The 144,179-nt window shown below is 40.4% G+C and overlaps 1 protein-coding gene across 7 annotated transcripts; it reads left to right on the top strand.

Annotated features, from left to right (window-relative positions):
- The first annotated feature begins 62,521 nt into the window (after nucleotides 1-62,521).
- LNPEP (leucyl and cystinyl aminopeptidase) lies at nucleotides 62,522-139,266 on the top strand. Of its 7 annotated transcripts, XM_052775909.1 has the most exons (20): nucleotides 62,651-62,761; nucleotides 87,044-87,183; nucleotides 96,179-96,285; nucleotides 99,114-99,954; nucleotides 103,766-103,904; nucleotides 108,763-108,894; nucleotides 112,423-112,543; nucleotides 113,219-113,373; nucleotides 113,695-113,808; nucleotides 116,498-116,629; nucleotides 119,390-119,521; nucleotides 125,233-125,393; nucleotides 128,043-128,131; nucleotides 129,923-130,103; nucleotides 130,838-130,994; nucleotides 132,975-133,159; nucleotides 133,845-134,006; nucleotides 135,129-135,269; nucleotides 136,253-136,334; nucleotides 137,290-139,266. In XM_052775909.1, the coding sequence occupies exons 4-20, from the start codon at nucleotides 99,137-99,139 to the stop codon at nucleotides 137,419-137,421; spliced, it is 3,033 nt and encodes a 1,010-aa protein (XP_052631869.1). In that variant the 5' UTR covers nucleotides 62,651-62,761; nucleotides 87,044-87,183; nucleotides 96,179-96,285; nucleotides 99,114-99,136; the 3' UTR covers nucleotides 137,422-139,266. The 7 variants fall into 7 exon arrangements, with proteins under 7 accessions (XP_052631873.1, XP_052631868.1, XP_052631872.1 ...); XM_052775913.1 differs by lacking the exon at nucleotides 87,044-87,183 and having other exon boundaries at nucleotides 62,522-62,761; XM_052775910.1 differs by lacking the exon at nucleotides 96,179-96,285.
- Nucleotides 139,267-144,179: the final 4,913 nt, after the last annotated feature.

The following is a 144,179-nucleotide window of genomic DNA, read 5'->3' as shown; positions in this document are numbered from 1 at the left end:
ATTTATCATTACGGAAAATGTAGGTAAAAAGAATTTGGCTTCTGTGTGTATGAAAAGCAGCTGTTTCATGTTGTTCGTACTGAAGTCTTATTCCTGTTGATAAGAATGCCAGGCTGCAAGCTTATTTCTGATAACGACTAGTAACTGACTTTAGCAGCAAACATGGTTTCTTTAAGAACTTTTGCCAGCTTACATCATTTTGCATTATGCTGAACCTAGATCAAGGCTGATACTTTTAATTTAAGAAGGTGAAATGTGTACATTTTCCATAAGACTATTTAGGACTTATTTAGGATTCTTTAAATTTCCTTTCACATATTCTGTCTTGAAATACATTTGATTGTTTCTAAAAAGATTCTTTGTTTTTTATAAAGGTCATCAAACCACAACAAAGGAAGAGTATGTCATCCTGCTTGCATATGTGAATATTACTATATTTTATGTAATTTAGCATCAAACTTAGTCACCTCATGAGACCGTAATTTTCCTTCAAGTGCAATTATATTTCACAGTATGCCTGCTGATTAGGCAGAAACAGAAATAATTAATCAGAAAATTAGAAAAATAATTAATAAGCACCAACATCTAGAGTAAAAATGACAATATTCAGTGGCTGTGTTTTAGGGTGGTTTCGAGGATTCCTGAGAAGGTAAACACACACACACTGACTATAAGGGAAAAAGCAAGCATTTTATTAACTACACACATGCGTTACGCTACGGGTATCTTACAAAGCAAAAAAAACCTATTAACATACCGACTCAAGGACTGTGAGGAAGAAGATGAACCATCCGTACTTTCCATACATTCTTGTGCCATCCTGCTCCACGAGCTCAGCCCAGCAGTCGGTAGGTGCCAGCTTTACGTGGGTGTCCCCATGGAGGCAACGGCAACCTTGCCGTACACCAGCCCACTGCTCTTCGGAAAACCCTGGTATTTTATACATTTGTGGAGGAATGGGTGTCAACACTCGTGGCCAATGAGTGCCAAAACACACCTCAATTGCAACATAGGGAGCCTATGGCACATATGCCCGCTGGCCAGGCATGCTGCATGTGCCATAGCCATCCCTTCTATTGGTTCATGGGCTCTATACACATGGCATATTACCATAATCCATCAGTCACGTCCACTGTACTCTAACCAATAGCAGGGCTTTTGCAAGGTAAGCAAAATTATGTGTGGTGCCTTGTATTCCTCCATTATTGCACGTACTACCTCCTGTAACATTGCTCAACCTCCTTATCCCCATGGTCAGCATTTCAAACAATAAACTATCTGTTCCCTGCACTGACTGCGTTTTTTAGTTATCTACTTCTTGCTCAGTGTTCATCCACGGACCAAAATTCTATCTTTTAACCCTTCCGTACACAGGCTGCTAAGTAATTACATACATTAATTTGCAAATATATCCACCAAAACTTAACAGGAAGCGAGAAAGTAAGTGCCAATAAAGAACAGAGATCATATAACCACTCATTCAGGGTTTACATATTGAATTGTGCAAGAAAGATGAGTAATTTTGTGCTTGTTTCTTTAAAACTGTTTTTGTTGATGGTGTAGAACACAGCCTCCTGTAATATGTTTGTTTCTTAATGTAAACTGTGTCTCAGTTCACAATATTAAAACTCTAAAATGGAAAAATTAGAAGACTGTATTAAAACACAGATAACTCTTCTTACAGCCTAACAGATCCATAGAATAGCAAAGTTCCAAACAATTCTTCAGAAGCTGAAGGCCTGATCTTGCAGGCATTTGCACATATACACATATGTACTAGCTTCCATTATGCTGCTCAGTGTGCAGCGTGTGAAGTTAATCATACACAGAGATGTCTGCAGGATTTAGGCCTAAAGCTCTGTTCCTCCAGGTCATCATGCCAGACTTAGATGCAAAAAAGACTTCACTTGCAGCAAAAGGTCTATAAATTAGAGGATGGATGTCCCTATTTGAAGGGGCAAAGAAAAACTATCACTGCAAGACGTCAGAGAGTTCATTTAGCTTACTAAACTAATGTCAGATTCCTAACAGTTTGATAAGATTCATTTCAACATACATGAATTTAGATGTCTTCAGGCATCCAGAGGTTCATCACAGGCATTATTCAGTTGCTCCCCAGTAACTTAGGTATCCACAGAAGATTGACACATGAGACTCAGGAACTCCACAGGATATCTACACAGACATCCTCACAGAGCTGGCCTAGGACACAGGACATTGTTCTTCTGTATCTCCAACTGGAGAGTAGGCAAAATATCCTAGAGAATTTCAACTGACACTAGATTCACCTTTACGAAAGTGAATCTATCTTTGGTGTCTGAGCTGCTGTTAACAGTCAGCAGCTGTTAAAAGTCAGTAAACCTACTGACTGAATGTCCACTGAAAATAATAATAAACTTAAACAGCTACTGGACAAATAGACACCTAGATCCATCCAAGAGTACTGAGGGAACTGGCAGAGGTCCTTGCCAAGCCACTCTCTATCATCTATCAGCGTTCCTGGTCAACAGGGGAGGTCCCAGAAGACTGGAGGCTTGCCAATGTGACTCCCATTTATAAGAAGGGTCAGAGGGAGGATCCGGGGAACTACAGGCCTGTCAGCCTGACCTCGGTACCAGGGAAGATTATGGAACGGTTTGTCTTGAAAGCACTCACATGGCAAGTCCAGGATAAGAGAGGGATCAGGCCCAGTCAGCATGGGTTTACGAAAGGCAGGTCCTGCTTGACCAACCTGATCTCCTTCTATGACCAGATGACCCGCCTAGCGGATGAGGGAAAGGCTGTCGATGTTATTTTTCTAGACTTCAGCAAGGCCTTTGACACTGTCTCTCATGGCATACTCCTTGAGAAGATGGCATCTCGTGGCCTGGATAAGTGCACTATTCACTGGATGAAAAACTGGCTGGGTGGCCAAGCCCAGAGGGTAGTGGTGAATGGGGTGAAATCCAGTTGGCGGCGTGTCACAAGTGGTGTTCCCCAGGGCTCGGTGTTGGGGCCAGTTCTGTTTAATATCTTTATTGATGATTTGGATGAGGGGATTGAGTGCACCCTCAGCAAGTTTGCAGACGACACCAAGTTGGGAGGCAGGGTCGATCTGCTTGAGGGTAGGGAGGCTCTACAAAGAGGTCTGGACAGGCTGGATCGATGGGCTGAGGCCAATCATATGAAGTTCAACAAGGCCAATGCCGGGTCCTGCACTTCGGTCACAGCAACTCCATGCAGCGCTACAGGTTTGGGGAAGAGTGGCTGGAAAGCTGCCCGGCAGAGAAAGACCTGGGTGTGCTAGTTGACAGCCGGCTGAATATGAGCCAGCAGTGTGCCCAGGTGGCCAAGAAGGCCAATCGCATCCTAGCCTGTATCAGAAATAGTGTGGCCAGCAGGAACAGGGAGGTGGTTGTTCCCCTGTACTCGGCACTGGTGAGGCCGCACCTCGAGTACTGCGTTCAGTTTTGGGCCCCTCACCACAGGAAAGACACTGAGGTGCTGGAGCGTGTCCAGAGAAGGGCAACAAAGCTGGTGAGGGGCCTGGAGCACAAGTCTTATGAGGAGCGGCTGAGGGAACTGGGGCTGTTTAGTCTAGAAAAGAGGAGGCTGAGGGAAGACCTTATCGCTCTCTACAACTACCTGAAAGGGGGTTGTAGTGAGGTGGGTGTTGTCTCTTCTGTCAGGTGTCTGGAGATAGGACAAGAGGAAATGGCCTCAAGTTGAGGCAAGGGAGATTTAGGTTAGATATTAGGAAAAATTTTTTTACTGAGAGGGTTGCCAAACATTGGAATGGGCTGCCCAGGGAAGTGGTTGAGTCACCATCCCTGGAGATATTAAAAAAGCGAGTGGACAGGGTACTTCAGAACATGGTTTAGGGGGCATGGTTAATGGTTGGACTCGATGATCTTAAAGGTCTTTTCCAACCGAAATGATTCTATGGTTCTATGATTCTATGTATACACATACATTTAGGTGATGCTTAGTGCTGAATTATGGCTCAATATATAGTTCAGCACCAAAGAGCTCAGCAGCATGTCAGCCATACATTCCATTCAAGAATCTCAGGGTAATTTTACACACACTGGTATTATCATTGTACCTTTTGCAGGTGAGTGAAGGAATGTAAACCAAAAGGAGTTGAACCAAAAGCTGAAGACAAATCTCCAGAGTTCTCATTCACTATACTTATCACTAAGCAGTGCTAACTGTAGTCATGTCTGAAGGTATCTAAGAGTACATGGCCATGAAAAAGTTCAAATCACCCTCTTATTCATATCAGCAGAATATCATCTTATATACTGCAACATGAAGTACAACATGCAGATAGAGGGGATGTCTTTTAAAAAAATAGTGATGTAAGTTTAAATAGATTATGACTATTATTCATAAAGAGTATAAAGCTACCTTTCAACTTCTGTGTGAATTCTGAATTAGAAGATTGCAAAAAGCATCAAGACCAGAATGCTTAAAAACTACTGCAAAATATTTTAGTAGAATTATGTGTATTTTTCTATCTCATCCCTAGGTACAGCATTACAGAAACATCCACATGGCTTATGCCATTGGGTCTGTTTCAACAGGGAAAGTGGGATTTATTTTGACTAATTTCAGCCATTTAAATACTAAGCATTTGTTTATCTAAGCTTTTTCTGTACTTAATTAGAAAAAGGCATCTCCAGAGAAAGATTTGCTCCATTTTAACACTGGAATCTAAAATAGATGAGATTTAGTGTCTACACAAAGAATGTAGACAACAAGCTTAAGTCAATACTTAGCTTAGAGAGTATCAATTGTGTCCATATCAGAGACAAATTCCAGGCAGTTTCTGTTTTGCTTGTTTTGTTTTGCGGTAGAGAGACACGGGGTTTTGTTCTTTTAAAACCATAGCTATCACCCAAATCCAGGTTATTTTGCAAACAGGAAAGAAGAAATATATAGAAAAAAAATGTATTATTCAGCTTCCAGTCCCACCTGTATAATACAAGAAGACACAGGATTTGACATCACTTTTGCTGTCATCTTCATCTTCAGGTTCTCCAGGTTTTTTTCAGTTTGACCTTTGTCATTTGACAGAAAACTGTAAAATAAGACTCTCTGATGCCTTTTTATAGTGGAGCAATTTTAATATAGTGTGCTGGTTTTTGCTGGGGTAGAGTTATTTTTCTTCATAGCAGCTAGTATGGGGCTATGTTTTAGATTTGTGCTGGAAACACTGTTGATAATACAGGGATGTTTTAGTTATTCCTGAGCAGTGCTTACATAGAGTCAAGGCCTCTTCTGCTCCTCACACCGCCTTGCCAGCAAGTAAGTTGGGAGGAGACACAGCTGGGACAGCTGACCCCAACTGACCAAAGGGATATTCCATAACATATGACATCATGCTCAGCAATAAAACTAGGAGGGAGTTTGGCTGGGGGGGCACTGCTCAGGAACTGGCTGGACATTGGTCGGTTGGTGGTGAGCAATTGTTTTAATTTGCATCACTTGCCTTTCTTGGGTTTTATTTCTCTCTCTTTGTTATTTTCCTTTTCATTCATCATTATGATTATCATCATCATCATTCAATTATTAAACTGTTCTTATCTCAACCCAAGAGTTTTCTCACTTTTAGCCTTCCAATTCTCTTCCCTCCATCCTGCTGGTGAGGGAGTAAGCGAGCAGCTGTGTGGTGCTTAGTTGCCAGGTGGGGTTTAACCATGAAATACAGCAAGCAATGTTATCCCTATTCATATTATGCTTTTTCATATTCATCCATATTAATAGTATTCATAAAATACTATTTAAAATTACTTTGTTTTTGTGATGTTATTTAAAATGTTACCTCATTTCATTTTAAGTTAGCAAGCACCTTTACTAAAAAGCAAAAACTGGAAATAAAAAAAAGGAGTTAGGTTTCAGTGAGACTACACATATAGTAAGAGAGGAAAATGTGATGGGGAAAACTTTTTTTTATTTCTACTCCTCTCAGAATAGCAGCGAAGTATGAGCTGGGAAAAAAAGTCTGCCTCTATCCTGTTCTCCTGCAATTAACTAAAAAGCATTTAAGACTTCTCCAGTCATAAATCAGTACGCTGCAGGATCTTTGTGCTTCCAAAAATGAGAGGGTACCTGGGTCTCCACAGCTTTCCAAGACTGGCAATGCCTAAGCATGAATTCCACACAGCAATATTCAAAGTCAATAAAACTGTGAGGTGAAATTTCAATAAACTATAAATAACCTAGAGGTTAGAGTTATGAAGTGCCATTGTGATTTGATCATGGCTGCATATTCCCTTTCCTTTGTACTACATTTCTGTAACTCCAAGGACAATCAGTTACCATCAGATTCAATAAAAGCTCTGTTAGCATTTTGTATAGAACCAGAATACATGCAACCATTTACAGACTGTGTGACCTGCAGACCTGCAGAAGGCCTTCTGCCTTCCACCTCAGTCCAAGGAATTTTTCCTTTAAGTTACTTCTCCATGAAATAGTAGAATTTGTGTGTTCTGTGCTATGACAAAATGGTAGAAGCATTTTTCTTCTCTACAACAAAAGAATTGTCAAGGCAACAACCAAGAATATTCAACACAATTAATACCCATTAAAATGATTCACTTGGGTGTTTGGAGTGTAGGCAATTTCAGTGAACTCAGGAAAAAAAAAAAAAAGGCATACCAGGTAACAGCTGTTAAAACACTCTCAGTATAAAGCTAAACTAAATTAGAAAACCCCCTTAATTTAAAAATATTATTCACTCATAATTGATATAAATTACAGACAGTGTTTTGCATACACAGTTTCTATGCATAATTTCATGTATATATAGCCTGGTCATATTCTGTCTGGTTACATGAATCTGCTTCCTTGGTAAGAAATCAATGAAAATGCACAATTTTTATTACTATGTTCTTGGCATGACTCTCTCATCAGTTTTTTGTCTACAGCCAGACACTGAAGATCTATGAAATCTACATTTGAGGATAACAGCACAGACTGGCAGATATAAGTAAGGCAAACAATATCCTCAGAAACTCTGCACAATACAAATTAGATTTATAATCTTGTAAATGGTCACTAGCAACAATGAATGTCCTGAGCATACAAGACCTGTTTATCTGAGTGCCTGTTCAGACTCTGGAGGAGAAAATACTAATGAAGACATAGTGATAATTAAACTTCCCATCACAACTTACTGATACTGCAATATAAATGAAAGGTACAAATGAACTATGTCAGGTACTGAAAATACTATGAAGAAGCACAGAAAACTGATAGAATACCAGCTCAGCAGTATTGAGGGCTTTTTGACAAAGACACAATATTTTTCAATATTCACAATATATTTCACAATATTTTTCTAAATACTATAGGAAGCAGAACTCCTTGAAGAATAAAATGCAATGATTCTGAAATCACATCTTTGAGATGGCAGAAGATTGTATCAACATCATTAAACATGTATCTCATACGTATCTTTCTCATATGTGTAACTTTTTAAGATGATAAATACATTAGCCACTTCACAGTTAATACATCTTTACAAAGAATATTGTATGTCTCTGTTTCCCTATAAATGAATATGCCTTCATTTCTTCATTGACAAAGTAGCTGTTTCAAATCCTTGAATGTACCAAAAATAATAATCCAGAAGGAAGGGTGAAGCAATATGGGTTCATCTCACTCTATAGCTAGTATAGTTAAAATTCAACATAAGGTTGGGAAAAAAATCACACAGAAGAGATTAGCTAAGTAAAAAATCAACAACTTAACCCCAAAAGGCATTAAAATAGTGGTTTTGACTCCAGGGTAAATTTGAGACTCAACTTTACAAATAAATGTATACCATAATAATCATAAAATGGAACAAACTGTTGCTTTCATTGTAAAAATTATATATCACAACTAATTGTAATCACTCTAGACTTCATAAAAACAGTTAAAGAATTATTTAAAACAGGAAGTGTTTTCTAATTTATTTGTGCACCTGCATACACTACCAATATAAAAGCGGGTATTCATACCTGGTGTAATCAAATCAAATTAATGTAGCACAGAATGAGAAAACTGGATGCTGCATGATGGAAAGAGCATAGAATATTAAGCAACATCCTGCAGTTAAAAATAAAATGTACTCAGAATCTGCAGAGGATGTAAATTTGAAGTAATTAGTAAGCAGCATAAAAAAAGATCTCTTCCAAAACCTCAACAATTAAAGGCTATGGAGATACAATACATTATTTAAAAAAACAATTAAGTTCTGGTACATAAAGTACTCTGAAACATGATATTGCCTTCATATCACCTGCTGCACTTATCCAGAAATAAGAAGAGTCAATATATGTAGCTATCACAACATATATCCTAAAGTGAAATAGGGAGCAGTTGTACATTCCAAAGCAAATATGTGTAATACCCACAGCTATAGCTACTGCTCCACACCCAAATTCTTTCTTGGCTTAACCTTGTAGAAATTAAGGAGGAGTGACACTGCTGCTTAGGCTGAGTGTTGGAAAAGTTAGCCCAAAATAGCTAGACTAGCTTCTTCTATACACAAAACAGAGAGATGAGAACTCCAGAGGTTTATTCCTTTGTCAGAAATGCCTTTCTTAATACTGACTGAATTAATCTCTTGAAAGACCTATCTCTTTTCATAAATTCTTAGATTATTTTTAACAGAAACATGGTTTCTGCTACCAGGAAATATCATGCAACATTTCACTAGCAATTTTTGTGTTTGAAAAAGAAACCAAAAGCATGTGAAGCACTTTGGCAGCTGAAGAAGCAGCACTGGGTCTGATGCTGATTTCATTAACAACTCCTACAGAAAATGCCAATGTTCTGAATAAGAACAGAACTTCATGAGGTGTGTCTTGAAAAAGTGGCACTATTTTTGAATGATAGATTTGGTATTATTTACTAATCCTGAATTTTCTATCACCTGTTCATTTCCCTGCAAAGACTCGGAAAAGCATCTCTTCCCCTGCACCTAGCTTCAGAGCTACACTGCACCATAGAAGAGATACGTTCATGTTATTAATCTGTTGTATGCTGTCTAGAAAGTAGCAGCATGAAAAGTAGGATGACTGTAATACACTTCAGGCATTTAACAAGAAGGAAGGAGGAAAAAAGGAAGAATACAATTTGTTTCACATCAAGTGGACTGTTCCTGCACAGTGGAAGTGGCTAGTAAATTAGACAAGATTTCGATAGCATCAGAGTCTATTCGAACTTTTAAAATACAAAAAAGTCTATCTAAATGTCGATTTAGTCACTTCTTTCTTAAGCCTCACTAATCACATAGCTAGTTTTTCAATGTCTATTGCATCAAAGTACCTATCTGAGTTACCTAAATAACCTATTTTAAAGGTATTTTAAGGTAACCTATTTTAAATCTGAAAAAGCCTTCAAAACAAACTGCATTTTTCATTGCAGTCTGCACAAGATACTTCTGTCAGTTTGTATAATTATGTGCAAATGTGACATTTAGTTACTTCCTTATATCAACAAAAGCCCTAGTATAAATAAAAAAAATCAGCAAAATATCCTTTACTCTTCCAATTTACTTCATTTGTGAAATCAGAATAAACTGTATCTAAAAAATACCATCAAAACCTCTCCAGAACAGACAACACAACCTTAAAACCCTCAATATTTTTTTCTTTGAATTATGCACTTGCTAAGTGTAATGTTAACACTAAGATAAGAAGGGTCACATTTTCAAAAATGGAAGAGACAAAAAAAGGGCACTGCTGCTCTGTCTGCATTTACTGTGATTGTACATAAGTATCTGGCATTAGCACTCATACAAAATTCCAAACGTATTTTATTATGCTCATTTTTATTAGATTTTAATAAAATCTGTTCCATATATCATGCAGATGGCATGAAAAAACTTTTATACCAGAACTTTAAAAGCTGAATATATGGTACTGCTTACTTCTGTATGAAAGGAAGCATAAACTAAAGTAGAACTCCAAACACTCTGTGTTCTTCTCTTTTCCCTGTACAGTGTAATCAGTCCCCAATTTATATGGCACAGTGTATTAATTATTTATGTGAAAATACTTAAAATTACAGTGTTACAGCTTTGACTAATTCCATTAAGTCTTTCCATATCTAACCTCATTTACAGTACTACTGTTATTAACTATGTATTTCTTCCTCTTGAATAATCTCAGCTGGAACCTACATATACAAAAATCAAACTAGTTCTTCCCCATTTACAGAGTTCATATACATTAAAACTTCCCTTATACTAGTTTCATTCAAACATTTATCATTAACTTCACCTTAACTTTTGCTTGCTTACTTTTACCTGATATTCAGTGCTAACATACAAGGAATTAAATGCTAATTTTTAACCTGTGAATCAAAAAAATACAAAATAAGCATTTATATATATACTAAGTAACAGAAGGTCTGATCTGAAGACATTAATCAGATCAAAACTTTTGCTTCAGGGATAAGCAGGCACTTCAGCAAAGTTTTTGCTTATTCAAGAACTGGAGAATCTGGCTTAAAGTCATAAACGAATGAATTATTCTAATTTCATATGGTTGTGGGTTAACCCTCGTAGGCAGCTAAGCACCACACAGCTGCTCCCTCACTCCTAGTCAGTGTAAATGTAAATTCGAACAAGGGTGAGGGAGAGAATCCACAGGGTACAAGTGAGAAAACTTGTGGATTGAGGTAAAGACAGTGTATTAGCGAAAGCAAAAGCTGCACACACAAACAAAGCAAAATGAGGAAGTCATTCACTACTTCATTCACTATACTACATTCACACATAATCGTTACTTGGGAAGACAAGCACCATAACTCTGAATACCCCCGCTTCCTTTGTCTTCTCCCAGCTTTTTGTTGCTGAGCACAACATCATATGGTCTGGAATATCATAGAATCACAGAATCATTTCGGTTGGAAAAGACCTTCAAGATCATCAAGTCCAACCATTGACCATGCCCCCTAAACCATGCCCTGGAGTACCCTGTCCACTCGCTTTTTGAATATCTCCAGGGATGATGACTCAACCACTTCCCTGGGCAGCCCTTTGGTCAATTGGGGTCAGCTGTCCCAGCTGTGTCCCCTCCCAACCTCTTGCGCACCCCCAGCCTGCTTGCTGGTGGGGAAGTGTGAGAAACAGAAAAGGCCTTGATGGCATGCAAGTGCTGCTCATCAATAGCTAAAACATTCCTGTGTTGTCAACAGTGGTCACAAACAGAAAAAACAGTACCACACAGGCTGCTATGAAGAAACTTAACTCTATCCCAGCCAAAACCAGTACATATATGTACAAAGAAATCCAACAATTGTAAATAAGCAAATCAAAATTAATTATAATGCGTGAAAGTGATTAGAACAACTATAGGGAACAAAACTGTCACAATTACAATACTAAAACTGTTATGACTATATGCTGCTAAACTGAAAAGGCTAATATTTACCTTACTCTTGTTTTAATGTATTATTACAACGCTTTTTTTTGATCTTGTTCAAATTTTCATTAATTTAAAAATGCACTGTCTTGGATTTATGACATTTTTACCAATGGAAAAAAAAAAGACATGTTTTCTCAATTTTTTTAGCATTTTAACAAAAGAAATCGTTCCTTGTTGCTCTTCTGACACATAGACTAAATGTACTGGGCCACAATCAGTTCATACTTTTAACATGCAGTCAGTGTGACTTCACTGGGACTACCAGAGTAAAATAATCAGGAGCCATTGGTCTGTTGTCCAAACAATTTTCTTTTCAATATTGTAATAAATTTTGGGGGAACTTTTCAAAGACAAATGCAGATGTATTGGATTTTATCAAGAGGGATTACACACAAATGTTCATGGAACACAACTCTGTAAAACAAATAAAGGGCAGAGAAGAAAGAATTAACTAGAAGGCTTTGTTAGAGAGAGATGTTGCAATACTTACAGAAAATTACAGGAGTCTTACTAGGTGAATAAACAAATTTGTAGAAACTGCCCAACTAAATGCTTTCCAAGGAAAGTATAATTAAAAGCAAAGATGTAACATTCTAACAATGCAGCATAGCTCTTCCAGAAGATTGATCTTATCATGGTGATTCACCAAGCAAAGAAAAATATACAGTACCACAGCTGCTTACATTATAACAAAGAAAAATGAATCATAATTTTGTATAACAAGTGTAACATTAATGTGAATAGCTTCATTTAATGAGAGGAATATTGCTAGAACTCCTTGCTTCTGTAAGTATTACCAGAAAGAAGAAAATGAGGGTTAGTATATAAAACAGGTTTTCATGACTAAAAGTTAGTCTTTAAGCCGTTCACATTAAAATCAATGCTTCTGTCTTCCACAAGGGAATGGAATTTACCATGTTTTCATTGGAAAATTTACAGAAGAGCTTTCTTAGCGCTGTACTGTGACAGAGTCCTTGTCACTCTTTAAATGTATGTTTTCAAATGTCAGAAACAGCTTATGTTAATGATAAACTTCAAAGCAGCATTAATTAACAGGGCAAGGTATTGGGTTTAAGATACAGCTACCTAAGAGCAATTAAGCAGACATGGAAGCTGCTGTGATTCAATAATCCTGATTTTGCTATAACTTCCAGCTAATGAAAATACAGAAAAGGAGCCTTTGAAACAACTGAACAGGTGGATCTATAATTAAAACCCCTGTGAATTCCACATGGTAATCTTCATGAAAATAACTTTGGGAAGAGAGCACTTTTTATCGCTTCTTATGGGTGGGTGTCGTGGTTTAACCCCAGCCAGCAACTAAACACCACGCAGCCGCTCACTCACTCCCCCTCACCCAGTGGGATGGGGGAGAAAATCGGGAAAAGAAGCAAAACCCGTGGGTTGAGATAAGAACGGTTTAATAGAACAGAAAAGAAGAAACTAATAATGATAATGATAACACTAATAAAATGACAACAGCAATAATGAAAGGATTGGAATGTACAAATGATGCGCAGTGCAATTGCTCACCACCCGCCGACCGACACCCAGCCAGTCCCCGAGCGGCGAATCCCTGCCCCCCCACTTCCCCGTTCCTATACTGGATGGGACGTCACATGGTATGGAATACCCCGTTGGCCAGTTTGGGTCAGGTGCCCTAGCTGTGTCCTGTGCCAACTTCTTGTGCCCCTCCAGCTTTCTCACTGGCTGGGCATGAGAAGCTGAAAAATCCTTGACATTAGTCTAAACACTACTGAGCAACAACTGAAAACATCAGTGTTATCAACATTCTTCGCTCTGAATTCAAAACATAGCACTGTACCAGCTACTAGGAAGACAGTTAACTCTATCCCAGCTGAAACCAGGACAGTGGGGAATTTGATGCAGGGTTTTAAAGGGCATTCTGGATAGGTATCAGCCCAGCACTCCTCATGAATAATATTCTTCTTTTTGTCTAGTAGTATGACTTGGATAAACAAGAATGTAATATATAGTTCTACTTTATGGTCATGTTGGTACATTTCTTGACTCTAGAGTGTCTTGAATGTTGAGAGATTCAGGTTTGGTTTAACCTTATTGAATATTTTTATCTGTAGTCCAGATGATGATATAGACTTTGACGGCAAAATCTGTAGGAAGTACAAAGCTTACTTGAATAGCAACTATGAGGAACAAAGGATACTGTTTCAGAATAGTTGCGGTTAATTTAAATATCACCAGGTATGATTTAAACTAGCCAAATTTGATTAAATATATCTCTGAACAAAGAGATTTTTCTAAAAATGAAGACATTCAAGATTAGAAAGAAGTAAATACAAGGAGGAAGTTACTGTAGTTAACCACCTCATTAAAATCTTTCAATTTTCTAGTGGCAAGTATAGTTAAATATTGAAACAGCTTATTAGAGACCATGCTGGACTGTCTGTTGCTTGGAGTTTTAAAGACAAAGTAAGATCTCTTTCTAAAAGTTTCTATTGAAAAATGTACTGTATGTATGTACTGCAAATCAGATGGAATGACCAAGGATTAACAGAATTCTTTACAAAAGTATGGGAAAGAAATGGACACAGCATCTATCACTTTCTCCAAGCAGATTCAACCCTAACAAAGTATTTCCTGACAGATGGCTCTAGGGTTCTGACTTATAAAATGTCTAAAGATGTTAACCTCCAACTTCTTCCATAATGTGTTCCAGGATTTAATTATCCTTACAGCCAGACAGTCTATCTTTCTCTGAAAGTTGATCTAAGTATTTTCATGGTAAATTTACTACTTTCTAGGTCCTTGTCCTTCCAAATATGAGGAATTTACCTTCCTACTTTTTTGCATCTTTACATAATTTGTCTTATTACCTTTAGAATATAAGAATAATTATAATTACCTCATTATTATAAAAACCTGAAGCATTGTGGGTACTTCCCAAGCATTTAATCAGCTGATCTCTTTAATTATTATTTGTATCATGATAATATCAACAAAAGAATCAATATACATGACGTGTTTCACAGTCTAACCCAAAGACAGAAAAATCTCTGTGTTGCTTACATTCGAAGCCTAAAGAAATGATACCAAGAGCAATACATCACGCTATGTGGATTTTTATTCTAATAAAAGTTAATAAAATCTCTTCTAATAAAGTACTAACAGAGTCTGGTTGGGATGGAATTTTTTTTCTTCACAGCAGCCTGTGTGGTACAGTGGTTTAGATTTGTGACCAAAAACATTGTTCTTAACGCACTGATGTTTTAGCTACTGACAAACAGGGCTCGCAGTGTCAAGGCCACCTCTGCTTCTCACTCAGCCTACCCCAGAGAATAGGCCAGGGGTGGGCGAGAGGTTAGGAGGGGACACAGCCAGTACAGTTGACCCCAACTGACCGAAGAGATATTCCATACTGTATAATGTCATGCTCAGCAGTAAAACTGGGGGGCAGTTTTTCCAAGGTAGCTGTTGTTCTGAGATTGGGTGGGCTTTGGTCTGCTGCTGAGAGGTGGTGACTGGTTGCTTTTACATCACTTTGGTTTGTGGTTTTTTTTCTTTCACTTATTAAACTGTCTTTGTCTTGACTTGAGGTTTTTTCTCACTTTTGTCCATCCTAATCTCTCCTACATTTTACTGGGAGGTGGGGGGAGTAATAAGTATAATATATAATAGTAATAGTAATAAGTATGATACATAATAATGATAGGTATAATACATATAAATAATGCACTTATTTCATAATATCAATTTACATTGTATTATACTTATTACTTATATTTTCTGTGGAATGCTTAATTCTTCAGGAAGCTATTTTTACAATGAGAAGAACATATGAGACTTTAATGGTACTATTATCTGCTTTTTGAGGTACAGAAGAAAGACTGGGAAGATAGATAAGTAAAAGAATATATGGTTTTTCTGTTTCCATGAATTTAAGAAGTTCACAAATTTAGAGTCTTATTATACAGAGGATTAACTGTTTTCTATAAGACCAATTTTCAGATCAGTTAAACAGTACTAGGAACACAAGCTTAACTTTGCAAAGAAAGGATCTTAGCAGAGCTAGCAAGAATTACTCCTCACAGATGGGAAATTTAGCACTTTGAATAAAACAGGCAAACACATCAAATTAAAAATGCAATTGAGCCATGAAGGTAAAATATACACCAACCACAAAGAATATATCTGCTTTCAGTAACTGTGAAAGTATTAGCAATATTGCGCTAATTCACACCGCAGAAGCAATGGGAGAGCATGCAAATAATAAAAATAATGCCTTTGCAAAAGCATGTTGCTCTGCATAAACTAAAAAAATGACCTGAAAAAAAACTTTCAAGCAGGAAGGCAATGGTAAATTTGAGTGTAATTTCAACAATATATCATAAGTCTTAATCTTCTAGAAAAATATTGTAATATAAGATCTTAATAGTACTTACATCCAAATCAACTAGTTTTAGAACTGTCACCCAACCTGAACACATCTCTGGAATGACCTACCAAAAGCACAACTAAGTGCAATCATGCCTGATCCAAGACACCTACAATATCCAGTAGATCCATTCCCATTTGACTGGAATCACATATTTTTCTTTAGTTGATTTTATTTTATTTGATCCATATGCATTGGCAGTCAAATGTATGGCTTATGGCAGTAGATCCTCCAGTTTCTTTTCTAATCTACCTCAATTCCTATCACAAGTGTAGGGTTACCTCTAACTAGATATCCCCAGAGATATTCCTGCACTTCAAACTGCAGGAAGCCAGTGTTAGCAGTGGCAGCAACAGCAGTTACTGCGTGCTGAGAGTAGTGTCAGGCTTGTGATGTCCCCAGGGCTGTCTGATGGGGTTTCTGGGCCCCTGGCAACCTTGGGCTGTGTGTGTGGAGGTATCAGCTGGCAGGTGGCAGGTCTTGTGAGAGGAGAGGGGCAAGTGAGAGCTGGGTGGTGCTGGCAGTCCCTGTGGCCAGTTCACACTGCAGAAAGCCACATACAACCAACCTGAGGGAGTGCCAGAGACCAGGGTATGTAAGCAGGGAGTGGTGTTGGTTGGGAGAGGCATCAGCAGTTCATGTGGAAGGGTGTGCAAGAAAGGCAGCACATTCAGCCAGTTGTCGGGTTGCTGCCTGCTCTGTTCATCCCACAGGCTAATGGTCACCCCACCCCACCTAGTTGGTGGCTGTGCAAGCCTAGCTAGAAGTTTGCTGTCTCCAGGAAATTAGAACTAGAAGGACAACATCTTTCAAGTAATTACCTTTTCATAGGTGGACTCTTTTTCTAAGAACTATAAAGAGACTGTGACCTGCTGAAAGAAAATGGTATTCACCTGCCACAACTGCAAGGCTGAGACTGAAACCCAAACAGAAGCACTATAGTTTCCCTGTGCTGTTGTCTCCACCCAAACAGACCTCCTAAGGATTGAAAAAGCTGTCCAGAGCTTAAGTTCCATGGAGCTCCAGCGCCTGGAAGCTCCCCTAGCACCTGAAGGCAGCAGTGGATGTCATAGCTGCAAGTGGGCCCAGCTGGAAGAACTCTTTAAGTAGCTATGTTACATGAGGAGCTCAACAGGCAGCACAGTATCTGCAAGGGTTGAGCAGGATGTCAATACATGGTATTGTGGGCTGTCCCAGACCGAGCAACAGCCCTGCTTTAAGGCTGCGCATCAGGAAGGTAAGCATGAGTTCAACCTTGAGCTGACTGACACAAGTAACTCACTAGATGCAGGAGACTGGACCTTTGTCTCTGTGCAGGTCAGAATAAGGAACCTTCCCCCACCCCTTGCAGTGACCCTACGTAACACACACAATGCTCTGCAGTTGGAGAATGATGAGCACCTGAGTAATGGACAGAGTCCAGGAAAAGCCAACGATTCAAAACTAATCCGACCACCTGCATTAGAACCAGTGCCACCTGAAAAAGAATGTAAAGTATTAGTAACCGGTGATTACTTACTGAGAGGCATTTGCCATCTGTTACGGAGGCTCACACAATCAAATCCAAGAGGTGTTAAAAATCAGATTTAGTCTTCAGTAGAAAAAGTTAGTTAAAACTCCAATAACATTAGTGAACCACAGGCTCAATGATTTAAGGGGAATTAGTACTACACAGCTGACTTAACAATTGTTAAGGTTTAAAAATGATGACTCAAAATGCGCATATCATTCACCTAAAAGATGAGGGCTCTCAACCTCGAGGACTTACCTAGGGTCGCGTCCCGATCCAAGGGCAGAGTCCCCAACTGCAGAACCGCTGCTCCAAGGAGGACTGATTCAAAATGTCCTCTGGCCGGGCCCCATTTATACCCTTGTCAAATCTGATCTGTGGTCAATTTAATCCCCATTGGCCGAAAGGTCAACACTTCCATCTACCTGACGCATGTTGGATTGGTCAGTTCAGCTTTCAACCTGTGGCCTCTAGGGTTTGGGGTTTTTTTCCTCTCCTCCCTGTCTGGAGAAGTTTCATTTCCTGTCAGAGCGGGTGCACCTGCCACACCATCCAGACAATTTCTCTAGAGAAGTTTGCTGCCTACCAGGAGCTCACATTCCCAATGTCACTGAGAGGCTGTCAGGTCTGGTGAACCCTACAGATTATCATCTGACTCTTCCCCATAGTTTCTAAAGAGGCAACTGTGAATGATCAAAAGAGAGTATATGTCCCTCAGAGCAATGTTAAAAGGGTCTGGAGCACAAGTGGTGTTCTCCTTTATCCTCCCAGTCAGAGGAAGGGTTTTAGGAAGGAGAAGATGAATTGAACAGGTGAATGCCTGGCTGTCAGGCTGTAAAGGACTGAGACAAGGATTTTGTTTCGCCATTGCCTGGTTAATGTTGGCTCTGCCTATGTGCTCTGGCTGGCCTTGTGGTTGGAAGATAAGCAACAAAAACAGGATGTTTGCCTCTTATCAATCAGTCACAATGCACAATTGAAGGTCAATTGGCAGTCATGGCACTTAGAGGGGCTTCTAATGAACGACCCCCTAACAAGGTGTCCATTGAGCCGGGACTCACACGATCATCGCATGAGTGCCAAATCCTACGAGGCAGACATGCCATTGCCCTGACTACCAGACTTGGGCAAAACTGCTGAAAAGTCATAAAACTCATCAACAGGACTTTATAAAACAGGCACTAGACAAGCACAGGTAGAGCTCTCCCCACCGAAGAAGAAGAGGATCAATGGGATGCCGCTGGATCCATGGTGGTAACTATCACTTGCTTTTCTTAAGGAAATCTCTGCTCCTTTTCCTCCTTTTCTATCATTTCGCTCTTTTCTCTTTTGTAAGCAGTAAAGTGAATTAACCTTTGGATATCAACATTTAACCTCATTTGTGTCTTAATCTTGCTTCAGGTGTATCCAATTTTTATCTCCCTTCCATGCTTTTGGAATGGGACACAGGCTGGTGCCGTACTCAGGTTTTTGGCTGTGATCATAGATCTACCTTTGGGAAGCTGGTTCTGTTGTAAGCTGATGGGATTTACCTGACCAAGTGGGGCAGAAGGATCTTTGCCAACAAGCTGGCCAGACTTATAAGAAGCTAGACTAGACTTAGTGGGGGAAGGCAATGGAGTTTTGAGCAACAGAGAAGAGCCAGGGGCTGCTGATGTAGTAGGAACCAACAGGGAAACACCTGTGAAATGCCTCAGAGGAATTAGGGTGTGTTCATCTAGAAAGGTGAAATGGTTGATAGCCCAGGTGAAGTGCCTCTGTACCAATGCACACAGCATGGGTAACAAACAGAAGAGCTGGAAGCCACTGTGCAGTTAGAATGAATGCTATGATCTAATCGCTGTCACTGAAATGGCTAGAGTACTGCAGCTGATGGCTACAAGCTGTTCAGAAGGGACAGGCAAGGAAGGGGGTTTGCCCTCTATGTAAAAAAATTGATTGATTGCACAGAGCTGCGTTGAAAAACAGCAATGAGAGCTTATGGGTAAAAACTGGAGGCCAAGCCAACAAAGGAAACCTCGTGGTTAGTGTTTACTACAGACCACCCAGTCAAGGGGAGGATGTTAACAAAGCATTCTTACTTCAACTACAGGAAGCATCGCACTTGCAGGCTCTGATCCTGCTGGGGCACTGCAACCACCCTGACATCTGCTGGCAAAGCAGCAGAGCAAGCTGTAAGCAGTCCAGGAGACTCCTGGACTGTGTTGAAGATAATTTCTAAACACCTTCCCCCCACCCATCCCTCCTTCCTGGCTCAACTCCACTCCCAATTTCTCCACCTCCTCCCCCCTCAGTGGTGCAGGGGGATGGGGAATGAGGGTTGAGGTCAGTTCGTCACACATTGTCTCTGCTGCTCCTTCCTCCTCAGGGGGAAGACTTCTCACTCTTCCCCTTCTCCAGCATGGGATCCCTCCCACGGGAGACAGTCCTTCACAAACTGCTCCAGTGTGGGTCCTTTCTGCGGGCTAATCTTCAGGCACAGGCTGCTCCAGTGTGGGCTTTCCCATGGAGTCATGGCCATCTTCAGGGGCATCCAGCTGCTCCAGCGTGGGGTCCTCCACAGTCTGCAGGTGAACATCTGCTCCACCACTCACCTCCATGGGCTGCAGGGGGACAGCCTGCCATCTCACCATGGGCTGCAGGGGCATCACCTCCTCTGGCACACATCCTCCTCCTCCTTCTTCACTGACCTTGCTGTCTGCAGAGGTGTTTCTCTCACATTCCCATCTCCTCCCCTGCTGCAGGTTCCATTTCTTAAATATGTTACCCCAGAGGTGCTACCACCGATGCTGATTGTGTTGGCCTTGGCCAGAGGCGGCTCTGACTAGGAGCCAGGGGAGCTTCTAGAAGCTTCTCACAGGAGCCACCCCTGCTGCTGGAGGGGAGGAAGTAAAGAAAATCAGGAGTGGAGTTGAGCTGGGAAGGAAGGAGGGGTGGGGGGAAGGTGTTTTAAGATTTGGGTTTTACTTCTCATTATACTTGTTTTGATTTGATTGGTAGTAAATTAAATTGATTTTGTTTTTCCCCAAGTTGAGCCTGTCTTTTGCCCATGACCATCAGTGGTGATTGATCCCTCCCCTGTCCTTGTCTCAGCCCATGAGCATTTCTTTCTATTTTCTCCTTCTCATCCCACCAGGGCCAGGGCGGGGAGGAGTGAATGTGTGGCTTCATGGTGCTTTGTTGTCGGCTGGGCTTAAACCACAACACTATCATATAAAAATGATATATGTCTTTATTACACAAGGAATGTAAAATAGTTTTACTAGAGGAAGTATATACCAAGTCAGAAATTTTGAATCAATGTCTTGGCAGAACTTCAAGCTGTCATCTCACGCATATCAACTCAATATGATCACATAAGCATACGATAATTTAAATTGGAATGGATCTCTGGAGGTAATCTACTCCAATTGCCACCTTGGAGAATGTACAACACAGATAAGGTGCTGAAGAACTTGTCCGGTTTAGTTTTTAATATCTTCAGGATGAAAATTCAACCTTCAGCCTTTCAGGGCAACCTGCTCCAGTGTCTGTCTACTCTCATGGTGAAATTTTTTTCCTGACACCTAATGAGAATTTCTTATGTTGCAACTTGTGTCTGTTGCCTCCTTTCCTTTCACTATGCACCTCTGCTAAGAATCTGGCTCCACCTTCTCTGCCCTCATATTAGGTAGCTGAACATAGCAACAATCTCACACCTTGAGCTTTCCTTTTTTTAAGGCTGAACAAACCCATTTCATTGAGCTCATTTTGTACATCATACCCTCCAGCAGCCAAGATATAATACCATGACAAACTTATCTCTCTTAGTCTTTGGGAATGGCCATCAGAGATAAAACAGAGCATGATGGAATATATTTGATTATCCATTCTTAGCAGCACCGGTTGACCTTGACTTTAACCCCAGAGGCAGCAAGATGATTTCTGAAAATCCCTAATGTCATCAGTGTAACAGCAAAAAAGCTCATTTATTACCTATCTTATGACAAACTCACCCTAAGAAAATTATTCTAAGGGATGAACAATAGCAGACAAACAACTTTTTTTTTTTTTTTAAATTAAAATAATGTACTCTTTTAGGTAATAAGTTAGGAGGTTAATACAGCACCTGAACTAAAAGATACTTGTACTGGGTATTGGTGCCTAGGTACTGGCAGTGGGGGACTGCAGGGGTAGCCTCTGTGAGGAGAGGCCAAGGCCGTCTCATGCTGGACAGATGGTTCCAGCTGGCTCCAGTGAACGCACTGCAGGGCATAGCTCAGCCCCTCAGCCAAGATGATGGTGCCTTAGGGAAAGTGTATTTAAGAAAGGGTGAAATATGCTGAACAGGCAGAGAAGGAGGGGGAAAAAAAGAGTAAGAAAAGGCAGTGTGAGCCTCAAGTCAGATAATGAGGAGGAGGTGCTCCATGGCGAAGCAGATATCCCCTGCAGCCTGTGGAGGACACCATGCCAGAGCAGGTGGATATTCCCGAGGGAACTGTGATGCATGGAGAGGACTCATGTGTTGCAGGGAACCATCTGGAGACGTGAGCTGAGTAACAACCGGACACCGATACGGTTAAAGTTGTTCTCCCTTTATTGCCCAAATAGCGTGCTTATATACCTTGTCAAGCTAAACATCAGCTGTCCACACGCCATAAGCTAAAATATAATTGGTTATACTAACTCTGTCCACGCGCCTAAACATAGGACACAATTGGTTATACTAACTAAAACATGCGAAACTTGTCTCAGCCTAATTGGTCAAGATAAACTGCCGAATTGAGGTTCTTCGTGCCAAGTTCCCTTTATCTTGGAATGTGCACCTGTGTTCTTCTAATTGGCATCTTTCTTTTTTTGTCTTCTTGTTTATTCTGTTCAAGGCCTTCTAAAGGCGTCTGGAATGCTTTTGCGACGGTTAGCTAAATATGTGTCCGCAACACTCATGCAGCAGCAGGTTTTTTTCCTGAAGGACTGCAGCCACGGAAGGTTCCACACTGGAGCAGGGGAGAAGTGTGAGAGGGAAGGAGCAGCAAAGACGACCTAATAGCACTGACCATAGTCCTCCTGCCCCATGCCCTCCCCCTGCACCACTGGGTGGGTAGGAGATTTGGGACTGCAGGAGTGAAGCTGAGCTTGGGAGAGGGGGAGGAAAGGTTCTGTTTTAATGTTTGTCTTTGCTTCTCACTACACGAATCTATTTTAATTGACAATAAACTAAATTAATTTTCCCAAAGTCAAGTCTGTTTTGCAACTGACAGTAACTGGTAAACAATCTTCCTGTCTTTATCTCAACCCATGAGTTTTTTATCGTATTTTCTCCCCCTGTCCTACTGAGGAGGTATTTTTCACCAGGGGCTGCTGGTCTGTTATAGTCCCAGGAAGAAACACACTCAGACTCTGTAAAGTATGATCAGAGCTAACACTGTAAGGCTAGAATACTATAGATAATCTTACATCCCCTTAGATGCTGGAAGCCCCAGGTGGTGTACCATCACATGGCTCTCTGATTCATGCTGGGCAGACCCTGTCCATTGAAGAGATTCTCCCATTTTGGTAATTTGAGCTATTATGGGATTTTTCTTACAAGGAAACAACTCTTAATTGTTTCTACTGTCAAACAGGAAGAGTGTTCACATGAGAACTTCTTGCTGCACTGTTAGATAAAGGCAAGGCCATACAGGAGGTGTAATTTTTGGTACTCAGCAGGTACCAACAGCCTGTCTGCAGGCTCCTCTGTTACAATGAGCTGGCTGAGTTTATCCAAGGAATTCATGCAGAACAACATAGGCCTGAAGGCCAGCCTGTATGTATAACTTGGCGCAACACAGCACAGACCTGAGTGTGCTCAGGTTAACTGTTGTGTGGATCACTAAATCCTCGATGTACAATGCTCTTCCTGTCCAGATCACTACAGCAGGGGAAATCAGCAACTGTGTGGGCAGTTGGCTGTTAGCCAAGGGTAAACCATCACAGATACAGCATCCATGCATTGCTGTCAGGTACTTAATAATTGCCTTGTCCTCCAAAAGAAATAAAAAAAGATCACTTCCTTACAAAAGACCTAGCATTTGTTTCCCATCTTGCTGGTGTAATTCCCTTCAAAATAATAATTGTGAATGAAAGCCATTCATGGGCTGAATGTCAAGATACTGCCAACTGTGCAGGATTGCTTTAAATTTAATTTGCATCAAGGAACTTTTAAGCAAGTGCATGAGATCAAAATTGATGTCAGCATTTACAAGATCAATCGTAAACAATACTTAATATGTTTTGATGAAGGATTTCTCCAGCATGGCAACACTATTAAATAAGATTTGATCCACCAGAAAAAGAAGAATCAATCCCTGGAAGAAGAAGGAGAAATGCCACTAAAGTTGAAAGGTAATATCACAAGAAAAGATGGATACAAGCATGTCCGTGAATAAAGGTAGACTGGGAATCATGTTTCTAACTGCTAAGTTAATGAAATACTGGAATCAAAGCATCAGAGAAAAAAAACTAACATAATTTTCTTTAAAAGAAGCTTGACCATATCAGAGAAAGGGGTCCTATGACATAGTTTTATATGACAGTAGAGAACTGGTAACTGTCAATTGTCACAGCATCTGTGGACAGCTGAATGTCTTCCCACTTGCTTTGGTTCAGCTGAGATGCACACTCTTGAACATCAGTTTCTTTTATCAAAGATAGTTAAGAAATATATCCTGGAAGTTCTGCCCATGTTCTGTACCCTGTTCAATTTTACCAATATGATAGATACTAGAGAATTAAATACTAAAGACAAAGATACTGAAATAAATTCTTTCTTTATTTAAGAAAAGCCACACAGTGGGTGTGCATCTGAACTTTATATGCAGTGGAGAGTTGAGTGGCATGGCCAAGTTTTAGGTGGCAAGTAAAATGAAATGCAGAGCTACGTTCAGAACACATGAGGAATGGACATAGGAAGGCAAGCGTCAGCAGGCTAGACATGCTGGCTGAGAGTTCTTTTGTTGGAATGGACAGTGGGTGTGTGTCTGGACCTCATGAACAGTAGAGGACTTAGTGGTTAGATTAGTTTTAGGTGGTGAGTGAAATGAAGAGCAGAGTTACTTTCAGAGTGCTAGAATAATGAGCTTGTGAAGGCAATTTTAGATAGGCTAGAGAGAAGCTGGCTGCAAGCTCTTGTGTTGCTGTGGCAGTGGGTACATGTCTGACCTTCCTGCATAGTGGAGAGCTGACCACTAGGGCTGAGTTTTGGTGGCAAGTGAAATGAAGCACAGAGCTGCAGTAGGAGTGTGGGAAGAATGCACGTCTGTAGGGCATGTCTAGGCACTGTAGATAAGTTGGCTGCAAGCTCTTGTGTTGGTGTGGACCACGACGGGTTCACCTCCTTGCTTAGTGCACAGTAGAAAGGAGATACTTGCATGAGTGTGTGGTGGTGTGTGAAATGAAGAGCAGAGCTGCAGTCAGAGGGTAAGAACAGGCTTGTGAAGATGAACATAGAAGGTCTAGAGAAGTCAGCTGTGAGCTATTATGTTGGTGTGGACAGTGAATTCATATCCTTGCTTAGTGCACTGTGGAGAGGAGAGCTCAGTGGTAGGGCAGTCATTTTTGGTAGATTGTGATATGAAGGGAAGATCTGTTTCGGGTGTAGAAGAATAACGGATATGTGAAATCGAGTATAGGCACGCTAAAGAAGTTGGCCGCAAACTCTTGTATAGGTGGGCACAGTAGGTACATGTTGATGCTGGATGTGTACTGGAAAGGAAAGCTGAGTGATAGGGCTATATTTTGGTTGGAGAGTGATATGAAGGGCAGAATTGTGGGAATATGAGAGGAATGAGTACAGCAAGGTGAGTGCAGGCAGGCTAGAGAAGCTGGCTGCCAGCGCTTGTGTTGGTGTGCACAGTGGATGCATGATAGAGCTTATTGCACAGTAAAGAGGTGAGTTCAGCTGTAGGGCTGAATTTATGGTGGAGAGTGAAATGAAACACACATGTGTTGTGGGAGTGTGAGAAGAATGGGCATGGGAATGTAAGTTTAGGCCAGGCTAGAGAACTCAGCTGTGAGTTCTTGTGTTCTTGTAGACAGAGTCTGCTTTACCTAATGTGAAGGGGAGAGAGGAGCTTAGCATTTGTCTTGAATTTTGCATGGCAGTTTGAAACAAATGTAGAGACCAGAGACCCAAGAAAACTTGGCTGTGGGGTAAGCACCTTGTCCAGAGGGGTAGTTGCACATTAAGCCTAGCAGTAGGCATACAGTCAGAGTGGTGAGTAGAAGGTTTGAATCTCCCAGGCACTTTGTCTGTGATTGTTGGGAGACTCCTGGGAACCCCCTGAGGAACCTGGGTGTTCCTGCTGCTGCCATGTAAGGATAAGGTAATGGTAGATCTAGCAGCTTCTAGCAAATTCTGTTATGTGCCCTTCATCAAACCATGCTTGGAGCCTTTGTTTTAGATGACTGCTGATTAGGGAAGGACAAGCCACCTTTTAGGTGGTGCTAGGGAGAGGCCTATATAAGAGCCGGATTCAGGGCACAGCTCTTTCTTAGAAGCAGCAGTTTGTACAGCAGTCTGAGCAGCAAAGGTTTTAGCAAACCTGCTGTGTCCAGCATAAATATACTCAGCTATGGTGATGATATGCCACAGGACATGGTCTCCAGGAGCTGCTGGAATACCTGTCCCTTCATTATCAGAGGCTTTGACTCAGACAGAGTTTCAAAAGGGGTATGCAACTCTGCATGTCTCAGGCTGCAGAGGGTGTCTGGAGCCTTGTACTGAGGCTGGAGCATGTGATCTTCTAGCCTGCAGGAGTTGCGTAGCTGCTGAGGATCTGTGCCAAGTGAAGGAGCTGTGGAAGGAGGTCAGGAGACTGTGAAACATCAGAGAGGTTAAGAAAGATTGACCGGATCTTCTCTGACACCCTTCAGCTTTACGTGCCGAACCTGTATCTGTGGTGGAGAGGCAGGCAGAGCCTGTGCCTATGAAGTCAAAAAGGGAAAACTCCTGTCACGGCTATGATTGGAAGCTGGTGACTTCTTATACCAGGAGGAAGGCTCTGATCCTGGATTAAGTGCATTTGTCATTGACAAGGAGCTAGGAGTGCTGCCAAATGGATCAACTCCAGCAGCTTAGCGTGATCCACAGCAGGGAAGCAAGGGTGAGTGTTAGCAGTGAGAGACACCTTGCTGCAGGGGACAGAGGACCCCATCTGCTGTCCTGGCCTGTCAGTGAGGTCTTCTGCTTTCAGGGGGGCTTGCATTTCAAAGGTTGTGGAGAGGCTACTGAGGATCATCCAGCCCTCTCTCTATATATAACCTGCTGATGCCTTTCCATGTAGGCACCAGTGATATTGCCAGAGGTCACCTGGAAAGTATCAAGTGTGACTACACAGCTCTTCTGGTAATGAAGGGCATGGGGGCCTAGACAATATTCTACTTGATCTTGCTGGTGAGGATGAAGAGCTTGATCCTGCTCTTCCTGCATAAGTCCTGTGGGTCAACAATTGTTTGTGCAGCTGGTGTTGGCCACAGGGTTTGGGTTTCTATGACTGTTGAACAGTCTTTAAACACTGACAACTACCTGGAAGAGGCAGGATTCACCTAGCTAAGTGACACAACAGTTTTTTGCCAACTGGAGTGAATGAAAGTCTGAGTGCCAGCAACTGGGCTGGGATGGTGGACCAGAGGGCTCACGTGCTTGGTTGCCAGCAATTGGAGAGACTGCAGTGAGTGAAATAAAGTGCCAGGCACTTGAGTGGGACCAGGGGCCAGAGGGCTTATGTGTCCACTGTGCCAACAACTGGAGCGAGTGACACTGGCAATGTGTGATTGCAAGTGTACATCAAGACAGCCAGCAATTAGGTGAAGTGGCCCAGGAGCTAGGGCTGTGTGTGTATACAAGTGAGACAACAGCAGGAGTTGGCTACTGGGAGAACCAGGGGAGTCCCAGCAAGCTGCTGCAGAGATGGTGGGACTGGGGGTGTCTCTAAGTGCCAGATGTATGTGTGTATATCTGAGGACAAGACTATGGGGAAGCTGGCCACTGGATGGACTGAGGGAGTCCTGGTCCAATGACCTCACCATCTCCTGCCTCACGCTTTGGGGGAAAAGTGCAGAGATATCAGGAAGCCCTGGGGCCTTTTCTGTCCTCCTGCCTCCATCACTTTAAGGCCCAGGGCAGTGGAGTGCAGAAGCCCAGCAGACGGTATTGGCAGACACCCCCACGGTGAGGGATGCCTCTCAAATAGGAGCTTTCAGGGCTGTGTAGTGGGGAAGCTTTAGCCAAGCCAGAAGGCAGGGACAGGTACCTCATCACAGCAATATCAAGTATAGCTTGCTGCTGCACCATAGTGCCCAAGCAGCCAGTGGGGTCCTGTGGCAGAAGCACCTGGAGAGCACAGCCAGAACAGGACATGGGACCTGTCAGTGCCTAGTGTGCAGTTGGGTGGGTGGGCAGAGTCCAGTGCCCCAATTCCAGCACTGGCTCCCAGACTGGCTCCCTCTCTGCCCGGGTCCCAGCTCACAGCTCTCAGTGGCTCCTGGAGCCTTGCAGAGGAAAGGTCCTGTGCCCATGAGCAAGTGCCCCACACCTCCCTATGCTTGGTCACCTGATTCCTGTGCATCATAGTGTGCCTCACTAGTTTTTTGTTCTTCAGGTCTTGTTGAGTGTTCTCTTGCCTCAACTATCTCTGCCAGTTCCTATCTGCAGAATAAAAGCTGCTCCTATATCAAGACATCAGTGCTAGTAGTTTTGCAGACAGATGGAAGCAAAAGAACAGCTTCTGGGCCTCTTTCTGACCCAAGGAGGAGTGTGGAATAATTGGTGGAGGTGACTTATTGATATGTGTCCCCCTCCCTAAGGAAATGTTTTGGGTTTGTGTGGTGGGGTTTTTGGTAGTGGGGGAGGGGCTGCATGGGTGGCTCCTGTGAGAAGCTTCTAGCTTCCCTGGCTCCTAGTCAGACCCACCTCTGACCAAGGCTGATCCAATCAGTGATGGTCGTAGCACCTCTGGGATAACATATTTAAGAAAAGGAACCTGCAGCAGGGGAGGAGATGGGAATGTGAGAGAAACACCTCTGCAGACAGCAAGGTCAGTGAAGAAGGAGGAAGAGGATGTGTGCCAGAGGAGGTGATGCCCCTGCAGCCCATGGTGAGATGGCAGGCTGTCCCCCTGCAGCCCATGGAGGTGAATGGTCCACCTGCAGACTGTGGAGGACCCCACGCTGGAGCAGCTGGATGCCCCTGAAGATGGCCATGACTCCATGGGAAAGCCCACACTGGAGCAGCCTGTGCCCATGAAAAGGACCCATGCCAGGGAAGTTCATGAAGAACTGCAGCCCGTGAGAAGGACTTATGCTGGAGAAGTTCATGGAGGACTGCCTCCCATGGGAGGGAACCCACGCTGGAGCAGGGGAAGAGTGAGGAGTCCTCCCCCTGAGAAGGAAGGAGTGGCAGAGACAACATGTGGCAAACTGACCCCAACTCCCATTCCCCATCCCCCTGCACTGCCGGTGGGAGGAGGTAGAGAGAACCAGGAGTGGAGTTGAGCTGGGAAGGAGGGAGGGGTGGCGGGAAGATGGTCTAAGGTTTGGGTTTATTTCTCAGTATCTTTGTTTTGATTTGATTTACAGTAAGTTAAATTGATTTTGTTTCTTCCCCAAGTTGAGCCTGTCTTTTGCCTGTGACCATAACTGGTGAGTGATCCCTCCATGTCCTTGTCTCAACCCATGAGCTTTTCTTTATATTTTCTCCTCATCCCACCGGGGCTGGGGCCGGGAGGAGTGAGCAAGCGGCTTTGTGGTGCTTTGTTAGCAGCTGGGCTTAAACCACGAAAAGAAATGTAAACCTCCAGGGTGGAATTTGCTAGATATACATGAAATCTGTTCCATAATAATTCCCTAAGCAACATAACCTGCAACCTTAGATGTTAGCAACACCAGGGGAGCTTGGTATGCTGACTCTGAGAAGCAACATGGAGGTGGAGCAGAGTGGAAGCACCGTGGGCCAGGCTTTGTGATATCACCACAGGGATGGGGAACTGCAACAAGAATGGAACAAGAATGGAAGGTCCCTGCATTGAGTCCACTGAAACAAGGAGGTGAAACAATGGGGTTCTGTCAATGCTATTGCCTTACTTCTGATTTATATCCCAAATGCCCAGTTCTGGAGTAGTAACACGCTAAATCATGTCCTCTGGGTGAACTTTGCTCATTATAATACCAAAACATGCCTCCATCCCCAAAGCTACCCACCTCCAAGGTACAACCACCCCTCACTGAGCATGCACTATGAATTTTCTCTAGCATATACCTTTAAAAGTGAAGCAAGGAGATTTTATACCAATCATACTAAAGGTATGCATGACTAGAGTCACTCAAGCACCACCTAAAAATAAGAAAATAGTATAAAAGGTTTTAAGAGAGCAGGAATGCTAGGGAAGATACCATCACAGACAGGTTGGGAAGGACATTGCTGACTGCTGGGATCAGTCGATGGGCTGAACATCTTTTCACCCCATAGGGACGCCTATTGGGTAAGATTCAAACCCTCAGTTATACCAGGTGCTTCCCCAGGAAACTTAGAAATCTCTTTAGAGTTTTTCCATAATTTAACACATTTGTAGTCAACTGTATTCTTGGTACTTGCACATGCTTTGCAGACAGTGTATTTATCACCAGCAATCCAAAAGAACTTGCACTTCTGTTGCTTTAATAAACTGTACTTTTCATTAAAATCTAGCCATGATAGTTTGTTGAATGCAACCATACTTCTTAAGTCTGGCTGTGATGTTGAACACAACTAGATTGAAAGTATATTATGCTATTAGTGCATCTATAATCATGGTAGTTCAATATATATTGAAAGCGACCAGACTAATAGTGTTGAATTGGGCATCACTCAGAATCTAAGCCTAGCCACCCCCAGCCCCTCTGATACCTGAGGACAAGCTGGAATGCAAGGGGTTTTATTTTCTGCCAAACTTCTTTACCCTTTGATGCAACAAGGAGAAAGACAAAAAGAGCAGAGGTGGGGTAGAGGCACAACCAACTTCATCTTTAAAAGTAGATAAGCTCTTGTTTGAAGCTGCCTAGGCCCTGGACCTTTATGGAAGAATCCCCCACCTCCAGCCTCACATCTGACTGGTTTAAAATAATACAGTGGAGAGTTTGGTTTTGTCATCTAAATCAGCAAGACAGGCAAGGTGTAGGTTACCAGTTCAGAGGAATGGCCTGACCATGGGGCTGCACCATTGTCACAGAGTGAAGCAAGTATAATACAGTTTAATGTTTCTTTCCTTAGGTCTGGTATTTTCCTGTTGCTTAACAACTACCTCAAGATCAGGGCCCTGAGGGCACTGGTAAGTCCAAGCAGCCTGTTATGGCAACCTCGCTCACTCACCCTCTGCCCAGGGGCCCCATTTAAGCTCAGCCCTGAGCACCAAGGCCTGCCCTGAGTTATGGAGAAGGTACGCCTGTCTCCAGTCCTGTTGCCTACTCTTCCTAACTGGGTGCGCTGGATGGACCCTGCACCTGACTTGCTTTGTCAGGGGCTGTCAACAGATCACCAGTGCTGCCCTGCTTAGGTGCTATGGAACTGCCCTTTGCAGGGGAGGGTGCTGCCTGCACTGTGGTCACCCTTGGCTCCCAGTTTATTGCCCCTTGTAGAGCAGGCCTGTTCTTGCTACTCCCTGATGCCCAATTGCTCTTTCCTTGCCATTTTTACTTTATATTTTACATATGTGTTGTCCTCTCCCTGTTATATCCCACTGCTGGCCATAAGGGTCTAAGAATTGATGTGGTGCACTTCAGAGGCTGTTCTTCTAGCAAAATCCTGGAGCAGAGTTTCACATTTTGGGAATGTGAGTAAACAGCAAGGTGGGGTGCAGGAAAAGGGTTTTTTTAACAAGTCTTGCTGTCCATGCAGGATATTCAATGTATTGCTGGATAGCCTTTGTTGGAGATAGGTATTTTGCAGAAAGAAGCTCAGGCTTTTAACACTTCATAAAAGTATTAAAATATGGGAAGGGGACGGCTCTGTTTTCCATTTTCTTTTCCTCTGTCAGGACTTGGGACTCTGGGTAAAGGTGTAGAGCAGTCCAAACAGTGGATAGGAGAGGTGCCTTCTAAAAGACAGTAGCCCTGTGTTGTGTGTTGTAGTAGTTTTGCACACCAGCAAGTTTCTCAGGATCTTTCAGCTGCCCCAGTCCTTTAGCACTGGAGAGAAGAATTGTAGAATCAGTGGAATTTTCTTCTTCCTGGCTTTTTTTTTCCTTTTCTTGGCAAAGTCCATGCAATCCATCATGGGTGACCTCCAAGGGCCTTTCTGTGCACCCCAGAGGCACTCATTCAATTTTCCTATTGCCCCAGAGCTCTCTGAATGCCTTTATTTGCTGCCAAGGAGCATCTGAGTGCCTTTCTACTTGACCCAGGAGCCTCTGACAGCCTTCCTTTGCAGCCAGTGCCCTCCAGAGGACTTTCTGTGTGCCTTGGAAGGGCTCTGAGGGTTTTCCAGTGCAACCCAGAGTCCTTTGGAGTGCCTTTCTGTGCTCCAGGGTCCTCGTGCTTTTCTGCATGCACCAGACACTACCAAGTGCCTCCAGATGAGCCCCAAGGGGGCTCCAAGTATTTCTGTGGTGCCCAGGGGCCTCAGACATCATTTTGGTGAGGCCAGAGAGCCCGCTGGTAAGCTTTGTGTGTGTGTCTGTGTGTCCGTAAGGGTGAAATCACAGCAGGGAGGCTATTTGAGGGAGCAGGGGAATCCCAGTCAGGGCTGTAAGTGCATATGTGTGTGCACGCAAGTGAGGGGGTCTGTACCAGTAACTGGAGTAGCGTAGCACATTGGGCTTGGGGGGGCTCATACATCCAGGTACCAGCAACTGGGAAGACTGGGATCTGGAGGCCAGCTACTGGGCAGACCGAGTGCAGCAAGAATCAACTAAAGAACAAAAAGCCGTAGACAGTAGTGTCAAGACTGTTTCCTCTCTTAATTACAGACCTGAATGATTGCTCAGGCAAGAAGATACACAACCACATGTCACTGCTTGCTTTCACATGCTGGTCTAGCATGGAACAAATTCATATGTCCAATAGTACCAGAGAAGTACAAAATTGCAGACTGTCTTCTAAGCTTACATAAAAATTGTCAGGTACTATGGCCTTGGTATTTCTTGGAACTGTCTGTAGTGTCAGTGAGAAAAAGAAATAGGAATACAGGAGCCTGCATTCCTTTGGCTCTGCATCAATGGCAGGGGGTGGAAACCTTTCAAAACTACAAAGTCTCTATGGAAAAATCCAACACAAATCAAAACCATCTCAGAACTCACTGTCATCAGAGCTAACATAGGAAAATGTTAAGGTTGATAGAATTACTGCATTTCTAATACCACTACTTCACTATAAGGAAATGTTTACCTTATGTTGACCAAAGAACATGCCATTATTCATGTCCTCATTAACTTCCACCCTTCCCTAGGCTTTCCTAGAGAGTTTCACTACTTTTTTCAGCTTCAGAAGTACACAGCAGTGCCTGTAACAAATGAAACTCTGGACAGACAAAAAAAATAGGTCGTACAGAAAGAGAAAATCAATTATAAATTTGACATGTGCTTGAAGTTAGTTTCCCAGGCTACTGAGCTGACTAGGACACAAACGCTTTTGGAGTCAGGAGACCTATAACCTCATAATGCAAGAAAGTTGGTGAAGGAAAAAAAGACTCTGTAGGTTCTCAGCTTCTCTAAAACCTGTATATAGGGTGCTATTGAAGCCAGGATACTGGAGTAGTGGATCCAGGATAGCTGTCCTGAGCTACAGGAACTTTCTTCTTATGCACACCTTCAGACCCTTCTCAAGGAGAACTTTACAACCTCCTTTACAGACAGTGCTGAGGAGTCATGTGCCAGATGGAGATAGATGTCCATAGGACAAGTGATCCAAAACATCTGGACTCTTTGCAGTAGTGGGAATGTAACAAGCCTGGGGGAGGGGCTGGGGTGTGGAATGGGAGATTTTGGCCACCTGGTTTCTCTGAAAAGCAGAGGACACAAGGGTTGAGTACTTTCCAGAGAGCGTCAAGTTGCTGGACACTGTGGTTTCTTTTCCAACAGGAATATTAAGGAATAAGAGTTTGGGAGCAGCGCATCCCAGACACTTGGGTTCCTTCCAGTGCTAGATGGGCAGCATGGTCTAGGGGTGGTGCCAATTATTTGGCATTTATATTTGAGCTTTTCCAGTTGGTGGCAAGAGGAGGAGGAATGAGAAATTAAGATGAAGGAAAGGAGAAATGCAGCTGGAGAGACAAACTTAAAAACTGAAACGACCACAAGCAGGCTAGAGACTGTTTCTCTTTTCCATCTTGCTGTTGTTGAAATAACCAAAATGCTAGGATCTAGTAACAAGACAACTCAATATGAAGAAAAAACTCGAATATGATGAACATTAAGTTAACATTAAGCTTAAAGAAAAAAAAATCGCAGCTGTCCCCATTATGATTGCTCTGGGCTTGGTTAGTGCGTCGTTTCTTTAAAAGCAGGAAAACTTCGTTTTGCACACGAACCAGCCCCCCTCTTCAGCCGCTGGGTGGCACACGGCTGTAAATTGCAGAAATGCAAACTGTGAAGGAAGGATGCACACGTGAGCAGCTAGCGGCTCCACGTTGAAAAAACTCGGCAGCTCCGCAGCTTTGATGATCCCAGAATAATGTCACAGCGTGCGTTTTCCGGAAGGCTTTGGGCTTTGCAGAACGTTGAGAAAATGAAAGTAACTAGAACTGCGTCTAAGAACTCCGCGAATCAGTTTGCAGCACGTCTGGTGGTGCGGGGAAGGGGTCTGTCCTGCAGCCGAGATGGTGACTGATGCTGTGTTGGTTGTTCTGTGTGTTCCAGCTCTCTGACAACACCTTCAGTGCTACATAGTTCTGGAAACAGCAAGAATCAAACAAAAAAGCCTAAGAAGAAACAAGGCAAGAAGCAGTTGACCCTAATTTGCATGATTTCAGTTCAGTCTCACATTTTTAAAATAACCAAAGTTATGATTCCACTCCCATTTGCACAGAGTTGAATCAGGAGAAATTGAAGCTAATGCAGTAAAATGAAAAAGGACAAGCACAACTCAACAGGGACTCAGCAGACAGGGAAGGAGCCAAAGTTCAAGTTTCAAGGTCAACAGTTTTGCGTTGAGCCTCTCCTCTGCTGAATACTTTCTTCTGCATTTGGAATTTGACCTGAAACAACCTCCATGTACAGACAGACACTGACAGAATATAGATAGCCATTTGATATAACTGCACAGGGAAGCCCTCTTTTAACAAGCAAACAAACAAGCAAGCATATAAAACCCAACTAACCACCCAAAACAACTTTTATCATTGTAATTATTTTTCTCAATTTCGTAAAATTAAACTTAGGAAATATTATACCAGGAACAATAACACTGCACGTAGTCCTTCTTGAGCAGAATTTCTCCCTGCCTAGTTTTCCACCTCCCCAGACTCAGCAATGTAAAAAAAAACCCAAACAGGTCAAACAGATCAAAGACACCAGTTTACTAGAATTGTTCTAGATTAATTGAGGACACACAAAAATATTGCTTCTGGTGTCACCCAAAATGTTACAGTAGCTTTCATCAAGACTTACCTGCAAACTGGAAGAAAGAACAAGGCAAACTTGGAAGGATGCTTCTACCTCCAGCTGCATGTTAAAAGGCTATTTCAAAGAAGTGTATTATTATTTCCTGAAATGCTTTAATGAAATATGGGAAAAGCACCTCTACAAGTGACCTTGTTCAGGCCACAGTTACAGTCCCGTAAATGAACAGTGAGTTTCTGAGTTGGTGAAGTTGAACTGGATCCAGCTCTGGAACTACAAGTTCCAGCACTGTAGATTCTGTGAGTGTAGATGGGCTCAAACCATTGAAAACAGAGAAGAAAAATAGCTGGCAGGAGAAAAAGGAAAAAAAAATAGACAACCGCTGAACTAGGTTAAACGGTAATGAGGACTGTCTGAATACCTCTTTCCTGCTCAGCAGAGTGTGCTTACTGCAATTCAGGTTTCCAATAGCGTGTTGAAATTTGTGACATATTTTCCTGCTCCCACAGTTGCCCTTTTAAACAAGATTTCCTGTTTTCATGGCTGAGGGCAGCCTTGCTACCCCACCATGGCAGAGGATTGCAGTGACCAAGACAGGGAACATGCACAGGCCTGTCATTTCTCTTGCTCTTTCACATCACTCTGGCTTCCACCAGCACCACGTGATGTGTGTCACATGTCACACTGCTGTGACAAGCAGCAAATTAATAGCAGCAAAACAAGAATATTCTCTATGTGTGGACACAACAGACAGATGGCAAAATCTTACACACAAAACCTTACAGGTAGCAAAACCTATAATCTTAGATCTTCTGGTAGCATTGTTATTGTAGAAAGTTTGTAAATCAGATCTTTACCAGAAATGTGTTTGGAAAACTGCTTAAGTTCAATTTAACTACAAGGGCATTCACATGGGCCACAAACTAGCAACAAGTGACTGTGGCTGTAGGGCTACAAGCCTTCCTGTAGCAAAGACAAGGACTTTCAGATTTTTAACCCTTGTTTTGACAGATTCTGCTCTGGCTCCTTTGCTTTGCTGCTTTGGTCTATTAAGCTAGAGCTATTTTGCTCTGCTTGCCTTAGTGTTCTGCAAAGTAGCAAAAGCATGCATAAGAATCTCTTCTAACAGCTGCTCCTCAGTTAAACGTAAAGTTTGGGTGTAATTAGGAGGAGAATATGTTCACCTTGGTAAGGCATGAATCTATAGTTCCTGCAGAACATATCTTTCAGCTTTGTCTTATTGCAGGTGCTGTCATAGGCTTGCCTACAGCTCTGTAGCCAAGCACGTGTAGAGGTATCTCAGTGGCAATACAGAGGGTGATACGGATATGGATATGGAGGGCTGTACTGACGTGTCATGCCCTGAATTCTGAGATCTTGTTAGGTGTACCAGAACAAGGTAGTGCTACTTTATCTTGAAAATATGTTACTGTCCTGGTTAATTTTCTTTCTAGTAGCTGGTATAGTGTTATGTTTTGGATTTAGTATGAGAGCAACGTTGATAACCCCCTGAAGTTTTCAGTTGTTGCTAAGTAGTGTTTATACTGAGTCAAGGATTTTTCAGCTTCTTATGCCCAGCCAGCAAGAAGGCTGGAGGGGCACGAGAAGTTGGGAGGGGACACAGCCAGGACAGCTGACCCAAACTCGCCGAAGAGATATTCCATATCATGTGGCATCATGCCCAGTATATAAACTGGGTGGAGTTGGCCGAGGTGGGGTGGCGGATTCCTGCTCAGGAACTAACTGGGCATTGGTCAGCAAATGGCGAGCAATTGCATTGTGCATCGCTTGTTTTGAATATTCCAATTCTATTATTATTATTATTATTGTATTGCTATAATTACCATTATCATTGTTGTTATCATTATCATTATCTTTATCATTATCATTATTATTTTCTTCCTTTCTGTCCTATTAAACTGTCTTTATGTCAACCTACAAGTTTTACTTTTTTTTCCGATTGTCTCCCCCATCGCACTGCGAGGGTGCGGGGGAGTGAATGAGGAGCTGCATGGTGCTTAGTTGCTGGCTGGGATTAAACCACGGCAGTCTATTTTGGTGCCCAACATGGGGCTCGACGAGTTGAGATAATGACAAATCTAACTGGAATGCATTAGAACATATTCGCTATAAGCATTCATTATATTGGTTCAATAGTAGATGGTCACAATGTTGATTTATTTGCTCTCAAAGTTGGTGTGCTTGTTCTTAAAGTTGCATTTTTTAATACCTTACTTGCAGTATATGCTCCCTGTTGTGCTGTTTATCATGTTGTTGTACTTTGTGACACTGGCTTATGATACAGTAGAATTGCTGGTCATAAAACTAATCTGGTATTTGTACTCAGCATTGCTGTCACCCCTGTACTTCAGGATCCATCTGTCAGAAACTATTAATAATTACACCTTTTACCTTTTCTCCTTGGAGAACCAATCCATTGGGGAGACACCTGCCTTGATCTTCCCTTTCTCTTCCAGGCAAATTACAACAGCTCTTGAGAATTTTGAATATCCTTGGGATGTTCAAACCAGTGTGTTCCTATTGCTATGTCTCCTAAATATGTTCCAGGTCTTGTTTAAAGTTAAACAACTGTTTGAGAATATTATCCAGAGATCTGCCCTGAGGCTGGATAATCATGGGTGGCATGGCATGTGGGAGAATATGGGCAGGTATCTAGAGAAATTCTCACCTCTGATGGTTTGGAACTTCACTTCCGAACAGCTACAGGACCCTGGTAAAGTGATAGAATATTTGAAAGGAAAATGCTGTGTCTATTCCAGACAAGCACAACTTATTGCACTGTGCTGGGCCTTGGCCAGTATCTACCAAATGCTGCTGAACATTATGCAGCACCCTCAGGGGTAAGGGAGAGAAAACAGACTGACAGGCACTGCAGCTGCTCCAATCCTGGCAACAGGCACTGTGGCTACTGCAACCCTGGTGACAGGCACTGCAGCTGAACCAGAGAACCAACCTGTGCCAGTATCAGTCGCTCCCATACAGAAGAAGAAATATACAAAAAACATCAGTTCGCTCAGTAAGGGATGAAGATGAACCAGGGTCATCATGAGAAGTGGAAGAAGAGGCAGAACCAGAGGTAATCACCCAATCCCTATCCCTGAGTAAGCTGCAGGATATGCGAAAAGATTTCAGCCATCATCCAGATGAGCACATTATCACCTGTCTGTTCTGATGCTGGAACAATGGGGCTAGTAGCCTGGAATTAGAGGCTAGGGAAGCCAAGCAGCTGGGATTGCTTCCTAGGGAAGGTGGCATTGACAAGGCAACTGGAAAAGGGACAAAGCCCTCAGCCTCTGGAGGCAACTCCTGTCAAGCGTGAAGGAAAGGTACCCCTTCAAAGAAGATGTTATATGTCAACCAGGCAAGTGTACCACCATGGAGAGAGGTATCCCTTACCTAAGGGAATTAGCCATGCTAAAGATGATTTTAATAAACCTGGACAATGCACAATTACCCAGAGATCCAGGTGAAGTCCAATGCACATGACCCATGTGGCGGAAGTTTGTATGGAGCGCACCATCGTCCTATGCCAACCCACTGGCAATACTGACCTGGAAAGGTGAAGTGGCACCGACGGTGGATGAAATGGCTCATCAACTCCGGCAATACGAAGAAAATCTATCTTCCTCCCTACAAGCCTGCAATTCAGCTGTGGAGAAGCTGTCATGGGATTTCCAGCAATTCAAAGAGGATATGTCCTACTCCCCACCTGTACGGACCAGTGTCTCAGCTATTAGGAGTGAGAGTTCCTCTGCCCAAGAGGGAGAATATAGAAGGTACACACCACGGGGTACCCTGTGGTTTTACCTGCATGACCACAGAGAGGACATGAGGAAGCTGGGTGGAAAACCTACCTTGACCCTAGATGCATGGGTACATGAGTTGCGGGCAAAAACAACCACAAAAGGGGATTCTTCCAGGAAAAATGCTGCTCCAGTTTCCAGACAGAGTAGAAGGGCAGATCTCACTTCTGATTCTCTTGAAGGGACTTTTTTGTAAGCAGAGCTCTAAATGGACTGCAAGATCAGGACTTGTTGCTTCTGTGCCTTTTTTTTCCTTTTCCCAATTATTTTTTAATATATGTGACAGATTATTTTGATCTTTTAACACTGATCAATGTCTGTCATCTATCAATTGGAAGACCAAAGCAGTTAAATCTCCTACCTTGTTCTGTGAGGTAGTATGGTTGATATGCATCAATGGGTGTACTATGTGGTCCTTCCCACATCTGTGGACATCTTATTACTTCTTTAATTGTATTCCATGCAATGGGAAGTATAACTGAGTTCAATAGTGTGCCAGATTGGGCAGAATCATGAATTGGTGCATGCTGATGGCCACCCACTGTATAATTTATGGACACAAATTAATCTGTGAAATACTAAAGTACCTTTTTGTCATAACAGATGCATATGAATAACAAGACTATTTTAAAACTAGAACATCAATGGTATTCAACTTTAGAATGCAGGAAATTCCTGTATGTTACAACGCAATAATCACTGCAGAAAGATTCAGATTCTTACATTTAATGTTTTTCCACTGCTGTCCAGCAATCAAAACCACTAGATTGCAACTCCAAATGAAACTTACTTTCTTTCTTTCCTCTTTAGTAACATTCTCTCTGATGTCCTTGGAACTGTGTAGTCTGTTGGAGGCAAAACAGCTGCTGGCTGGAGTTTTCTTTGAATAGGTATGAAGTGTCTGTATCTGTTGCTGAACAGAGAAAGATCTACCCAGCTCTATCAAGCAGCAGAGATTATAATGAATTAACAAGGTAGGAAATATTCCATAATAATTATTATTTAATTCTATCTTTATAATTATCTGACACACTTTTTTTTTTTTTTTTTGTGAATACAGCCTGATTACTGAGCAGGAAATGAAAAATTCTGACATGTTGAACTTTTTAAAGGATAATAAAAGCTTTTCTTCCTTAGGTGAGTTCTTAATTTTCAATATCTAGAAGGGACAAGGATTCTATGGAAGAGTTATCCACTGTTTGACTTAAATAAAAATTTAAAAAATAATTTATTAATTCCAACACATAATTTAGATAGCTTGGTTGGGTTTTTATGTAGAATTTTATATTTTTCAAACTCAATGAGAACACTGAGTCCAGATTTTATTTTTAAGCAAAAAAAAAGATATTGAAATAAGGTAAATGAAGGACTGATTTTAGAACCTAGGAATCCAGGCCTCAGGAGCTATAGACCTGAAGTCTTTTTACAATACAGTGTAAGAGCAAGGCATCTTGTGAAGAACAACGAAACAGGAGCATGTGCTAATCTTTTGAAACTGTGTATGTTTCCTCTTTTCAGTGCAGGATGGCTCTCACTAGGCCAAGCCCTGGACCTGACCTCGTGTATTGAACAGAACAACAGCAACATATTTCTGCAGCAAGACCTTATGTACCTGTAAATGATTTACTGCATTATGGAGGGGGAAAAAAAATATAAGGCCTCTTCTTTACTTGGAGAAAACAAATGTACAAATAAACCCCATCTTGCCTATGGAAGATTGGGGCACACACAACAGTCCCCTAACACGTTTAGAGAGTATCTTCTTCCCAAAAAAATAAACAAGAAGAAAGCCCTCAAAATCAGAAGTCTTGGATTGATCAGATGGCTGATTGGGAACCAAATCTGTTCTTTCCATATTCTGGTTTATGATGTTCAGCATAGTATTTACTCATGCTTTAATCTTTCATAACTGATTTCTGCTGCTTCGGTTTTCCACAGCTAGCTCAGAGGAAGCTGCTGCAACTGCAGCTGGTGTTCTGCACTGGCAAGGGGGTGGGGTGAGAGCGAAGTGAGAAAGAGAAACAGTAAGATACCGACAGCTCTTTCTGGATCTCAATGAGTAAGGCCTGACAACAAATGGCTTCATAAAATATTTGTTTTAATAAGACAGAATAAGAAGAGTAATATAGATAATGAGTAAATTTTACATCCCTTCAGATCCTGGAAACAGAGTTCATGCAGCTTTGCATGGACCCTGGATGGATTTTACCTCCATGGACAGGATCTGCACAGCATGCTGTGGGATCATGCTAGCTTGCTGTGCACACAGGTCCTTCAACACTGTCATGACACACTGGCAGTGGTGCATGGTGATTGTTGGAAGACTTTGCATCAAGTCACACAGAGCTAATGCTAGCCTGTGATGCATGCTGGTGTCATGAGCTCTGTTTGGTCTTGCAATGTCTGTGCCCAGGTCAAGAGAAAGATGCTGAGGCCATAGGACACTTACCAATTCCTGAGTGGCCATGCAAAATTATTGCAGCGTATTTTACTGTGGACTTGCCTGCATCTCAGGGGTCTACAGTAGTGCTCATGGTGGTGAACTTGTTACCAAGGTAGCTATTTTTATTCCACTGAAGAAGCTGCCCACAGCCCCTGCAGTTTGTTGCTGCAGCATGTGTCTTATTGCCATGGTCTGCGGGACAGCGTGGTGATGAATCATGGGGCCCAGTTTTCTGCCTGGCTCTGGAGGTGCAACTCTTTGTTTCCACCCCCTAACACCCACATTCTGATGGTCAGGGGGAGCAGGTGAACCAAATCCTGGAGCAGTATCTCCATTGTATTAGTTACCATCAGGATGACTGGGTCTCTGTTCCTGTTGTCAGAATATGTCTGCAACACTAGTGTCCACTCTTTCATGCAGCAGACCTTTTTGAATGCACAGTTTGGTTTTCAACCCTGTGACCACCCAGATACTCCAGCATTTGTCCAGGGGCTTTCACCTGTGGAATGCCTTGAGCAGTGGCTGCATGTACATTTGTTTCTTCAAGAGCAGACGGGAAAAGCAAAGGTTGCTTACCAAGATGATGCTGACAGATGTTGGCAAATGGCACCAAACCTTGCAGATGGGTACTATGTCCACTGAACATGTTCATTCAGTGTGTCCATCTTCTAAGTTGGACCACCATTACCTGGGCCCACATAAAAATGTGGCCCCAGTCAGGTCGCGTTTTGTCTGCAGCTTCCACATGCTCTCAAGATTCACCCTGTTCTTCAGTTCTCTCTACTAAAACTTGTTCACCCAGATCCTTTACAGAGAGTCCAGGGCCAGAGGTAGACTGTGTCCAGCTATCTTGAATTGCTGAATATCCCAGGGTACCCTCCAGTATTTGACTGCTTGGGCAGACCTGGAGGACTGTTTTGGGAGCCAGTGTTGGAAGTGGATGCCCTGGCTAAGGTTTGGGCTTCATGTCTGTCATCCCAGTAAGCTGGATGCAATGGAGAGTGGAGGGGGGGCCAAACCCTGGGTGGGCTGATGTCAGGGTTACATTGCTATCTGTTCAAACAAGAGACAATGTTTTGTAATTATTATGCATCGGGCTGCCCTTGTGTTATCAGGAGAGCTAATAAAACTGGCTAGCAGGCAGACCATCTCTTTGAGCAACTGTCTGCTAACAACTACGAAACTTATGCCTTTGTCTCTCATATTGGGCTGTCCCTGACTAGTAGTGGGGAAATCCATGGATCCTGGGGTTCCATGTCTTGGGAGGAGTGGTAGGAATAGTAGATATATTGTGAAAGTGTTTACAGCTGGGTGTCCTAACCAGGATGAGTTCAAGAGTGTTAACATGATAAAAGGGTTACAATAACAGTATTTTTACTTGATTAAGTAAGTCACTCACTATGGTCAGAGAGGACTAGAGTGAGCTTAGAAGTCAGGGCTAACTAATCACTCCACATTCTCTGTGCAATGGTGCTTTCTGCAGTAGATTAAGCCAGTGATTGACAGGCAGACCAGGAGTAAGAAAGGTCCATTTCCAGCAGAATGCTTCCTTCTGAACTCTTAATGCTCATTTGTGACTTACAACACCTTCCTGTGTCCAGGATGAAAATCAGCTTTTCAGCAAGTGGATTGGAAATGGTAGGACATGAGGTCCTTCAGCTAGATGGTTTACTTTTCAAGCAGTCTTGAAGGTGTGTTAGTAAGAAACTAATGAACAATATTTGTGTGTGAATTAGAATTAGATCAAAACATCAGCTGTTATTTTTAAATGTTTTTTAGCACTTTTCCCCTTTCCCTTTATAATGCTTATTCCTCTGCTTTTCCAATGCACTGGTAAAAATTTCTAAATTATTTGGAGGACCTGACTTGAAAAAGACTTCATATATAGACATTACACACAACTCATTACACACAATCATGATCTGCTGCCTCAGCCCTATATCTATAAATTGGAGCTGCATCTCAGGAGTCATGTGTCCTTTTATTTTTCCTCTTAAGTATTCTTTCTATGACTTCTGGGTTTTCTCTTTAAGGTAAACTACATAGAATTTAATCATAATATTACTCTTCTGATGAATACATTACTAATGGTGTAATAAATGTCTGGCAGAATGATGACAAAAATTCTAAGGCCAAGCAAGTAGAAAATTACTTTCCTGCCTCTCTCTATCCTATGTCATTAAGAAATGAAAAAGAGAACAATTAACACCTTCTGCTCAGCTAGGTAAGGAAATAACTGCCCTTCTGTTAGAGGGTAAACAGAACTTTGCCAGAGTGGTTATAGTATGATGAACTGACATTTTTGTTAATATATAATATCAGCATGTCCTTAGCGATAATCTTATTTTGTCCCAGCTGCTCTTTGTCACCTGTAATAAAGTCACACAAGGCCAAGTTTGATGTAACACTGCTCTCTGATCTGCAGTTCATACACTTGCCATGTAGTATAGGAATCCAAATTCATTGACCTTTCTTACTTGCTGATTCTGCCAGTTGGTACATTTAAATAGTACAGTATAGCAGTTCTGCTCCTTGTTGAGTAACAAAAACTCCTCAGATGTTTCCTTCTGTTCTCCACTCTGTTTATGGATCTAAATACTGTTCCTTGCCTCTGTGATCTAACGTACTAAGAAGCTTTAGCCTGAGTTTTAATATGCTACCCCAGCTCAGCAGTGAGTGCCATAGTTGCCTAACAATTAGCTTACCCAGGAAGGAAAGATTGTCAAAAAAGCAGAGTGATAAGTACCTGCTGAAATCATCTCTAACTTGAACATTGGGTAGATTTCCAGCTGCTTGAAAAAATGCAGTATGCATGTGGATTCAGCTGATAACTTGAACTGAAATCTTTAGCTTCTAAAATGAAAACTAACCTGTGTTTTTTATTGGTTGAATGTAAATTCACAGAAGGATTAAAACTGTGTGAAAATACCATCTGGCTTGATATGTGTGAAATATTTACATTGTAGATTTAAAATTCTGAATATTTGCCTAACTTTTTGTAAAACCCATATATTTTTCATTCAAAAATTCCACAAAATCATAGAAAGTCATCTTATTCCAAGCTATTTTCAGAATACAAACATGAAGTTTTATGATACTTTACCTGTAAGTTAATATGATAGAGAGAAATACCAAGTACCTTAAAATACATTAAGCAAAATCACCGGAAATATTACGTAAGTTAAGCATTGATCTTGTGATTGTGACAGATACACTTAGCCATACTTTGGTTCAGACTGACTAAGGAGCAACAGGCCTCATGCCCTGTGGTGAACTTGTGAGCTGGAAAGCTCCTGGCTCATGTATGGGGGAGTGAAGGTGCCTTAGAAAAAATATTTCAAAAGGTGGTTTCAAAACCTGAAAATGCAAGATAACTAAAGCATAGAACAAGATACTAGAGCTAAACCAAAGACAGCTATCTTTTCTATACTATTGACTAGCAGCCAACTGCTTCACTCTATAAGTATTATCATCAGGATGGGTGCAGTCTGAGCTCTCCCTGAATTGCAGCTGGACTGCATGCCAGGCAACTCTCCCCTTGAGTAGGGACGCCTCTCAAGGTTTGAGAGTCCTTACCTGAAACTAAGAGAGCCTTCCTTACCCAAGGTGGAGAGATCTCTTACCCATGACAGATCCTCCGTAAGTGACTGGTAGCATGCTGAATTAATTAATACCAGTGAAACATTACTAATCCATGTAGCTACTCAATATTATTATAAACATTGTATGGGTAATTCCATTATGCATAAACCATTGTCCAAGTCTGAGGATAAGGTTGGACCTAACCGCACCTAGGCTCCATAATAAGTTTAGAAAGCAAGGGGCTGTACTCTGAACCTCATGACTCTATGGGAGGGTCTTCCTTACTCTTCGTGTCTCCAGTCTCTCTGTGAATCATTCTAACTTGATTCTAACTCAATTTGCTTTTACTTTAGTAAAAACATTTTTTGCTTCCTGACAGATGTTCTCCTGTAGTACTGTATGCTTCTTGTTCCTTTAGCCCGTGAGAGTTAAAAGTGCTGGAGATGACTAGTATCAACAAGCAACCTGTACCTTGAACTGCTCAGTAAGTTGTCTTCAGTGGCATGTGTTCTCACCTGATCTAAGTGTTATGCAGCTCTTACAGTATGCCATGAACCTTCAAAGAAAAAATATAAACACTTGCAAATATAGGTTTGTAAAGTGATGTCAAATCTCTAATACCCTACTGACATGAAAATGGCCTAATTATCACAGATGGTATTCATCTCTCCCACTAAACTCTGAGGAAGTTGTAGGTGCTTGTCTTCTCCTGAGATGACCTCTGACAGGCAACATAGTGTTATCCAAGGTGCACAAACCTTCTGGGATAGCCAAATAGCTAGGAATGTAGACTTACTACTGAGAAGTGCTTCTCAATGTGATTTTAGCTTTTTTGTTTTGTCCTCAGTCAGGTTTTTATAAATTATATTTTCTTTTTTTATGTTTTGCTTTTTTTTAATATCAGTTATTCATAATGTAGATAGCTCTCAGGAGCAAGGAACTGTCTTATCACGGAGGCAGGGAGATATAAAGAAGAAAATATGGGTGATTATCTGCTGCAACTGCAGAGGAAGTATTTACCAATTGCTTTCAGCATTCAGTCCATACACCCTTTCAGGAAGTGAACTATGACCTAAATAAAAGGCAACAGTTTCAACTTAATTTACATAATGTCAGGAGATTTAAGTAACATAGAGTTATTCTTGTAATAGTAAGAAATAAATGAGGTTTACAATAATTCTGTTTAACAAGTCACTCTTAGTGGCTGTCAGGGTGAAGACATATGCTTTTAACTGGAATGATGTTGCCTTAAGTAAAAGGAAAATAAGAATATACTCAATTATGAGAAACACTGTGAGGATACAGTTCCAATATTCTACATTATTGCTGAAAAATGTTCATATTTGTCTTCACAGATTTAAATTAGCTTTTTTCTCTGTTAAGAATAATTTTTCTGGGAATATATCTTACTTTTTCTCTGGGTATGAGCTAGGAGATGTTTAGATATACCAACAAACAAACCGAAAGGATAGAATACCACAATTACTCTCGTTAAATTTTTGTCTTTGAGTATTGGGGATGACTGGATGATAAAAGGAAAGAAGGTGAGGCAGATTTTGGTTATTTGTCTAATCATTTGGTAACAGTTTAGTCCAATTTCTGTGTTAGTCAGGTCTTTATTTATATAGTATGATATAAGCTAGAGTCTTCCAAATGTATTGCTGAAGACAATGTTTCTTACCTTTGTATGTGTAAGCCTTTTCAATTTATACAGAAGGAGTTTTAATATTCTGATAACTGTGTTTCTGTTGTGGCTTTGCTTTGGAAAGCATATGCAGTTCACAAAACAGGTATGCATCTGATCAAAAAATCAGTGTGTCACACAAGTTTTCCGGAAGCTGAAAAGGTATGTTTCTACATGTCTCTCTGTACATGTCTATATCTGTTGCTTTGTTCTTTCTTATACTTACTCATTAACCGTTGGCAATTGGCTACCATTAGAGACCACATACTGGGCCAGAGGATTTTATACCAAATGTAATTCTTACACTATTAAATTCTTATTAAAATCAAAGTGAATTTCTTATTGAGAAAACTGCCCCAGATGAGTTTATTTTAATCATTATTAAAGTGGTGTACAAAGTTCAGTGGGTGCTCTATTGTATGATAGGATGACTTCCTCTGTTCTTCGATACAAAGACTATCTCAAGAAAAATGTAGTCAGAAGATGTGAGCAGAACTTATCACAAACTAGAGCCATAATGGGCTGGAGCACTGCTTTACAGAAAAACAAACAGACCTCACTCCTGTGATCATGTGAATTTTCACAAGTCACTGGTGCTTTATGAAGATGCAAGCCTCTTCTCATGTACAGTACCTTAGAGCTCAGGATTGTCCTGGTTTCAGCTGGGATAGAGTTAACTGTCTTCCTAGTAGCTGGTACAGTGCTGTGTTTTGAGTTCAGTATGTGAAGAATGTTGATAACACTGATGTTTTCAGTTGTTGCTCAGTAGTGTTTAGACTAATGTCAAGGATTTTTCAGCTTCTCATGCCCAGCCAGTGAGAAAGCTGGAGGGGCACAAGAAGTTGGCACAGGACACAGCCAGGGCACCTGACCCAAACTGGCCAACGGTGTATTCCATACCATGTGACGTCCCATCTAGTATAGGAACGGGGAAGTGGGGGCAGGGATTCGCCGCTCGGGGACTGGCGGGGTGTCGGTCGGCGGGTGGTGAGCAATTGCACTGCGCATCATTTGTACATTCCAATCCTTTCATTATTTCTGTTGTCATTTTATTAGTGTTATCATTATCATTATTAGTTTCTTCTTTTTCTGTTCTATTAAACCGTTCTTATCTCAACCCATGGGTTTTGCTTCTTTTCCTGATTTTCTCCCCCATCCCACTGGGTGGGGGGGAGTGAGTGAGCAGCTGCGTGGTGTTTAGTTGCTGGCTGGGGTTAAAAACGACAGGATAAGGAAGGCTCACAACTCACTAATATGGTTACATATTTTAAACACATTGTTTACCTTGTCTACTATATTTAATAGAAACTGCTCTTCTAGTAGCAGTGCTTGACTAAAGCTGACCTAGACCAGGTATTGATTAATGTTTCCTTTTTTAGATTAAGGTTGCCTGTAAGCCTCTGGAGAACTATGAATCATGGCTGGGAACCAATAGGTTTGTGTTGGATATCATCATTAGGAGCATCAGATGGCTGGAGAAGAATCTCAACAGCCTCAGAAACTGGCTGCTGAATCCAGGCTGAAAAGAGAGTGGTATGCTGGCTGATAGATATGATCTAAATGTGAAAGGATACAATTAAGTGTTTCACTTCTCCACTGGTGGTAGTGATTTGGGTATACTGTTCATTCAGTAAGAAAATCTTAAAATAAATAGTCAAATCTGGTGAAGCTGGCAAGAGCAAATGTACATGCACAAACCTGAAGGAAACTTGAGAAGTTCTCCCTGGTTCAAAACCAGCAAGCATGTTTGGAAAGAGGATCTGCTGCAAAAAAAGGACCGTGAACAGGTCAAAGTCTTGGCATGCTACAATGCTGTAAATATCAGCCTGAGGATATATTTTGTTCACAGCTAAGCTGTTGGAAATTCAGTACACATTTTTTCCTATTTCCTTTTGTTCCGTTGTTCAAATTAGCTATTATTTTTGTCTTTTATGGTTTTGATAACAGAAGAAAATGAATGTGATATTGCTAAAAGTTTTGGGGTGCAGGTTGAATTGTGTCAATTGGAAGGACAAAGAACACAGAAAATAGATTAAAAAGAGGTGTTTCCAAAGAGAAGTGACTTGCTACAGAGAAGTAGTCCAGTAGAAAACACATCAGCATGGGTCAAAAGATTTTAATTCTACTTTTGCCTCTGTCATTGACCAGCTATATGACTTTAGGTCAAATAATTTCTTCATTTGTCTCTCTCTAAGCCCTCCCATCTCCTTCTGCTGAGAAGATTTCACAATCTATTTAAACTTTCTCTTGAAAACCTTCTTTGCAACAGTGGGCTAAAATGAACACTTTCAGCAATAGACTGAAAAATTCGCTAGAATTAATAATGTGAGAAGCCTCGGAGAAGAGTTGTCGTGGATTTAGCCCAGCCGGTAACAAAGGACCACGCAGCCGCTCGCTCACTCCTCCCGCCCCCCTCCTGTGGGATAGGGAGGAGACGGAGGAGAGAAAAGGAAAGACAAAACGGAGCCTCTAGGGTTGAGATGAGGGCAGTTTACTGGGACAACACAAAAAAAAGAGAAGTTACAACAACAACAAGGGTACTAATGAAAGAATATACAAAAAAAAAAAAAAGTGATGCACAGTGCAACTGCTCACCACCCGGAACCCGACGCTCCGCCACTTCCCCCACTGAAAGTCGAGAGAGCTCCCCCCAGCCCGCTCCCCATTTATATCATTTATATATTGAGCGTGATGTCACATGGTATGGAATAGCTCCTTGGCTAGTTCAGGTCAGCTGCCCCGGCTATGTCCCCCCACCTCCCAGGCTCCTGTAAAAATTAACTCTATCCCAGCTGAACCCAGGACAAGAGTATACAGTTTTTAACTCTTTTCCTACATGGCAGGTTCTTATTCAGCTTCCCCCGCTAGGTGAAAGTACAATGTGTTTCCTCACTTTGTTAATTCAGAATTTTCAAAAGAGTTCAGGCACTAATAGATGAGGTAAGCAGAGTACAATATCACACCTTGTTTCCCCCCACTCCCATGTCTCCCAGATCAGTGAGCAATATGTAGAAGCACAGAAAGACAACTGGCTTATTGAAGTACCCATAGCACAGCATTCTACGGGGCTTTCATTGGTATGCTGCTGTAAAGGCGTTTAGCCAACAAAATACCCTATATAAGCCATTCAAGTTAGTCAGCAGTTATAATGCTTTGACTCTTACTTTTAAGATTGCTAGAAAATAATACATTGAGGCTTTTAAAAGAAAGAAACTGATTTATTCCTGTGAAAGCACACTCTCATGAAGCATACAGCTGCGTCACAAAATGGAATGCTAAGACTGTGCAGCTAGGTTTTCAAAATGTCTAAGGATTTTACATGCTTCAGTCTCGTTGCCCAACTTGAAACATCATTTTGCCCAAGCCATGAGCACTACAGCTTACCCTGGGGTTTCTGGGAGCTGTGAGATGCTGTATCTGCCACCTAATCACACCATTACCTCTAGATGTTTTTTACATTATGTACAGTTCATCTCCCAAATAAGCTTTAGCTAAATGCTTTCTTTCTTTAAGATCTTGGTTTTGCCACATTCAACACAGAAACAGACTTCTTTAGAAATTTTGCAAATTCATCTGCTTTTAGCTTATCTATCATTTCCAGCATCAGCTGGAAAGAGGTGAGGATCAGTTATTGTTCAGTGGCTGCATGCAATCACAGTCACTCTCCTCTGCTGGAGAAGTGCTCTGCCACTAGCAAGTAGAGGTAGGTGTCGCGGTTTAACCCCAGCCAGCAACCAAGCACCATGCAGCCGCTCACTCAATCCCCCCCTTCCTCAGTGGGATGGGGGAGAAAATTGGGAAAGGAAGTAAAACTCATGGGTTGAAATAAGAATGGTTTAATAGACTATAAAAAGAAGAAACTAATAATGATAAAGATAACACTAATAAAGTGACAGCAGTAATGATAAAAGGATTGGAATGTACAAATGATGTGCAGTGCAATTGCTCACCACCTGCCGATCAATGCCCAGTTAGTCCCTGAGTGGCGATTCCCCCACGCCTACTCCCCCCAGTTTATACACTAGATGTGACGTCACATGGTATGGAATACCCTGTCGGCCAGTTTGGGTCAACTGTCCTGGCTGTGTCCCCTCCCAACTTCTTGTGCCCCTCCACCCTTCTTGTTGGCTGGGCATCAGAAGCTGAAAAAAATCCTTGACTTCAGACTAAACATTACTTAGCAACAACTGAAAACACCAGTGTGTTATCAACATTCTTCTCATACTGAACTCAAAACATAGCACTGTACCAGCTACTAGGAAGACAATTAACTCTATACCAGCTGAAACCAGGACACTGATAAATAAAATATATTAAGTGAATATATCTTGAATGGAGGTTGTTACACTGTGGTAACATTTCTGATTACCTGGCTAGTGATGTTTTCCCATCCACCTTCTGCCCAATAAATTAATCAGGAATTTTTGCTTATTGTGTAATGTCAGGACTGCAAGGGACTTTGAATGACAACTTACCTGAAAATTAGAAGCAATAGTGGGGTTTATATAAGGATGAATTTAGGAATGTTAGAAGCCATTTTCCCCCTGCAGAAAGAGGAAAAAAAAAAAAAAAGAAAGTTTTATATTGTTCAGTTACTAGTAATCAGGACACTTACCTAGGGTTTGGTAACTCATATTACAGTCCTTGTTTTACCTCACTCAGAGGTGACAAATACAACTAGATGACACATTCTCAGGACTGCAGAATCACACCATCTGTCTCACTAGTGACCTTAGTAACTCATTTATTAGGGAGGTATTTTGATCTTAAAACAGTATCAACTGTAATATGTACTACGTATAAGACTGTGAGAATTAGTGTGTTAACCAGGACACAAAGACCTAAAATCAAGTCTTTGCTATCTTCAAGTTCACACCAACATTTGAGGACAATCCTGTAGTTCACCTTTACTATTGCTCAGTAACATCCTGGCAGATCAGATGATCAAGGATCATCAGATGATCTAGGATCAGCTCTCTTTTCTGTGGATTTTACAGGCACACACCAAGCCAGAGGACATAGCCCAATCAAGTTCTACAATTCTCTGTCTCCAGTCATCCTGCTCTCAAGTTTCTGTCTATAGTTATTAAACCAGAAAGAAGGACAGAGTAGACACCCTAATGTGGACAGGACAAGAAATCATTAGTTCTTCTTAGTCAGGACAGGTGAGGATTGCCTTGTTCTAAGACAACTGCATTTTAGATGGCTACTGTACCTGCCAAGTAATTGGTTAGATTAATTTCTCTTTAGATTTGTAGTGGTTTAAAGCCAACTGGTAACAAAGCACCACGCAGCTGCTCGCTCACTCCTCCCCCCCCCGCTCCCGGCCACAGTGGGATGACAAGAAAATATGAAGAAAGACTCGTGGGTTGAGACAAGGACTCGGAAGGATCACTCACCAGTTATGGCCTTGGGCAAAGGACAGGCTCAACTTGGGGAAGAAGCAAAATCAATTTAATTTACTACAAATCAAATCAAAACAAGGATATTAGGAAGTAAACCCAAACCTTAGAACACCTTCCCCCCACCCCTCTCTCCTTCCCGGCTCAACTCCACTCCAGATTTTCTCTACCTCCTCCCCCCAGCAGCACAGGGGGACTGGTAATGGGGGTTGGGGTCAGCTCGCCACACATTGTCTCTGCCGCTCCTTCCTCCTCAGGGGGAGGACTCCTCAGTCTTCCCCTGCTCCAGCGTGGGGTCCCTCCCATGGGAGACAGTCCATCACGAATTTCTCCAATGTGAGTACTTCCCACAGGCTGTAGTTCTTCACAAACCTCCCTGACGTGGGTCCTTTCCATGGGCTGATCTTCAGTCACAAATTGCTTCAGCGGGGGCTTTCCCATGGAGCCATGGCCATCTTCAGGGGCATCTGACTGCTCCGGCATGGGCTTCTCCACAGCATGCAGGTGGGCATCTGCTCCACTGTTCACCTCCATGAGCTGCAGGGGGACAGCCTGCCGTCTCACCATGGGCTGCAGGGGCATCCCCTCCTCTGGTGCACCTCCTCCCCCTTCTTCTTCATTGACCTTGCTGTCTGCAGAGGTGTTTCTCTCACATTCCAATCCTCTCACTCACTGCAGGTTTCCTTTCTTAAATATGTTATTCCAGAGTCACTGCCGCCGTTGCTGATTGGGTCAGCCTTGGCCAGAGGTGGGTCTGACTAGGAGCCAGGGGAGCTTCTGGCAGCTTCTCACAGGAGCCATCCCTGCGGGCCTCTCCCCTGCTACCAAAAATCCACGCCATACAAACTCATAACAAGACTCAACTTGGAATTCCATGTCTGATGAGAAGAATCTCTTCCAACTAACATTTTATTAGCCACAGTACATTTCTGGGGGAAAAATGCAATTTGACAAGTAGTATTTTTCCAAAAATGTATAGTTTACTGTAAAAACTCTCAACTGGCTCTAGGCGTTGCATGAGTTTTCTTGTAAGTTTTCACTATTCATGGCTATCAGCCTTTCCAAGCATAAATGTACAAGACATATGTCAAGTTACCTCCAATTTCCTAATAGCTGAATCCTGTATTTGTGCTGTATCTTAAATACGTTGTCCATAAGATGACAAAATATACCAAACAATAACTGCTTCTCCAAGGTAGTTAGGCAAGTAACAGTATTTCAATATTATCAGGTACATGACAGGTTAAGATTGTTCTGAGAATATTGTGTTTCTGGCCTGTGATTCATTGGTTGACATTTGAAGGGGAGATTTAAAATAAACCTGATATTGCATCATCTCATCTTGCTGGTGTAAACAGAGGTATTAATGGTTTTTTTAAATCTAATTTTTTGCAAGTATCTTACCACAACTGAATGAACAAAAAAGCTTTTTTCCTTAGCTTGACAACTATTTTTTGGTAATATGATGGTTATAGGAACATCAACTGAAGCAAAGATAAATAAAGCTAAGTGTATTCACATCTCAAACCAATCTACATTTTGTAAAACCATCAAAACATACATAGAGAGTTTAGACTTTCCTATATGTCTAAGTACTTTTTATCTTTCTACCTGATTTATTTTTCACTTGGATTTGTAAGAAGCTAAGCAACAGAGTTGACAAGCCTCTTTCGAAAGGGAATCTGGATGCAAGGAACCTCCTTTGCAGAAGACTCCAGTGTCTTCTGAGTAATTTAACCCAAGTGCTTAATGCAGCTAAGATGCCACATTAGTGCCAGAGCGGTGACTGTCTTAAGGAGGCAGTATGCTCCCACTGTTTCCCAGCCCCAGCCTGACTTGTTTATGATCAGCTCAGAATTCTCTGCGTGTAAATGCTTTGCTCTGTGTGGGTGTGTCCAGAAGCTTTTCCCATAGAAATAGCCATGTAAGGCAATGCTGTTAATAGATACCAGCATCCTTTGGACACACACTCATATCACACAATTTTTTGTTAAAATGTGGCAGCAACACCTTGTCTGCTACCTATGGAGATGTTTTTCATTTAGCAGCCTTCTGGTTTTGTTTGTAGTTTGTCTTCTCATTTGGCAGTCTTAAAGCATTGTCTATGCTTGAAACATACTGCTATGTATCAGTACTAAGTCATCCGAGGCAGCTGTTGAATGTGCAGTTGACTACCCCTGACATTGTTACGTGGTGATTATAGTACATATTCCTAGTATTATATCACCTCACAGCACACTGATGTTTCAAATACTCTTGTTTTCCAGCCAGACACCCCACCAAGCATTGCTCTGTTCCAATACTGTGTGCATCTAGTGGTATTCATTGTTTTGCAAGAGTCCCTCCAGACATGAAAAGTTCTCTGAAAGTTTCAGCTACAGCATGGTCTTATCAGTCTTCTTTTAGTCTATACTCTGTTCTTTTCCTTCAAGACAGTGCCATTTTTCAATGATCAGCCAAGGTAGCACTGGTGAGTGCTAAAGTTCTCATAACAGTGAGTACAAACAGGCTGCTGCACACACAACCAAAGTCATGTGAATTCCTCAGAAATAGGAGAATAAGACTCTTAGATGTTATTCAGAACCTTATATTTTATTTTCAATAGATATGCACTTCCTAAGACTGTTGAAGTAACTGTAACGTTCCTGGCATCACACTATTTGGTCATTGTTGTTGCTGCTGTGTCACTTAAGACTAGAGGTTAGTGTGGAAAGTTCAAAGCTGTATGCTCCAGGTGAGCTGTTTTCTGTTCTCCATTCTCAGGGGTTTGGTCCAAGGTTTCTGAACTATCCCTGAGGTTCTCTGCCTAGGTTTCTTACACTAATGAGGGTAATGTGGGTGGAGACAGTAGGACAAGAAAAAATGGCATTTTAATTATGATAGGGACTGATAAGCGCCAGACATACTGTGGGTATTGTGGTAAGGTAGCTAGGATGTTGCAACAGCAGGCTAGCAATTGCATATGCATACTTGTAGTTGGTTATTCTAGAGAATGATACTTTTTTCCTTTTTTTTTCCTTTTTGGAAACATACTTTTGCAGTGGGGTATCCTAGTTCACCAAATCATGACAATTCAGATTACTGTGAAGTGCAGAGCTCTGTTTCTCTTCTACCTAGCTGGCAACTGTCATATGTGCTGGAGAGATTTTATTGCGTCATTATGATGATGATTCTACACTTGGATAGGAACCACCGGTGTGAGAACCAAACATACTCTTGCAATTAGTGTGCAAGTATGTGTGTATCATTCCCATGGTTTCACTTCCAGGGAAGTTAGCAATTTTTTGATTGCTTCATACCAGTCCATGGGAAAACTAGTTTTCAGTCTAGAAACTATGGAGTTAATTCCTTACCTTTTGTAACTCATTGCAAAACTACTGAAGTCCAATACAGATATGTCAGTCTACCCATTCATATCAGCAGTGTGGCCCATTAACACAATATACAGTATACAGACAGTCTTGAAAATTGGGGGCTATCTAAAAAGTTTTCAAAAATTGGTGCATTTAAAACATTGCATAAAGGAAAAAAAATAGACAGAACCAGTTAACTGAGCCTTTGGGACTGACATTGTGTGTTATTTGATTCTCAAGTAAGTTATACTTTATTTATTTCCCTTTGAGTCCTGTGACAACATATTATTTCGCTGTATGACTCAGTCTGGGAGGAACTACTAGAGTGAAAGGAGCATGAGATCTTCAGATAAATCCCTTCAGGAAAGCTGAACCACAAGATGACTTGTTTTTTAGTGCAAAGGCTTGTCAATACTTGAAAGCTGTTCCAGATTAAATTTCATTATTCAGTACTATGTCTTATGTCCACAGACTTTTTTTGTGCATTACTGGTGCTTTAATAACTGGTAATTATTCCCTGCTTTTGGAACCAGAGTTGTGGGGATGATGAATTTCTAATCCATACAAACTTTTGCTATCTGACAGTGGTATCCCTCTGGTAAGCCATGTTGCTTTTTATCTATTTGGCTTGTCTGTCTGTTCACATCTATACCATATACTGGTCCAAATTTATCCTGACCAAGTGGCATGCTGATTTTTAAATCAACGTTTTTGTACACCATGAAGAACTATCTTTTCCAATTGCCACCAGCTGCGAAGTTCACATACCTGTGTATGAACATGTATCTTATCCATGACTATTTACAGCATTATTTTGTGACTCAGAATTCATTGACTTTCTCTGAAAAAATCTTGTAATTATCCTGCTACTCTAATAACAAGAATCACATGAAATCAGTGTTTCTTAAATGTGGCTGTAGAACAAATGTATGGACAGAGACTTTCCAATGAACAGGATATAGAATATAATTTTAATACCAGTAACAATTCTGTAACTAATTTCTGACAATACAAGCATAACTAGCATCAAGCAGCAGCACACAAGACCCAGTAAGTCCAATCTACTCCTTAGAATGAATAACAGGAATAAAAAGGGGCTAAAAGCATTAAGTATTCCTTAAAATAGAGAAAATAAATGGAGTTATATTAATCTCTGAAATTGTTTTCACTTTTTATTTAAAAACATAGCAGAGTAATTATACTATTGATCAGAAACAATGATATGTCTCTTCAACATAGTGTTATCAGGTTATTTGTTACCTGCCTTTCTCAAAGATCTGTTTTTGAAGGAACACTGCCAACCTGTGATGGATGGACTTTCAGGGAAATAAATAAAACACCAGAAAATTCACTACAGGCAAGTGGAAAGAACTCTAGCTGCTGAATATATACTTAAATCAGAGCTCAAAAGCATTAGCAAGACTTAATGTTTTCTTTTTGCCTTGAGATGCTGTAAATTAGATTATCATGGTTTAAAAGATGCCACCGACCTGTACATCTTGTTTACCATATGCTGTGATCTCTATCCTGTTACACATGCTGTCGGACTGCAGGCTATATTTTCATAGCAAGTAAAAGCTGTACAGCCTTCTATATAATTTAAGACTATGAGAGAGCATCACTAAAGAACATTATTTTGCTATGGAAGTATTATTCCCACTGTTTTCTTACAATTTTCTTTTATAATCCTCTTCAGATGATTACAAGGGGTTTTGCGGTCATGAAAGCCTTGTGCAACTGGAATCAAATTAAGGATGTCAACACTGAACATTTCAGAGAAGTATGTGCAATAATATGTATGTGTTCTGTAGCAGTACCCTGACCATTCTACTATGCTTTGTGCTTGCTCCCACTGTATGGAAGATCAAGAACACATCAACCAGCATGGGACCCTATGGTATTCTGTGCTCTGTGAACATGCGTATCAGAAGCCAAGTTACTTACTTTGGATGGTTCAGCAGTCTCATCTTTCCTAATTCAATACTTCCATGATTCACATCACTTAACTTTCTGATACTAGTACAAAAGTGAAAAAATACATTACATTCAGAGCCCTGCTGCTATCTTTGCACTGCTTCTGATAAGCAGTGACAATTTCAGTTCACAGTTCTTTTGCAGTTTTCCAGTTTGCAAAAGGAGAAAATAATACTAATCTGTTGCCTAATGGGGTACTTCAAAGATGAGCTGTGAGCATGGATGACTTCTTAAATTACACAATGTTATTACGGCTATAAAAAATAAGATACTTATGGATCTTTTTAATAATTTTTTCATTAAGCACAGTAGTGCAAGTTCTCAAAATTCATGACCATTGCTGTGGCTTTACTGCTGTTAATCTTATTTGATGTTGACTTCGATAAGAAACACTAAGTGCTTTTAAAATGCTCAGTGTGGATTTATTCTGACCGGATTTCCTACTTTATAAAGCTTCTGCCTTAGTGAATCAGTTTACTACCATTTTTCCCAATATTCAAGAACAGTTATTTTCAATGCTATAAAGTTTCAATTAGTGGCAGATAAGAGGAACTGATTGCTTCCTTAGCTGAGCTGACAATGGAATCACTGGAAAGGGAGACCCAAATCCATATATGTAGAAAGCTGAAGAACTGAACCCTAAGGGGGAGATTGCTGTAGACAGCTCACCACTGGAAACAGAGGAGAATCTTCCTTCTCTTCTTTGCCTCTCACTCTGAGCTGAGGTTGCTTAGCTGCATGTTAATGAGCCTTTCTTTTACTGATGTTATCCAGATCTTTTGTGGATTCTGATAAAACACTGTAACCCAGAATTAAATTATCTACTGTTTTGCTGAATTAGTTTTCTGCCAGATTAGGCAGTTGAAGAGATGAATCAGCTGGCAGAGGAATATAACAAGTATCAGTTGGTGCAAGGTTAAGTAGTGAGAGCATGAAGCAAGTGTAGGCAGAGAGGAAGAGTTGAGCAGGGAAAAGGACATTGCTATTTTGGCAAGTGGCAAGCTGTTAGATGTGCCTAAATCATCATGCTTAATTGTATTCTAATTTCACCTAAGGAAAAAGCAACTTTTGAATCATGCCCTGTAGCATTCTGACCACAAAAGCTGGCAAGTTACTTCTGTGCTACCTTGGGGATATATTAATAGCACATGATGGTTTCTAGCTAGTACATACTTCTTAAAAAAAAAAAAAAGCAAACAAACAAAAATCCCAACAACAACAATAAAAACCCAACCAAAAATTAGATATGAGTCTTTACAGTCTAGAGGTGAGATACAAACATACTAGAAATATTCCAAGAAGAAGAGAAAAATACAATTATTTAATTTCAGGACCTGGAAGTTTTTACAGTATTTTATTTATTTTTACGACTTAAACAAAAACAGCAAAGCAGGAAGAGCACTTACAGGCAAAGTGTCTATACTGCAATAAAATGTTCTAATGTTCTAACCCTGTCATGATTTTCCTCCTTAGAATACATCTGAGCTTGGTTTTTTTTTATCTGTAATGCAGGACTGTAATTCATCTAGAAGCTCATGTGCTGCTGTTGTTTATTTCTACATGGCCATTGAGAATGGGACTGCAATTGGCATCCTGCCAAATCCTTGTTTTAGGCCATAAAGAATAAAATATTTGCTGGATTCTAAGAAAATACACAGTTAAATGATTAAAGTAAATAATTTTGTGAGCAATGCAGCTAAATGAGATGTGGTTGTCTTTGCATATCTTAACTCATTGCAAATTCTTGATGGAAACTTTTCTTGCATTAGTATCTTTAAATGCTCCCTCTCTTACCTGCCTCTACATGCACAATTATAGGTGTTCCTATGCAAGGATTCTCTGGTGCATAGTTCACATGGGAAAATCTTTTCTTATTGAGGCACTTACAGTACCTATCCTCTCAGATCTATTTTCATCTAACTGGTAGAAATTTTATTGCCCTTGAGATGTTTTCCCTAAGATAAATGCAAGTGATTTTGAAGTTTCTGAAAGAGACACAGAGAGAGGCAAGGTAACAGTGTAAACTTAACTGCACTCTATTCAAAAAGGAATGTACATCTAGGAAGTATTGCTGAAAGGTAGGTTGTGTGACAACACAAAATACATAGCAATGACTATTCTGTGGAATTAGCTGCTTCTCCTAGGTATGGATACATCTGTAGAAATAGATAGATAGATAGATAGACAGACAGACAGACAAGGATATTTGTTTTGTAAACACAGTGCTATGGATTGCTTGGGACAACACTCTGAACAGATAGTTGTTACCAACAGCTGTATTTCCTGCTGGCAGGGGATGAAAGTGTCAGATTTATGCAGAATACTGTGCACAGCAGTGAAACAATTTTAGCTTTAAATACAAAACCTTACATTAAGGAGGAAATTAACACATTAATCAGTAGTATTAACTACTTCAGTCAAGAAATAGAGAGCTTCACCATTCTTTTTCTCTGCTCAAGCTTTAGGCACAAGTGTTTGTTGGCACAATTTTTTTTCATCTCCTTTTAAGGTTGTCAGCCAAATGGTTCACCAGTCCCGCGCCTGAGTCTGAGCTACCTCTGGCATGTTTTAGCAAGACCGATGAAGTAAATCCTTTGTCTTCAAACTTCTGGAGCACTGGCAACTTCTCAGCTCTACATCCTATTACAGTGTAGATTCTTCTTATGCTTATGTTCTGGCTGAAAACAACTGGAGAATTTTGACTGTGTCAAAGGCACCTAAGTGCCTACCTGACAGTTAATGTTCATGTGGCCAAATCTCTGTTCCCCTCACCAGAAAAATAAACCAGAACAAAGAAGGTCTGAGTCATGTTTCCTGCTGTTTAAAAGCAGAAATATCTCAAGCATTCTTTAGGGAAAGCAAGTCTTCAAAGATAAGAAAGAGGCAGGGGTGCTAGCAGTCATATTTTACCCCATGGAAAAGACTCAGTTAAGCTATTGCTGAATGGAGGCTGCCAAACAAAGGTGAAATATATGTCTCTGAAGATGCTTTAAGGATTTGTGCAACTAAAGAAATGTTTTATTCTGCATCTTAAAAGAAAAAAAATATTGTGGTAATAGTTGACTTAAGGCCTGAAAAAAGAACCGATTTAACATTCTTCACTTTTACCAATCACTCATACCACTAAACTATAACTAAAAACTCTATTTTATAGTGAAAAGGGTCTGTAACTTTTGGACACAGATTTTTTTTTTATCATATTAGAGAAATTCTAGATTTTTAATAACTCCAGCAAAGCTGGAGCTTCAATTCTGTTCAATTGTTGTGCTGGTTTTGGCTGCGATAGAGTTAATTTTCTTCATGATAGCTAGTACCAGGCTATGTTTTGGATTTGGGCTGAAAACAGTGTTGATAATACAGGGATGTTTTGTTATTGCTGAGCAGTGCTTACAGAGTCAAGGCCTTTTCTGCTTCTCACACCACCCTGCCAATGAGTAGGCTGGGGGTGCACAAGAAGTTGGGAGGGAACACAGCTGGGGCAGCTGACCCCAACTGATGAGAGGGATATTCCATACCATATGACATCATGCTCAGCATATAAAGCTGGGCGGAAGAAGAAGGAAGGGGGGGATGTTCGTAATAATGGCATTTGTCCTCTCAAGTAACCATTATGCGTGATGGAGCCCTGCTTTCCTGGAGATGGCTGAACACCCGCCTGCTGACAGGAAGTAGTGAATGAATTCCTTGTGCTGCTTTGCTTGTGTGTGCAGCTTTTGCTTTCCCCATTAAACTGCCTTTATCTCAATCCACGAGTTTTCTTGCTTTTACCCTTCTGATTCTCTCCTCCATCCCACAGCAGGAGGAGTGAGCAGGCGGTGGTGTGGTGTTTAGTTGCTGGCTGGGGCTAAACCACAACAATTGTGTTCTAAATGATGTTATACAAAATTACACTGAAACCCTTATTTTTCTAATATTGGAGAGATGCAAATAGGTGCTACTGTGAAATGACCTCTATACCCAACTTCATCTGTACGAATAGTTCCCATTGTATTCTCTTAAAAATTTGATTTTAATAGGAAAATCCAGCTATGGAGATTTCTGCACATGTAATGGAGCATGATCTTATTTTAGCTCTTCTGCTTCACAGAGATGTGTCGTGCTAATTAAGGATTTTGGATTAGTGAAAATGAAGAATGGTGAAAGCAAGTGATGAGGAGCTCTAAAAAAGCTATTCAGGCCTCTCTGCAGCCTCTGCGCAATACTGTGTAGGATCCCAGCACTGCAGAGTCAGCTACATCATTATTAATGTTTGTTTAATATATTTAAATATAGGCCAGGCAAGGTCAGTGCTTAGAAAAGAAAGCTCTCAGGACATGTTATGCTATTAAAAGAAATGCTTTGGTGATTTAATAATTTAATAATATAAGTTTTCGTTTTGAGGATGAGCTGTTGTCATATGTTAAGGAGTGTCTAAGAACATGTTGGTGAGTAAATGGTCGTTAAGACTTGTATAGCTCTGTGCTCAACATTAGGACTAGTATTAAAGTCCAAGTACTTAGTGTGAAATAGAACTACAACCTGGTTTATGCTACAGGGTTGTCAATGTAACCAAGTGTGTGAAACACACTAAGGTGTGAGAAAGTGAACTTCTCGGTTTATGAAACAGAACAGGTACAGGCCTAGGAATAGGGCCTGAGCTCTTGTGGACCTCTGGCCCTTGTCTCTCCCCTCCCTCCTCCAAAGAACAGTTAAACTTAAGATTTCTTCCTTTTTTTGGCAACATAAATATTGGGCCTTTAGATTTTGAATTCTTCAGTATTAATCAACTCCCATTTTCTTCTTTTCCAACAATCAGCAGTTAAAATTTTCCCATATTACAGGAAAAAAATGGTATTTAGTTAGTCATGTGATAGCAGACGTGTAGTGGTCAGGGAGAAGGGAGCAGGTAAGGCAGTAATAAGGCTAAAAATAAAAATTAAGGTTAATTCGCAACGAACGGAGCGTGGCGGTGAGATGCAGGCAAAGCTGGCCTGGCCCGGCGGCATTGAAACGACCGTCAGGCGCCTGCGGGGCCTCTGTGCAGCTGGCCGGGGCGACACAGAGGGAGGCCTGCGGGGCAGCGCCAGGATCCCCCTGCTGCCGGGTCATTCCGCCTCTGCGGCGGCAGGGTGGCGGCCGGCATTCGGCTGACACGCCCGAAATAGCCCAGACGAGCAGAGAACCGACATCCCGACAATCGTCCCCCATCCCCCCCAGGGCTCGGAGAGCCGCACAGTACACTGCCCCACCCTCCCCGGGCGTGCGGAAGGCGGGTCTGCGTGAGGAGTAGGCGGTGCAGCGTAGCCCAGCCAGGGGGTGAGAAGGACGCAGGCGCCGAGGCCCGGGCAGAAGATGGTTGGTGTGGCCTATCTCCCTTGAAAAAGCTGCTGAGCAAGTTGCTGCGGACTGAGCCTGCTGCGCCGCTGGAGGGGTGGTATAGGGTCGGTAGGCAGTGACTGCCGTGTGAGGGGCCGCAGCGGCCCGGCGGAGCCCGCGGCAGCGCCCGTCCTGGGAGCATGCGGCGGCAGGAGGAGGAGTGAAGAGTCGAGGCTGCGTCTCCGCGTCGTCTTCTCATCCCTCGCCAGGGCTTCGCTCTCGGGGGCTGAAGGCGGACTCCGTGAGGAAAATGGAGCCGTTTCCCAGCGGTGAGTACTGCGGCAGCGCCGCCTGCCACCGGGCGCACCCCGAGCCGGCAGCGGAGCCCGGGACGGGGACGAGCGGCGTCTCCGCGGCAGGCCTGCCCAGCCTCCTGGCAGAGGGGCGCCCAGGCGGGCCCCCGCGCCGCAGGGTCCGGGCGCAGCTGGGCGTCTCAGCGGGAGCTGCTTGCCCAGAGGAACAGGGGAGGCTTCTTAACCGTGGCGTCCCCATGGTCCGCGGCTTGGAAATTACCTCAGTTCTTGTTTTATTTGGGTTAATTAGGCGCACATGTCTTTAACTAGGAAGGTGAGAGGAGGCTCCCTCTCTTTTTCGGTACAGTTGTACTTTTTATTGCCCTGTCATAGTTTCACGGTGGCAGATAACAGACACTACAAAGCCGGGGCAACTTCTACACCAAGGTGTGCTCTCACTATGTGTTGCTCCGAGGAAAGAGCCTTAAATGCGTCCGGAGTGTCAAAGCCATCGTGACTCTCTGATGGGAAGGACGAACCAGACCCTCTCTTTATGCCGTTTTCCTGATCGAGGCGCTCTGGACAGTGTGACCTCCCAGCGAGGTAAAGGAGAAATGAAATACAGGAGACTCTAGGGTGTTTGAAACAATGTTTCAGGGTGTTCCCGGAAGCCAGGAAGCTTTCAGAACTGTCAATACATTGGCAGAAGTGCTTGAAATAAAGATTGTGGTTGCAGCTTTGAGAAAAGCATACACGAGCATTTGTTGACGTTGTGATACAGCAGTATGTGTGCATCCTGTGCTTGTGACTGAAACAAAGCTATGTGAAGTCCATGTTACTACTGCTTCTGTAGTAACAAATTCTACCCGTCCAGGGCAGAGGAGGAAATGAAGCTCTCAGATCAAACTGAAACTGAAGTACATTTGGTTAGACTCAAGAAAGTAGCCAAATATGGAATTAGGACAAGACACTGAGTAAAGCAACAACCTTCCTGTTGAAAATGCAGCGCTTTTATTACGGGTGGGATTTAGTGTGTTAAATGACAAGCATGCTGGGTAGCCATAGCTAAAACACAAGGTAGGGTTTGCTGCATTATATTCTAACTCCTCAGTGACCTGCCAAATCAGAGTACAAAAATTCTGCCAAATTCAGAAAAATCCATGCAGTAAAAACTAAGTTTTCTGTTTCACTTGAGAAATATATTGTCATTGCCTTGTGTTTCCCTTTTCTCAAATACACTAAAAATTCCCTATCCTTTATATGCTGCCATTTAAAATCTGAAGGTTGTGAGCTCTGGGCATATCTTGTTGGTTTAACTAGCAAGATGGCCTTTTTTTTTTTTTTTTTTTTTTTTAAATTACACTTCTATGGAGGGTATTTTTTGTCATGTTAAATTACAGTTTGTACAAGCAGTTGATGTTTTGGTTTTGTACTTAATCCTGGCCTTGGTAGAAGATCTTTCAGCTACAGCTTTATTACAATCACAGGGTTATAATCTGCATTCCTGTATGCCTGGTGAAAAGACCTTGTCTTTAATGGTAATGCAGTTTTGGGGAGAATTTTTTTTAAAGTCATCTTGCTGAGTCCATTCCCTTTGAGAGAGACAGCCATCATGTTGCTATCACTTTAAAAGTCTGACATAATACTGTCATTGCATTGTGCAATAAAACCTTAAAAAAATTTTGCTCTTTATCCATGCAACTGGAAGAAATGGCAGTGGGCCTGAGCATACAGCTCAAAGGTACTTTGTGCTACTGCTGAGAAGCGATGTTCATGCACAGAGCTTCCTAATTTTGTTCACTGAAGTGAAAAAGCCTGGAGGTGATGGTGAGACTGTTTGGAAGAAAATTTGGAAGTGAAGCTGGTCAGTAAATTTCCTCCAAAAAGCTGGCTCCGCTGGAAGGGACACTAAAGACAATGTGCAAATATTAGAGCAGAGATGTTGCTTTTTATTATGATGATCTTGAGGCATGTTTGGTACTCAATAGCAGCTGCTAAAATCTGAAGTGAAGAGGGTGCTTACACTATTGGCTTTTTGAATAGAGTTCTTGTTTCCATGGCTGGTGGTCTGGAAGCTTTTGTGGGCATCAAATCTTTCAAATAAACTTCACGGTAACTGAAAGTTTTTTTGTTTTGTCTTATACGGTAGTAGTGAGTTCTGTCTGTGAGTCTGTATGTTGATTTCCTGTGCAAAGTGCTGTGTAAATTCAGAGGAAAAGATGGCTCTCAGAGGAAGCTTACAATATTGTATTTGTAGCGCTCTTGAGTTCTTTGGGGCTTTTACCCTTGTAAAACAAGCATTGCCGTTGGATGCAGAACTCTAATGCCAATTTGTCAAACTGTTAAGAAAACAATTTCTTGTTTTACTTTACCTATTCTAAAGCAGAATGGATGTGTATCTTAAAACAGTTTTTAAGGCAGCAAATGCACTGAAGTGGATGTGGAAGATCACTTTTTCTAATTCAATATTTGGTGGGTTTTTTTCTTTTCTTTAAATAAAAGCAGAAACAGCCATTGTTAATTTCGAAAGTCAAAGAAAGCCTTATCCTTTCCTTTAAATGCTACTGGGTGTGCTGAACTCTTTATTTTTTGAATAGTTCCTCCAGTGGAAACACTCAGATAACCTAAATAAAAATGTTTAAGATTTCTTTTGACTTCACCCCCCGCCCCTGTACTGGAAACTTAGGCCCAGTCCTCTTTGGAGAGATCTCTGGTATGCCTTCCCTCCTGCTCCAGTGTTTGGTTGGAGATAATGTGTGAGGTCTGTAGCTCTGGAAGAACAGTTAATTGCAGATCTATTTTTAGGGCCTGGAATAGCTAAGTTAATCATAGAATATCTTGAGTTGGAAGGGATCTGTAAGGATCACCGAGTCCAACTCCTTGCTCCTCACAGGACTACCTAAAACTAAATCATATGACTAAGAGTGTCATCCAGACGCTCCTGAACTCTGACAGGGTTGGTGCCATGACCACCTCTCTGGGGAGCCTGTTCCAGTGACCAACCACCCTCTCGGTGAAGGACCTTTTCCTAATATCCAATCTGAAATTCCCCGGAAATGTTATAAATTAGTAAATGTTTTAGAAGTGGTTACTGGTAAGATTTTATTTTTTGAGACAAATTTCTCTATTTTACATGACTATTCTTAATTTGAGACCTTTCCAGAAATATGAATAATCAAAGTATAATTAAATGTGCCTGGAAGACTTCCCTTTTCTTGCACATTTGTTGTGTGATCTCAAATTCCTCTGAATTGGGAACTACAAATTAATGAGCAGAATTTATTAATTCTGACTAGTCATTTGTTACCTTAACAGTTTCACTAAAAAAAGCAAAAAAAGTGAAATACTGACTAAAAGGGATATGTCATGTAGTTTGGGACAACACTTTTGGAGAATATTACAAAATATTTGCAAGCCTTTTGCTTTTATTTTTAGATGGTATATGTTTCTGAAAGATCATTTCCTATTTAGTTCATTAAACACGGAACTTGCCATTTGAGATGCAAGGAAAAGGTAGAAGTGAACTATTACAGTGTTTCTCACTTAAGACAGGTGATGTTCATGAACAAGTAACTGCAGAAGGGATATCTTGTGATGATCTGCTGAAATGCAAATAACATTCACTGACATTGTTGAATTATTTTTATCTTTTTTTTTTTTTTACACAGCAAGTGGAAACTTTGAAATTAATTACATAACTAAACTGATGAACAAAGTAAAAAGGCTTTCATGGGAAGAAGTGGTTTTTTTTGTAGACGCTAGAAATAAACCAAGTTAGGTAATGTCATTTACAAAATGAAAAATGTCATTTGCAAAATCTAGTTACTTCAGCTAGTTCCTGTCAATTTTGAAATGTTTCTTTCTTTGTGTTAGCTTTGTTCAGGATATAAATGTATTGGAGATTGCAGGAGCGTGTTCTGTGTGCATAGCCTAAGTCTGTTGGGGGCAAAAAGCATACCCTTAACTGTCAGTATTTTATACTGTTGTGTCATGGAGCAGAAGGGTTCCTGTTTGTTTGAAACTGTATTATTCAGTCCTAAACAACAGACTGAGTAATCTGTTGTGGTAAGACAGTACATTAAAAAATAATAAATCTAAGAGCACTGTTCTCGGTGTCTTCCCCTCCACGTTTTGCATATGCCAGCATTTTAATTTAGTCAAATATTACTGACAGAAAAAAATGCTGATTGCATCTGTTTCTAAATGTGAGTTTTATGTTGTTCAAGTGTGTGTTACTAGATAGTATTTTTCCACAACGCTGTGTTGTAGCATCTGTGTCTTGTGTGCCTGTGTCATCTAAGCTAAACAGGAACCTGTTTTCTCAATGAGTTGGATACGTATTTGCTTTTACTGCATTTCTGTGAACTTCCTGTCTAGCAGTGGATTCTCAGAAATGAATTCAGTAATTTGGACACAGTCTGTGTAGCTGAGAGAGCAATCATCCCTCTCTGGGCTCCATTCATGTCTATACACAGATTAAGACTTACATGCTTTCTTTTGCTGGCACTTTACAGTACAAGCTGGGATCTGGATGTATTAGTGTCCTGGTTTCAGCTGGGATAGAGTTAGTTGTCTTCCTAGTAGCTGGTATAGTGCTATGTTTTTGAGTTGGGTATGAGAAGAATGTTGATAACACTGATGTTTTCAGTTGTTGCTAAGTAATGTTTAGTCTGAAGTCAAGGATTTTTCAGCTTCTGATGCCCAGCCAGCAAGAAGGCTGGAGAGACACAGCCAGGGCAGCTGATACTGAAAAAGCTGTCGAAGAAACTCTCTAAGACTTGATTTTGGAGTTTTAGAAAGCAGGCATTATTTATTGCAGCGCTGGGTGCACAGGGGATCGCTCCACCTATCGTGCACACCGTCAGGCCTAATTGTGCAGGTTAAGTACATGTTCTACATACATATTCACTAGATTTCTGAGAAATGTTATACCTATTCATTAGTTTTCTGGGAAACTATTAGCATATGCAAATGTCCTTTATGAAGGCACATTGAAGGTCTCTGGTGGTCTTCAGGAGTCCTCTGGTGGTCTTCCATAGTCTTCCTCACTTGTCCGCTACTTGACCCTTCTCAGATGATTCTGCGCAGTGTGATCTTCTGCATGTTTGATACATCTTATCCTAAAGAATGCTTGTTAGTGCTTCTATTACCTATGCTTACATTTTGACATAATCCATATGGATACTTCTAAGCTAAGTTACCTAAGAGGGCTAAAGTCCTTATCTTCTGCAGAAACTGCAAGGCCATCCAAAAGCAATTTCTCATACATTTTGCAACATACAGAACTTTAATCTACTACTGATTAACAAATAATTGGGCAAAGAAATAGCAAGGACATTGTATTCAGAAAAACATCTTGCATCACAGCTGACCTGAACTGGCCAAAGGGGTATTCCATACCATGTGATGTCACATCTAGTATATAAACTGGGCTGGGGTGATTGCTGCTCGGGGACTAACTGGGTGTCGATTGGCAGGTGGTGAGCAATTGCATTGTGCATCATTTGTATATTCTAATCCTTTTAGTATTACTATTGTCATTTTATTAGTATTATTATTAGTTTTCTCTTTTCTGTTCTATTAAACCGTTCTTATCTCAACCCCTGAGTTTTACTTCTTTTCCCAATTTTCTCCACCATCCCACTGGGTGGGGGGGAAGTGAGTGAGCGGCTGTGAAGTGAGTGAGCGGCTGTGTGGTGCTTAGTTGCTGGCTGGGGTTAAACCACGACAATCAGTGACAAATCTGGAACAGAGTACTCCAGCACCTGTTACAAAGTGAAAAGCAATTTAATCATCAGAATAATGAGGGAAATAAATTAACATATGAAGAGAGAAGAAAGAAAGAACTTAATCTGCTTGAAATGTTTTCTTCTGACAAGATGAAACACTAGGAGTTGGAAGGAGATGGAAAATCTATTTCCCTGTTAAAACAATGTCTGAAGATCAGTGTATAGATGTTCACCATGGACTGTTAGTATTTTTCCACTAAGGAGATGGTATTCCACTTGTAGAATAAATGAAGCCACTGAGTACCTGCATGATATCTCATGAGTCAAAAATGTTGAAAGCTTATGTTGACCTCAGTATCCATCTGTAAAAGTATTCCAGGACTGTCTTGTCATGATTTTTTGGGAAGATGATGCGAAGTCCAACAACCGTGTTTGACATTTGTGAGGCTGTGTGTACATGTGCTAGATAAAGCCCCATAATGACTGCCACAGAAAGGATAAAACCATTTTTATTTGTTTAACTAATCAGAATATTTTTTTCATGTTTGATGGGCATTTGTATAATAATTACCCACAAAGAAGCTGAATTTACCTTTATTTAATGTATGTCTCTGATTTCAGTAGTGATTAATTCAGCTGCATTCAGAGAATTCAAGTTTTCCTTTTCCTTCTTCACTCGGTGATTTGAGTGAAGGAAGTTCAGTGAATTTCCAGCTCTGCTGGACAATACTTGTTTTTCATTAAGTACAAAAGCAAAGATTGTGTATAAGAGCAAAACCATTAAGATTTCTTTGTGAGTGAGAGCCATATTATTCCTTTGTCTATCAGAGAAATTTGTATGCATGGCAGCTACTGCTTAGACTTCTGTCCAACACTACCTTAAAATAACATTAAATTAACTTAAAGTACACCAGCATTTTTTTGTGAGCTGAGTTTTAATTGCCTCTGTTTTAAAGAGTACATATGTAGCTTTTAATAGCTGTGCTTTGACTATTTTTGATACTGCTTTAAATAGTGGAATTATATTAACCTTACATTGTAAGAATCATAAAAAGATTGTGTACCTTGTAGCCAGGAAAAAAGGGAGAGAACCAATGGACATTCGAAGGAAGTGGGGAGGATGGAGGGGAGACAACAGCTCTGGGAAACTGAGTTGATCAGAGACAGGAATTCTGGGATAATACGGTGTGTTGGGTTCTGCCCAGTTTGCCTCCCTGGGGCACAGCTGATGTTTTATTCCATCATGAGTGTTCTCTCGCAAAAGATGTTCAAAGAAGATCTCAGTGCCTAGTTCTTCTGTTGGATTATTCAGGGTGCGTGGTAATGTACTGCAGCAGTGGTCATCTTTACTGCAGCTATTGAAGAGTGAGAGAGAGGAATCCTGATTCCACTGAAATGTGACACTTTTGGCATTTTATTTGTTCATGTGGAGATAAGGTGGATTTTGATTTTTGGGATGGTTTCTTCCCACCAAATCTCCCACCAAGCTGGTTGGAGGAATCTGTTTCACTGTGCTTTAGTAAGCATAGCTGAGTGCAGAGAGCTTTTCTTGGGCTGTAATCAGTCTTTGACACTGAAGGAACAGATTCTGCAAATACTGGTGTTCTTGTGTAACAATACTTCCATCGCAGCACCATTGACTTTTATGGAGAATCAGTTGTGTTTAAAACTTAAGAATGTGCCTAATTTACCTACTGCTTCAGGGCCTAACACTGCTTTTTATTTAAGCCTTTCTTTGGTATAAAATCTGACAATTTCTTCTGCAGTAATAATGAATTGTTAACACATCAACAGAATCACTTGTAACTGTTTTTCATGCATGTAAACCAATCTTTCTGGAAACAGCCAGGCTTGTATTTGTGGGAGTCCAGAAAGCTTCAGAATACTTTAGAATCCTTATTACTTCTGAGCTGTAAACCATTATAAGAGAAAGACAAAGAGCAGGTTTTCAGAAAATGGAACTGTGAACATAGCATGTGTAAGTGTGGTGGGTTGACGCTGGCTGGATGCCAGGTGCCCACCAAAGCCGTTCTATCACTCGCCCCTCCTCAGCTGGACAGGGGAGAGAAAATATAACAAAGGGCTTGTGGGTCGAGATAAGGACAGGAGAGGTCACTCACCAATTACCGTCACGGGCAAAACAGACTCAGCTTGGGGAAAATTAACTCAATTTATTACAAATCAATCAGAGTAGGGTAATGCGAAATAAAACCAAATCTCAGAACACCTTCCCTCCACCCCTCCCTTCTTCCCAGGCACAACTTCACTCCCAGATTCTCTACCTACCCCCCCCAGCGGCGCAGGGGGACAAGGAATGGGGTTTACGGTCAGTTCATCGCACGTTATTTCTGCCGCTTCATCCTCCTCAGCGGCAGGACTCATCACACTCTTCCCCTGCTCCAGCATCGGGTCCCTCCCACAGGAGGCAGTCCTCCATGAACTTCTCCATTGTGGGTCCTTCCCATGCGCTGCAGTTCTTCACGAACTGCTCCAGCATGGGTCCCTTCCACGGCGTGCAGTCCTTCAGGAGCACAGTGCTCCAGCGTAGGTCCCCCACGGGGTCACAAGTCCTGCCAGAAAACCTGCTCCGTGGGCTCCTCTCTCCACAGATCCGCAGGTCCTGCCAGGACCCTGCTCCAGCATGGGCTTCCCACAGGGTCACAGCCTCTTTCGGGCATCTCCCTGCTGCAGTGTGGGGTCCTCCAACGGGCTGCAGGTGGATATCTGCTCCACCATGGACCTCTATGGATGGCAGGGGGACAACCTGCCTCACCATGGCCTTCACCATGGGCTGCAGGGGAATCTCTGCTCCGGCATCTGGAGCATCTGCTCCCTGTCCTTCTTTACTGACCTTGGTGTCTGCAGGGTTGTTTCTCTTACATGTTCTCACTCTCTCTCCAGCTGCCATTTCTGTCTGTCCCACAACTTTTTTTTCCTTCTTAAAAATATTATCACAGAGGCGTTACCACTATCACTGATTGGCTTGGCCTTGGCTGGCGGCAGGTCCGTCTTAGAGCCGGCTAGTATTAGCTCTGTCGGACACAGGGGAAGCTTCCAGCAGCTTCTTACAGAAGCCACGCTTGGTACCCCCCCCCCCCCCCCCCCCCGCTACGAAAACCTTGCCACACAAAGCCAATACAATAAGCCATCAGTTTTGTTATCCAAATTTGTGCTTTTTATCATTGATGGAGATACTGACGAGGCCTTGGTGTCTCTTTTGGCACAATTGAGTATTCATAAGTGTGAATACTTTTATGTAAAGTACTATCCTACAGACAACTGGAAAATAATTAAAGGAACCATTACAAAATATGCGCTCTAGTAATTAAAAACACAAATGAAAATAAGAACTAATAATGTTTAAAAGCATGTAACCTGTTAAACTTTGCACAAGTGAAAAGCAAAATCCAAGCAAACAGATTAAATCTTCCTTCATATCTGTCTTCTGTGATTATAATACTGTGATGCTACTATGACAGTGGTCTGCATTGCAGTGGTAGGAATGCTGTGTTTGTCCTGCATTATGTACACTGATTAGGCTAGCAAGCTCCATCAGAGCAACTGACTTGTTGGCAACTCTGTTGATTGATTTGGCAAAAGTTCAGGCTAGTGCTCTGCTGAGGGATGGTGCCTGGAATAGAAGAGGCTACACTAAGTGTTAAAATGCAGGAGGGTCGATATCCATTACACTTGAAAGTTCTTTGTGATTGGTTCCACACCCCACCCCTCCCCCTCTCCCCCTCCCCATAAAGCAGTGCAAGCCATTTGTGTGCAGTATCTAAAAGAACAATATGTAGATTCTAAACCTTGTCTTTGCCAAACTTGGGTGCTTTTCACAGAAAGAGTAGGCCATGTTGTGGTAAGTTTTCATCTGTAAAAATTATGATTCTGAGATTAAGATCAATGAAGGCAAAAAAACCTTGTGTGGAGCAGAATAGAACTGTTATTATGAGGGGTTGTATCATTGGCAGGGCTATGATCTACAGAAATTCTTCTCTCCTATGTAAAAATTGGTGATTAAAAATATGCTTCGTCTAGAGAGGAACCAAGGTTTGTCTTTTTTTATTTCTGTTGTATCTTTTCCTCTCATTTACTGTTTTATTTCTTTTTCTGGTAGCAGCATATGTGTTCCAAACTGTATATATATTCTAATAACAGCGGTGTGGCCAAGGATATGTACATTGCTGGGCAAAGCAACCCAGAGTACTCTCAAGATGAAAATAGCTGCCTGTATGCACAGCTTGTTGATTGGACCTCCCTCAGGGTTGGCTCTAGAATGACCCTGCTGGTATTTCTGCAGAAACCTTTCACAAACCCTGCAGGGCATGTTCATCTGCTGTATAGATCGGTCTGGCACTCTGTGCAGTCTGCAGCTCTCCCACCTGCTTTTTCCATAGTGAGAATGAGTGAAAGAGATGATCCCCAGGGTACCTTCTGGTATCTGAGCTGCCCCCGCCCCCATGGTGGTGGTTGTAATGAAGCTGATTTCACAGCTGATATATGATACCTGGGTATGGTTTTGGAGCAATTTAGATCTCAGTATGTCTTGAGCTACCATGCAGGCACACTGCCTCTCCTTTCCCGGTCAAAGTCCTTTGTCTTGTTATGTAATGAGACTGACAAAAATTTGGGGAGTTGTGTTGTTGCTCTGTTAAGACCGTATAAAATTTACTGCACTGTGAGTCATAGGCAATAATGTTTAGACATTATTGCTTCTGTGAGCTGAAATAACAGTTATAAAGCAGTGAACATGCAGTACTTGCTTGTGACCTACAAATGGTTTTGTATAGTGTTATCACTGGAGTTGCCAAGTGTGTGTTAAGTAACAATAGTAATCTGGAGGCACATTGGGTTGTTTTTTTTAGAAACTGTTCAAAATGAGAGGGTATGATAGTTCAAATTTATTGCTTTAAAAAAATAAAAAAAGACTAAGCAAGTGTCAGGTTGTATACAGTCTGTCAGATTGTATGCCTTGACAGTCTGTTGGATATTTTGCAAAGTTCTGTAAAAATTTTTCCTCAGAACGACTGATACTGGCAGAGAAATCTTTTGTAACTTCAGCTGTGATGAGCCTGGTATTTATCAGCCATGAAATTGATGGACAGATATAGAGAAGATAGTCAGCAGTCTTGAACATGGGAGTTCAGTAGCTTGGGAAATTTGAGACACAACTTCCTGCATGTCTCCAATACTCAGGGCCTTTTCATTAGACCCCTGTGGTTAAACATCTTCTACCACTTTAATTGCAAAACATACCCTTGATCAGATTGAAAACAGGAAACTAAAACCCCATGTTCTAAAATCAAAGTTCAAAGCCTTTTTTCCCCATCCTGTATTTTGTTCAACCAATGGCTGAGGATGGAACACTGGCTTAATGTTGTTGGGACTTATAGAAGGTTTTTTCTCTCAGTAGTGCCCAAAGAGCAAAGTGTCATTTAAAACAACCTCCTCTTCCCTTCCCCCCCCTTTTCACTGTGGAAACCTAATTTGTACCAGATTGAAATTTGAAAATATTTGGTAAGATGTGAATGGACATGATATACCTGTGTTGGATATCAAAATCCAGACTAAGCTTGTATTGGCTAGCCTTAAATTCTCCAGTTATCTCCATTGACCTCCAGAGAAATAGTTATGAAAACAGTAACTTATATTTTTTGCCAGTTGAATAGGTAGAGTGTTCAGTAAATGAACCACACTCTTTTTTTCCCCTTCCATGATGTTTTGTTTTTGTTGATTACCTGAACGTGAAGGTTTGAAAAGACGTATCAGTAATATTCTGGCTATCTACTTATAAATTTAATTGGTAAATGTTAAAATGTAATTGATCCATGTAGTTTTCAGCCTGAGGTCCTGCTGAAGAAAATGCAGTTGTGCTTTCCTTAAAAATCAGGAAGAGACTTTCAGAAAAAACTCTTAGAAGCACCCAGGACTAATAAGCAGTGACTTACGTGAGATTACACTCTTAGCTCCTGTTTCTTATGGCAGCTTGAGAGGGTCTTAAAATAATTAATTATGTATTGTTTTAATTTCCATGAAACAGCCCAGTTGGCGGAATTTTGCTCCAGTGTATGTGCAGAAGCTCACTATTGCAGTGTTTGATCTCACATTCATTAACACCACCCCCCCACCCCCAAAAAAACCTAAACAACAAAAGTAGACCTTCCAGTACAGGCTGAAGGAGAGGGAGTAGAGAGTGACCTTGCATGGCTTGGAACTTATGTTCCATTGCTTATTTTGGATTGGAAAGCAGCATTTGTCCTCCTTTGCAATACAGGAAAGAAATATTCATTTTCAAGTTAGGATGGTACAAAAATTGTAAAAAAACCCCCCAAAACGGGGTGGTGTGGTGTGTGCGTGTTTCCAAACCAGCATCTGTTTTGTGCACTTTTCATCCATCCGTTGTGACTTTATTGTGGAAGCTGTGATATGTGCTTAACTAGACAGATTCTTGTAAACCTCTATCAGTTAGATTACACTTAGCGTTATAGCCTTGTCAGTCAACTGAAATCAAACCCTTGCAAAGTGGCATTTATCACTAGGATGCACTTCAGATCATGGACAGACTTCATGTATTGCCTGCCTTTTCATAAGAGCTTACAGTAAAATTGTACAGAGAGTCATCATTTATGTTTGCATGTAAGTAATGACACTGCAAAAAGAAACAGAGCCTGTCTTGGTTTTTACTACCACACCAAATGGAAGTACCATTATCTGTATCAGTGAAGGATGGTGACATCTTAGCCAAAACAAAAAACCTCCCATTTTAGTTCAGTGAGGTTGTTGTTTTATTTAAGGCTTTTTAGGGGTTGTTCTGTCTGAGTCAATGTGTGCCATTCTCTGGCTTTTTGTACTTAAGGAAGATTAAGATGACTAGAAAATGCTGGTTTAGGCTCTTTAGCAATAGGAAGCACACGTTGCTTTAATGTTTCTGTTTCTTTTTTAAATGATTGCATTCAGCATATAAAAGTATGTATGCATATATATCTGTGTCTTTGATCAATTAAAAGCATGCATATGTAATCCTGCAGCATCATGGGAATTAAGGACATGCTGTTAGCCTATCTATTGCTTCCGTTCTGTCTGTAAAAAGCAGACAAGGCACATGGATGATACGCAGATTTTCACAGCAATACTTCATATTTCCTAGTATTTCCTGGCTGTGCTTTTTTTCTGTCATATTATTCCCTTTTGTCTTCTGAATTCAATAATTTAAGAGAGAAAATGGTGACATCTGTCTTATAGCAGCCTAAGTTGTTGGGTTTTTTTTTTAGAAATGTTTTTCTCATGTAAAGGTTCTAAAAATAAGATTTAACACATTTAAAATAACTGCAAGCATGAAAGCTTTTATTTCTAAGTTCAAAGATTTGTGTTTCCTATAAGTGGCTATATATTGCCCCATACACTGGCTATACCAGTAAGTAAAAATTCTGCTTAAACTTTCTTCTTGTGGCTTAACCCCATTAGGCAGCTGAGCTCCACGCAGCCACTTGATCAGCCTCACTGGGTGGGATGGGAGAGAGAACTGGAAGGGTAAAAGTGAGAAAACTTGTGGGTTGAGATAAAGGCAGTTTAATAGTGTAGGAGTCGGTCAGAAAATCAGCATTGTCTCAACACTGTCATCAGGAGCATGAACAGTACATTTCCTGACAATGGCCTGTTTGGAGTGCAGTGGCCGATCCCAAGAACGGAACGCGCGGTACAAGGCTCCTCGAAGGTACCTGGCTAGAGCCATTAGACTGTCAAAAAGGATGGATTGCAACTGTTGCCATAACATTGATGAAGAAATCATGAACTTTAAATGAACTTTGCTTCATTATAATACCAAAACACACCTCCTGGTTGAAGGCTACCCGCCTCCAAGACTTACCACGCCTCGGACACTGACCCTGCGCCTGCGTGATAGCCTCACTCGAGAAGGGCGGGGACTCCTGAGGCAGAGGTGGAGCAAGGTGTGTTACTAAGCATAAAAGATGACTTCTGAACAACGGAAGTTTGAAGCTTCCCCACCAAGGACCACGACGATCGACGACGCAGCATTAGCTGGACCCGGGACCGTTAGGACGTCTTGAGATCAGCGGTGGTAGCTATAACTTCTCCTTCTCCTCTCTCTAAACTTAACTTTACTTTTCTCCTTTCTTTCACCCATCCCTAACTATCGCGTGCCTCTTCACGGGCAATACAATAAAGTTTTACTGTGTGATTATTGCTATCCCCTTTGGTGTTGGTCACCTTAATTTTGCACTTTCGAGATCGTAGCAAACGAACCATCACGAGTCCACCGAGTGGACCGTGACAAATAGGGAAAGCAAAAGCTGTGCACACAAGCAAAGCAAAACAAGGAATTCATTCACTACTTCCCTTCAGCAGGCAGGCATTCAGCCATTTCCAGGAACGTAGGGCTCCATCATGCATTATGGTTGCTTGGGAAAGCAAATGCCATAACTCTGAACACTCCTCCTTCAACCTTCTTCTTCCAGCTTTTATTGCTGAGCATGACACCATATACTGTGGGATATCCCTTTGGTCAGTTGGTTTCCGCTGTCCCAGTTGTGTCCCCTCCTGACCTTTTGTGTACCCACAGCCTGCTCGCTGACAGGACAGCATTAGAAGCAAAGAGGTCCTCTACACTGTTTAAGCACTGCTCAGCAGTAGCTAAAAAATGGATGTGTTATCAACACTGTTTTGTTTACAAATCCAAACCATAGCACTATAGGAGCTACTATGAAGAAAATTAACTCCATCTCAGCCAAAACCAGTACACTGCTGAAAGGTGAAACTTAACTTCAAAACAGAGCAATAGGAAAGAGTGGAATGTAAAAAGAGACAGTTACAATTTTGCAGTGAACAGCAATTGCCTTTTTGGTGTAAACAAGGACTAATTATTATATAGAGATATATACACTTGATATACCTTAGCAGTGATCAGTTATGATGGTTTAAGCCCAGCTGGCAACATAGCACTACGAAGCCACTTGCTCACTCACTCCTCCCTGCCCCCACCGGAATGAGGAGGAGAAAATATGAAGACAAACTCATGAGTTGAGACAAGGACAGGGAGGGATCACTCACCACTTGTGGTCACAGGCAAAAACCAGACTCAACTTGGGGAAAAAAACAAAATAAATTTAATTTACTACAAATCAAATAAAAAAAAAGATAATGAGGAGTAAAGCCAAATCTTAAAACACCTTCCCCCACCCCTTCCTCCTTCCCAGCTCAGCTCCACTCCTGGTTTTCTCTACCTCTTCCCCCCAGTGGCACAGGGGGACGGGGAGTGGGGGTTGGGGTCAGTTTGTCACACATTGTCTCTGCTGCTCTTTCCTCCGCAGGGACAGGACTCCTCAGTCTTCCCCTGCTCCAGCGTGGGGTCCCTCCCACAGGAGACAGTCCTTCATGAACTTCTCTGGCACGCATCCTTTCCACAGGCTGCAGTTCTTCACAAACTGCTCCAAAGGGGGTCCTTTCCGCAGGCTGCAGTCCTTTAGGCACAGGCTGCTCCAGTACAGGCTTCCCACAGAGTCACAGCCTTCTTCAGGCACAGCCACCTGCCCTGGCATGGGGTCCTCCATGGGCTGCAGGTGGGCAGCTGCTCCCCTGTTCACCTCCATGGGCTGCAGGGGGACAGCCTGCCATCTCACCATGGGCTGCAGGGGCATCCCCTCCTCTGGCACACCTCCTCCCCCTCCTTCACTGATGTTGCTGTCTGCAGAGGTGTTTCTCTCACATCCCACTCCTTTCTCTGCTGCAGGTTTCCCTTCTTAAATATGTTATCCCAGAGGTGTTACCACCGTCACTGATGGGGTCAGCCTTGGCCAGAGGTGGGTCCATCTTGGAGCCGGGGAAGCTTCTGGCAGCTTCTCACAGGAGCCACCCCTGCAGCCCCTCCCCACTACTAAAACTGTGCCACACAAACCCAAACCATCAATGTGCTCCCTACTGACATGGGGGTCTGAATTCACAGACTCTATGTAGGCGCATACTAACTTAAGTAAAAGCTTCTTAAGGGGGTAAAATATGTTCTGGATATTGATTAAAACCTCCCTCTATGGACCTCAAATACAGATTTGATCTGATTGGAATAGTAAGGTCATTGCTTTTAAGTCTGTCTGTTGGTGTTCCCTCTTTTTTTTTTTTTTGGTCTTCTTTTTGAAGAAAGGATTAAGATATTTGTGGTATTTATATGATGCTCAGAGTTAATGTTGAAGTGCTTTATATGTATATTGCTGCTGCATATGCTTCCATCATACCTTCATTTGTGTATTGTTTTGTGTTGTACCATACTGTGTTATGATGAAAAATCAGTTACAAGCATGTATAGCTTTTCTCTAAGAGCTGTCTCAGTTTGGTTTAATGCACCTGAAATGTCCTTAGGACTGTACTAGCCTGCCCTTTTGCAAAATTCTTAAAATGGCAAAGGGAGCATATGGTCATAATGATGGAGAGGTTTGCATTAGGTCTGAAACTATGTAATGCCAGTAAGGAGGGGCAGGGGAAGGGAGGAAGCATGTGCTTCTCAGCTTTCTCATGAGTCCTGGTTACTTCTTTGCGGGAATTTTTTTTTTTCCCTATTCCCAACTTCTAGCTATAGTGTACATGACTTTTTCATTGTTCTTCAGCGCTGAAAGGATTATGAAGTAAATTTGAGTTTCCCACATACTGTTGCAAGAGTGTCACTGTTAGGCCACTAGGCAACGTAGTGGGGAATTTATATAATCCTCAGACAGGTGGGAATTTAGCTGTACAGCTTTCATAGGTCATCAGGAGAAGTGAACCAAATTCTGTGCGCTGCTTCGGCAGGGTCTTAAACTGTGCAGTTCTTTCCTTTCAAAATAAAACACTTCAAATCCCAAATAGTGAAAGCAGAAAAACATCAGTTGCAATTTTGCAAGATGGAAACTGAAGTATATTGTATTTAATTTGGTTTTTTTTTTTTTTAAACTTTCAGGGATCTTTAGCAAATTGTCTTGGTATAACTGCTGGATACTCATGGTCATTGTTCCCAACACAAAAGAAACTCCTACTAATTTGGCTTTCAGGGGACTTCATTAGATACTTATAAACCAAGGGGGACATTTGCAAACTGAGTCTGCTCTTCTGATACTGGATTCCTGTGGGTCTGTCCTGTATTACAGTTTTCAGTAGGTACTTGCATATCTGCTCTGTTACTTGAATGTTAACTTTGCACCATGACTGAACTAGTAATTTTTTGTTGTTTTATGAGCTGCTCTATCAACAGCCCTTGATTGTAGGTATTAATTCCTGTGGAGCCAACTAAAATATTTGTAAGAGAGTATGAAATACATGTAAGCCACTATTGTGAGTGAGTAAAATCTCTAAACTTTTTTGAAATTCTTCAAGCTCACTCTCTAATGTCCAGTTCTGAATGATTCCTGTGTCTCCTGCTTCTCTGCGTAGTAAGTGAAAACCACATACAGCTTGAAAATTCAGAGGAGTACATGTAATGTTCGCATAGATGTTTCCATCCAGAGCAAATATTTGCAGCTGTAAGTCGGCATGCACTTTTAATGAGCCCATGCAATCTCATTTACAGTTCTAATTTTGATCATATTTCTGTCTGGGTAAAAAACATAGTTCTTAGAAGATTCTGCTGTCTTGTGGTTTTCCTCACATGGGTGGAAGTTGTGGGCAAGATCCTGCATTCAAATGAAGCAGTAATAGAAGAGCCCCAGAGCTGGGAAATCTGTCAGGCTTTTGCTAGCCCTTTATAAAGGAAATGTGCATTTGTTTGTTGGATCCTGCTTGTCTGGAGAGGGGTGCTTCAGCTACAGCCACTGAACCTTTATTAATACCTGTGGAAATGTCCTAGAAACTGGGGACTTCAACCATGTTGTTGCATGTGAGTGTATATGGAACCTCTGACTGCATCTTTTTGTATGTACCACTAGTAGTGCTGGGAACTGTAATTTGTTGGCAGGTTGGATTTTCTAAGATGGTGTGTAACTTTTGGAGTGGTGGATTCTAAGTTGTTTTTTCAGGTGTTCTGTGCTTCTCTTAATTTTTGTTATGGAGACTTTAATTCCATCTGCCATCCCTGTGCCCCAGCTCCAAGGTCGTGGGTGATATCATGGTGAAATGAAGCAAAATGTTTTCAGGTAGGACTTCTGATTTGCCTGAAATTCCACTGGCTAGTTGTCTCCTTGTTTCTGAGATGACTGAAGGTTGTAAATGTATGTTTTCTTACTGTGGATAGATGCTGATTTTAAATTACATGAATGACATTGTGTACTTTCCTATAGTAACAGCTACAAATAATTTTTCTGTATAGAATTGAATTATTTTCTTGCTCAGAAGAAATTTGAAATGCATGGAACTACTAGTAGAAAAGAAGGAAACCTTTTGTCAGAATCTTAGCGTAACTAACATGTTTGCTGATACGGGCTTCATTCACTGAACAAGCCTGTTAGAAAAGATAAGATGAGCTTTTTTATTCCTCCCCCACCCCTCCAAACAAGTAATACATTTTTTATGGACAAGTTCGAGACAGCCCAAAGCATAATGGTGCAGGAAGTATTTTGCATTGTAGAAGGAAGAACTAAATTGGTATGACAAGAAATAATGATCATAAACCGAGAAGTACCTGATTTAGAGCAAGGTGAAAAGATTTCAAAATGAAAAGCCTGCCTTTTTAAAAATCACTGCTTTGTTGAATTCTGTAATTTTTAATGTATGATGTACCTGTTAATACTTATCCACAAGAAGAAATAGTGTAATGCAATATTGAAGTGATAATACGGTGACCTTAATTACTGCTCCAGCAGCATGCGATTTTGCAGCAAGTTTTGAAAATAGGGAAATTTATTTTTACTTACACAGTGTTCCATTAACAAGGTGTAGTATCTGTCAAAACTCAGATTTTGTAAGTTTTCAGTTTCTTTTTTTTTTTCCTGTAAATGTGTGTGCTCAGAGATTTGAGCATGTCTTGAATTTAAGAAGTTATGCTTGCCTTCTGTAGGATCTATGCAGTGTATCACTGCATAGAGTTTTTCTGTAAGATTCTGGGCCAGAAATGCCTTAAGATGAGTAATTTGCTGTCGTGCAGGCTCTGAATAAATAGAACTTTTTGTTTGAGGTTCGCCCTCACACTCCCTTTCCTCGGTGGGGGAAAGACCAGAAACATTACTGCTTGCCTGACCCACTGAAGCATGAGGCTTTGGTTAGGATTTTGCATAGGTTTCCCAATATATTCAGAGGTTTTGCATGTGATCATCATGAATCTCTGCCAATGTCCTTCTACTCTTTCTGAAAGTGACTTTCTGTGTCCCAGAGAACTGTGTCTATGTACTGCGCATGAAAATAGCAACAGGAATCATTTACTGACTATGCTGTAAATCAATTATCCATGGGCAAAATTTAAGAAATACTATATAACTTCTGTTGGGTAGTATTTTAGTAGAACAACAAAGCAATTTTTAAAATTAGTGTTTGTTATTGAAGTACTTTTTTTCCACTTTAAAGTTTTTTAGTGCTTCATTTGAAGCTTTGAGGAATTTATTTCTAAGCTATAACAAGACATACTGTGACAGAGAGGGAGAGCAGGCAGTTAGAGAGGGGAGGAATTAGAAGTTAAGTGAATCCTCTGTTTTTGCTTGGAAACTAAAGTAAGGCAAGAGATAGTTAAGAGTTTGTGACCATCACAGGCTCTGAAGTAAGAAACCACAAGTTAATTTCTGTGTTAACTGCTCCTGGAAGTAGGTGTGCAGTCCTTGTGGTGCATCTGTGGATGTAGTGCTCAGAAGGTAAGTAGGAAGAGCCTGCTCATGTTCATCTTCTGCTGGGTAGCAGCAGTAGGGAGCCCAAGAGCTGCTACTCTGAAAGGAGCAGAGGAGCAAAGAGGAGGATGGAAAACACAACAGTCTCTGTGTTATCTTGGACAGAGCTGTCTGGGAAAGGATGGCACGATGTGGAGAGAGGACGATGTATCTTTCTGTTAGAGGTGAAAGTGGTGAGTTAAGAGAGGAAATAGGCACAATTATGTTTACTATGTGCTATTCTACCAGTTTTAATAGGTGAGAATACAGTATGCAATCAGCAAATAAATTGAGAAAGTCTGTGCAAATTGAGCAATTTACTTCATTAGGTCAGATTTATAAGACTTATACCTAATGTTAAAAATCCCCATGGTAAGCAATTAATTTACAGAATCATAGAATGATAGAATCTTTTAGGTTGGAAAAGACACTTAAGATCATCAAGTCCAACACAGAATCTCTGAGGTTGGAAAAGACACTTAAGATCATCAAGTCCAACCATTAACCTAACACTGCTAAGTCCACCACTAAGCCATATCCCTAAGTGCCACGTCTACATGTCTTTTAAATACCTCCAGGGATGGTGACTCAACTGCTTCCCTGTGCAGCCTGTTCCAATACTTGACAACCCTTTTTGGTGAAGAAATTTTTCCTAATATCCAGTCTAAACCTCCCCTGGTGCAACTTGAGGCTGATTACTGTCATCCTCTCACTTGTTACTTGGTAAAAGAGGTAGATACCCAGCTCACTACAACCTCCTTTCAGGTAGTTGTAGAGCGCAATATGGTCTCCCCTCACCCTCCTTTCCTCCAGACTAAACAGCCCCAGTTCCCTCAGCTGCTCTTCATAGTACTTGTTCTCTGGACTCTTCACCAGTTTCATTGCCCTTCTTTGGATGTGCTCTAGCACATGTCTTTCTCCATGTCTTTCTTCTAATGAGGGCCCAAAACTGAACACACTGTTCGAGGTGCAGTCTCACCAGTACCGAGTGCAGGGGGACAAACACTTCCCTAGTCCTGCTGGCCATACTATTTCTGATACCAGCCAGGATGCTATTGGCCTTCTTGGCAATCTGGGCACACTGCTGGCTCATATTCAGCCAGCTGTCGACCAGCACCCCCAGGTCCTTTTCCAGCAGGCATCTTTCCAGCCACTCTTCTCCAGGTCTGTAGCATTGCATGGGGTTGTTACGATCCATGTGCAGGACCTGGCACTTAGCTTTGTTGAATCTCATACAATTGGCCTTGGTCCATCAATCCAGCAGAGCAACACTCCCACCCAACTTGGTGTCATGTACAAACTTACAGAGGGTGCACTTGATCCCCTCATCCAGATCATTGGTAAAGATATCAAACAGAACCGGCTCCGGTACTGAGCCCTGGGGAACATCACTTGTGACCAGCCACCAAGTGGATTTAACTCCATTCCCCACAACTCTTTGGGCCCAGCCATCCAGCCAGTTCTTTACCCAGTGAACAGTACACCTGTCCAAGCCATGAGCAGCCAGTTTCTCCCGGAGAATGCGTGGGAAATGGTGTCAAAGGCTTTACTAAAGTCCAGGTAAACAACATCCACAGCCTTTCCCTCATCCACTAAGCAGGTCATCTTGTCATAGAAGGAGATCAGGTTAGTCAAGCAGGACCTGCCTTTCATAAACCCATGCTGACTGGACCTGATCACTTGGTTGTCCTGTATGTGCCCCATGATGGCACTCAAGACGATCTGCTCCATAACCTTCCCCAGCACTGAGGTCAGACTGACAGGCCTGTAGTTCCCCAGATCCTCCTTCTGGTCCTTCTTGTAGATAAGTGTCACATTTGCTAACCTCCAGTCAACTGGGACCTCCCTGCTTAGCCAGGACTGCTGATAAATGATGGAAAGTGTCTTGGTGAGCACTTCCATGAGCTCCCTCTGTACCCTTGGGTGGATGCCTTCTGGCCCCATAGACTTGGATGTGTCTAAGTGGTGTAGCAGACTGCTAACACTTTCCCGTTGGATTATGAAGCTAGCAGGATTTATGAAGCTCAGCTGAAGCCAGAGTATACTTCTCTGCAAGACCATTATTGCCCATGAGCTGTGTCCAGACACTGCCTTTGTGCAGGGAGGAGGGTTTATTACACTGTATCCTCTGAAGACAGAGTGCTGTGCAGTTTGCAGCTCTACATCATGGAAGTGATTCAGAGGAATCAACCTGCTTGTCATCTTTGTCACCCCTGCCAGATCCTGGTAGTTAGGAGGACATGCTTCCTGTATCTTGTATTTTGATAGTTTTCATTATCTAACAAACCGGTAGAGGGAAAATTGAAGTATAATTCTGTGTTTAAACTGAGATTTTGTTTTAAAACTTTCTAACTTTTGTGACTTACTCTAGCATGAGAGCTTATTGTAATTAATTTCATTTAGTATTATATTTACTTAATTTCAAAATATGTTTTATTTATAGAAAAATCTATCTGTATTTAATAATCGTATCATTAGAAAATTATTAAACACAGTCTTCTGTTCAGAAGACATTGTATTGATTTCTGTCCTTCACTGAAAAATGGAGAGTTCATTATTTCCAGGTGTCATCACCTCCAACTTCACTGCACCTCTCAGTCTTCAGTAACTAAGTAACTTGGAAAATTTCTTCCTTACTTAACTGTTGGTTTGGTTTTGTGTTGGGTTTTGTTTTTTTTTTTCCCCAGAATGTGCAATTGAAATTTAATATAAAACTGGAAATTCTTTATCTTGTATGTAAACTGTCATACAATGAAATAACTTAACTTAGCATTTTGGCTCTAGACTTGTCCCCGTTATTTCAGTTCCCTTAGATTTAGACTAATTTACCTGTTGATAGGTTAGAAGGAAAAGGAATACCCCAAACCAGATTTAACCAAATAAGAATTTAATTTCTGGAAAGAACAACTGGAAAGAAAATATTAAATCTATATACTGACTTGAGTTCCTTCATCTTGAACATACCATAGTGGTTTTGTGAGTTGATGAGGTAGTAACTTGAACCAAAGTAACTCTTTGTTGTAATTCCTATGAAGAGAAAATGCTTACTGATAATCATAGTTTTTCCAGAAAAATTTTAGTGACAACTGAACTTTAAGTTACACTTGTTTATATGTTTTCACCCTAAGCCCATACAGTAACTCGGGCGCTCTGAGAGCTAGGTATTGGCATGCAAATGTCAAAGTTGCTTGTCAAGCCTCCAAATTGTGGCTTTTGTTTTTCAGCAACACAGTTATTTCACACTTCAGTTTGCTTGTTTCTTTCTTTTTTTTAAATAACCCACTCTTTTCCCATATTTGATGTATTTGAACTGTTAAACGCAGAAATCTTTATGAACAAGCCCTGGGTATTTTCATGCAAGTTTTAAATTGAACCGCTACAAAAACTGAAAAATCGAAAAGTCAGTAACAAATAGTCTTCTAAGTATTTTTGTTGGTCTGCCTTATTTGGAATTCACATACCATGAAAGAAAAATATGGCACTATGGGACAGGGAAAAAGGATCAATGAACATAAGACACTGCATTATTGTTTCAGAAGAATTTTGAGGGCATTAAAAATATCTGCTGTATAGAGGAGTATGTGTAAATGCGATGCTGTTCTCGCTTGGAATGCTGAGATTTAAAGTAATTAATCTCGGAAAAGATAATTGCTGAACTATCCAGTAACACCCTTATCTCTTTTTTTAAACCTCTATTTTACAGGAGAGAGGTCTGTGTCTTTAACAGGGCTGGTGACATAAGACAGCTGTTGCTAATCACAGCCTTTGATTTTTATTTTTCTGTTGTCTGTACCAGCAATTTCAGAAATCAGACTGTGGACACTTGAGTAGTGATTCAAAGAAACTAACACAATAGTTTGATTAACTATTAAGTAGGTATTCTTTATTGGCAGCGCTGGATGCACGGGGGATCGTTCCACCTATCGTGCACACCGTCGGGTTTAATTGTGCAGGTTAAGTACATGTTCTACATATATATTCACTAGATTTCCGAGAAATGTTATACATATTCATTAGTTTTCCAGGAAACTATTAGCATATGTAAATGTCCTTTACGCAGGCGCATTGAAGGTCTCTGGTGGTCTTCCATAGTCTTCCTCACTTGTCTGCTATTTGACCCTCCTCAGGTGATTCTGCACAGTAGGGTCCTTTACATGTTTTGATACATCAGTGCTTGTTAGTGTTCTTATTATCTAAGTTTTCATTAGTAGTATAGAACCATATGGTTAGTTTAAGCTAAATTATCTACAAGGACGAGAACAAAGGCAGGAGTTGTTATCTTTTCCGGCCCTATCTATTCAGGCAAGGCCTCTACTTGTGCCTTCTTAACAAGATCGTAAATTCATCAAACATTTAATTAAGTTTTGTGATCGCTCATGGTTCCTTCTTGCTCATCACTCCCAAGTACCAGTCTCTGACAGGCTTAATCCTTGACAAACACCAGTCCTTGGTATGTAAAGTTACAGAGAGACAATCATTAAGCAATAAGCAGTTCGTTTTCTATATCAGTAGAGACAATTTTATAATACTTATTCTACAACTTCAAGAGCTGTTTAGCTACTAGAAGCCTTTTGTGTTTCGTTAACTTTTGCTCAAACCTTAAAATGCGGCTTCTGACTCTACAGCTGTCACTGAAGGGATCTACTCCCACTGCAGCCTGACCTACAGGACATACTGAACCTTGAGGCCAAGGGTTCCCTTGAAGAAATTTATTTTTCTAAATGTAGTTAAAATAAGAGCAAATGTCTTTAAAGGAATTATCACATTCCTAAATAGATTAGAGTCTGTAAACCATGTGAAATAACTTTTTTTTTAAACAGGTCAGAATTTTTTTCCACAATTTTATACTCTTGGACACTGGGACACAGATGTATAGAATGCTGCTCACCCAGCACTGCCCAGAAAAGCCTATCAGCAAACCGTGAATGAAGAATTTAAAATAATGTTCTTTCAAATATAGGTACGTCTCAGATGGAATCATACAGCACTTCCTGTAACTGTTCGTAAGCACAGGTCTGATCAACTGCTTTTATTACCATTTTCTGCTAAATATATAAAATTGCCATGCTTTTTTTTTTCCCAATTTCTACTTTTTGTTTTTTTTATTTATAAAGCAATCTGCAGCAACCACTGTGTAGTGATTTTGACTATCCTGATGTATACAATTAATTAAGATAAGACACTAAACCACAGCAATCAAGAGTTTGATACAAATGACAAATCTAATCCTTGAAGGATGGTTACTAGGAAGTAGCAGGAAACCAGCAGTTCTGGGAATAATTCCATGCTGAGCATGGAATATTGCTAGCAAATCAACTACAGAAACTTCCCAAGAATGTATTTTGCATTACTGGGTAAGTGTGTAATTTCCACTGCACTGTTTTTTTTTTAATACTGAAGACTTTTTCCTTGACGTAGTGAGTAATCAGTGAAATAGGCAGAAGGTAGTGCTAAGGTAAGGTAAAGGAGTTTGTAGGAATTGGCTTCAGGTTCATATTTCTGCTGTTTTGTTGTTTTTTTTTTTTTTTTTTTTTTTTTTAAGAAGAGCATTGCATGTAAAGGCTGTCTGGATTGACTATCAGTTGTTTTGGTTGTCTGTGACAGCAAGAACTGAAGAACTGGACTGCATAGTTCCACTGGCTCCAGTCAGTAGTGCTTTCCTACTGTTTAGTTCTCTGATTCAGCAGAGATGGAAGCAAATTCTGCGTCATAAGTAACTTTGAAGGTGGTCTCCTTTCAAGTGCATCAAAAGGTGATGAAGCTACTATGTACTCATTGAGAGGTTCCATCCCATTCTTCTGGACTGGCCATAAACATTAGGCTGACAAGCAGTTCTGCAGATGAGTGGGTCCATTCATCTGTTTGGTGGAGCTAACTGTTTACAAGCTAGACTCTGTATGTATGCTCCATGCTTAGAAAGCATGGCTTTCCTTTCATAGCTCCTGATGCTGCATCAACAGGGAATTACAGTTTAAATCAAAGTAAAGGTTAACTACCAGTACAGTTGCTTTTAGCCAGTTGATTTAAGTGTTTGTCATATAATCCTTTGTTTAGATAATTAAGTGAAAATGATTTGCCTAAGCAAGCAGTCAGTCATAAGACTGGAAATGTGTGGAGACTTAAAGAACTACTGCTGGTTTATCTAATGTGGTGTACACAGTTGAGCATTTGAGGGCACTTTTCATGTACATATTTGCTGAGATTAATAATTTTATCTAAGGGATCATGTTCTGGGTTTCTTACAGAACTGAGGTTATTTCTGATTTGACCAGAAGGTTTTGAAATTGCAGTAACACAGAAAGGAACTCTGAAGCTGCATCCAAACATTCTGAAAGAGCCTAAAGAAGGCTTTAGATAGGAGGAGCTTTGTTACTCTTAAGCAGTTGTAGTTTGAGCAGTTATTGTATTTGTATTCTTTGTATTTGTATATGTATAAATACAATAATTATTTGTATTCTTTGAGAATTTGGTGGGGGAAAAATTGGATGTCATGTGGTGATATAATGTTATCTATGGGTTCAAGTCTTGTGCCAAAGATCTTAAGATATAGCATATAAATAGGACATAATAGATAGATATGGCTTTTAATGACACCTAAATAAAAAGGGAAGGGAGAATATGGAAAAAACCCCTATTGCCTCAGTATTCATATCTTTTGAGGATTTTATTCTTAAAATCTTTATTTATTTATCTTCCATTAAACTATTGATATAAAATATTGTAGATTTTCTAAGTTGTAACTTCTGTTTCTTGATCTTTTTTTTCTTATTTCATTTGCTGAAGTGGTTAAGTGTGGTGGAGTGTAACAACATTTGAGTCACTTCTCTGCTGGATTTTTGAAACGCCTTTCTGACTTGTTAGATTATGCAGTTCATAAATAGCATCAACTAAGGTTTCGAGCCTTATTTTATCTTTAAATTTAGGAAAATATCAGGTTTCTTCCTAAGAAAATGTTAACAATGAAAGTTTTAAGTGTGCATTTTAAAAGGCTACCAATTCAGATGTTTAGCTGTCAGTTAAAGCTTTACTTCTTTGCAAGCCAAGGCCATTTTATGCCTCATGTGTTGAAAAAAATATTGGATAACAAGTTGTACTTATCTATACCAGGTATTCTTATTTCTGTTGACTTAAACTCTAATGCTTATTTGCAGTGATAAAAATTCTAACTAGTGGTGTTTGGAGCTAGTGATTTTTAGTTGGCACTCTGCACCAAGGAAGTGATGGCACTTTCTGAAGTACTTCTCACCTTTTGGATTTCCAGTGTAGTATTTAGAATCTGCTTTCTTCAAATTGCCTCTGTATGCCAGTTTCAGCACCTGTGAAAAATGAATCTGTGTTTTGGAACTACCCCTTGGGCTGCCTGTTTCCCTTCCTTCCCCTTAGCCAAGGCAGAAACAATAACGGCAACAATAGTATTGGCTGAGAATAAGATCAAGATCTGGAGCAAAACTCAAGCAGTGCGCCCAACATGGGGTCCACAAATAAGAGTGAATGTTCCCTCTTTCTTCTATGAAAACTTTAATGTTTTGCAGTTTCCAATTATGGAGATTGATTCGTTTCCTGTTAAGCCGAATTGGTAAACTAACATTACTAGGAGCAGAGCCTGGGTATATAGTTTTAATTTTTACAATTCTCTTAAAATTATATTTTTACTAAGTAACTCAGGATAAACTAATAGATTTATGGCTTGATTAGGTAAATGTGAAATGCCACATTTGAATTAAATGCCAAATAAAATGAATAAATTTGAATAAAATGCCAAATTGAATTAAAAAAACCCCTTAGAATTGAAAACCATATATCGTATGTTTTTCCATAGTAACAATTCTGAAATTTTAGTCAGGACAGTTCAGAGAGATTTGGAGTGTTAAGAGAATATTTATCTCTCCCCACCCTCCTTTTATTTGAGGCTGAAAATGCAGATTTGGGGACAGAGAGTTCAGGAGAATGTAACCCTTTAATAGTCTTTCCAAATCCTCAGTGTCTCAAATGTCCTTATACATTTTAGATAACTATCTAATGTGAAAAATTACATTTTTGTTTCTACAGTCAAGTCTAGCCTTTCTCGCCTGCCATGCATTAAGGATAATTTTTTTCTAATGACAGGTTTAGTGGTTTGTACATTGAAAATGTAGACTTATTTTAAATTTAAAATAAAAACTAGTATTTGTTTATCTGTTGGTTTAATCTTAACAAATCCATAAAATTTCTGCAAGCTTGCTGAATATTACTTATGCTGTTTTCCTATAGCTTGCTTTCCTCGTTCTTGCATTCAAACTGTACTATACAAGTTCCTCTGTTTTTTATTGGCTCTCACATTTCATGTTGCTCGTCTAGCTTGAAAGGACTGATGACATGAGACATGAGTGAGAAATTTCACTATGTAAACCTGAAGCAGGTGTATTTTTGTTTTCCTCTCTCTTAAATACAGATGAATACTGCATTGTAATACGTTCATCCTTTTCTTAAAAGAACAGATTCTATAGCAAGTACACCTATTACTCACAAAATTTCTAGTGCCATGTCTGTGTAGGCAACTGCACAGATCATATTACCTCTTAAAGACACAGCAAGTGTAGCACAAAAGTTTTATACATTTGTCTTGGCTATAGTAGGGTTTTTTTTAAGTTGTGGAGTGCTTCTTTTTTACTTTTTTTTTCTTTCTTTTTTCTTTTTTTCTTTCTTTTTTCTTTTTTTTCTTTTTTTCTTTTTTTTTTTCCCAGATACACTGAGAAACTGTTACTTCACTAAGTAAAATGTGAATTTTAAGTTTTAATGCAAACGTGCTTCTGATATCTAATCTTCAGCCTTTCTTTTTTTTCTTTGCTGGGAACATGGTTATACTGAATATACAGCTTTTGATATAAGACAGTGCAGTGACATCACATGTGTCGTTATTGCTGCAGTTTCTTCATTGGCTCTTACATGTGATACAATGTTAGTTACTGACAAGGATTAAATAACTTAAAGAGCTGTAGCATTTGTACAGTCTTTGTACCTATGGCTATGTATCAGTGCTTTAGCCTTTACTATCACATCCCTTTCCTTTGTTACCAGTCCCAAAGTCCAAATAAAGGAGAGATCAGGTTCCATGTACTATAACCAGCCTTACTATTTTTATGCCAATACATCTGTCCTCTTCATGTGTGCTTACCTGGCAGACACAGTGTATTTGCAAGTGCTTGTAAGTGCTTCAAATCTTTTCTTGGAGTCCTGTAAACATATAGCTTTACGCTGTTTGCTAAAACTTAACAGTGTAAAACTAATTTTCCAATGCTTAAGGAATAGTAGAGCCTTTGCTCTTTTGACATTAGACTGTGTGGCACAGTATTTCTTCCTGCTGGCATCTTTTTCTCAAACTCACTTTACCGTCATAGTAGCAGCTTCATTCATGTATTAGGAATTGCATATTCTGAGCTTATTATATGTGCCAAAATCTTGCAAGTGTTTCACCACTATTTCTAGAAAAGATGGCATTTAGACAGGTACATGAACATAAAATAGATCTTTAAAAGGAAAAAAAACACCTCAAAGTTGCTTTTCGCCCCATTGGATGGTCTTAGCAAACACAACCAGTCTTTAGTAGGGACAAAATCCCTCTAGTTTGTCTATGGAATTTGCTGTTTAGTCAGCAGCTTCTTCTGCTAAGAAAAGGCCAATGCTTTCAGATTTGGTCATAAAAGTTTGGTATGTAAAACAGTATTAGGGCCCTGAATAATTAACCCCATTATTAAACATCTCTAGCTATTCCTGCATTGGACTGAATTATTCTTTGACATAGTATCAGTGAGTTGCTTGTAGCAAGTCAGGTAGCAAAACAAGTACTTTGTTCATAGTTTTTCTGTGTTCATTCCTCATAGATCAGGCACAGAATGCATCAACACATTAGTAGATGTCTATTTTTGGGCAGCAGTAACTCTGCACCCTCTCTCCCGTTACTTAAATGCAACTGAAGTAGTTTACATTCTGTGGGAATAAGTTTTTACTCTAGCCAGTAGGCACACTTCATACAAGGCCATTTGGTCTGGCCTTGGGTTTTGCTGCATCTGCTGGTACAACATGCTACCTGTCATGGTTTAACCCCAGTAGGCAACTAAGCATCACACAACTGCTCACTTGCTCCGCCCCTCTGGGATGGGGGAGAGAATCAGAAGAGTAAAAATGAGAAAACTTGTGGCTTGAGATAAAGACTGTTTAGTAGGGAAGGCAAAAGCCGTGCACACAAGCAAGGCAAAACAAGGAATTCATTCACTACTTCCTGTCAGCAGGCGGGTGTTCAGCCATCTCCAGGAAAGCAGGGCTCCATCATGCGTAACAGTTACTTGGGAGGACAAATGCCATCATTCTGAACATCCCCCCCCTCCCTTCTTCCCCCAGCTTTATATGCTGAGCATGATGTCATACGGTCTGGAATATCCCTTTAGTCAGTTGGGGTCAGCTGTCCCAGCTGTGTCCCCTCCCAACTTCTTGTGCACCCCCAGACTACTCGCTGGTGAGGTGGTGTGAGAAGCAGAAAAGGCCTTGACTCTCTGTAAGCACTGCTCAGCAATAACAAAACATCCCTGTATTATCAACACTTTCCAGCCCAAATCCAAAACATAGCCTGGTACTAGCTATCATGAAGAAAATTAATTTTATCTCAGCCAAAACCAGCCACTATATTAAAATAGTTATTTGGCTTCTAGGTTATTCCAGGGTAACGAAAAGTTTCCTATGCTTATCTCTGCAGTAGGGGTTTGGTTGCAACAAAATGCCAGGTGTTACTGTAATTTAACATTTCTTTCAGTTAAAACACTGCATGATACCTGCTCATTATTTAAAGACGATAATGTGTTGAACTTTAGTCTCAGAAAGTGGCAACAGTCTGTCTGACTCTACCAATAGGATTTGTTGGGTTTAAATTGTGCAGGTTTTTAATTTTAAGCTCTTAATTAGAATATGGAAAGTTGAAAAAAGAACAATTGCCTTTGAGCGTTTTCTGCGTATATTTTAAAAAGGCATGAACTTGAGGAATGGGTCACGTAGATTCATATAAGAATTTTGAGTGTTGAGATTTCAGTTCCAAGATAGAATACCCAGACATGAATCCGGATAGCCAAGAGATTACTGATTTTGTTTTGCAAGGGAAAAATACAGACTTCTAGCATTATAAAGAGGTATCAATAGCATTATAGGAAGATACTGACTCTGAAAAAGAAAGTATTTTTTCTGTATTTTACAGAATATTTGTAATGGATTCCAAACCCAAAACATTGTAAGATACTTCATTGTTGTACATACTGACATTCATTACATAGTGTTGCCTGAGGCTTTTACACTTCAGCAGAAAGCTTACATTCTCCTTGTTAATGGGAATGGAGCTCTTCAGACAAAATAAATACTTGGAGCAAATGCTATACAGTTTTACTGCAGCCCCTGATTGTCCCTGCGTGATCATGTTTTATACTGAACTTAATTATTTTAGTAAAGTTGCTTTGTAAGTTAAAAGACTAATTTATGAAAGGGTATAGGAGCAAAAGATGTATGTCTTGTAGGAAAAAGATAAGGGACCTCCTTCTGTTCAGCTTGGTCTGATTAATTACTCACCTTTGTGTTCTTAAGTCATGCCACTTTTTACCACCTAGATTTGACTATGCTGTTCTCATTAGCAAAGGATGCAGTACACACAGCAAGCTTATTGTAATGTTGGCTTGCCCTGTTGTAAACTGAATTTGAATTTAATGTCTAAATATTCTGTCCTCTTTACAGAAAACAACAGACCAGGCTTGTTATGGTCCCCTGATTATTGTAATGAGGAGATACATTGCAATAGGTTTTTGGGCATCTGCATTGCAGGAGGCAGCTCTGAAGAAACTTTTTTTCAAAACCATTGATTTTGAGAAAATGTCTGCCTTCCTTCAGCTTTGCAGTATTAGGAGGATTGGCTTTCTGGATTAGTCTATCACATTTAGTTTTTAACCTCAAATCTCTTCTCAGGATTGTTTCTAAACTGTGAGTATTCACATTGCTCTCTGCTAGGTGTGATAATAGATCACATATTGAGGAAGATGTTGAAAATCTCTAAATTTGAGTTTACAGATTTGTGGAAGAATTGTGTAAAGTCTCTTTTACTTGGGTGTGTTTAAGCTTTTAGCTTAAGCTTTAAGCTTTTCGTGTCATTTCATTAGTGCTAATTAACGAGCAACAAGACTCAGACCCATGACTTTTTTTTTATGTCCTTGTTCACTCTCACACTAAGCTTATGTTTAGAAAGATTTAGATTTAAATTGACATGCCTGATGACAGATAATTTTTGTAGTGCATTTTAGCAGCTGAGGTCAGTACTTCCTTAACTGTGGACTAGTGTGACCACAAAGGCTTCTGGTGCACCTGCAGTCTTTGGCATGGCAGTGGTAGTTCACTGGAACCATGCAGCTTCTTTACAAGTTAAAGTTCCCCAGTCTTGCACTTATGTTAATTTTTCCAGTGTCATATTTGGAATCTGAATTAATCTGCTTTAATATCTGAATTAATATGCTTTTAGTATATTTTACAATGGGAATATTTGCCACTTGGCCATACTTAGTGTGAAAGATGACAGTGAAATGTGATGGTTGCAATCATGTTCCTCAGGCTGCTGCTTATTCCTCATGGCTTGTTTCAGTTTAAAAATACCGGTTTTGTCCTTCCTATGGGCTTTTTAGCTCATATTGTAGCGGCTCATAAGTTAAAAGTGGAAGGTCATTAGAGTTCAATTCACATGATTGATGACTCACAAATTCCAGTGAACCAGCAGGAAGCAAACAATCCAGGGTTTATCTAAGTGTAAAAGCTTTAAACATACTGTCCTGGTTTCAGCTGGGATAGAGTTAACTGTCTTCCTAGTAGCTGGTACAGTGCTGTGTTTTGAGTTCAGTATGTGAAGAATGTTGATAACACTGATGTTTTCAGTTGTTGCTCAGTAGTGTTTAGACTAAAGTCAAGGATTTTTCAGCTTCTCATGCCCAGCCAGTGAGAAAGCTGGAGGGGCACAAGAAGTTGGCACAGGACACAGCCAGGGCACCTGACCCAAACTGGCCAACGGTGTATTCCATACCATGTGACGTCCCATCTAGTATAGGAACGGGGAAGTGGGGGCAGGGATTCGCCGCTCGGGGACTGGCGGGGTGTCGGTCGGCGGGTGGTGAGCAATTGCACTGCGCATCATTTGTACATTCCAATCCTTTCATTATTTCTGTTGTCATTTTATTAGTGTTATCATTATCATTATTAGTTTCTTCTTTTTCTGTTCTATTAAACCGTTCTTATCTCAACCCACGGGTTTTGCTTCTTTTCCTGATTTTCTCCCTCATCCCACTGGGTGGGGGAGAGTGAGTGAGCGGCTGCGTGGTGTTTAGTTGCTGGCTGGGGTTAAACCACGACACATACTTGCCACTGTTCCTCTCCAAAAAAGTAGCCTGACTTTTATGCTTCTGTGAATGCATATGTCAGCATAAATAACTCCAGTAACCTTTTGATACTTTGTCTATGTGCTTTCCAGTGGAGAATAGTAGTCTTGTGATGCCCTTAATCTTCAGTAAAGTTCTGATCTTACAGAATTTCAGCATTACAGAACAACCAAGACTTTGATTGCTTCCAATTTTTGCAAATACTTCCATAGAAATTGGTTTTAACTGTTGTTTTCCTAGAAGTGAATGTTGCTTAGGTATTAAGACTGTGAATTGCCTTGAAACTAACTTTTGTTTTAGCTTTTCTATCTTAGTTTCACTTTGAGAATTTTTGTATAATTCTTTTTGACTAAAAGAGTAATTAGTGCCTGCATGCAACTTTGAAAATATTAAGGTAGTTGGCTTTAGAAGAAACTTGTTAGAGAATAAACTCTTCAAAAAGCAAACTGTTCTATGAGCAGCAGAGCTGATGAAGCCTACTTTCTGCCAGATTTATGCTCTTTATCTTTCTCCTCCTTCCCTCTGCAGTGCCTCCCCTGTCTTCTACCTCTTTTGCTGGCCATGCAGCAGCACATGCCATGGCTGGGGTTGGAGCTGTGTACTGATTGGCTGCTACCTTTTGGAGTGGTTAAGATGTGAGTCTTAATACCTGCCTTTTCTACATAGCAGATACTGATTTGGGTGTCTTCCACGAGCAGCTGGTTGTTTTGGGGTGGGATTGCATTGGGACTTGAAGAAATTTGGTCTTCAGTCTTTTCAATTTTGATTGAAGCTAGCCAGCAGATTTGAAGAGCAACCAGCTGAGGGAGTAATCAAGAATCTCTGCTAGAAGTAGTTTAGTGAATTCTTGATAAACTATTCTTGGGTAGAGGAATTCTAAAAGAGCTTCCGTTGCACAATACTGTCTTTCTTTTTTTCCTCCGCTAGTTTGTCTATGTGTTTTCATTTGTAACTTAGCTTTCTACCCACTTTCTTTACTCTGTGAGGTCTCCAACCTGATACGTGAGTGCCCATGCTCCAATGTAGAGACCATAGTGCTGGACCACTGAACTGCAACCACAGCCTGAAGGCTGGAGCATGAGCACTGTACTGGGAAATGCCATAAGGACATAACTTTTAGAAACTGCTTTTGCCTGGAGGTTGGAGTAGATGACCTCCTGAAGTCACTTCCAACCTCAGGTATCCTGTGACCCTATGATCCTATTCTTAGTCAGAGCAGCATGTTTACAATAGGACAAAGGGTGAGCAGGTAGATCCAAATTTCAGCAAACTGCCTGCTTTCATCCATTTCTATATTACTTGTCCAGATTAACCAGTGCACCTTCTTCATACTGACTTCTGTGGGATGGGATTTTTTATTTTCTTTTTTCTTATTTTAAGGCCTTTGCAGAGAAATGTTCAAGGTTGATCTTTTTAAAGTTAACGCAGTAGGTTTTTGTTAAGAGATGCAAGGTGCTGATTTATGAAGCTATTATTTGTTTTGAAGGTATCTGAATAGTCTGTCAGTCTAACTGAAATAAGCGGCAGGCAAGTACCATTAGAGGTTTAATACACAGATACCACACAAAGCGAAAAGCACAGTAGAATGTGGGCTAGAATAACAATTCTTGCTCCATCCTTTTCAGTGTTATGGCTACTGACACTATAGTTTTCTGAGTTTGTAGCCTTGAAACAGGAAGTCTTGATGCATTTTAGAGTAAATGTTGAGGAGTTTGGTATATCTGGTTTGAAAAGATTCTTGCCATCTTCTTTAAGATGTTTTATTTTCACCTTTGAGAATTTCAGCTATATAGAAACTTGACTTCAAAAAAAAAAAAAAAGGAAAAAAAAGGCTACTACCAAACCATGAATCTTTACCCCCCAGTATCTTCCATCAGTCTGTTTCAACATTTTAACTCCTATGAAGCAGCTATATATAGTTATATTCCTGAAATTGTTCATGTAATTCATTTCTGTATAATATTATCGTCAATTATTGGATGGCAGCTTAGCAATATAGATAAAATCAGTAATGTATTATAGGAACACTGATATTCTAGGCTGGATATAGATTGGCAAAATGCACATTCTTGTTAGAAATTAATAAAAGTTAACCTACTTTTCATTATGTTTAAATCCAAAGGAAAATTTATCTCATTCTGAAAACATAGAATGTGGAAGATAGAGGTGTGATGTGGTTATTGTTTAGTTAGCAGTAGACCCTCATGTCTGAAAGAGAATAGTTTTACTTCTGAAGCCTTGCAGTTGGACAGAAGTTTTCTCTAGTCCCTTAGAACCTGTGACAGGGGACTAATTCAAATTAACTGTAATTTCAAGGCCCTAAAAAGTTGATAATGGGATTTCTTGGGCTTTTGGAGAGAGAAATCTCCATATAAATGGCTTTTCCATTTGAGCTGTTTTGTTCTCTAGACAATTCTGTGGTGTCCTAACAAAAGCCAATCAACATCCTTTCTATGTTACTCATAGTGATTTGGATTAAATACAGTATGAAAAAAAAGTGCCTTGCTCCTAAATTAGCTACTTTTGGGTGTCCATATCTCATTCCCTGTATATTCTTTTTTCCAACACTGTTTTTAATTTTTTCCACTTTCCACTGAGCAATTTAGCTGAAAAGTAGCCTTTTACATAAACAGTTATAGACATGCCCAGAAGTTTAATTAAGATATAACTGCATGTAGAATATGAGAGTATCTGATGCTTTTAAAATTTGGTATGAATTTCAATTCTTCTTTTATGTTCAGTGATCTGTTATCTATTAAGGACAAATTCTGTGGAGACAAACAGTCTGATTGGCACTGTTTTAACTATTTACCTGCATGGATTGTTTCAAGGGTTCTATGAGCTAGATCTTAAAAGATGATGCCAATTGGAACTATAATTTTTATACTGTCACTTTTATGTGAGAAATATTTTTTATCTTTTTTGAGGTGTGTGTGAAAAATGAAGTTTAAAAATGTCAAATGTATATTTCATTTGTGTAGCTGCCAGCACATTGGCAGATTTTCTAGCCTATTAAAGAACTCAGTAACTAGCATATTCAGAAACATCTCTAGAACTGTATTGGCTGCCTGTGCTTTACCCTGCAACATAACGAATATTCCATTTTAACTAATTTAGTTGAATACCAATAGTTTACTGAGGTAGAGGAAAGGTAGCCAAGACACTGACATCGATGAACTGTGAGTGCTATGCAATGATATAGCTGATCCCCAGTTATGGTGCAATATATGTGATTGAGTATGCGCAACGGAAGCATCCTTCTGAAGATACTGAATGAAAAATTACAGTAGGCAGAAAAGCACAGAAATGTTTTCTGGAAACAAACCTGAGAGAGAAAATTGAAGAGCTCTTGATTGTATGTGCTGTAAAAGTGTTTCCCATTCTGTAATTCAGTGAACTGTCTTCAAGGTATTATAATCATGCCTTTTGTTTATCATGTAACATATAGTCTTTTCTTTTTCAGATCGAATTCAATTACCCAGGAATATGATTGAAAACAGTATGTTTGAAGAAGAGCCCGATGTGGTTGACTTGGCAAAAGAGCCTTGTTTACATCCCCTGGAGCCGGATGAAGTGGAATATGAACCAAGGAGCTCCCGACTATTGGTGCGTGGCCTTGGAGAGCATGAAATAGACGATGATGAAGAGGATTATGAGTCATCAGCAAAATTGCTGGGGATGTCCTTCATGAACAGAAGCTCGGGTCTCCGGCATAACATGTCTGTCTATAGACAAAATCCAAATGGGTCATGTTTGGTGCCCTCTACGAGGACCATGGTGGTTTGCACAGTTGTTCTCGTGATTGCAGTTTCATTAATAATGGCGATTTATCTTCTTCCCAAATGTACCTTTTCCAAAGAAGGCTGTCTTAAAAAAAATCATACAATGGAACTAATATACCCTTTGGCAACCAATGGAAAACTATTTCCATGGGCAAAAATCAGACTTCCTCCTGATGTTGTACCACTGCATTATGATCTTGTCTTGCAGCCAAACCTAACTACTCTGAAATTTGCAGGCTCTGTGAAGATAGTTGTTAACATCATCCACGTAACTTGGAAGATTGTACTTCACAGCTCAGGGCTTAATATCACCAAGGCAACCATTACTTCAGCAGGAGGGCATCAAGCAAAGCCAGTTGAATTCCTGGAATATCCATTGCATGACCAGATTGCAGTCATGGCTCCTGAGGCTCTTCTTGTAGGACAGAATTACACTGTCAACATAGAATATTCATCTAATTTATCAGACACCTATTATGGCTTTTACAAAATTTCTTACAAGGATGAGAATTCTAAGCAAAGGTATGGCCACAAATGCGGCTTCTCTTTTCTGTCACTTCTAGATTGTGCTTTGATAATAGAAATAACAAGGGTTGCTTTTTCTATTGGATGTTTCTTACAACTGATTCCTATTGAGCAAAATCGATCTTTAATCTCCTGATTAATCTACCTGAAAAATGTCTTTCATGGATGAGTTCATTAAGTCAGGGCCACATCTCTGTCAGTTAAATGTAGTGTAGTATAGTGGTTGTAGGTAGCTATGGCATGGCTTTCTGTTTGTTTAATTTTTAGTTTCTCTCTTTGGAAATTCTTCCCACATCTGTCAAGTCCCTGAGTCTCAAGGCAGGGACTGGGGGAACAAAGTCCCACCATTGTAGGCGAAGATCAGGTTTGAGACCATCTGAGGCATCTGAACATACACAAGTCCATGAGACCCAATGAGATGCATCCAACAGTCCTAATGGAACTGGCAGATGTAGTTGTCAAGCCACTCTCAGTAGTATTTGAAAATTCATGGCATTCAGGCGAACTCCCCAGTGACTGGAGAAAAGGGAAACATCACACTCATTTTCAAAAAGCATATATCAGTGCTTTTTACGAAGAAGATAAATGAAATCACCAGCCACCACTACCCCCTTCAAACAGGCCTTACACTGATCATGTACTTAAAAGCGTTCATGTCTTTGTTGGCATGTAATTGTCCATGCAGGTTTTCTAGAAACAGAGCGGTGCAATAAACGAAAGGTGGAAAAAACAGTATGGGCCAGTCCAGGACCACCTGACAGGAAAGTAGTTTTGAAGGGCCCACAAAACAACTGCTAAATAGAGTAAAGACATAAAACACTTACCAGCTTGTGCTAAGAAGTGCTAAGATCTAAAGCTTAAAAAAAAAAAAAAAGGTTAAATGGGATGTAAAGAAAAAAGCAAGAAAAGTCAATCTTATCAGTGTTACAAATCTTGGCAACAACAGAGAGTTTGTATGGAAATTCCCAAAATATTGATAAGTAGATTTTGTTTTCTTAAAGGGGAAGGCAGATCTTGCAGTTAGCACCACCAGCCCAATCTTTTACAAATTGACAATATAAACTTGAAATTATTCCATGGGAAGGCAGTCATGCTGAGATTGTATTTATTTTCAGTTGCTTAAAACAAGACCCTTCATTGAGCTGTTGCAAACTTTTGCAGTGAGAGTCCTTTAAGAACAAGTGTGCCAAACTTGGTCATAATTTTTCTCTCTGCAGTGAGATATGATAACTATATGCTGCTGAAGTTTAAATTATTTAAGTCCCTCAATGACAGCTCATGTTTAAAAAAAATGAACAAAACAAGATACTCAGTGTAAAGATGATTTCATAGGCTGTTAGGAAGCTGCATAACATAAGAAAGATGTATTTCTATTCTGTTCTCTAAACAAAAACCCAGGATATTTTGTTTCAGATTCAGCAAGCATGTCTCTAAGCATTAACAACAGACATTTAACACGAAGTTGTTTATTTTTCTAAAGTTTACTCACAGTTTGCCTTTAAAACTCCCTTTGTCTAGATCCTAGTGGGTCTATGACATAGTGCTATAGTGTGCAAGGAAATAAGTTAGCTGCAACAGTTATTTTCAAATACATGCAAAATCTGGCACATTCAGATGAACTGTGGAACATTAAGTTGGTTCTTGAGTTGGTCAGCAACTGAGATAAAGCAGAAACTCTCTCTTCTTTACTCTGATGTGTTCCTGTTGGTCCTCATGTGAGGCAGTGTAAGGGGCTTTCTTTAAGAGATCAAGAATTTTTAAGAAATAAATTTGGGTTAAAGGCTTACTGATCTTTTTTAGTTTACCTGCATCTCCAATGAAGGTGTGTGTGTTTAATGACATGCAAATGTAGATGACTGTTCAGATCCCCCAGGTAAAGTGCTGTTGATAAGCCTCTTATGAAAGGGCTGTTCCTGAGCATATGCTAAAATGTTATGGTGTATGCATGATCATTAGACAGAATCTGTTGCCACTTGGGAAACTGCTGATAGGTTTCAGAGTTCCATCGTTACAACAAAAATGCCACAAGTTGTCGCTGTTGTAGAATGCATTGGATAATAAACAATCACAAAGGGTGTAAATTGCATCAGAAGAACATAACCACAAGATGAAATGAAATAGAGCTATGTAGCGTATCACAAACACTAAAGATATGCAGTACCATGAAGTAAGTCAGAGTAAGAATACAGTAAGTGTAGAAGGCAAAAATCACTTGAATGATTAGCCTCTTTTCGAATTTCCATATTTTTTCCTGTTCTGATGTAGCTGAAGCTTTGTTTTCTCCTTGTATTTACTGTAGTGGAAAGAGAATGTGTAAGTGTTCACAGAGGAAAAAGATGATCTGTCAGTAAGTTGCCGAGTTTTTGTCCCCCTTCAGTCCAATGCTACCTGCTTTTATTCAGGAACAGGATGTAGCACATGCTTTAACTTGTATGCTTTTGAGTAAACCCTTTTCAGATAACTCTTTGCTGATATCATTTCCATTGCCTTGCCTGCCTCTTCTATTTCTGGGGGCCTTGTCTCTGTATGCTTTAAGTCAGTGGTTTTACAAATACAGGCTACCTTGACAACCTCTGTTGTTACTGCATTTTTGGTATAAAACTCAAGCTATCAAGCTGCTTTTGCAAGAAAATGTCTTTTCTTCTAGTTTAGTTTTATTATCTTTTGAAGATTTTTTTTATGTTGCCACAAAAGTATTAAATTTGTCAAATGGCAAAACAACTTACTGTTGCCAGATGCAAATTTAAAAAAAAAAAAAGAAGTTGGGCCTTATGTATATTTTTATTCAGAATGGTTCTTTATTGCTTGTTTTTCTTCTGTAAAATCTTGGGGTGAAGGAAAAAAAGAAAAAGAAACTTACCAAGATTGTCAGTGAGGGAGAAGAGCAGAGTAAGAAGTTGAAAGCAGGCATGGAGATTAATCTTATGAATTGTCAGCAGTATGCCTCCTCAGAGAAGTTGTATGTCCAAAAATGTTGGACGCATGGTGTAGAAGAACCCCCCCCCCCCCAAACTTGTGGGTAGCTTGGCAGTAGTTTTTTGTTTTTTTTTTTTTAAAAAGTAATGTGAACCACTGTTTAGCTCCAGTAAATACAAGACTTAAATCACAAACTTCTTGCTGAGCTCCCAGGTTTGTCTTGCAGGAGCAGAATATGAATCACAGATGCTCTCTAGGAAAAGACATAATTTCTGCAGCTAGTTAGCATCAAAATACTGGAGAAGGAACGTAGACTTCTGAGAAGTTGTCTTGTGACATGACTAGCTGTTGGATCAGAGACAAGGCAGTGCATAAAGTTACACAGAATCCATCTACTAGCTGGCAAAGGCAGCAGGCATACAGTTAGATGAACTGTGGGAGCATCTGCAGGAGGAGTCATGACAATTAGATGAAAAAGCTTCCTTGTAGCCCCATCTGCTGCTGGGGTTTCAAAACTTTCATTTAGTGGGCATGCTCACTAATTTAATTTTTCAATCTCCTTTTTGTGCTCTCTTACTGGAAACTGGCTGGCATATATTTTGGTGATTGTTCTGTAATTGTGTTATTTCATGTGTATTCTTCTTTGTTAAGAAAAGAAAAACAGCCAAGCACGTTAGTCCTCAAATAAATAAATTTTGGGTGTTTTAAAAAACCATTTTTTTTAATGAAACATTTATTCTGACTGGACCAACCCTGTCTTCTACCATTCAGAAAACTACTCCAATAACAAGCTGTTACAAGGTTTGGGAGAAAATGACTGTTCTGTCATAATTAAACTCACATGTATCTTTTTCATAATTCTTAATTTGCTATTCTGTACTCTTCCCATTAGGTGGTTTGCAGCAACTCAGTTTGAACCTCTGGCAGCAAGGTCTGCTTTTCCGTGCTTTGATGAACCAGCATTTAAAGCTACTTTTTTAATCAAGATCAAAAGAGATGAGAAACTTTCTACTCTGTCAAATATGCCAAAGGTACCTGCTTTTGTAGAGGAATTTTAGTAGACCTGCTGCCTAGGTGATCTATTTAAGTGCTTCGCATTTTGTTTTTGTTGCATTAACATCCAGGAGATTGACTTAAGCAGATAAGCTGTAAACTGTATGACTTTTTTATAAAAGAACTGTCTCTTCCCTGAAGACTTGAACTAAGTAACTTTGTAGAGAAAACAACTGTTCAATGCACTGCACAGTGTAGGATGTTATTGCAGGGGCAGTTGAATGGCTATGGGAGGGATTCCTGTTGAATTTAAATGAATCATTATTTTGCAGGAACTTTGTTGTTGGCTACATCAGTCTCAACAGATGCGCTTTTGAGTTTTCTGTGTTTGCTGATACTACACACATGCAGAATACTGAAATATCTCTATCAATAGTTGGTGTAACTAGCAACAGTCTCTGTGAAAGATATGCCTGATCTTGAAGGATGTGCTTTTGAGCCTAAACAAAGGGAAGTAGGGTGTGACTACAGAGTTAACCCCAGAATATGAATGAGCATCTGAAATTCCTTCAGCTAGATCTTTTCAGGCAAAATATTGTAAGAACATATCTGAATTTTATAGTGATGCTTTATGCCATTAAGCCTTTGGAGATTTGAAGAAAAATTTATAGAAGCCTAATTCATTTAGACAGACCAGCAAGACTGACTTATTACCTGCTCTGTGTCTGAACTAGGTCCTCTGTCATCAAAACATTACCACCATTTGTCACCCAATAGAAACTCATTAAAATTGACATTGATCTAAGCAGCAGTGAAAAAAATTACACCCTTGGTGTTGGTGGTTCCAGAAGGTTGTCATAAGTTCAGGTGCTAATGTAGCTACCCTGTTTTTGAAAACCAAGCAGATAACTGCAACCTTGTGAAATAATATCTTTTTCACAGTGCATGAATGTTTATGTTCCTGGATTTGTGGTGATTCTCAACCATTACTTTAACAGGTTTGCAGCCCTTAGTTTATGTCCAGGTCTAAAAGCACTTTATTTGCTGCTCTTTTCTTCACTGAAAGAAGAAACAGGCTCTGCTGGACAACTCTCCTGTTTTATGTAAACAAGAAAGGGTGCTTACTCGCTTTCCTCTGCTAGGAGGAGAAACTGCTGCATGTGTTTGCGGCATTGGGGAAGACTGTAACATTTCAGATTGCGTCTTCTGGTAGACTATGCAAGTGGGTCACCTGATGTAGTGAACAGTGAGTGTCAGTAGATATGAGCAGGCTTTTCAGTCTTCCTGAGAGAATCTGCAGAGAAGCTACTCAAGCTCTGTGTGGCCAAGAATCTTGACTTAACTGGTCCAACCAACATACCTGAAAGAGCAACTCTGTATTTCTTGTTTAGTGAGTTATTATTTGCTGTCAGAGACTCTTCCTCTGGAAAGAGCTGACTGTCACACCTCAGGACATGTGAACTAAATCTGGAAAAGACAGATTGTTACTTGTCTTAGTCTTGCATCCTCCCATAACTTCTGCATTGCATTGGCAGTCCTGCAAAGCATGTGCCTGTGGGGTTCTGTGCTTAGGAAGGAGTTGCTCCCTATCCCATCTGTCCCCTGCTCAACTCTGAGTGCTGTTACAAAGCATCCGGTAGCTCTTTTGGTGCTGTCTGTGGATGCTAACGTTGTGTACTTGACATGTGTGCACGATGAGGAATCATCCACGCAGAGAAAACATACTGATGAGCCACATTTACTGCAAGGTCATTAATGCAGCTCTTTCTTCCTCCTTACTTCCGGACCCATTTACATTTAAGTATTTAGCCTTTCTTGCTGCAGAGTAGCATTCATTGCATTACTCATTTTTCAAGGAGATAGAAAGCCATTTGAAAAATGAACATTTGGGAGCTGTGACCTTGTACCCATTCTACTTGCAGTGAAAAATGGGTTGTTATTGCACATTTGTATCATCTTAAATATTGGTGTTATGAATTTTTCCGATTGGTCACATTAGATACATGCTGTTTGACTGTTCCTGTACTGCATGGAAAAAACATCTTTTTCCTACCCATCTTTCTCTACATAGAATTGTTCTTCCAATGACTTGTGCCATTCCTGCATGATGAATTCCCTTTTAAATTACGTGATGCCTCTCTTGCATCTCTTTTTGGTGTTTTGATTCCTGCTACTGTTCGTCATACTACTTGAATTACCTTCAGATCTGCTTCTTCCTCTTCTGCATTGCATACTACATGCCTTTTGCTCAGCTACCTATGAATGCCATAGGCAGAAGGTCCTGTGCTTCCTTCAAGCTGAGAATTCTCCTTCCTTCCCATCTTGTCAGGCTTCATCATCTGGTTCTCTGCTTTTTAACCCACCTTCTCTGTCTTGCTTCATTTGTTCTTGGTATCAGACTCTTTCCACTGAACTTCCTGTTTGTCTGCTCTTTGTGTAACATTTACTGAGCTTGTTACAGTGAGAATATGTTTAAGACCATATTAAAAGTTTCATGTGCATTTTTTTGTGTTGTTTTCATCTCTGTTTTAGAACTTGGCTGTTAAATCATCTGTATGATTGATAAAGATTTGAGAAAGCTTCCAGATGTGGAACAATAATAATATTAAAAAAAAGACATTAAAAGCAATGAAGTTGTATGTTTAGTGCTGGGGATCAAATGTGAGTTCTTGTGTCAAAAGAACAGGTCAGGTTTAATTAGAATTTATCAAGAAGGTATAAGAACATACAGAGGAAGTTAATTGATAGTTTTGCTAATGGACAATATCTCGAAGATAATTACTCACTTGCTTATACTGCAAACAATATTCTTTTCTTTTGTTTTGTCCCCCAACTTGATGCCCTGATAACTTGATACTGTGCAATTCCTCTGTTGTTGTATGAGATCCAAACATGCAGTCTGTTAATGGGTTCAGAAGTGGTTCCTTTGGGTTTTGTAATTTGTCAAGATAACTTACATGTGTGAATTACAATAAAATCCTTATTTTTTTGACTGTACAAATAAAGAAATTAGAAGAGTTTCTGTGAAATGGTATGCTACCTCACCAGCATGTCTTGTATCAGTGAGTTCTCTTGTAATAAAAATGCATTTTTATATGAAAAGCTTCTTTTAATTGGCATGTTTTTATGATTTATTTAATGGGTTTTGTCCCTGATCTCACAAGTGCTCTAGCACATGCTGAATTCTTACATTTTAGACTTAGCCTGGATTAGGTATTCTGTTACGTAGTGTAGGGTCCCAATGCAGTAAGTACAGGCTAGTGAGTTGATTCTTGTACAAGAAATGTGAAAATTAAATAAGGTGATCATGTCATGTAGAAGTGTATTGCGTTGGTAAGATCATTACTAGGATAAGCTTGCTTCTGAAAATAAACACTTAAACTCCTGTTAGGAAAAAAACAGGTACAGATTCTTCTGTAGTAACTGCAGGTCTTGGTAGCAAGCTGTGCTGAATGGAGAGACTTTTTAGTTTATCCATGGGAAGGTTAAATGTGAACTTCATCATTTTCTGTAAATACCTACAAGACATCTCAGAAGCAGGCCTTCTCAACTAGCACGTATGTTGCTAATATGGCAATATATAGTGGCTGACACACATTAAGGCTAGAAATAAACTGTGTGTTTTGGGCTTGTGGTGGGGGTTTTTGTGGTTTTGTTTGTTGTTTTGGGTTTTTTTTTTTTTAAATGAGGGTAACTGATTTTTGAACCAGTTTATGTGCAGTCACAGTAGTTTTTCTTAAATAGGTTGTCACCTCTTTATAAAGATGAAGCTGTGGTAAAGGCAGAAATTTATGAATTCACTGAAGGAATTCAGTGATGGCATTCTGTTCTTATGCAGTGGTCAGACTAAATGATTATATTGATTATATCTTCAGGCTTAAAAATCTATTCCTCTTTAAGGCTGACAATTAAATTTTCAGTGGCAGTTAAATGTTAAATCATTGTTTGGTTTGAAAAGATCTTGTCTAAAACTAAGGTTATTGTCGTTTTTTAAATGTTTGTGGTTTCTGGAAACAAACTTATTTGTGAGGTTTCAGAAGGCACATGAACTGCCATCCCTGTTTCCAGACCTTTACTATTCTGCACTATGGTGCTTTTAAACATTTTGCTTTATTCTTTACGTAATTTGTGTTTGTGAAGAACTATACAGAAAAATACTTTTAGGCATATACCATGCCTTTCCAGGACTAATATTAAAGAAAAACTTCTGCACTAAAAGTAATTTAAGATACACCATGGTATTTTGCTTCAGAAGACTGACCAGACAGTTACTTTTGGCAGTGTATGTTTAAGCTGGGCATGTTTTTGCTTTGAATTAACTGAAACCTTGTGTTTTCTTCATTTTGTAAAATGCAATCGCTTTTGATTTGTAAGGGGGTATGTGAGGGGGTTTTTTGTTCTGTTGTTTTAAACTAATGAGTGAGTATGGTTACCTAGTTTTGAAGAGGCTTCTAAGAAGAGACAAATGTTTAACTCAAGCAATACCAGTATTTTAGTAGGCTATGTTCAACTGTGTCTCTGATCTAGCCTAAAGCTCTCTTGAATTAATGCTAATCTTTATGTTTACTTTGGATTAAACTAAATTAGAACTAAATTAGATTGATGGTTTCTCCAGCAATGCAGTTGTCTGGTAATACCACATAATAAAAGCTTGACAAATAATTTTGGGGTATATAGGCTTAAATGTTCCATGTCTCCTTAGGTTTTTGTTACACCATGAGTAGGTTGTGAGTATCATCTGTCCTGCTGAAACACAACCAAAATACAAAGATACTCTGCAAGTTTGCTGATAAACTGTTCCTAGCGTGAAATTATTCTTTGATTTAACATTGATTCCTTGCATGTCTTATTGTTCTTTTGTCTACATTAATAACAATGTTTTCCTTTCATCTGCAGAAAGCCACTACTCCTGTGACAAATGGAATTGTTCAAGATGAGTTTTTTGTGAGTTTGAAGATGAGCACCTATCTAGTAGCCTTTGTTGTTGCAGACTTGAAAAACATCAGTAGGGAAACTAATGGGAGTCTGGTATGTTTGTTCCACTTTAAGTTCTCCCTCACCCATCCCAAGGCAACAAGCCAATCAAAACAAAACAAAAAAATCCCCAAACCAGCAAGCAAACTCTGTCTCATTTAAATTTATTTATTTTCTTGGTTTTATTATACTCATCATAGATAGGGGACAAAAGCCAAATGTAATAGATTGGACTGACTTCAGAGGTTATACCAGATTGAGAAGACTTTTACAGCAAGAGACTCAGCATCAGGTCTTGTTAACAGTGGAAGTTTACAAAATCTAAAATTCATAGAATCATAGAATCATTTCGGTTGGAAAAGACCTTCAAGATCATCGAGTCCAACCATCAACCATGCCCACTAAACCATGTCCTGAAGTACCCCATCCACTCGCTTTTTGAATACCTCCAGGGATGGTGACTCAACCACTTCCCTGGGCAGCCCATTCCAATGTTTGACAACCCTCTCAGTAAAAAAATTTTTCCTAATATCTAACCTAAATCTCCCTTGCCTCAACTTGAGGCCATTTCCTCTTGTCCTATCTCCAGCCACCTCACAGAAGAGACCAACACCCACCTCACTACAACCCCCTTTCATGTAGTTGTAGAGAGCGATAAGATCTTCCCTCAGCCTCCTCTTTTCTAGACTGAACAGCCCCAGTTCCCTCAGCCACTCCGTGTAAGACTTATGCTCCAGGCCCTTCAGCAACTTTGTTGCCCTTCTCTGAACACACTCCAGCAGCTCTATGTCTTTCTTGTAGTGAGGGGCCCAAAACTGAACACAGTACTCGAGGTGCGGCCTCACCAGTGCCGAGTACAGGGGAACAACCACCTCCCTGTTCCTGCTGGCCACACTATTTCTGATACAGGCTAGGATGCGATTGGCCTTCTTGGCCACCTGGGCACACTGCTGGCTCATATTCAGCCGGCTGTCAACTAGCACACCCAGGTCTTTCTCTGCCGGGCAGCTTTCCAGCCACTCTTCCCCAAGCCTGTAGTGCTGCATGGGGTTGCCGTGACCGAAGTGCAGGACCCAGCACTTGGCCTTGTTGAACTTCATACGATTGGCCTCAGCCCATCGATCCAGCCTGTCCAGATCTCTTTGTAGAGCCTCCCTACCCTCAAGCAGATCGACCCTGCCTCCCAACTTGGTGTCGTCTGCAAACTTGCTGAGGGTGCACTCAATCCCCTCATCCAAATGATCAATAAAGATATTAAACAGAACAGGGCCCAACACCGAGCCCTGGGGAACACCACTTGTGACCCAATCCTAAGAGCTTTGAGAGGTGGAAGCTTTAAACTTTTAGTTTTAATGCTTCATCTGTGAGGGAGTAATGTCACACAAACCAGGAGTTGTTCAGATGATGTACAGTAACCTTACAGTTCCCAGGGAAGCCTGCATACTACTTCAAGCAATGCTCATGTTCTATTCCTGCAAAGATAACCTACCTAAAAAAGATAACCTACCTAAAAAAACCCATGGCCTGCATAGACTAACTTTAAGTCTGCATTTAGTCACTTGAATACAATGATTTCATTGTGGGGTTTTTGTTTTTCCAAAGGTTCTAAAAATCAAACAGTTGGTCCTGTTAGATCTTTGTCCTTCACGGGGATATAGCCAGCAGGGTCATTAAGCAGTTCCTACAATGTGTGGAATTAAAGTAACTAAATTAAAAGCATGGTAATATTAGGAGATGCTCCTTATTTTAGGAGGTGCAGGAGTTTCATGTGAGCAATGATTTTCATGACTCTCTAGCAGGAACTGCCCCTTTCTGGTGAAATGTCAGAAGTGCCAGTACTTAACCTAGAAGGAGCCAGAGGGAATAGTACTAGTAGCACTGCAGAAGGAGAAGCAGCCTTCTCTTTAATCCAATATACACAAGTAAAGATACTGGTCAGTAGGCTTTGATTCTAACCTGGACAAGTATATCTAATTATAGCTGAATAGGACAGACTGTTTGGTCTAACCTGAAAAGTTAGACCACTACTTTCTTTTTTTTATTCTTTTTCCTTGTGGCTACTATTCAGGTCTGTATTTGAACTGTATTCTGGTAAAATCATATAGCCAGTTCTTTACCAGGCAGAAAACTGATCAGTATACTAAATTTTTCATGTTTGCAGAGAGCCTGAAACACCTATCTATGTGGTATGCTTTCCTTAGTTCATAATAGTGAGGCTAGCTTGCATGGATTTTCAATAATTCAGAAATATTTTATGGCAGAGGCACGTAGGAGAGGAGAAGAAGACTAAGTGATACATTCTGACCAAGGAAAGTGGTTCTTAACTGTGCCTCTTCATTCTGACCATGAAGCAAGATTTGGCCAAGCTAGGGAAGTCCAGCAGACCTTTAGAAGGCACCAAACGCAAGGGATCTAGCAATGTATAAGAGTACTTGCCAGCTTAAAGGGAGAAAGCATAAGCATGGTCATACCAAGTAAGGCCAGAGTCTAGCTAGTGCGTTGTTCTGTTGCCAACAGTGTCTAGTAGGCCAAGGGAGACTGTAAGAAGGAAGCATATAATGATGTTTTCCTCAAAATACGTTCTCAAAATGCTTCCAGCAATTTGTGGCTGGGAGATTCAAAGAATTTGAGCTAACCAGTTCACACAGAATAAATTTATTGTCATGAATGTTACAAGACAGTTTAGAGTTGAAGTAAAGTTGCTCTGTGTTATTAATGCAATGAGATTTTTCTCAACTCCAGAAGATCCTGGGGAGCTTTTATGTTTTGTTTTTGAGCTTAAAATTTGCAGCCAATAATACTTTTTTACTTCCAGGAACACTAGATTAGATCCTTACTGGTATGTGCTTGGTTCAAACTCAAAAGGTCACCCTATCCATCTATTTGAAATGTCATTTGTTTACTGATTCATAACACAGTAAGAGGGACTTTTTTTTATTTTAATAGAACAGGAGAATTAGTCTCAGCATATTTTGTGTTCGTGTATGAAAGGCGTCCTAAACCTGGATCAACCTGTAACCTAATCAACGTTATTTTCTTGATATAGCCACTTCAACACGAATAGCGAGAGACTGTAACCTCTCCATTTTTATGAATGCTTCTTACATCATGTCTAATGTGGCCCTATCTTACATAGGGGCATGGATGAACTTTGTGCCCATTATTATTTCTTGAGAGAATTTCTTGCAGATGATACTAGTGTTATCATACTGATAGCCTAAACTTATAGATTAATTGAGGTATGCAGGGAGAGTCACTTAACTCATGAGGGAGTAAAAAAGGAAATGGATCAATTTCTGTTCATGTAGACACTTCCTGAACACTTTTCTTAAAGGTGTCAGCCTTGAATTGTTCTTCCATACACACTGGTCAATTGGATAGTCTGTATTTTGACTAATGAATAAGGTCTAGCAAAAAAATTAACTCTTTATTGACAGCTTCATAACTAGTGTTTGCAACTTACGTGTGTACTCCCAAAACTGTGTCCTATCTGTTTCAGGATCTTCTGCCAACTCCTGTTTTACATCCAAAGCTTTTGTAGCTACATGTTTCAAAATCTTTTCTCTTCTCTGTTTGGACTAGGTATCTGTGTATGCCATACCACAGCATCTAAACCAAGTTGGGTATGCACTAAACACAGCAGTGAAACTTCTGGAATTTTATCAAAAATACTTTTTCATAAACTACCCTCTTGAAAAATTAGGTAAGTTCTTTTGAACTTTTTTTAAACAGAAGAAGCAGCCCTAATCAATTCTAAGAAATGCAGGGGAACTTTTGTTCTGAAAAGGTGTGCTTAAAAAAACCCCAAAGGATAGCATAAAATATCTGTGAAATAAGGTTCCCTCAAAATTATTTTAAAAATTCATTAAATGTTTGATTGAGTATGAGTATTAAGTGATTCCCAAGCTGGAAAGTTTTTGTGAGCTTTTGACACCAGATTGCTTATAATTTGGTGTAAATTTAACATGATGTGCCTTGGTATGGAGATACAGAAGTCTTTGTCTGTGAACCATGTTCACCAGTGCAAAATCTGCAGCCTGACTTCTCTGTATGTATTAGTTTGACTGGAAAGATAATGAAATGCAGTCTTCTAAGTCACTACTTTTAGTAAGGGCAGCCCCATTTCCTCATTACTTGTGTGTGTGCAAGATCTATAGGCAGTGTCTGTGTAGTGCTTTAAGTTGTTTGTGTAAGAGTACTGCTAGAGAAACATGGCTATAAATCTACGGGGCTTTTATGCTTGAGATATGAGCACATGTTGACACCACAGGATTTAAATAATGAGGTTTTTAGGGATTAGGTAATAGAATAGATAGACTTGAAATACAGAATTGCTTTAACTAGCAGTTTTCAAAAGCTTCTTTCAAATCTTTTCCAGATCTGGTAGCAATTCCTGATTTTCAGTCTGGTGCAATGGAAAACTGGGGCTTGATCACCTTCCGAGAAACAACACTTTTGTTTGACAGTAATACTTCTTCAGCAAGGGATAAAAAGTTAATAACTGCAGTGATAGCACATGAGCTTGCCCATCAGGTACTAGACTGGGGAGGTCATTGTTTAAATGCAGTGGGTTCTTTTTTTCTTTTTTTTTTTTTAATATGCAATTCTGTCCTTAAATTCACCCCTGCCCTCACTGTAACTGGGTTATGCATTGTATCAGTTCAGAATAACTGCAGGTATATTTTCTCCAGTACAACAGACAGAATGCAACTCTGTCATGATGTACTTAGGGAGTTGTTCATGCAAAAGCATTACCATGATTTTGACTGAACTTGATTTTGAGGATGGATGGAGTGTTACTGTACTCATTTGATTTTATTTCTGAAAAAGAATGACATTTTTGGTCTTTCATAGTGGTTTGGCAATCTAGTAACTATGGAATGGTGGAACGACCTCTGGCTGAATGAGGGATTTGCAACTTTCATGGAGTACTTTGCCATGGAGGAGATTTTTCCAGAATTACATTCAGTAAGTACTTTCTGTAACTACACTTACTGTACCTTGGCTAGGATCTATTTTTTAATGCTGCTTGTAAAGGACTAATACTTACAAACTTGTATTGAAATTCACTTTGAGCACCACTGAGATTATACTATATCTCCTCTGCTTTGGCACCTTCATTATATTGGAAGTGGTTTGGGGGGAAGCTTTGGGGAGGTTACATTGTTCTTCCGTGGTTTTGTTTGTTTTTTTTTTTTCCTATGTTGGTAGTAGTCTACATGCAGTCTTTGCACAGAATGCTTTAACCTACACAAAACACAAAATAGCAGGTTTTAAAAGGTGTAGATATCTATGTATCAAATTATAACTTAAAATCTTTATACAGAAAGTCCAGGCATGTTGTTGACCAAGTTTGTCTGCCTCTACTTTTCCTAGTAGGCTCAGGAAGCACCAGGCATTAGGTTACTAAATATACCTGTCTTGCCATCATTGTGATACGTGCCTGTGTCTCAATCAGTTTGGGATTCACAAATCAAGGGAGCTGGTATAAAAGTATCATATGGTCCCAGCCAATGGATTCTGATAACATTGAGTTACACTAATAGTACAAAGCACTGCTCCCAAAGGCACTTCTGTTTATGCACTGAAGGATAAAATCTTTTTGATATGATTACCTAGTGATCACTTAAAAACTCACTCAGGTACTAAGTGACCTACCTTTTCAGACTCTGGAAAACATGAAGGATTCAAACTTGTCCTGGTTTCAGCTGGGATAGAGTTAACTGTCTTCCTAGTAGCTGGTACAGTGCTATGTTTTGAGTTCAGTATGCGAAGAATGTTGATAACACTGATGTCTTCAGTTGTTGCTCAGTAGTGTTTAGACTAATGTCAAGGATTTTTCAGCTTCTCATGCCCAGCCAGCGAGAAAGCTGGAGGGGCACAAGAAGTTGGCACAGGACACAGCCAGGGCACCTGACCCAAACTGGCCAACGGTGTATTCCATACCATGTGACGTCCCATCTAGTATAGGAACTGGGAAGTGGGGGCGGGGAATCGCCGCTCGGGGGACTGGCTGGGTGTCAGTCGGCGGGTGGTGCGCAATTGCACTGCGCATCATTTGTACATTCCAATCCTTTTTCTATTGCTGTTGTCATTTTATTAGTGTTATCATTATCATTATTAGTTTCTTCTTTTCTGTTCTATTAAACCGTTCTTATCTCAACCCCCGAGTTTTGCTTCTTTTCCCGATTTTCTCCCCCATCCCACTGGGTGGGGGGGAGTGAGTGAGCGGCTGCGTGGTGTTTAGTTGCTGGCTGGGGTTAAACCACGACACCCTTCTGAGGAAGGAATACCAGCTACTGCTGTAAAGCATCCCTGTCACTGAATGCAGGCAGAGAAACAAAGATTAGTGCAACTAAATGGATGGGGCAGTGAAGAGACTAATTCTGTATCCTGGGTAAAGGTATCTCCTAGGAGAGGAGATACCCTTGCTCTGGAGCCAGCTTCCAGGAGTGTTTGTGATTTGCATTAGTCACGGGATTAAAAACCTGACCATGTACTGACTGTTTCCTGCTTGCTGTATTGTGTTCTTCTCAGCATACTGACAGAGTGTGAATTTTGAGTTCTTAATTCACCCTTGTTGCTGCATTAAGTAACTTGGGTTGCTAACTTGGTTCAGTAGAACTCTTTCTTGGAGCTGGGTGTTTAAAATTTTTTTCATTTGGCCTAGCTTGGTTGTTGAGTTTGATTGCGATTGAAAATATGTTTGTATAGCTGTTCTGCTTTTTGGGTGCATATGTGGTGAGGGGAGGGCACAAAACTAGTCTAATGTTTTAACAAGGACACATCTAACACTTGTATACTTCATTCTGAAAGGTGCCTGACAAGGTGCCTTCACCAACATCTCGTTTCACCACTTGGTAATGCCAAAATGTGTTTTGGTAAATAAAAAAAAGTCACTCAGAACTTCTGCATTCAAGAAGAATAACTTTAAAATTTTAAACCTTAAAGGGTATCTTTATTGTATCATACACAGGTCTTACCTTTTTATTTTTTTTGTAGCTCTCTACTGTATAGAGGAAACTGTTCAGAGAATTGTTTGCTCAAGCCTTGATGAAATGAGATGGACAAATGTCAGTATAGTCAGCTTCTTTTCAGTGTTTCGGGTTGTCTTGTTTGGGTAACAATGTATTAAATTAAAGTATCTTCATTCTAGAAGAAAAGAAGGAAGAGACTTTGGTACTAGGACCACTAGATAAGGTGGTGTTTACATTCACACAAACAACACTGTAGTGAGTAATTTCCCTAGACTTCATGCTTTAATATTAAACCATACTATAGAAGTCATGCTTTTGTATTCCCTGCTTCCTGTAAATAAACTGAAAACATTGGTGAGCCAAATCTGAAGTTCAACACATACTTAGTAGGTATATTTATTTTCTGTAGTGCCAATGATGCATTTACCTGAGACAGGAGCTTAAGGGTCTAGATAATGACACAAACCTAAGACACAAACCTAATTCCACTGCTAAAATGTGGCAGGGAAACAATAGATTTTACAAATGCTACCCTGACAATTCTTTTGCTGGTTCCATTGGCAGGAAGGTGAACAATGGCATGTTAGAGCAATGGAAGAGCAAAGCAGAGACAACTTTTACTGTTCTGCCTACCATGTATGTTCTAGCTTCTCAGACACTTATAAATGTTTCTCTTCTAGGATGAAGATCTCCTTAATTTAATTTTCAAGGCTATGATGAAGGATTCCTTGAATTCTTCACATCCAGTCTCTTCTGCTGTTCAGTCTTCAGAGCAAATTGAAGAAATGTTTGATGCACTTTCTTATATCAAGGTAACTTTAAAAATATTTGGAAATATTTGGAAAGTAATATATTAGCTATTGAAAATATGAATGTGGAATCGTAAGTAGGCATGTACTGACGATTATTTGGGGGTAATTTACACCTAGCACAAACAATGCAGGATCTCTCAGTACTGTTTCTGAGTGTCTACATAGCTTTTAATTAGGAAAAGATTATGTATGTGGATTTGTGTCCTTACTTAACATCCTTCTGCTTGATGCATGCTTCAGCACAAGGTAAAATACTCATGAAGCTCTAAGAGGGGACCCGGTAGGTGAAACAAAATATCAAATTAGACATATGTTCTTTTTCTGAAAGCAGATTGTAACAAGTGCTTAGGAAAAGAGTAACAACGAGGCACTTACTGAAGCAATTGCTCCTTTTTATACTCTCTCTGCTTTTAAAACCCAGTATTTTAGAGATGTCTCGAGCTGGAGGCTTGCATCTGGAATATAAAATTATTTCACTGCATATCCTGGTTGTCTACAACTTGATTATTTCTAATGTCTAGTGAGGGTTGCGTGTGAGGTTTATGTTTTTAAAGCTTCACAGTGCCTCATTGAAAATGCATGAGAGCGCAAATATCATATTTGCCAAATTTTTACTCACATTATCTCAGGTTTTAGATACTGTGTCCCATGATTTTGGTATTATTGGAGGAAAGCCTTTTCTAACTTTTGGATTAACTGTCATTTTCTCCGCCCACTATCTGTGTATGCTTGTACTTTCATCTAATAAGAAACCATGGGGACAGCTAGTGCTTACTAGAAAACTGTCAAATACTACGTCTTCCTCTGCTCAGTGGAATGCAGTTCCCACAGCTGTCTTGGTTTTTCTCCTCTGATTTGTCTTTGCAAGTCTCAACTGGTCAACCCATGTTGTCTGACATCCTTGAGTAGTCTGAGATGCCAAATGGACCTACAATAGTGATGTGCTTCCATTTATTTTGGTCTGTGTTTTCTGGATTACAAGAACAGAGATGTGTGGATTTCAGCTTCTTTTGGTTGTGAAATGGATTTGGTATATCAGAAGGCATGACTGTTGTTTCATGCTTCTGAGTTGCTGTCTCAAGTAATTCCCTTTTTGGTGAGCTTCTGGAAGCTATGCTTCATGCACGATCGTGTCTGTAGACAACTAACTCCAGAGATAACAATTCCGTCACTCTTTGCCTGATCAAAACTCCTCTGTATAATTTTCATGGAAATTTTGCATAAGTGATTGGGCTGGAATTTCAGTCAATTAGTAAAGTGTTATATTTGGAGAATTCCTTTATTACTTCATTGCTGCTGGTAAGTATCTGCATCTTCTGAATAGAAATGTAGCAACCTACATATTTGAGTTTAGGAGCTAACCAAAAGAATTTTTGCCCTTGCATTGTCAGAAACAGATTTTTCATGGCTGCTTTCTATATTTCAGAGGCTTTCATTGCATAGCTTTTCATTCATGCATGCAGTGTTTGTATTCCACTACTCTTGGCCCTGTATCTTAGCTAAGACTCTTGCCAATTTGAATGGGAAGACACTTTCAACATGCTCCCTAATCAGCTAAGGATAGTCTGTTATTGAATTGTACAGCTTGCTTTGTTTTACCATACTACCAACCGATGCAGATTAGTAGGTGGCCTTTACATTTTACTGTCTGGAATAGGAATTATTGTACAAAATTATTTTTAGCCCAGTTGTTTTGCAGACTATCAGTAAACCTAAGACTCAAGGGTGGACAACAATCCACCTGCAACAACAGAGTGTTTGGGAGGATATGACAGTAACAAAAACAAAGTAGTAGAGCTATAGCTTAAGTACAGATGCATGCAAGAGAGGAAATTATGACCATATTATTAAAAACTGTACTAAGGGGTATTCCTGCAGTTTCATGAATAATTAGATTAACCAGGTAGCCTTCAGTTTCAGGCAAGATGTTACTTAGATTCCAAAACTTGAATTTGGAATGTGTAAGAACCATACATGCTCTTATTAAAATCTTCCTTTTAATTTTTTCCTGATCCTTTCTCAGAAATAGTACCAAAAATATAAAGTGCACCTTTAAACTTTTCATGATCTATGGCTGCTCATCTTCATTCAGTTGTACTGTATGCAAGTCCTCAGGCAGTTTGTTTATTAGTGGCTGTTACATAGAAGCATTTCTATGGAAAGAAAATGGCTTTCAGTTATGTTTAAAAAAAGCAAAACCCAACACCTTTCTGTCTACACATTTGTGGCCGCTTTGATACTAGAAATACTCAGTTACTACTTCTTTTAATAAAATGTGGCTGTATTTAAACACTGTCAAAATGTACTTGTCCTTCTACAGTCAATTCCAGCCTACTAAGTGCATCTCATCTTTTTCCTGTATTTTTAGGTTTTTTTATATAACTGCAAATCATATGACCATTAAACACTGTCTCACAAGTGCAGTTCTGTACCATATAGAAGAGTATTGCTAATGAAATACAGCAGCCAGCAGAGACTTATCAGTAAGAAGGCAATATTTTTGAGATTATGTTAATTGGAAAAAAGGTCAAGCTCTATTAACATGTTTTGCAACTGTATTTGAAGTTTATAAAATATTAAAAAAATATTTTTCCAAGGCAACTGAGTGTTAAGCTAATTATTCAAATGATATCATTTGGGATAAAATCTACCAGCTTCTGAGTTATTCTTGTACTGTGGAAGAGCTATAATATGCATATGCTTCAACAAGTTCTATAACTCTAATTTACCAATTCTTTTTCTTTTTTTTTCTCCCTAAAGGGGGCTTCACTTCTTTTGATGCTGAAGCATTATCTCACTAAGGATGTTTTCCAAGCTGGCATTGAGGTGTACTTGCATAATCACAACTATGGATCTGCCCAGAGTGATGACTTGTGGGACAGCATGAATGAGGTACCCATCTTTTAATATGCCATTCTTGTTTCTTCACTTCTCTAAGTATGTTGTAAGTTTTGATTTATTTCCTTGTTTATGATATTGTGTTTGATAATAGACTGCAGGTAAATACTCTGAAGTTCTTGTTCATCATAGTCGACAGTTCTGTCATATAGATATAGAGATTCTTGTAGCTTCTAGGACTTCATTATCATCCCAGAAAAGCGCTGGAAGTGGGTACACACTACCATGCGTATCCACATGTGTTGACATATCAGTACGTACATACCTTCTCTAGAGTTGCATTGTTATTGTGTTAAGACCAGAATAAAAATAGTCATCTTAAATGCAGGACAAAACTTTACTTTCAAGGAATAGCTGAATCCAGCCTCTCTCTGTAGAGGTCTTGGGGTACTCTCTACTTGTGTAACTTTGTTTCAGTGATAGGTTCAGTTTCAACAGACAGTGTTGGAATTGTAGGAAAACAGATTGTAGAGAACAATTTCGTTCAGCAGCTCTCCAAATGGTAAGGCAGGCGTCGGGCTGTGTCTGATTAAAGTGGGTGTATGGGCAAGGAGCGAGGGCACAAGAAAGCAAGGGCACAGGCAGGAGAGAGCAAGGGCAAAAGTCGGCACACCTGTGGGAGCCGGGGAGGGCACAGGCAAGAGGGCATATGTGAAGGAGAGGGGAGAGATGGCAGGAGGGAGAGGGGGAGGAGAAGTGGGTGAAGGAAGGAGAGAGCGCAAGGAATGATTAGGGGTGGAAGAGTGCGAGGGAGAGAGCACATGAAGGGGAGAGAGTAGGAGGAAGAGTGCAAGGGGTGGGGAGCATGCGAGAGGGAGAGAGTGTGTGCGAGAGTGAGAGAGAGAGTGCAAGACAGAGTGATGCCAGCAAGAAAGAGCTGCTGAGTATCCCCAGGCAGTGTCAAAGTAGTTGTATAAGGGAAGGGAAGAGATTTCCCTGTGAGTGTGCGTACTGTACGTATTAAAGTCTCTGAAATACATGTGAGGTTCCCTCACAGAAGCTGAGTGCTAGGCAGGATACTAACTTAATGTTTAGTTTTGGTTCTTGGCATCTACTTTATGATATTTGAACTTCTGCAGAACTGGAGCCTCTGTTAGTTGTTGTCAGCTTTCACAGGTGGCTGTAAATTTGTGTATTTAGTCCTACACAGTCACTAGTTTGCCAGCTAGTGATGGATTATTATTGATATCAGACTGTGATGCTGTTATGACAGAGAACTATTGTGGTTTGTACAGCAATTTTTATAGTGCAAAATAGACTTTCCTCTCCTGAACCTCTGCAAAATGGAGCCTCCTGACCAACCATCTTCAGTCATGCACACGTTGAGAACGTACCGCAGGGAGGTGGTAGTATCCACATAGAGTGGCTAGAGACACCACACAGATGCCTCACATTTAATTAACGTGAGGGCTTAACTGTTACTAGATGCAGGGTTTAACTGTTACTAGAGCATGGGAAAAGACTTGTTCTCAAAACTTCAGATTACTTGCTTAGTCCGTCTCCCTGGCTCAGAAAAGAATTTTTTTTTATTATTATTATAAACCTACTGTTTGTTCATGGGGCAAGTTCAGCTTTTCTGCAAACTCAGCAGGCCTCCTTCTCCAGTCTTTTGGAACCTTAGTCATCATCTTTTAAGAGTCAACTCTAGGATTGCTTCACCCACCTGTATTAGTATTGTTAAGTGAAGCACATCCAGCCAACTTTGTAACATCTAATGTCAGAACTCAGTGTGTATTTCCTATTTTAATGAGAAACAACCCTTCGTATTTGGTGCTAGTTTAATAGTTACCAAATTCCTGCTAAGACCAGGTATTTAACAGCATTATCTGCCAGAAGTTGCCCTTCTGTGTGGAGGAGCCCACCAACTGGTTCTTTAGATGTTTTCTGATACTGATTACAATGTTTGCCTTTTCCTCTGTGTCCATTCCTGACTGCATCTCATTTCATGCCTGAGACTTTGGTTTGTTTTGTGGGTTTTTTTGCATGTAAGTGTTAATGCTGTTGTTAATTTTGTGTTTTCACATAGCCTCCACTTTTGTACACTTTCACATTCCCCTTTTCCAAAGATTTATAGTTTAGTTGGACTAGTCTGCTGTATTGGGTTTGTGTGGTGGGGTTTTGGTAGTGGGGGAGGGGTTACAGGGGTGGATCCTCTGAGAAGTTGCTAGAAGCTTCCCCAGCTCCAAGTTGGACCTGCCTGTGGTCAAGGCTGAGCCCATCAGCGATGGTGGTAGTGCCTCTGGGATAACATATTTACGAGGGGAAAAGAAAAAAAACCCACAAACCTGCTGGAAAACCTGTAGGTGAGAGAAACACCTATGCAGACCCTAAGGTCAGTGAAGAAGGAGGGGGAGGAGGTGCACTGGAGCAGAGATTACCCTGTAGCCTGTGGTGAGATGGTAGGCTGTCCCCCTGCAGCCCATGAAGGTTACAGTGGAGCAGCTGCCCACCCGCAGCCCATGGAGAACCCCATGCCAGAGCAGGTGGATGCCCCTGAAGATGGCCATGACTCCATGGGAAAGCCGCTGCTGGAGCAGTCTGTGACTGAAGATCAGCCCACAGAAAGGACCTGTGCCAGGGAAGTTCATGAAGAACTACAGCCCATGGGAAGGACTCATGCTGGAGAAGTTCATGGAGGACTGTCTCCCGTGGGAGGGACCCCATGCTGGAGCAGGGGAAGAGTGAGGAGTCCTCCTCCTGAGGAGGAAGGAGCGGCAGAGAAAATGTGTGACAAACTGACCACAACCCCCACTGCCCATCTCCCTGTGCTGCTGGGGGGAAGGAGGTAGAGCAAATTGGGAGTGAAGTTGAGCCCAGGAAGGAGGGAGCGGGGGGGGGGGGGGGGGCGTGTTTTAAGATTTGGTTTTATTTCTCACTATTGTACTCCGATTTGATTGGTAACAAATTAAATTGTTTTTTTCCCCAAGTTGAGTCTGTTTTGCCCATGACCATAATTGGTGAGTGATCCCTCCTTGTCCTTGTCTCAATCCATGAGCTTTTCATTATATTTTTTCCTCCCCATATCATGGGCGGGGAGGAGTGAGTGAGTGAGTGGCCACATGGTGCTTAGTTGCCAGCTGGCCCTAAACCACAACATCTGGTATTGCAACGAGTTAGTTTACATTTGGGCTTTTATTATTTTGCTTCCCTGAGAAGGTACCAGATTTTCTGCACTACTTTCTTTCCACTGATTTTCACCTATTGCCTCTGAATTTACTGAAATGTACTTTCCCTTCGTCTATTTTCCTTTGGTTTTGTATTCTTTCTGTTTTAATATTTTTCTTTTTGTATCTCAGATTCTTAGTTTCTTTTGCTTTCTGATCATCCTTCACCTTCAGATTCTCAGCCAGACTTTGTTGGTTAACAGTCAAATCTAGACAGGCTGCACCTCTGATTACTTTCTCTGCCCTTGGTGTCAAAAGTTCATCCATTCTAGGAACTTGATGGAAAATCTTTGCTCAATAATATTTTCCACCAGTAGATGTCTGAGTAATTAAAACTATATGAGCTAGGTGAATCTGAGTAGTTCACACAAAATAAGGGTGTACCTATCTGAACTTTGAGTTGACTGATACCATTATTAGTGCCCTTGGACTCCGCCAGTGCCCAGACCTGCTAAAAGTTTCTTTCAAAGTTTTATCTTTGTAATACAAGAGGCCATATGTCTGTCTGGACTTGTTGATTTGTCTCTGTTTTAGATGTGAACTATTTCACTGAGTCTCCCTTATGACAATTAAACCAGTAGTATTACCAGGTATTGAGAACTTTGGTATGCTTTTCAGATGTTTCCCATATTTATGGTAATAGTAAAAACAAATGTATCATATTGAGCAAATTGACTGGCTTTTTTTCCTTTTGTTCCCATGAATTATGCCTAGGCTGGATGTGTTTGAAAATTCCAACTGTAAAAGCGGCCTTTTCTTTGCTCATAAATTTTTGCTGTCCACACAGCAAAATGCATAATCATTTCTTAAGTCCTTCTCTGAGGAATGCAACAATCATAGTTGCAGTGAAGATGAGAAAACTGCATGTGAATTAAAAGAAATTTGAAAGAAAAATCTGTAACACAGCAAGCAAACTTTTTGTATACCTTGCCTAGAAGGAAGAAGGGTGAAGTCATTTTCATACACTGCTTTCATTGGATTTAGGAGGTGCTGTTCAAAGAAGATATGTCAATAAAATCAATTAATGTCAATAAAATTTTCCTAAGATGAAACTATGAACCTATAATTTCTAATAAATTGGTTTAATTTCAGGTGATTGGGGAGGGTTCTATTTTGGAATAGAATTATTTCAGTGGTGCAAATTTCAAATTTGCTCATGTCTCTGTACAATTAGACACAAATATTTCTGCCAGTCTTTAGGTGTCTCACAATGTTAGCACACAAAGACCGAAATGCGAAACAGGCAAGTTGACAAGGTGCAAGTATTAGACTTAATTAGTTTCCTGATCTCTTAACACTGCTGTCATCGTGGGTTTGGGGTCTTTTGGTTTGGGTTTGATTTGTTTTTGTTAGGGTTTTTTTTTTTTTGCTGGCTGGCATTAGTACAGATTTCTTGGTGGTTTCAAAGTGTAACAGGAAGGAATGTGGAAAGAAAGTGAGAGCATGCTTTCAACAAGTCTTGGGCAATTTATGAAAGGATTGCATAATGTAATATTGTAGTAAGAAAGCTAGCTTGTGATAACAAGACAGAGGAAGAGGATTTAGCCAAGAGTGGGTTTTGGGAGTACGCAAAAAGTAAAAAAAAAAAAGATGTAGACTTCAAAGTCTTCGAATTTTAAACTTTTGATAGAGAATTGCTTCCCTGGAATTGAAACCCCTTTTTAAAGTTTATGGTCATTCTCTACATAAATGATACAGTATTTTCCCACGAGGGTAAACTGTGCATGTTATTGTTGGCTTGAACAGAGAACAGTGGGCATTAAGATGCTGATGAGGTAAACTAGAGAAAGACACAGTATAGGTTGGTAAAAGTTAAATGTAACTTGAATAATGATATATTAATTTCCTTATATTCCTGATAGCTCAACCTAAAACATATTTTCATAAGTTAGGGGACATATGGTCTTCTTCAGGTTGGATTATCATCTCTGCTAATAAAGAGGCAGTGATATGTAGACATTATAAAGTACTTGTCCCTCAGTGGGGATGTTGTAGTACAAACAGTTCCTGAAAGATTAGAAGAGGTTGGAGGTTAAGCTATGCAAAGGCTGGTAAGTGGGAGGGAGGGGGAAAAAACCCAAAACATGGGATAAAGGACATGTTGGTTTTGTTATACAAACACTGTCACTTTAATTCCATTTCTAACATTCATTTCAGAATTAAAAGAAGACATTTAACCTGAAACACCTGCATATCAGAATACCAATAAGGAAGCAGAAAGGGTAGGGGCAAGCTTGGGAGCTTACCATAACTTTCTTTTCTGTAACATTCTTTTCTCCACTTTCATGACATACCAGTTCAACCTACCTGATATTTCCAATTTGTCTTTCCATGGCTTGGCTAGGATTCCCTCAACTTAAGAAAATAAAACCCACTTGCTCCCCTAAACTGTTGCTTACAAAATTTAGAAGGTCAGTGTCAAAGTTATTGTTTACAGATGCAGAATCATGCTACTACTTACCTGGTAAGTTTAAGGAGGAAGGTTTAAAAATGTTCTTAATTTTCTATTGCTATTTTCTTGTTATGTTATGATTTTCACAGATTACCAATGGAACACTAGATGTAAAAAAGTTGATGAAAACTTGGATTCTGCATAAAGGATTTCCTTTAGTCACTGTTGTCCGAAAGGGAAAGAATATTTCTGTACAACAAGAGAAATTTTTGTATCGCGTGGAACCAGAAAATTGGACAGCAGATGCAAGGTTATTACCTTCTTAATACTTTTTATCCATTAAAAACTACCTGTAGATATCTTTCTTGTATTTTGCGCATCTTTCTCACTTGTATTCAGGGGTCCTAGTATTTTCTTTGAAGGCAGGTAATAATAAAGAATTTGGCACAGAAATTCACACATCTAATATCTGCCTGAAGATCCATCTATTTCCACCCAGGCAACTGCTAAAAGTCTGTGGTATCCTTTGTAAGCTGAGTTTCTTACTTGCATCCTTTCCTGAAGCTTTTAAGCTTGAGATGATGAGTTGTGGTAAATAGTAGAATGAATTCTTCAGGTTTTTTAATGCCAAAAGGCAGATCTCACAGATAAAGTTTTCTTCTAAGTTCAGAAAGTTTAGTGTAGTTAATGAGAAGCTGAAGAAAGGCAGGTTGCAGAGGTTTGCAGAAGTTACAGATGTATATGTCTGACTTTAGAGCCTCTGCTCCTTCCTCCCAAAATTTAGTGTACGTCTTGGGCTTTCTTAGAGGAAAGCAGAGAAGCTAGAATCAAAGCATTCTTGGTTTAAAAATTTTAAGATGGCACTAATGCATGACAGTAAATGGCTGAATACATGAGAGGCAATATCCATTGTACCAAAACTTCCTTTTAGGAAGTACATACGCAAATGCTGAAGAAGCAAAGATGTGGCAGTTGCTAATTGTAGAAATTAATTTACTGCAAATGTGTCTTATATTATGAACCTTACTGTATTTTGTAACAAAACAAAATATGTAAGTTTGAATCCTTTTGAGATTTTGGTGGGTTTATTTGGTTGTTTGAAGTCTTAACAGGAACTGAGTCCTTTGCATCATCTTGCAGAATCAGGCCTGTGAAAGGAATTTGTTTCATGAAATGTTGGAAGTTAAGGGGCTTTGTTTTATTTTTGTTATGTGGAAGAAGGAAAGTGATGTGTGGTTGAAAGGTAAGGGAAGAAGGGAAGGATTGTTAGGCTTAATTATTGTTCTGTTTCTAGTTGATGTCAATTTGGGGAGTGCATGAAAAGCTTGTGAAGAAGAGCACTCTGTGTGAGTTGTACACAGAAGGGGTCCCTGTCAAAATTGGAACACGTGTGCAACTTGTTTCATCTCACTCAAAGTTGTGTTTTGTCTAAATAGGCAAGTCTTTATCATCATTATGAGCCACCATAGCATTTATTCTTCCAGGTTGCAGTTCACCTGAGACAGTCTTTGTGGTATGCAATCAATTATGGTTTCTGTTACCATGACTGGAATTTGAGTCTTGTACTTGAATCACATAAATTTAAAAACAAACAAACAAACAAACAAACAAACTTGTAAAATTTCAGGAAGACAGAACATTGGACTGAGGTGAAAGTAATACTGGCTGAATTTCTGATACAACCAGAGATTTCCTGGCTTTGACTGTCCTGTCCTTATGACTTTGGACAAGCCACTTAGCATGCTGGAACTGAGGAAGAAGTACTAGGAAATGTGGTGTCCATCAGGGATCTGTGCTGGTAACAGTACTGTTTAATGTCTTCATCAATGACATAGACAGTGGGATCAAGTACACCCTCAAAATTTGCAGGTGACACCAAGCTGAGTGGTGCAGTTGCCATGTCTGAGGGATGGGATGCCTTTCAGAGGGACCTGGACAAGCTTGAGAAGTGGAACCATGTGAACCTCATGAAGTTCAACAAGGCCAAATGCAAAGTCCTGCACCAGGGTCGGGGCAACCCCTGGTATTAACACAGGCTGAGGGGATGAAGGGATTAAGAGCAGCCCTGCAGAGGACTTGGGGCTACTGGTGGATGAAAAACTGGACATGAGCCAGCAGCGTGCACTGGCAGCCCAGAAAGTCAACCATATCCTGGGCTGCATAAATAGAAGGGTGGCCAGCAGGTTGAGGGAGGTGATTCTACCCCTCTACTCTGCTCTGGTGAGACCCTACCTGGAGGACTGCATCCAGCTCTGGGGTCCTCAGCACATGAAAGACATGGAACCACTAGGTCCAGAGGAGGGCCACAAAAGTGATCAGAAGGATGGAACAACTCTCCTGTGAGAACAGGCTGAGAGAGTTGGTGGTGTTCAGCCTGGAGAAGAGAAGGCTCCAGGGGGCCTTTCAATACTTACGGGAAAGATGGGGACAGACTAGGGCCTGTAGTGATAGGACAAAGGGTAATGGTTTTAAACTAAAGGAGGGTAGATTCAGACTAGATATAAGGAAGAAATTGTTTACAATTTCAGTTTTTTGGAAGAATTGTTTAGGGTGGTGAAACACTGGAACAGGTTGCCCAGAGAGGTGGTAGATGCCCTATCGCTGGAAACATTCAAGGTCAGGTTGGATGGGGCTCTGAGCAACCTGATCTAGCTGAAGATGTCCCTGCTCATTGCAGGGGGGCGTGTACTAGCTGAACTTTAAAGGTCCCTTCCAACCCAAACCATTCTGTGATACTATGAAATTTTCCCCCTTCTCAACATGGTGGGAATAAAAGAGTAATTGCTGTACATGTATTCTTTTATCATATTCTGATTATATGAGTGAGATTTATACTTTATTATGCAGTGGTTCCAATACTACTAATATATTAAAATGCTTAAATTAAAAAAAACAAATCAAACTCTTCAAGACCAAATATGTGTATAATATGTCAGTAAACATTTGCTTTCCTTTGCAGTTACCTGTGGCATATTCCTCTCACCTACATAACTAGTAGCTGCAACTTTACCCATTGTACTAATGCATATTTACTGGACCAAAAGTCAGGTATGTGGCTCAAAACTTCAGTAGCAAGTTACTTAAGTGTTATAGATTAATGGTCTTTCTGAGCGCACACTTACATAAGATGTGAAGGTGAAAACATACATAGTACAAAATAATTGCAGAGATCTGGAGGCAAGCACTACTGGTGGTGTCGTCATTACAGAGTTGGTTCCCTATAGCATTATATGTACAAGTAAATGGCAGCAACTGGGGCAGAAGCACAGGTTTGGAATTTGTAAAAGCCTGTACTCTTTTCATCCCAGTGTGTGCAAAAAATCTCTCAATCTACATGTCCTTTACAGAGTGAGTAAAGGGAGAGTTGCTCTGCCAGTGTACTGAAATGTGAGGAAGTCACTTTCCACTGAAGTATTATTTGTTTTCATGAATGGTATAAGAAAATATTGCAACTGGAACAGATTAAGTTTTTGAGAACGCTGTTGTAGAACTTGAAACACTTAGATTTTTTTCACATAAACTCTCTGCTTTTGCTGCAGTGGCTATTTTCGACCCTAAATTGCTAGCCTATGGTGGTTTGTTTTTTTTATTTAGCCCTGGTTTTTTTCTTTACCAAGTGAATAGTTGCTCTACACTCTTATGTAGTATTGTGCTAAAATCAGTTTGGCTGGTCACTTTCTACTGACATGAATAGTTTTTTGCATTTTATTGAAGCTAGTCTGACTCATAGTCTTATGTCTGCTGATGTCTGCTTATGTCTTCTTCTCCCCTGTTAAAGTTACTATTCAATGCATGTAACTGGCAATTATTTTTAATTCATAAACCTATCTTGCACCTCTACTTTTTGAAATGAAACTAGAAATTTAAAATCAAATTCCTAGAGCTCATCTTGACATTTTTACTGTTTACTGATTTTTACAAACTGCCACCCCTCTAAAATGACTTTAGAAGTACTATAATTAAAGTAAATAATTTTAGTTTATGTCATCCTGACACTTGTTTTACAAAGCCTTTAAGTTATTCCTGGCCTTTTTCATTTGAGATGGAGTTTTAGAAAATAATATTATGAATTATCAGAATGGAAAACCAAAGCTGTTTAATTTAATGTGTTCTTGATCTTATTAGAACTAATAGGTAAGTAGCCTGATTTCATCATTTTTGTTTCACCTTAAATGGCTCTGTTGGTGGTCTTGTTTTCATCATACTAATTCCTCACTCAGTGTAAAAACTTGGATGGGGAGGATATGAGAGTAGGAGAGATGTACAAAACAGTTTGGGGTAGAATATTTGCTAAATTTCAAAGGCATTGTAGGTGCTATGCAAAATGATGGTTTTGGCAGTAGTTATAGAATCAGCTGAAATGAAAAACTTTTTCCCAAAGCCTCTTGTATCCAGTTGACTGAAACTAGAGTGTGGCCTTCTATCTACTTAGTACCGTCTCCATTTCTCTAATTCTTTATATGATGTGTGTAACTGCTCTTTATATATATATATATATATATGAAACTGGGCAGAGAGGAGATGGGGCTGTTTGAAAGGAGGACTGGATAGAAGGAGAAAAATTACTGGACGAAGTAATTAACTGCATCGATACAACTTGGGGCAGATTGTGATATTGTTCATTCAATCAGATGTAGGAAGAAGGAGGAGGAAGTACAACCTGGAATTTTGGAGCCTTCCTGTGGAACCTTTATACTGGCTATTCCTTCTTCATAGTAGGGTGAGCTAGTGGGTGGAAAAGGATTTATTGACTCTCTGGAACCAGTCTAGTTCATAGATTTGGATCTGAACAAACCGTTGCTAAATGTTTGTTTCTGCTGCTGATTGTCTGTCCATTAGCTGTCATTGAACTTCCAGAAGAAGTGGAATGGATAAAATTCAACGTGGACATGAATGGCTATTACATAGTACACTATGCTGAAGACTGGAAAACGCTGATTGATCTGTTGAAAAAAAACCACACTGCTCTGAGTCCTAAAGACAGAGCCAATTTGATCAACAATATCTTCAACCTTGCAGGGTAAGACTTTTATATTGGAAAACACAGTTAATATGTGTTTAAATTTTTTTCCAAGTCAAAGAAGATCAGACTTAGATTCTAGAGAAGACGGCTTTAGAGAAGTTTTAATTCAGCCTTTATTAGCCTATTGAAACCTTTCATCATTCACTATTTTTTTTAAAGTTATTTCACTGATGCTTCTATATTGCTGTTATCTCCCTGTTCTTTATAGCAGCGTCCCTTTATTTGCATCACAAAGATCCACATGATAGCATCCATTTCTGAAAGACATTGTTTTCTTCAGTGTCTGATAATCTGCCTAGTGGACTGTTTTCCTGTACTCTGTCAATGAGTGCTCCACTTTAGAGAAGTAAGCTATTTGCCTCTCAAATTTTTACTGGTTTCCTCCTTTGTCTTTCACCACTGCTTTCAGAGCAGGTGAGACTGAGCATTCTGGATGGCCTCTTTGACAGCTTCTTCCTGTATCTGAGTACCCTCATTTATGATAAATATTTTCAGACATCATTGTCGCACTTCCTTACCTGTTTTCATTTTTGTTAATCGAAGGCATGTTAGTGGCCATTGTTGCTATCTTACTAATGTTATAATATAAAAATGTCTACATCTAAAGTGTTTCTTATGTTACTCCCTCTATTCACCTATCCCTGTTAATGTAATGGAGAGTATCACTTCTTGTTTCAGAGAGTGCTTTTGTTTTGGAAGCCATTTTAATGTTTGTATTCATTGACCGATAGTCTAGGAAAAGAGTCTCTGGAAAAGGCCTTTGAGCTGATTGATTACCTTAACAAAGAGAGCAGCACTGCACCACTCACTCAAGCTTTGTTTCAACTGAGTCTTATATACAGCCTTTTAGAGAAAAAGGGTGAACAACAACTGGCAGCACGAGTCATGGTATGTCTTAATTTTCTGTAAATTATAATTTGAAATAATGAGCTCTAGTGTTACTTATAGTTACATTATCTTTTAAAGTGTTGACTGTTGAACATATTCACTAATCTCACTAAATTGGATGGGGATTCTAGATAGTCACCAGTCTTCCCTGCTTTTGTTAAGTAGTAATGATCTCTTACTGAAATGCTAAATTTTTTTTATCTGTTTCTCCCCACACACTCGCCCCCACAATGCTTTGTAGGGAGTGTAATGCAGTGGAGCACAGCGGTGTCTGGGGATTTGCTATAGTGGCTATAAAGGTCAACGTAGTACAGATATGTGATAAAACAGAGTCCATGACATTTTTCTAATACAGAAGAGTTATTTCCAAAATTATTAGAATGGCTGGAGATCGTAGATCTAACTGCTTTGTACAAAGGCAGTGGGAAAAAAAAAATATTTTCTGTAAAAATAGGAACACATGAATGGTTGTCATTGTCCCACTCCAGCTGTGTGATAGATTAACACATGTCGTGGTTTAACCCCAGCCAGCAACTAAGCACCACACAGCCGCTCACTCACTCCCCCCCACTCAGTGGGATGGGGAAGAAAATTGGGAAAAGAAGTAAAACTCGGGGGTTGAGATAAGAACGGTTTAATAGAACAGAAAAGAAGAAACTAATAATGATAATGATAACACTAATAAAATGACAACAGCAATAGAAAAAGGATTGGAATGTACAAATGATGCGCAGTGCAATTGCTCACCACCCACCGATCGACACCCAGCTAGTCCCCAAGCGGTGATTCCCTGCCCCCCACTCCCCCCAGTTTATACACTAGATGTGGTGTCACATGGTATGGAATACCCTTTTGGCCACTTTGGGTCAGGTGCCCTGGCTGTGTCCTGTGCCAACTTCTTGTGCCCCTCCAGCTTTCTCGCTGGCTGGGCATGAGAAGCTGAAAAATCCTTGACTGTAGTCTAAACACTACTGAGCAACAACTGAAAACATCAGTGTTATCAACATTCTTCGCATACTGAACTCAAAACATAGCACTGTACCAGCTACTAGGAAGACAGTTAACTCTATCCCAGCTGAAACCAGGACAACACAATACAGCGCTACAGACTTAGCGTGAAATCAACATCGTAGCCTCAGTGCTTGCTGAGGAAATGTCTTTCATTTCTGTTTACCTTCTTATTATGAAACCTCCTCTCTATATTCATCTACAGGTTTAAAATTGTTGTTGCTGCTTTACATTGTAGAACATCAGCAAAGGGACTTAGTCTAGAAGGAAAAATATTAAATGATTAGATAAAATAGCAGATGTTTTTCTTTAAACTAAGTAAGGGTAATTAGTGAGTGCTTACGGAAACTTATAAGAAATAAAACCCCACTACTATAATAATTTTCCTTATCTAATATTTATTCAAAGGTTTTACAGATCTGCTGTGATAAACAGCCCAAGCTATGGTTTGCAATGCAGTGTCTATGAGGTTATATTTAAGTTCAAGTGTTTCAGCTGAGATGTGGTAGCTGGTCAGGCATCTAGCTGTGGTTTTGGCAAGCTACAAAACTACAAACATGAAGGGTGTTCAGCCTATAGATGAAGGCTGGTTGGTTTGTTTGTGCTAAACTAAGGTCTATTAACTGTCACTTGATGGATTGAAAGCACTTAAGCATACAGGAGTTGTAGTTAGTAGAGATAGTAAGCTGACTACATACAAGTCTGAACTGTAGCTCGAAGAGTGGTCTTCAGTTTCCATGTGCAATTTAAGATGTAGACCTGGCCCATATTTCAGATCTGTGTGGTATCTGATATTTATTCATACAGGTAAGAAATGGTATATGTAAATTGGAATAGGTAGATGAAAAACTATTATGTTTAACTTCCACAATTCTAAACCTTAAATTTTTTTTTTCTTTTTTTAAACTGATTTTGTATATAGAAAATCCTCTTGGGAAGAATTAGCTTTTGCTAATAATTTTTCCCTTTTAGCATAGAATAGAGCACCTGCTTGGAGATAAAATTGATCAACAGCGTTGGACAGATGATGGGACCCTGTCTGAACGAGAGCTTCGGTCAACGCTGCTAGCTTTTGCCTGCACCCATAATATGAGAAACTGTAGAACAACTGCCACCGAGATGTTTGAGAACTGGATGAAGTCTAATGGAACAATGAGGTACCACAAAAACTGGGCTTCCACTTCCTTTATCTACCTGTTTTCCAGTTACCTTGCCTCCATTGTTTTGGGGAAAAAAAACAACAAACAAAACGATCAAACCAAAAAAACCCCACACCACCACCACCAACTGAATATTGATAAAGTTCTTCATTCTGTCTTTCACTGTTCCTCATGTAGAAGTAATTGGTGTTTTAAGATGAGAGAGAGAACTGTGCTAGAATTTAAGACTTCGTCTGCAGTCTCATTAAATGTCACTGCAAAACCAGCCACAAATTGCTTCCATCTGCATTTCCTAAGCTGCATGCTCAGGAGGATTACTTAGTAGCAACATCAAAGCAAACTTTTTTATCTTGCAGAATTTATTCTGCTCTGGATTCACATGCATTTTGAGCCACAGAAAATGTCTCAGATTTTTGTACAGTTTACTGTGCTTTCATGTGACTAATATGATTTGCTTTTTCCTGGTGACTTAAAGTATTAGACTGGCATGAATTCAGTCCAGCAAATTTACAACTGCTACAGAATTAAATTGCTCAAAAGAGAGGCATCTCTTTCAAGCTAATCTTTTCATTTTGTGACTTTTCTTCCTTCTTTTCTCAGATGAGCATTTTTATGTCCCCCTTTGTTTGGTTGGGTTTTTGTTGTTGTTTTGTTTTGTTGTTGGTTTTGTTTTTCCCTGTAGTCTGCCTAGTGATGTTATGAAAGCCATATTTACAGCTGGAGCCAAATCTAGTAATGGCTGGGAATTCCTCCTAAAGATGTACTCCTCTTCAGTTTCTGAAGCAGAGAAAAGCAAAATGATTGAAGCCTTGGCCAGCACAGAAGATGTCAGAAAGCTGATCTGGTATGAAGGAGCCAAAAAGTTGTATGCTGTGTAAATTAAAAGCTTTAAAATCTTCTTTGAAAAAAATGCATTGCCTCTTTTGTATTGTTGGAAAAACTTCCGATTGCTGCAGAAAATCTGTCTGTATGTTTTGTACAAGCTTCCATAAACATAAAGAACCTGATATTTTTCACTTAAAAATAATTTATGTAACAGAGTAGCTCAAAAGGCCAGATTCTGAATACTCATTGTGAGAACACAATTGAATGTAAAGGCTTTGCACTACTGGTAACACAAATGTGCAGATTTTTTGTGGTAAAGGTAACAAAATTGCAGATTGTTCTATGGAGTCTTAGAAGACTGGTGTATCTTTATAACCAAGATAATGACTAGTTGGGTTTGGGCATTTTGTTTTGGGTTTTTTGTTGGTTTTCTTTTTCTTTCTTTCTTTCTTTCTTTCTGTCTTTCTTTCTTTCTTTCTTTCTTTCTGTCTTTCTTTCTTTCTGTCTCTCTGTCTTTCTGTCTTTCTTTCTGTCTTTCTGTCTTTCTTTCTGTCTTTCTGTCTTTCTGTCTTTCTGTCTTTCTGTCTTTCTTTCTGTCTTTCTGTCTTTCTTTCTGTCTTTCTTTCTGTCTTTCTTTCTGTCTTTCTGTCTTTCTTTCTGTCTTTCTTTCTGTCTTTCTTTCTGTCTTTCTTTCTGTCTTTCTTTCTGTCTTTCTTTCTGTCTTTCTTTCTGTCTTTCTTGGAAATTATGCTCCAACATGTCTATAGACCACATCTCAGCACTGCATGGAGGACACCAAGGTTGTCCTGCTAGGTGTTTCTTCTTACAGCTTTCCTCTCTTAACTTTTCAATGTATTATGTTTTCTTTTACAAGTTGTTAGAATTTACTTCATCTTTTCCAACAACAATGAAAATTCAGCTACTTGATTTAGAGCTAAAGTCACGCTGATACTTGGAAACTAAAGCTAAATAAGTACAGTGGTTACAAAATGGAGCGTCAGTGTGTTCCAGATGCCAGAAGTTGCTTGTTGTTTGATCTATTATATAATCTTTTCCGTCTAATTCAGGAGTCTCAGGAGACTCATGTGAAGATATGAATAGATGTTTTTTCATGTCCCTTTTCATATGCTTTGTCTTTTAGGTTAATGCAGAACTGCCTTGAAGGAGAAGTCATCAGGGCACAGGAGCTTTCTCATATCATAGCAACCATTAGCCAGAGTTTGCCTGGATATCTGCTGGCCTGGGACTTTGTCAAAGAGAACTGGGAAAAGCTTACACGGAAGTATGTCTTTTGATGTAGCTGAAACATCACACTCACAGTGGCAAAAGCACCTGTTTGTTTCTTTCAAGCACAAGATAAGAAATAGTTGGATTCATATAAGAAGATTTGTATTAATTAAAATTGTAAAGCCTGTTTTAAATCTGATTTTACAAAAATAACTTGGAACATAAACTTTGAAGTCTTGCCAATAGTTGATGTCACTTTGGAGCCTCCTATAGCCTCATTCTAAAAAATCATGATTTGAATTTCTGTTAAAAGGATGCTGTCTCTAAGATGATTGCTGCAGATGCAGGATATTTATGTGGATCAAATGAATTCAAAAGCATTCTCAGGGAATTCATTTAGCATTTATTTTTTCTGCCTTTTTACAGCAATCCCCAAACAAAACAACCAAAAAATCTCACTTGCTTTAGAAATATGTGTTCTCCTTAACTGGCTTTGAAGGGTACCCAGCAGAAAAGCTGGCCTGCAAGTCTTCAAAAAGCTAACAGTATGTGGAAAACTGTATTTCTAAATCCTTGTTTTGATTTGGAACAGTTTCACATTGCTAAAAAAGATTCTTCTGGATGAAAATTTCTGCTCTAGCAGGCTCTTAATAACTAATATTAAAAAATTACTTTGCTTGAAATGAAATCTGGTTGCAAATTCAATTACTGTAGAGTTTTGGAATACATACCACAAATACAGGTCTTGGTATTCAGTGTGTGGTGTCCTCAATTCTTTACTAGTTGAGCTGTGATAGAAGTGTGAAAATTTTCCTTGTCTTTTGCTCTGAAGTTCAATTCTTAGAGGTATTAGGGAACTAGATGCTTGGACTTCTAAGACCTTGTATCTCTTCTGAAAAATGAGGTACGTAAATTTAAATTCAAGTGCTTTTAATGATTTCTAACTACTGAAGCAAAAAAGTAGAAATGTGTACATATACTGAACCTGCATCTTAAAGTGGCTTCTAGTTAAAAATAACTTCTTTGTTTGTATTTCAGGTTTCACCTAGGCTCATATACTATCCAGAATATCATTAGTTCGTCAACGTCTCAGTTTGCAACAAAGGCACATCTACTTGAGGTTGGTGGCTTAATCTACCAGAAGGGGATATTTTCTAGTGCCAATGCTGTTTTCATTTAACTAAGGGATAAGCAAAACACGTGTAATTTCTGTCCTTGACGCCCTTTTGCAAGGATGTACATGTATTGCTTTCCCTTTTTCATACATGGCAAATATATATATAAACACGTTGAAGATTACATACTGAGTCTGTGGCAGAGTTGCATATAGAGTTGAACTCAGCTATCTGTTTATACTGTTTTGTTTTCCTGTTCACTGGACACACTGTCTCCCAAAATAATGATTTGGTCTAGGTAGAATTTTGGTCTAGATTTTGTAAACAAGCTTTGCTTTCTGCATCTCTGGAATGTGTTGGAGTGTCATAAAAATTGCTTTATGTTATTTTTCCTGTCAACAATCCCAAGGAGCTATTGTGAGGTTGAGTATCAGTTCAGAACCAGTTAATAGCTGTTAGAAATCTGTTGTCTTCCCTAACAAGACCTTGAGGTTAATGTGTCAAGAATGGTTTATGGTTTGGTTTAATGTTTTCATTGGGATAATTTGGTAGAGAGGGTTGTTTATGGTTTGATCTATAGTATTGTGTTAACATTGACAATTATAATGATGGAAGGGTGTGCTGAAGAGGGTTGCTTGCAGCAATCAGTTCTTTGTCACAGAACGAGACTCCTTTTCCAGAACTTTGAGTGCTCTCTGATGAATATGATAAGTGAATATCTGTTTATTGATGAAATAATTTACTGAAACCAAATGAGTTATTGCTGCAGTTCCCATGAAAAATGCTTTCCTTGCATTTTGGGAACTCCTTTGAGAGGTTTGCTTACTGCATAGACACAAATGATTCTCAGGAATGGATTTCCTGCAATATATGTGTAGCCTTTGCTTCTGAACCTATTTGTGTGGCCAGTGTTGATTTTAATTAAAATTTTATTTTTCTTTCTCTTCTCTTGCTATACAGGTGAAGTCATTTTTTGAGTCAAAATCAGAGGAGAGTTCTCAACTGCGTTGTGTAAAAGAGGCAATTGACACAATTCAGCTCAATATCCAGTGGATGGAGAGGAACTTAGCAAAGCTACAAGAACTGCTATAGTGTGCATAATGCCATGGTGTGTCAGCCGTTTAGGAGCTCTGTGGGCAGTTGCTTTGTTTCTTTTGCAAAAGCCAGGGTGAAACCAGGCATCACAGCAACATTGTTTGCACTATAAAGGAGTCTAGATAGCTCAGGGCATGTCTCAGATAAATTTTTATTTTCCTTGGAGCATTTATGAGCAAGATGTAAGTATTTATTCTGAAACTGTTTTCATCTATAGACCAAACATCTGCACAAATTATTAAATATAATTTTATATTTGAAACATATGCCCTTTCATTTGGAGTTGTGTTGTAGTTTCTTAGCAGTGGGTTAATATTGACAGTTAGGGTCAGAAAGAGTTACCCTGGACTGTTACTTTTCTGCAGACTGCTCATTGAGCAGTAGACTTTTTCATGCAAAGCTGTAGGTGGTTTCCACATTTATAGATATGGAAGCTGTTGTGAAACAATATCATACTTCAGATACATAAGTAGTAGTGGATCTTATAAAGTACACCAGTTTGAGGCAAAATAGATACGGTTCCAATTTGATTTAAGTTTGGATTTTTTTATTTTCACAGTATTTAGGCTTTACACAAAAAAAATAAGAATAATATCTCATGCTAATAGTCTACACTTTAACATATAAAGTGGCTGGGTAGTAGTACAGTAAAGAAAAAGCAGATAGCAAACCCAATTGTTTTAGAGATGGGATTTCCAGAAACACTGATATGACCTTGGAACTTTTACTCTAAATTTATTAGACATTTTTGAGAATCTCATCATTAATCATTGAACTTTAACTGATTTTGCTGTATTGATCTCTGAGCAGCTGCACAAAATTGCGTTTTTCCAGGTTGGTTCATCTGTTAGACTGACTACTGATTTGTGCCCTTTTAACTACTGATTTTTAATTTCACCACTTGTTGCAGAGGGTCTGCAATTAATAGATATGTCAGCCACTTCATTTGGGTAAACTTCTGGTTTTTCCTTGTCTGATAACTTGCATATCACTGTATAATTTCTGAACATTGCTCGCTTTTTATGACATTAGCTTTAGGAAAGCTTCTCATTTAGATTTTAATGATTTATTCTTCTACTGTTATGAAAAACCTTGTGAGACAAATCTTCAAAGTCTTTTAAAGAAAAGGATCTAAAACCCTAATGTGCTACATTAGAAAGGCAAAATACCTACTGCATCTCTTTCAAAAGCAGTGAAAAACGCCATTGTTGAGGTATAGCATATATATACAACACACGCAAGAGCAAACATACTTTTTTAACTGGAGATATGTTCTATTTATTTCACTACTGATGCACCTTTTGTGTAATTCTTACAAGCAGATTCAGACCTGTTGTTGTCTTATCATCATCCAATTATGTGATCAGTTATAAACTATGATGAAAGCACTAACAATTAAAAATTGTACTATTTTCATTAAACTAATTTAATTTCAGCTACAGTAAATTCTGAAGAAGATGATAATTTGAATTAGAGTTAAATTAATGGACTTAAAAATGTGTCACAGAGTAATTCAAACTGAATGCTTAATATATGAAACTGCAGCATTGGCTGTTTATTTGGTTAGCAAAAATTGTAAGCTATGATTGTTTAAACCATGCCATACTTTCCCATCTTTTCAGAATATATGTCAAAACTCCTGGAAAAGAAATTCCTCATTTTCCAGCTCACATTAGAATTGCAGATGTTATTTTTAATCTTGAAATTATCAGAAAGAATGTTGGACCTTAAGAGTGTGCAAACACTTGTTTGCCCAAAAGGTCCAGAAATGAATAATTTTTACATGCACTGAAGAAGGAACTGGCAATATGAGCATTCAAAATAAATCATACTTCCTTATAAGTTATGGAATTAGAATTGTAGTTAAGTATGTTCTTGGAATTTTTGTACTGCCGTGTGTTACAGCTTCATTTCCTCCTTTATTTTAAATCTTTGGAATCTCTACAGAAATAGTAGTTCCATCTTTGCGTATTTGTGTGTATGTGTATATATGTATGTGATCTCTTTTTCTTTCTAGTCACTTCTTCATATGAAATGAGAAGTCAGTAGTAAACTTTCACTCTTCTGTCCCTTATCCCCTCACATGTGTTTTACCTTATCTCTGACTGCAGTATTAAGGCATATAAAATTTAAAATGGAAAATGTGGAAGAAGATCCCATCTTCCTCCTGATTTCTGCTGTGGAATTTTAAAAAATTACTATTTTTATTCAAATGCTTTAATGATGGATATGAGGAGGTAGCATGGAGCTGAGTTTTAGACAGCAAACTATACCAAGAAAATCTGGGAATTTGGGGATGTTGTGGAGGGATTATTGAATAATTTTTTCATTTTCCTATTTGTTGGATATGCATACTTTTGGTATGTTAGTTGTAGAGGTTTTAAAATAATTTTTCTGCCATGGAGTCACCAACCCTATTAAAAATTGTGCTGGAGTCCTTCCATGAAAAATGCTTAAATGTACTCCTCCCTTTTTGAGTATATTGGAAACTGATGAAGATTCAAATGGTGCAGGACAGAGAGCCATTGCTGACAAGGCTCCATTTTGGACATGGGCTTAGGGTAGGGTGAGGGTCAGGGTTCAGTGCCAGACAAAGTGTATAGCCCAGTGCTAGGGGCGCGTGAAAAGGCTGCCAAGGGAAGGTGAGGGCTCGCAAAAGCTTTCAGTCCTGGGTACTTTTTCTTGGGAGCCATAGCTGGCAGCATCCCTGTTGGACCTGGGGTCTGGCTAGGGTTAGGGTGAGGGTGAGGCTTAGACATAGGTGCAGGTAAAAAAGCAGAGCCCCATTGTTTGTGGGGCTGCAAAGGGGCTGCCAAAGGAATGGGTGGGCTGCCAAAGCTTTCAGTCCTGGCCATTTTTTCCTGGGAGCAATTGCTGGCAAGGCTTTGTTATGGACATGGCCTTAGGATAAGGTGAGGGTCAGGAAAAGGGTTAGGGTTTAGGTGGAAGACAAAGAGCAGAGCCCCAGCGTTAGGGGGGGCTGCGAAAAAGCCGCCAAGGTAAGGTGAGGGCTGCCAAAAGCTTTCAGTCCTGGGCACTTTTGCCTAAGAGCCATAGAGCGTGGGGTGTCCCATTATAACTGGGTTCTTGTTAGGGTTAGTGCAAGGGTAAAGCTTAGCCATAGGTGCAGGACAAAGAGCAGAACCCCAGTGCTTGTGGGGCTGTGAAAGAACAGCCAAAGGAGTGTGAGAGCAGTCAAAATCTTTAAGACCTGGAGCGGTGGGAGCTGGGGTCTGTTATGGGTTAGAGCAAGGGTAAGAATTAGCCATAGGTGCAAGAGACAGCGCAGAGCCCCAGTATTTGTGGGGCTGTGAAGCAGCTGCCAAAGGAAGGTGAAGGCTGCCAAAGCTTTCAGACCGGGCCACTTTTTCCAGGGAGCCATTGCTGGCAGAGTTTGTGATGGATCTGTTGTCTGCATAGGGTTGTAATCATGGTGTAGGTGATGGTTACATGCAAGAGCAAACACAGAGCTCTGGTGTTTGTTTGACTGTGAAGGGGCTGCCAAGGGAAGGTAAGGGCCACCAACACCTTTCAGTCCTGGCTACTTCTGTTCGGAGCCTTAGGTGGTGGGTGTCTGGTTTGGAGCTGGGCTCTGGGTGAGGCTGAGGTGTAGGTGAGGGTCAGATGGTAGAGCAACCACAGAGCCCCAGTGTTAATGGGGCAGCGAAGAGGCTGCCAAGGGAAGGTAAGGGCTGCCAAAATCTTTCAATCCTGGCCAGTTCTGTGTGAGAGTCCTAGCTGGCAGGTGTCCATTTTGAAGCTGAGCTCTGGCTAGGTTTATGGTCATGGTGTGGGATAGGATTAAGTGCTAGAGCAAGCACAGAGCCCCAGTGTTCGTGGGACTGTGAATGGGCTGCTCGCTCACTCCTCCGTGCCCCCCTGCGGCGGGATGGGGAGGAGAATCAGAAAGGAGAAAAGAAAAAAAACGGAACCTCTAGGGTTGAGATAAGGGCAGTTTACTGGGACAACACAAAAAGAGAAGTTACAACAACAACAATGGTGCTAATAAAAGAATACACAGAACAAGTGATGCACAGTGCAATAGCTCACCACTTGGAACACAGCATTCCGCCATTTCCTCAACTGAGCAGAGAGGTCTCCCCAGCCCACTCCCCATTTATATACTGAGCATGATGTCACATGGTATGGAATAGCCCCTTGGCTAGTTCAAGTCAGCTGTCCTGCCTGTGCCGCTCCCAGGTTCCTGTGAAAATTAACTCTATCCCAACTGAACCAAGGACATTATCCACCCCTTATTCTATACCATCTACATCATGCCCAGATCCTACATTTTCCAATTAATCACCACCACTTTCCTTGTCTTTGATATATACATATATATACACACACACGTATATGTACACCCCCCCACACAAATAGCATTCCCTTAGTCTATGGGCCATCCCTCTAATGTGTCCATCAATTTTATTTAATCCATGACTTAGGGGCTCCATCTGTTGTAACAGTCCTTCAGGGTAGGATAGATGGTGTGTGTTATTGGATTGTTGCATGCTGCCTCTGGAGCTTGCAGCTGGTTTATTTGGTGCAACCCACGCCCATGGTCTGCGGGTTGAAGATGTCGATCTCGAGGAAATCGCTGGGCACCAGTTCAAGTTCCATCACTGTTGTACTTGGCTCAGTTTCAAAGTCCATCCTTCAGTCATTCAGGTACTTCTTACTGTAATACCCTTGATATGGCATATAGCCACTATAGATGTAATGACATACATTGGCAGGTTATTTAGCAGTTAACATCATACAGCCTAATTCACTGGCTCTTCTTTCCCAAAATCAAATCTCCTTGAGGTACACATCGAACTTCCCCATCCTTCTGCATCACCCATCAATTGCACCTAGGTCCTTGAGAAAAAGCAATCCCTTGGATGGGTTTGTCTCTGCCTGAGGCAGGACTAACCCAGACTGTCTTCCCTAAAATACTCTTCATGCGCACTACAGGAACTTCATCTCCTTCTACAGTATGTGGAAGTCTTGGTTGGGCGGGGCCAGCCCGATTGGCGGATCCTCTAGTATTAACTAACCAGGTAGCTTTTGCTAAATATGTATCCCAATGTTTGAAAGTTCCACACCTCGTTGCTCTCAGTGTAGTTTTTAGCAGTCCATTGTATTGTTTGATTTTTCCAGAGGCTGGTGCATGATAGAGGATGTGATATACCCACTCAGCGCCATGCTCTTTGGCCCAGGTATCTATGAGGTGGTTTTGGAAGTGAGTCCCGTTGTCCGACTCAATTCTTTCTGGGGTGCCGTGTTGCCATAAAACTTCTTCAAGGCCATGCTGGGCAGTGGCATGGGACACAGTGTATTTCCAGCCATCCGGTGGTTGTTTCCACCTTTGTAAGCACATGGCACTTGCCTTGGTGGGTTTGTGGGAGTGTGATATAGTCAATCTACCAGGCCTCCCCATATATATATGTATATATATTTCAGCCATCGCCCTCCATACCACAGGGGTTTTAGCTGCTTGGCTTGCTTAATTGCAGCACATGTTTCACATTCACGGATAACCTGCGTGATTATGTCCATGGCCAAGTCCACCCCTTGATTGCTAGCCCATCTATATGTTACATCTCTTCCATGATGACCTGAGGTATCATGGACCCACCGAGCTATAAATAGCTCACCCTTATGTTGCCAGTCCAGATCCAGCTGAGACACTTCAATCTTGGCAGCCTGACCTACCTGCTGATTGTTTTGATCTTTTTCAGTGGCCTGACTCTTGGGTACATGAGCATCTACGTGACATACTTTTACCACTAGCTTCTCTAGCCGAACAGCAATATCTTGCCACAGTGCGGCAGCCCAAATGGATTTACCTCTGCGCTGCCAGTTGCTCTTCTTCCATTGCTGTAACCACCCCCACAGGGCATTTGCCACCACCCATGAGTCAGTATAGAGGTAGAGAACTGGCCACTTCTCTCTTTCAGCAATGTCTAATGCTAGCTGGATGACTTTCACCTCTGCAAATTGACTAGATTCACCTTCTCCTTCAGCAGTTTCTGCAACTTGTCATGTAGGACTCCATACAGCAACCTTCCACCTCCAATGCTTTCCCACAATGCGATAGGACCTATCAGTGAACAGGGCAAATTGTCTCTCATTTTCTGACAGTGAGGCCTCTTCAGCATGCATCACCTCCTCCTCTGGTGACATTCCAAAATCTTTGCATGCTGGCCAGTCCATGATCACTTCCACAATTCCTGGGTGACTGGGGTTTCCTATGTGAGCTCGTTGTGTGAACAGTGTGACCCACTTACTCCACGTGGCATCAGTTGCATGATGCGTAGAGGAGACCCTTTGAACATCCAGCCCAGCACTGGCAGTCGGGGTGCTAAGAGGAGCTGTGTTTCAGTACCACCCACTTCTGAGGCAGCTCAAACTCCTTCATATGCTGCCAATATCTCTTTTTCAGTTGGAGTATAGCGGGCCTGGGATCCTCTGTATCCCCAACTCCAAAACCCCAGGGGTCAGCCTTGGGTCTCCCCAGGTGCTTTCTGCCAGAGGCTCCAGGTAGGGCCATTCTCTCCAGCTGCAGTATAGAGCACATTTTTAACATCTTGTCCTGCCCGGACTGGTCCAAGGACTACTGCGTGAACAATCTCCCGTTTAATTTGTTCAAAGGCTTGTTGTTGTTCAGGCCCCCATTTAAAATCATTCTTCTTCTGGGTAACTTGATAGAGAGGGCTTACAATTAGACTGTAATTTGGAATATGCATTCTCCAAAAACCCACAACACCTAA

This window comes from Harpia harpyja, chromosome Z (assembly GCF_026419915.1).
Source record: "Harpia harpyja isolate bHarHar1 chromosome Z, bHarHar1 primary haplotype, whole genome shotgun sequence".
Taxonomy (NCBI): domain Eukaryota; kingdom Metazoa; phylum Chordata; class Aves; order Accipitriformes; family Accipitridae; genus Harpia; species Harpia harpyja.
The sequence above is the reverse complement of the archived record's forward strand: the minus strand, read 5'-3'. Positions and strand labels throughout refer to the sequence as shown.

What these genes read in the sequence shown, in the direction of transcription:
- LNPEP (XM_052775908.1), top strand. An exon ending in CACATGAGCTTGCCCATCAG is followed by an intron (nt 113,374 to 113,694) that starts GTACTAGACTGG and finishes GGTCTTTCATAG; the next exon opens with TGGTTTGGCAATCTAGTAAC. An exon ending in AATTGGACAGCAGATGCAAG is followed by an intron (nt 125,394 to 128,042) that starts GTTATTACCTTC and finishes TTTCCTTTGCAG; the next exon opens with TTACCTGTGGCATATTCCTC.